Here is a 144179-nt window from a genome sequence, read left to right as displayed (position 1 = left end):
ATCCTATTGGGTATTTTTAAAAAGAAATCGCCTTTCATCCGAACAAATTCTTTTCGCTTTCGGCAATGTCGTATTTAAAATTCATCCTACTGAAACGTGAAATCGTTTTTAAATCTTCGAACACGGTTTACGTTCGAGCGAGGTTTAATCTGAGCAGAGATTACGACTCTTCCCAACGCGCTACGCGATTGCTTTGCAATCCAAACATTTGCATTTCGCAGATAGAAGGGTTGTAGACGAGTTTTAACGATGCATCGAAGAGAGAGTATAGAGAGAAACGCGTGCGAAACAAGGATCCGAATTACTGGCTCGTCAACGTTCGATGAATCGATGTGCTGATAGAATACCGATGATGGCAGAGTACAGAGGTCTAAAAGTACATAGTAACCTAGCCACACCCTAATTTAAAAGTACACCGGATAACAAAGTAATTGCACCGTAACACGCTACCTTTACGTTTTCATCGCTCTGTTTACTATCTGCTCTAACCGCGTCTTGTATCGGGTATAAACGGGTATATCTTTTAGATAAACGGAATTTTTATGGTATATTTGGATGGATCGATAATATAGGGAACTCAAATTATCTAGAAGCTCTGTAGGAGTGTGGGGATTAAAACCTGGACACGGTTCGTTATAATACAAGAGGGAGGAACAGGAGAAATACACACAGAAACGGTCCTGTCGTGATTTCCAATTCGCGCCAGCAATCCCTGGTTTTAAAAGCGACGTGACCGCGGGGCAGAGGGTGCGCCAGTGCCGTCTCCATATTGGTATTCAACGCTCAAAAGGCAAACCTTGCATTCTGCAGTTCGACAGCAAAGGGTTGTGTTCTGATCAACCCCCTATACTGACGTATATACTAGGGTTGATTCCACGGATCGCGGCTATCAAGCGTGGCTGAAAATATTTCGAATCGTTGGGAAAATTTGATTTTTTACAGTAGATTCGCTGCAAGTATGACACGGTGTTTGGAAATATTTCGCTGCTACTTGTTATCCCTGTCAGATTTCTTACAAGTGACTTTATACCATAGTTTCGAATCAACGATGAAGCATCTTCGGCTATTACAAAATTGTGGTTGCTTAGTTACAACATCTTTGACCGTTTACGTTGACGAACTATTAACCGTTTACAAGAATCGAAATTATTCTACGTGTTAGCTTCGAAATACACTTAGCTACGCAGTAATAGTATAGCGTTAATAACGGCCCTGGTTGTTACGGCTACGTGTGGACGTGCTCTGTTGTGTAACGAACCAATTCATCTCAAACATGCGGCGTTAAATATTTCGATCGAATTGCACGAAGACTATCCCTAAGCGTGCGTTGTTGGGTGATGCGTTGCCATGGAAGGACCTCAAACAGAGGGTGAGTCGTGCAGTTTGGAGGGTCGGTTCCTCTTCGATCCACCTAGAATTACTGCATATGCAAAGCCGTGTATCCGCTACAAAACATCGATCGTTCCTCGCCTATTCGAATCTGTCCAACGATCAACGAAGCGAACATCGAAAGAGAGAAAAGCGAGCGATAGCGCTCGAAAGCAACCGACAAAAGGGGCTTATTGCGCAATAGGTCGTGGAACGATGGGAGAGCTCTCGGCAAGATAACGCCGCACACGCTAGAAACTGGCTCGCTTTTATTTCCCGCGAACCTTAAAGCACGGAAACGCGCGACTTTTTCGCGCGGACGTTGGAGAATCCCTCGCGTGATTCGTTTCGCGCGGCTCGAACGAAAGGAATTCGCGCCGTAAACTCGCGTTACGCCATGTTGCATTCATTGTTGCTTCTAATAAAGCATGCGCCTTTTCTGCGTTTGCAAAAGGAATAAATAACGCCCGGAGCACCGTGGACGAAGGAAAGGCGAACAGGCAGGTCCCTTTTATGGCCTATCTTCCTGGAGAGCTGAAACGCAGCTTCGCGATGAAAGGTTATACGAGAGAGCCAGACGTGAAAAGAGCACACGCTGCCTTCCCCATTCTGTTATGCCCGTGCGTATTTCACAAAACGCGAGCGTAGTCCGCGAGCTAACGATATCGTAGAATTTGCGCTCAGGATGCTAACGACCGGCTATGTAAGTCGCAAATTAACCCTCGCCGATGTTTTTCGGCGGTAACCCTCGTGGACCAACCGTGCATTGGTCCTGGCAATGAAAATGCGAGAGGGTGGCTACTTCTGTACGCGTACAGTGGCTCGCAAAAGTATTCGAACGCTTACGACGAATTGCTAACTGAATGTAATATCTTCTAACCTCTTTGTCGAATCATCAGGATATAAATCTAAGTTACTCATTAAGAGTAGTAATAATATTTTAATATCTACTATAAATTTTCTATGGCGATTGTTTACAGTTCGCGTAGATAATTTTGTGAGCCACTGTATACTTCGTTATGGTTGCTCGTTTCGGAACGTTTCACCGCCATTTAGCGGAGTTCAGAGGGGAAGACACGCCGGCTATTTTACTAGTTATTCTCTTTTTTCAACTCGTGCCAGTCGGCGCTCGAAATGGTGGGTAATTTGAAAGTCGAAACGAAGGTGCAACAACACGCTTTCAAACTGGCTATTACATACGGGGCTATTACACGGACACGTATAATACAGGGTGGTCCGACGAGAGTAAAGTATCTTTGGATCGAGCTGTTTTTCTGCTACATAAATCACGTGCTCGACGATTACTAAATTGACTTTCCTCGTACATATTAATTTCATTCGCCCAGCCCTATCGATCCGTCGGTGTATAATCGCTTGTTACCGGGCGAATTTATACCACTGTGTAACCATGTCGTTTAATCAATTTGTAATCCATCGATTCATCGCCACCGCGTGCGTTGCAAATGCGCAAACGGAAATACGAACTACGAACCACCGGTGTGACGCCACTGAAATCGTTGTGGAAATGAAAGCATATTGTTCCCTTTCGTTGCACCTTTAAATTTCCCATGCACGTAAACACTCGCGCTTTAGTTACAAATCATCGGAATTTAAAAGTATCGTTTCCTCCTTTTTTCGAGAATCAACGAACCGTCGAATTAATCGCATTGCAATCGTTCTACGACCTTAAATTTCTAACGAAAGATTTCGAATCTGAGAGCAGATATACGCGTATTTCACGCACTAAACGAATAAAACGAATCCCATGCTTTAGATAATTTACACAGCCCCGAATATCACGCATATTCGATACATTTTTCCTTTAAATTTTCCAAAAATGCGCAAACACGAGCAGCATCGCTATAGATTGTCAGAATTTAGAATACGATCTTTAAAAATGCAACGCATAATTTTGGATATCCCGTGCATTCTCATCAAATTTTTCACAAACCCATAAATATCCACCATCTACTCCGAAAATCGTCAAAAAATTCTCTGCACGATCGCGTGAAACGTACGGTGCCGTATCAAACAGGCCCGTATCTTCTTCATCGATCGACCTACCGCAACGCGTACGCGTCTCGTCGCCAGAGGGACGATTAAACGCCAGACCAAGAGCTTCGACAGGCTCTCCCTCTGAAATATATATGTATAATATTCGCGTGTGTGCATACACGGCTGAATGCGATGGAATCGAGATTCCGGTGTAATAACGAGTCACGTGAACGTGCATCACACACGAACAGGGGGTGTAAGTGCACGAACCACCGCGTGGGAAATGGTATTGATTTTGCCTCGTATTTGGGGTAGGACGACAGTGTTACGGCGTAGTCCGGCAAGCCAAAGGATTCGTTACAGGGTGAACGCAGACGAAAAGCGAAGCGGACTTCGCGTGAGAGATTATTTCGACGAGATCTCAGGGTGGAGAATTCATACACGACGCGCATGGCGTTCTCGAGAGCTACGTTTAAGGATTGTGAGTTCCAGCGCGATACGTTTCTTGAATAATTTGTTAACAAATTCTGAGCCATGGATGGACAAAACTGAACGTAGAATAGCTCTTTTTCTTTACAATAACGAAACGAACGTACGACGCAGAATTGAGGAAGTTGAAATTTCAGCGATCAATTACCAAATTATCGGAATTATCAGGGTTGAGATAACTGCCTGAATAATATACACATACTACGTGTTAAATGGAAACGAAAGGATACGATAGCATCAAGTTCTCGTAATTTATGTACTATGCATGTATGTACTAAAAGATACGACAAATTTCGCGTACTTGCAGTTAATTGATATACAAACGCGTACAATAAATACAATGGCGTACGAATGCTTCTTGTATCTACTGTATAAGAGTAAAAGGGAGAAGAATGGAAGCGAAGAATTTCTTAGACGGACTTAAAGCAAGAGGATCTGCCGGCAGTCACCGTGACCTTGCTCTATCGCGTACCTTCCGCTTTAAGGAATCCCGTATAGCTCCTCTTCGCTTTTCCCGCAGCTCTAGCGAGGTTACTATTTCAAACTTTCCCCAGTCGTGGTTAACGTGTACAGCGTGAGATCGAGTCTCGAACACGATCCGACAAAGTGTACGATACACGAGATATTAATTTAAATAACGCAATGCGAGATTAGTTGTTCTTTTACCTTAATGTGATAGGAGTTGAGTTTAGTGCGTGGCAGGCTGTTGAAAGCGCTGAAATCCAGTCGACGGGAGAAGATTCCATTCGCACCGCAACTTTGCCTGCAACGGAACATAGAAATATATATTGTACTTTATACTTTCTCTTTAACGATTATATATTATTTCTAACAATTACAACGACTATAAATTGCATAAATATTACGATGGTACCTAATACACTTTTCCTATACGCTATATTGTTCGACGAAATTTTTGGGGTTAAAAAAATACAGCAGAAAAAATCGGGGATCCTGCGTTTCATGATACGTAATAATTCCGTTCCTCCCTTCGCTTGATAACCCTCGACGTGTCGCATAACGGGAGGGTCGCTTTTTGAACTCGTACGTTTATCCTCGCAAGCCGATGAAAACGAGCTCGCTGAAGATACGTAGCCTGCGTTCTACCACTCGTCATTGAGTTTCGCGTGCGTGCCAGCCAGGGAATACGCGTGGATACGCGTGTGCCTACCTTCCCCGGCTCATATGCCAGAAAGAAAAAGAGTCGCGGAATATAAACCCAGCCGAATGGAAGAATTTGCCGCCGGACGAACGCGAAGCGTACCTCCGCCCTCGATCGACGCGTAAAACTTTGAAATCTCGCAGAAGGGAAACTGAATTCTCGAAATTGCTCTCGGCTAGATAATGTCTACAACGTCGGAAGGGACGTGGAACTCGACGGTGGTAGACGAGGATTCGGTTCGAGGCGACGCGAGGAACGCGCATCGTTGGAACACGGGAGAGCACGTATCTGCGTTTCACACTCGGCTGACCCTGATGTCTGATTCTGCAAGCGCCTGCGACTGACGTCTATCCCAACGACAAGTAACTTCTGTCGACTAGATTCCACGACGAAACGAGTACGCTCCCTGGTAGAGCATGTTTTGTTACTTCGAAGAGGAAATCGATGCTGAGGAAACTCTGCAAAGTTCCTGGACGAGAATATCGTTGTAGCGATATGCGTGTACCGTTCTATCTACCTCCGGTTCGTTTACTTTCTACGTTGTTGGATCTCCATGCATATCGCGGTCAGAGATACGTTAATATGAATATTTTTATTGTGATTCGCGACGTCTAAACTTGACACACGCGATTCTCGGAAGTCGAAGATTAACTTCGCCTTTTGCAAATTTTGTCGATTTTGTTGTCTCGATACAATATTTAGAACTGCGAATGATAAACCGGGAGAATTTTCGTCCAACTTGATGTTCGTAAAATCGAGGTGCTACTCTGACTTACGCTTTTGTAACATTTATTTATTAAGACATCAAGAAAACGAGAAATCTTACGAGAAATTCATAAAGAATAATTGTGAAATCATTACAAAATCGACTGGCTCGACTTCTCAACGATTCGCACGTGACACACGCGCCGATGGAAAAATACAGATCGTATTTTTTCAGGCTCGTAGAGCGGATGCGAAAAAATCGTGGCGATGACCGTGGAGATCGCGCCTGTGGACGGAAGTTACGTCAGAACAACAGCAGGAAGACACGAGCAAACGAAACAGGCGCGCAACAGAAAGGTAGGCAGAGAGTCAGCAGGCAAGAGAGCCGGATGAACGACTGGCATTGTGTACGGTGGGGGCCGACCTTAACCTTGGCCTCCACTCCAACGAGTCCATCCTCTATCGTCGCCCGTATTCGTAACTTTCGGCAATGTCAACTCGGGGTCACGAAAATATTGCGCGCTATCGTCGCATGCATCATGCATACCGCAGATGCGTAGAAAAAAAAACATCGCTCACAGCTGTATTATGCAACGCGACAGTCGGTGCATTCTTTTTAGCTTCTTCGAGCGTTGTTGTTCGTGCATTGACCGAATTCGCGAACCGTGGAAGAACGCAGAGGAAGAAATATATTCTCCTTGGAATAGCGAAGATACTCGATCGACGGATAGTTGAGATCGTCCGATCGTTCCCGCGATTAATTCAGAAAAGGGGGAGCGGAATTATAAGAGGAATTTTCGTTACGCTCGGATATATTGTTGCAATTAAATAAAGTTGTGACCTTGGAAACACATGATTTATTACATCGTTGCACACGAAGGTCACGGCAGAAACCACAACGTAAGTACGTTTTTGCTGATTTTCCTCGATAGACGTTTATTTCGCATACTAAATATCATAACGTATACTTTCAATATTTCATATATTTTATCGCGAACTTTAGCAGCTTTAAATTTAGGGTGTCGTTAATCGAACGAAGTAACCGGAACGTTTGAAACGTCGAGAGAACGAGGCTCGTCGAATTCGTCGCTCCAAAAAAGGATCGTACTCGGTGCTGGTTGCATTTGCATGCAAGCAGAGCGTAACGAAGCCGCGTAATCATTGCTCGAAAATCGATATTTACGTTCGATCGCGAAAGACCGAGCTTGCACCGGCGTCGTACAAATATAGGGGGCCGTGGTATCTCTGTGTGTCGTTAATTTATATGATGCTAGAACCGACCAAAGCGACCGGTTATTTTCAATCACTGCCACTTACACGTTACTCGTCTCGCCGCCGATCGTGTGTGTTCGCCATTCGATGACTAACGCACAGCATGGGTTACGCAACCTCCACGAGAAAGGAGAATCGATAAAGTCGTTATTTCGTCGGGACACGAATACCGTCGTCGCGTGACGATTTCTCATGAAATCGCATTAACGCGATTACTGACGGTACATGGGTTCGAAACTGGGCAACGAGAGTCGAGCATTAAGCCGGTGAGAGATGGAAAAACGCGGAGTTTCTGTCTTCGAAAGCGTCAGCATTCTGTATTTATGGCGCGCGAAAGTATTTGAACGCGTGTAGCAAGAGAAAACTTGGGAAACTTTTTCAAATATATTACGCGCGTTACACAAAAGTTTTTACGATGTCATTAAAATTTCGAAGCAATTTGAAAATTTATGAAGAAGAATAGCGAAATAGACACGTGTACGTATGGTATTAGTCGTATGTATTAGTACGTATGGTTTAAAAGTCCAGTTCGATTTATTTTAAATTACTCTTCGCAGATTCGCTGGAATTAGTGGAAGATGGAATCACCTCCTTATATTTTTATCTTCCTAAATCATGAGCGCGGTGTATCTAGAATCCCAAAGATCCATTAGCATAGACCGCCATTTCAGCGATTGCAACAAAATCGCGATGTCCGTACTCGTCGACAGTCTCTCCGTTACTTTCTCTTTAATTGCCATCGGTGAAACATAATCCACGTAAAAAGAGAATCAGCCTCCTCTCTATTCTAACCGGGAGAATTCTTAAAAAAAAGACTATACTTGCTAGCCATTAAAAGACCACGATGCAGCGGTGTGCGTACGTGACGATCGCTAAAAAAAAAAAGGGTTGTCCCGCGGTTCAATTTATTCCACTAAAGAAACCGGTTTTCAAAGCTAGGTCGTGCGTATTATCGTGAAAACGGCTGGGACAGAAGCGACACCGTGTTTCTCTTGATCAGAAAAAAATTATTATCTAACCTTGACGCCGTCAGTAGGCCGCGCACGTCACTTCCGAATTGATGGGCGACCTGGAAAGGAAACTGGCTTATCGCGAATTCCTTTGGATTGTGCACGCCTGTGTGTTTCGTCAAACGTTCACGCATTGTTCTTCGAACGTGAAAAACCGCTCCGTCGTTGTCGATATGCGTCGACGTATCTCGGCTTTTAAAACAACACTAGTTTCTTTAAATAGCCGCCTCTAGCGGATAGGAAAATCGAGCCGAAGAGATATCTATTTATAGACAAGTCGTCGGTACGATTAAACACGGCCATTTGAAATTGTAATCGACCAATTAGCAATCCTTGTCGCCACGAATATGCAGATTCTACGGTCGCGGTATGATTAGGAAAAGTTCCATGACGTTGCGCGTTACTTACGTCACATTCTTCAACAATGTGGAAATTTGGAACGTCCGTTGCACGATTGGAAACTTTTATCTTCTCCGGGATTTAACTAGAATCGAACAACCCTGTCTTGTATCCATATACATGTTTATCGTGTATACGTAATAAAACGAAGTAGAAAAAAGAAAATCTGTACGATCCGTTTAATTTGTAATCGTAGATCTCGAGCCAGATTCACGACCACCTGCAATCCATTAGAAATAGCGGAAAATTTTTAAACGACAAGCTCGAGATTCGTTAAAAAATGCAAATACGTGTAACTAAAATAACGTGGTTGGATACGTTTCATTGGGTCAACCGTAGTGCAAAACGATCTATGCGGGTTTCTTTCGTTGACCTGGTATGTGGGAAGTCTAGAGTGGACAACCCTTCTCCATTGACACCATCTCCTCGACGATCTCGTAACACGAGCCACGGTTACGGGAGTATTTGCGAGTGAATCAGTTTTTGCAATTCGACACCATACGATAATACGTCCGTCACGAACGCACGGATCAGTCCATCGTAATCGAGGTTTGTATTTCTAGGAAGTGTTTCGCAATCGATGATTCGTTCGAAAGCCGGCGTATGAATGACGCCCGGCGTCGAGACGACGTCTTACAAACTTACACGACGAGCATCGAACTCTGGCATTGCGTGCACGGACAGATCGTGGGGCTTATCCGTTTATCAAACCGAATATTTTCTCGTAATTTATCGCGTGGACGACGATTAGTCGGTTAATTACACGCCGGTTCTTCGAAACGTGCCAAGCATTCCTCGGAAAAAGTTCGATAAAATATCGTAAGTTTCCTAGGCGTTCATCCCCTTCTTCCCGATTCTACGCGCTATATACAATTTTTGAAATTTTAATTTATGCCATTAACTTATCGTATTTCAGCTACATCTATCTTTCATTTCTTTAAATAAATTACGCGGTGTATTAAAAATCGCAATTACATCGCTTTAGCTTTCGACGCCTGACAACGTATAAAAGTTCACATGCACCGTGTCACTGAATATTACGTTCCTCACGAGTCAAACGACAATCTTGAAATGAGCATCTCGAGGAACGCGTATCTAGGAACTCTCAGAGTAGCGAAGCAATCTTCGATAACAGGCGTGAAGTTGGACGAAGAAAATGTTTTCTCACGAAGATGGGGGGATCTGAAATTCAACGTGACCAGGTGGCACGGTACGAGTGGTGGGACGAACCAAGGACGCGTACGCGTCTTGCAAAATGATTTGCGAACTCGGTGCGGCCATTGCAAGGTCGTGAGCGTTACGCGCATCCGGGCCGCAGCTTGTTAAGCTTTTGAAGGCCAAGCGAGCACATCCTTGGAATTTTAATCAATCTATTTGCCTATCGCGTCGCTTTCGGCACCGGCAATTCTCGTCCAAAATTCGACCCACTGTTGCGTTTAGCACAGAAGGACGTCACAGTGTGCCACTGTATGCCAGCGTATGCAAATTGCCAGGACGAAAAGTGTCAAACCATCACAACCTCGACTTTTAATTAAGTTTCTCGAAATAGTGGTAGTTTAGCAGAATAAATGGAATCATCAAAAATGTGGTATATCAGGTAGAAACTACGTGGCACGGTTCTAAAGTCAATAAGGAGCTGGTTTTCGAAGAAATCGACACGAGAACGAAGGAATTCAAAAGCAGCAGGGAGCCAGGAAGCGTCGACTCGAAATTGTTTTTTCTGTTTCTTCTATAAGATATAGGGGACCGACAGTAGGAAAAAAAATTTGAAAGTGAAATATCTGTAAATATACGCAGATAACTTTCACATGCCAAAATTATACGCGCTCGTACAAAACACGTCTAAGCGCGGCAACATCAATGGGTATCGCTTCGTAATACCTTAAATTTACGACCAAGCTATATCATAGCGTTCCTATTTAGCGAACGAAGAATCAGCCACCGTCATTTTCGCGCTGAAGAAACACGCGACAGCCTGCTACTCCTGGTTGGGGCACGCGTGACCCACGAGACACCTGCGTACACATGTCCAACTCGTTCGTATTTATAGTCGATAAACGACTTGTTTACACAGGTATAGTTTCATACGCAGACTCGGTTTTACAAAAAGGGGTCGGATGAAGATGGTGGCGGAGAAAGAAGAAAAAAAAAAGTGTAGAAGTGTTCGTGTTGTTGCGAAGAAGAGAACGAGAGCTGACTATGCTGACCGAAGTATTAACGATGTTTTTCACTTGGAGCATTTTTGCGCAGTTAAACACAAGCGATAAGAAGTTTCCTGACTCAGATGTCGTTCCGTTCCTATTCTCCATGACAGTATCTCGTTCCTCCGTTCTTTTTCGTTCTTTCTTCTCGTCGTTCTTCATCGTGTCGCGTATTTAACTGTTAAGTGTTAACATCGGTACATTGCTCAAGCGACGACAGAACATCGTGAGGGCAATTTGAGATGCTTACGACGATTAGTTTGCTTATTGTAGATATAAATAAGATAACATATTCCAATACATTGACTCACGAAAATATTTCACCGCTTATCTTATCGTATGTTTATCCCATATCGTACATGTTATGTAAAACATATTGAAATTTTATAAACAGTTCGATCGTCTTCGAAGAAGGCTACGATTTTAGCGAGCACTCACAGGGTTGATATTACGTAGAATGATACGAAACTGACGTCGATGACGGCGGATAATGATGGTTGGTGTTCGCGCGTGACACGACCCTCGACACGCGTATCTCTGACGCAACACGCGCGATGGGTAAAAGAGGAATCACGCTGAAACGCGCATCACGACAATGTCACGAGTTCGCATTAGGTACCGAGCTGTGTACTGTCAGATAGCGGCACCGATTATCGGCTTCTACAGCCTGATAATACTTCTACGTCAATAAGGTCGAGGCAATGTATTTTCACAGACAGAATAGCGTCAGAACAAATTTCTATCGACGAATCTGTTAAACTTAAAACAAGTATATCTATAGTATATAAGTGAAAGTTCGAAAGATAAGTAGAATAAGAAACAACGTCATTTTTAATACCAAAGTATCAAAGTATTTCACGTATTATCTCGTCTGTCGTTCGCATAACGACTTTGTCGTTCTTCAAATAACCGTGAAAATTATTATTCCGAAAGTTTCTGTCTCTCTGCAGTGGTCGACCAAAGCGATCAACAGACTAAACGAAAATGCGTATGAGCTGCAACGTATTGTTTCGATCGACAAGTTGTCACAAAGTTGCAAAGCGAATAATCCTGAAGAGTTCTGCAGTCACAACGTCCTCGCTAGCTAGCTAGGAGGATGAGACTGGCGGGATTCGCTTCACGAATTACTTACGAAGGACGTGAGGATCTTACTAAGGAGGCTGTGGAGCAGCTGCCAGCTGCAATTTCCTCCGAGCACCGCACTCACTCTCTTTAGACAGTTAAGATGGGCAGAGGTGAGTAACCAACGGCTTCGAATTCTTCCAAAGCAACTCGCAGGTGTGCGCTAATGAGTCGAACGACGATAATGGAAAGTCCATTCTCAAGAAGGAACTCTGACACAATGAACCATCGTCCTGATTGTCCTGAGGTACTTTTACAAGCTTTTCATAACAGATCCGTATACAGAAAACTCTTTCGCTCCTGTACCGTGTGAACGGTGGAAAGTGTTGGTTGCCCCGCGTGGCCAGAAAACATCGATCGATAATTTCCACTAGACTGGAAACGAGACCCTGACCCTTTGGTCTGTATATCACACCAAACTATCGATGTTCGTAACGGTTTCCTACGCGTAATCGAATCTTTTTCAATTTCAACTTTTTTTACAGTGTACAACACTTTGATACAACGAGAAATAATTTTCAAATTACGAAGTGGCTGGAAAAGTACACGTTTGTCCCCAAGATCGATTAAAGGGACAATTCTGATATAACTGTTGCGCCGTAAAAAACGAAACACACGAGTTGTATTCTCGATTTAATAACGTAGTCAGGATTCACGAACCTCGTCTATGAGAAAGATCGTCGACGGAAGAACAAGCAAGATTCCCTATTTACGCAAGACCAGAAAGAGATGCGTTTAGCTACTTCTTTACAGGCCATTTTCGCTACATCAGCTTCATACGCTGAAAGGCAATTAGATGGCCCGCCGATTAGGTCAAGCTTTCGCGTTCAAACGGAAAACTATGCGTATTAATCTGTGTATACACGCACTGAATAGTCGGATAACACGTTCGAAGAGTGGACGAGAGCGGAGCATTCGGAGGAGTCGCTACAAGAATGGATAAAATATACGGAGGAATCGCGAAGACCGGTTCTTCCGGTCGGTTTGAGGCTTCCTATTAATAGGAAGACATACATATGTAAGTATGCGGAATGGAGAGGCGCGAGCAAAGAAAAAAACTAACTTTCACGACTGTCAATGCGAGAGAGAAGAATCGTGGGCCGACACCGGTCACTGATACGTGCACCGAATCGACAATCCTGATCTTCTCGAGTCCGCTTCACCACGTGAGTTGTACGACGGCTATAAAAAGTATTTGCACGCTATTGTATTTGAAGACTACAGGGGAAGAACGATCAGTTACATACCAAGATGGTCGCAATTATCGCGTCTCGTCGTAGTATTAATGAAATTTCAGAGTCCTTTGTATAATACACGTACAAATTTTCTATGCGTGCACGGAGATACTTTCGTGAATCACTGTAGCTATCGCCGATTCGGAGTGTACACAGTGTACATATTTACAGACACGCGTTTCTCCCTCGATATACAAACGGTCACTCTTCCCGAGAAATATCCTTCGGCTTTTCCACTGGACACGGATACTTGGTCCGATAGAGGGGGAAGGGTTCGCCATGGAACCTGAATACACGAATGATACTAAGCTGGGGACAATTCTTTCACAGAAGAAAACATGGGATAATAATTTGGACGTTAGGAAGAGCCAGAGTAGTTTTGTCGTAGGGTAAACTAAAAGTTCGACGCCTCCGGTGGAGTTTTCCTAGTTGTTTAGGATCATTCGCACTTGATCGCTTCCTTAAGTTGTAGCTGTGGTATAATCTGGTCGGTTCGTGGAAGGACAAACTCTTGTTTGGAAATAGAATTATCCTTCGATTTTTCGGAAGCTTCGGGAAAATCTGGTTGATCCAAGATGAATATTTTAACAAGATATCGCCGGCAGCGTCTATTTTGTAATTATTATTAGTTACCATCGTCGATCTTTTGCGTTTAAACGTTCGAGAAGAAGATTTCGTTGGAAATCGCGAAAGAAATTTTTATGAAAGGTCGTATGGAACATAAAGAATCGTGACAGCGTAACTTGCATACCGAGTGCAAAGGATTACCGTAGCAAAATTCCACTAACCACTTAACGCCATAATACTGCTGTATTCTGCTGTGATTTAATCGCGTAGCTTGTAGAAAGCCATCCATCGTTCCCTCGGATTTAAAATAGAACCGCGAGAGCGTGTCGCGTTTAAAAGCCAGCGTGTTTGATTCAGCCGATCGAAATTTGTTTGCTCGGCTAATATTATGCCAGATCCTTATCATTTATAGCGGTGAGTTGTTTTCGCGGCTTGTCGTCGTTTTATGAAATCGTTCGCACAATCGAACAACCTTTTCTTTCTCTCACTCTCTCCACCTTTGCAGTTCGTTTACCTTTATTTTCTTTTTCTGCCTTGGCCTTTAATTAGTAGTTCGACGCTTCGATCGAAATTACCATACAATTAGTCATGGGATCCGAAACGCTTCGAGTCCTTTCGAATCCGTATAGCTGACGAAAGATTCGAATCGCTTGAAACATGGCTCGAAGCGTAGAAAACTTTTGGCCTTTGTATTACGTTACGGACGTTTGGTTATCGTGAAAGTTTTGATAAATTTAGAAGTCGAAAGTTTCCATAGGTTTTAGAAGCTCGACAAACGTTCACAAATATCTTACAAGAATTTTCAATATCTGTATATTTTTGTATTCGTTTCGGGGTTTACCGACGTAATCGCGATTGTCGTTTGTCATTAAAGTACCGATAGAATTACAAAATCGTCCATATAGCGCACGTAATATACCCATCAAAATTTTCGACGGCGAGTGTCCGATTACTTTCGCGAGCCGACGTAGAAAGGGACAAAAAGGTCTTCCTCGGCAAGCATTTCGTCAAGTCCTGTCCACGCTGCGCACCCTTTGTCGCGAGCTGCCTTTGACACTATGTCGCTACCGACATGAAGCAACGGGGCCGTGTAGCTTGAAAGCGTGCGATTTTACGTGTCAGATTCAGGAGTCGCCCTCTCGGAAGCAGAGCAGAGAAGAGCAGAGCAGAGCGGAGCAAAAGGGGGACAACAACACAGGCATCGCGTCGTCCAAATCGTTACACGCTTTGTGCAACTCGAGTGACTTGTCACCGATGCCAGGAACCGGCCAAATCGAGAGGGTAAAGCAAAGTAAACCGAGCCACCATGCGCGTTCCTGGGAGAATCAGTCGATAATCGCAATAGAACGTTTATTTGCCTCCAGAGACTGCAATGACGACGAGGTTTTTGCGTCGATACACCCGTCAGGGCAAACACGCCTCGGGAGAGGAAAGCACTGTGGGGAAAACACAAGTATTTCGGGGAATATAATGGCGAGTTTACAAATAATTATCCCGAAGGAGACGTACCTCTGTTTGCTCGATTCCTCCCTTTAGTATATACCCTACGTCTTCTCGATACGCTTCCCAAAATGTTTATATCCGTCTGTACAAACCTCTCGTCCTTTGATATTAAAACCGAGCTAGCAAACAGATACAGAAATATATAGGAAAGATATTATTTCATTGTCTCTGTTGTACATTACGAATACTACGAGTCCTATTAATATAATTATACAGAAAGCATAAAATACACGAATAAAACGTATAAAGAGACGAAGCGCGTACAAGAAGTATGCAGTTTGTAGCAACAATGTCTAGCGCCAAAGAACAATCTAGTTTTCATATTCGTATTTCCCAATCCAAATTTTCACATCTGTCAACTTGTAAGAATCTCGATGATTGTAACTTTCAGGTAAGATCCTTTGTTGCGTAGCGAGAAGAAAATTCATACGTCAAAGTTCTCATCGTAGTTTGTCATCGGCAGAAAAGAGAAAAGGCAAGCGCCTTGATTACCAGAAATTAAGCGATTCGCAAGCGTTTCTTCCAACCTCTCGCGATAACGATCCGTGGTTTACGCACGCGAGTGGGTCCCAAGCGACCAAAGGAGACGTTACTGTGTTCGAGAAACGATAAAACTGGTTTCTAAAACTCGGTCCACGGTCACGTTCGACCGAAAGAGAAACTGGGAAGCGACGCAGGTACAACACGAGCACGCAGAGAACGCCACGGACGAGGTTGACACGGATCCCAACGTCCAATAAACCGAAATGGAGTCCGGTCGTGTGTCACGGAAGAACCGTAAGGACCAGGTATAAGGCGCTCCTTGTACAGGGACTTATCCCCGTTGTGATAACGGGTCGAACGAATCTAAGGGTCGAAGAGAGCGAGAGGATTACGCGAATACTCGTCCACTGGTTAATCCGCCCCGAGTTTGCTCGTACGCAGTTATACGCGCAACGAATCTCTGGATTACGCGTCTGACACGTTCAAACGACCGGAGAGAACGCGAATCCACGGACAGAGTTTCAGAAAATGGCTTCAAACTTATTCCCTGGCGCGGCTCCGCTTTAGAGTATTCGCTCGTTTAAAGGAAGTTTCCGCGAGCAACCAGTTGGTTATGAGCCAGATTTCATATCCTGCTAGGCGAGTCTCCATTCGGTTATCTACTTCTGGGCGAATCGGAGAATCTTTGCAGGTAACGATAGAAACGATTTCTAGATTTAGTTCGATGGTCTATGGGGCTGATTGCCTACCTGCGAGTGGTCTTTGCTGAGAATCTTTTTGGGTTCTGTAAATTCCTAAAATGCTTTCGATTTCTGGCATACGCGTAAAGCTCCTACGCGTCAATCCTATTATCGTTGACGATAATTTTGTAACGTAAAAATACAATAAAAATTTATCGCGGTATTTGAAGTTTCTTTACGATCTTCTTACCTTGCAATCTACCTACGTATCTTTCAATAACAAGTGTTTAAACGTTTAAATAACAAGAATTTTCGTTACGTTCTCGTAGTAACGAAAAGATCAGTCGAGATTATTTTCTGATAAACGTTTCTCATTTTACTGTACGACAATGATCCGATCTAGGTCTCTCTATTATCTACGCTCGAGTAAGAATCTTCGAGGATAATAACAGAAATGCTTGCAATTCCCGAATCCTACTTCAACCGTCTAGAAGTTAATTATCTACCGACAAATACTCTTAGTAGAGAATGTTTTGGGATTTTGTAGATTCCTACGATAGTTTCTGTCCCAAGTACGGTCGAAGAAGCGGGCTGAAAATTAGAAATGACTGGAAGAAAGCAGTGCGGAACGAAAAAAGAAAAGAAAAAAATGGCGTCGTGAGGATTCCAGCTTGCTCGGTGTAATTCGTCGAAAGGGCATGGGCTATTATGAGACTCTCGCACAACGGTGCAGGCAACCTTTGTCCGTCGTCTCTAATTAAAAAATTCCTTCTAGTGGTGCGATAGGGACCCACAGAAGTTGCGAACGGGTTAACCCATTCGAAATCCACTGCGGCGCCATCCAGTCGTCGAGACCAATCGGTTTCGTAATGGTCCGCGTGTATGTTTTGCGAATTCTCGCATAATCGTGTTACGTAAGTCGAAACGAATTTTGTATTTAAAGTCGAGATACACCGGCTGGCGTCATTGTTCCAGGTATATAATTCGAACGATCCCTACCGACCACGATTCGTTCCCAGTAAACACAGCGCTGCTCTATTAACCTTGCTGTTGTTCTCCTCGTTTCTCTTTCGCGTTTCAGTCTCCGTTAAATAGAGGGACTAGCTATATCGGTCGAATTTAATCGAGACTATTCTATTGGAATTTAAGCGAGTATCGCATCATACCCTTAAATAACGTGGAAATTTGCGATACTAGAGTCCATGCGCAATTTTTTACTTCTCGCAGACTCGAGTACGACATCGGTGCCGCTGGTTGAAAATTCTATTTTGTACGCTATGCATATGTATATGTATCGTATATTGTTCTTATGTTTCTATAGTAAGGCGAAGCAAATAAAGCGATTTGAAATTTGTCAAGAGAAAAATCCACGTTAATTGAGATCGCGTAGTCCAAAGTTCGATCGTATCTTTTATTTTCCTGTTCTCGAAGAAGGAATCAAAGTAGGTGGAAAATAATAATAACCGGTAAATTAGAATGGAGAAAAATAGCCGGCTGAACTGTTTTCCAGTAAATCGACCATCTTTTAGTCGTTTGATGTTTCGAGAAATGAGCACGAAAAAGAAGCTCGGGTAGCTATTCACTCGCAATAGAGGCCAATTCTCCTCTTAACTCGAAGGAAGGAACAGGACGAGGAAAGGAAGAAAAATCGGCGTCTCGAGAGAGGTAAACACGACGTTAACAAACCAATTAGCAGTAAACCACCCTCAGGCCCGTAATAATTTACACTTGACTACGCGCGATATACAGCACACGATGCTGTTAAAGAAATAAGCGAAGGAGAGCGAAAAAATTTCTCTCCATCTTCTCGATTCTTTTTGTTTTCTTTCGCTGAGCCAGCTTCTAACCTTAGCGAACGTACAAGAGAGAAAAAGACGCGAGGAAGCTCGGAAAAGCGTAGAAAGGCGAGCAACGTAGGAAACGAAAGATAGCGGGTTCCCGTAAATATGGATTCACAGTGCACCTCCAAGGTATACATAAAGCACGAGTGAACGGTCTTTGTTCCTGCGGAAGTAGCTGCAAATGCTATTCCTTTTTTTCCTTTTATCCGTTTCCTTCCCTATCTCTTGTGCCTTCCCTTTCTTCGGTCGTTTGGTCGAGGAAAAAGTTGGTAATTCGTAGAGAAAGAGAAATGTAGCAGCGAGTCGACGTCCAAAGAATAGAAGAAATCTACTCCTCCATTCGTAAGTATCGAAACGCTTAAGAAAATTGAAATAAACCCTTCAGAATTATTGTCCCGTTTGAAATATTCGCATATGTAATACGATGATCGTAACAACTATGTCATCAATTTCATATAATAGAATTCTCTTCTTGTCTATATCCGTCGTGTCTTCCCACTGCTACTTTCACTTTCTATATTCAACGTTGACATTTTATTATTCTATGCATGCTATAAACAATTTCAGGTTCCGAGCAAACTTCTTCCAGTCTCCCTCGCTTCCAAGTTCAAGATTGAATTTTAAAATAGCCAAGTTTAGGTGACTCGAATAATCCTACGTTACTATATTTATGGACGAGAGTACACATCGAGATTCTGTCAAGACTGTGCGTCACTGGAAAGTGGTCCCCTACGGGAGAACGGTCCTTTCTTTCTTACAATGGAAAAATCACGTTCACGTCCGAACGGATTTTTAATACGATCCTTAATATGCCGCAAAAAGTTAATGGAGGTTTAATTAACATAGCAGCGGATAAGGGGAATCGGGAGAGAATTATTCGCGAAATCTTTGACGGGCTTTTCAAATTAAATCTCGCTGCTCACTGTCACGGCTACCCAGCAGCTCTTGTTATCCATGGTAGACGGCCGCATTATACATTTATACGCTTGACATTGTTCGCTTCTGACGCTGTTAGAATATTCCTAGACTCGTCTCTTCGTCTCTATGAACACTAATGCAATAGTTGGATCTCCGTCTGCACGTATAAATACGTTCAGAAAGAGATGGACTCGCCGAGCGGTAGAATTTAAAGGAAAAACGCTTCGCGACCCCGACAAGCCCCCTCGGGATCACACGTCAATTTACCAAATCCTCCGACAGATTCTCCGACGACCTATTCTTGACGAATATATACGTCAATACATTCCCCCTCGTAAGTATAAGGCCACTTATCCAAAAATTATGTGAAACGGTTAACGATTAAAAAATCGTTCAAACGCTTGAAAATTATTATCTCATTTGCAATCTTACTTTGTAAAGAAATCAGATACTTGGCATTACAATAATCTCGTTAATTACGTATAATTAAATTCCTTTTCCACTGATTTTTTTTTATTACTTTTATTATTATTTGTAGAGTACGATCATTTACGCGACATCATACTTTGAAATTTATATTTTTATAAACGCGTCGTATTCTCGTTACTATTTCTTTTACTACTTATTATCTTCGTTTTTATGGATTTTGATAATTACGTTCACCTTCCTACCCTTTCGTGAATGCGTCGTTATTATTTATAATAAAGTCATTTATAGGGAAGAAACGCAACTCCAGAATGGAATAGTCGTAATTTAAGAAGCAGCGAATATATTAAAAGGAACGATAAGAACATACTACGTAACCGCGATAAGCCATTAAGTCGCTTGGTATTTCGCTTTATCGTGAGCATTAGAAATTCCGATGGATCAGATATTAAACGTCAAACGAGACTCGTTTCGGTGGTTTTATAATCATTCACGTGAATCGCAAATCCGACTAGGTAAACCGTTTCCCATGGGCTACACAGCCGGTTCTCGGACCGGGCGAAACTTATTATCGGCCAGATTTCTATATCGGTCGACATTTGTTTCCGATTCCCGAAAGTGGTCGGCAATGGAACCGGTCGAACCGGTTCCCTCGTAACATTTCGTGTCGGCCAGATAAACATTTTTGCAATAAAACACTCGGTTGCGTATCGTGAACGTCGAAACAGCCGTGGGTTCGACCCGTATTTATCGCGTTGCCGCGACAGAGTCGATCTGTCGTAATTTGTCGTCGTTGAAACTTCAGTTCGATCCCGACAGGAAGAAAAAATATGTAAAAGAAAAGAGCGGAAAAACACGATGAAACGATATTTCGTTCGTTCGATGGAAATGGGCAACGAGGAAAGGGGGAAAAAGGAAGAAAGACGCGAGAAGAAAGAGCGAGTTTCGGCGTTCATGAATGTTAATAACGTTCGGGGAGGCACGTTGTTTTATACCGGCTTTATGCGATTCGAATCTCATTTGCATAAATTTGACAAACACCTCGTTACGAATGCGTCTGCACTCGACCGCATTCGCGTTGCGTGAGTTCCTTCGAAAAGAGCGGAACGAAAGAGGCCACTGGTTACGAACCTCGTTTTTCTTGGTCCCTTTGGTAATGAAAGTTCTGAATTAAGTTTCTTTATTACCACGCTCGCGTTAATTGTCAAGAGAAACAATTCGCGTTCCCAGTACCGAACTTGGATTTCGCACGGTTAATTTTAACACGCTCGACATCGGCTGCAATCCATTTATTTTTAAACACCTAACCGTACCACGCGCTGATTACTCGATGAATCATGCGAGTGTTTCGCCGTTAAACTCGTAATCTTCGTGTACATACCCTGCTCCGTGAAAGTATGTGAACACTTGCCATGAAAATCTTTTACATCCTAATCTGTACGGTGTTATATAAAAAGATTTTGTAGTTTCATTAGCATCCTAATAACGCACGTCTACCGTCATTATGTTGACAAAATTTATTAAACCATTGCAAAATCATATATAAAAATTACAAGACATTTATTGCAACGTTTAATGAAAAACTACTAGTATACCGCGTGAATAGTTATCATACGTATATTATAATTGCTACTAAAGATGGTCTCACAGAATGCACTTTCAAATTTCTTTCAAAATTTACCGATACGATCATGACAAATCTGTCCCATTACAACGCTAACGATGCGTGAAAATGTTTCGTATAACACATAGAATGTATTCATAAAAGGTACCTACGTGTGTTTGAATACATTCGCGAACCTGTATACTTCCCTCCTTTTTCTGTTACGAGAAAAGGAGAGGGGAAAAAGAACTTGGCTAAATTGACTGGTTAAAAATGCGCCGATAATAAAGTCGCCCTGTTATTATTAACCGCGATATACCATGAACGAAGAGCAACACCAGGGAATCAGAGGTGAACTCGGGGGTGAAAATTTGAAGTTCACGGTAACCCTGCTGAGCAGCCTGATATAATAAAGTTTAATCCCTTTATAAACTTTCCCGCTCACCGCGACGATATAACCGCGCGTTTCGTTCGAGAAAAACCGTCAGCCTTAACTAGACGCGTTGAAATTACGCATCAGCGTAGAAGAATAGAGGCATAATGGAGCGTAGAGAACCCAGAGAATATAGGGAGAGTTTTCCTTAACCCTGCTGTTTTTATTAAGTTTATACAACTCGAAATAAAAATTATCTCGGTAGATATTAATATATTGGGAATAATATACATATAACAATATATAGATGTTTGGCTTTGGAATTCGATACGAAGCATCTCGTTTATTTTACTTGAAATATTTTACAACGACCAAAGAAGAGAAAGAGAAACAAGGCGAACGACGAAAATTAAATACACGCAGAAAGGGGCAATTTATTTCAATGAAGTTACACTAACGGTACGTTTGAAAAAATGTCCTGTTGTACAATTAGAAGGTATCGATCGTACGAACCTTGATGGCATTTCACTCCGATTTACCCAAAAGAAATCACTAAACGAGAACAAATATTTATGGAACAATTATTTCGAATTCTTATTCTGTTCCATAAGAAGGAACACGTAAATCGTGCTCTTATGGCCAGTAAATGTCACGATTACAATTAAGAAGCAACAAAACCAACGTTTACGAGATTTTCATTCTTTCGGTTAGCTTCGTTTTCGGCTCTTTTATCGTCCCCCGAAGTATAGGCTTGGTATTATTCTTTAATTGCACGAGACCGTTCGAGAGCAGAATGCAAACGCGTAACGAGGTAAATTGTAGCCGCTGGCTTTCAAATTATACTCGCATGATCGTATTTAATCGTACGATAATTGCCAACGAGAAGCGAAGCTACGTATTAATGTCGGCGCCCCTTTCGAAACGCATACGTTTCGCTTCGTAGCAAGGGTAGACTATACATTACCACCTTCCATAAGTATTTAGCCATCTAATGGAATTGTGCGAAAAGGCTGATATTTTTATTATATATTACATATAAATTTTACGTTTTTCTATCGTTAGTGCCGTGCCCTTTTGCCATAACTGAGATCAAATGTTCTGTTAAACCGAAATTGAGACTGCATATCTATCTGAGTACATCTGACTACATATTTATCTGTAACGAATAGCTGACACTTCATAAAATCTATATAAACTACATCGTGGAGTACACGTATTTCAATTGCTTTAAGATGCTAACTTTACACATTGTCTGCAGTCTCTTAACTCGAGTGTCTTTTCAGAATCAATTTTCATCTTCTTCAATTATTTGTCATGTTTCGACCACTTAATTTACGCCACTTAATACTAACCTCCCGACGTACGATTTAATTGAAATAAGCTCGTCGCTAACTCTATACGCTTGCCCGAGATAAAATCAGAGATCAAAATTAGATTAACTAGTTTTATTTTGAAAGTATATTTTATACAATTAGGTTAACTACTACGATTACAAGGAATAACAGGAAATCATTCTTGGCTCGCATGGCAACGGAATTACAAATAACAAATAGATATTTTATATATTTGCAATAATTTGGGAATGTCCAAATACTCGATACAAGTACTGTTCTTATTCCTGAAACGAGTGCACACGGTGGCTAGGCGGTGGAATAAAAAACCATATTAAATGGAAAAACAAACAGCGTCGGTTGTTTGGTGGACGAGCGGTGAAATTTCCGATAGCAGTCGATCCGTAAAAATTCTATTTTCAGTTATCGACGACTCGATTAACCTCAGTCCCCCCCCCCCTCTCTCTCTTTCTTTCGCTCCTCTGTACCACCGCTTTGTAAATCGAATCGAACAATTACGAAATGAATAACTCGTAACCGATACGACCCCATTCGATTGCGACTGCATAATAATCGAGTTGAAATGTCAGGGTTGTTGCCATCGTGTATGCATTTATGTATATATTATATACAGTGTGCCAGACCTGATTTTACAGCCAAACTTTGTAATTATACTTTGGACATGATTACAAAAAATAATACATAAGCATAGACGGCTTAAAGCTTCGTTAGTGCTGGAGTGATGCACTTTCGTTGCCCCGGCAAAACACTGATTTTGGTTGCTATATTAAAAGATAATTGCAAATAAAGCAATTATTTAACTTCCGTCAAACCTTTGAATTTTATCAGCTTAAGCTACATACTTGGAAGCATTGCTGTAAAAGCTGTAAGGCAAAAATAATCTTACCGATCGACAAAATCATTAGCTATTAATACCTACTACGTATTAAAATGTCCACTGATCTTATCCGTACCAAATCCTTAATTGTTTTAGACACGTTGTGTATCTTAAGCGCTGGGAACAAGATCTAAAACAGCTTTTCTATCCGCGAAATTCAATTCCTGGTTACGATAAGTGGTACACATTGTCGTGTTTAAGTGGTAGATAAATAACTATGAATATTTAAGGAATAATTAATGTCGATGCTCACGAGATGTGCCAAGTAATCATGTAGTCGAACATCAACGTAGTTGCTTATGTCTGTACTAGGAGTAGAAGCAATTATTCATCGTCGGAGGGGATCGTCGCGTGCTGCTCACCGAGCGGAAGCGTTTCTGTCGCGTGGTTCTGCGGTGGAAAACGGTCATTACGTGGAATCGCGAAGTAATAGTGGAAATAAGCCGAAAGAAAAGGGATCCGGGATAGGAAGGACGAGTTCGGGGATTGACCCTGAACCCCGACCCTTCGGGCCGACGAACCGCCCCAAGGATATCTTAAAGACGACGGGGCGAGATGTTTCACTCGTTCTCACTTTTCGCGCTGAGATTCACCTGAATCGTACGTGTTACGTATCACAAAACGTAAACATTGTATAGTCTCGATCGACCATTTGCAGTCTGACCAACATTTGTCACTTCGTTTTAACAGGTTTGTAATAAACTACTCTTCAAACTTACTCGTAATTTGAATGAATTTTCGTATCTTTGTAATGCATAATTTAGTGGATGCAAAGAGTACTTGGTCACGGCGTCCTTTTCCAGCGAAGTGCTTTTGTATAAAATTCTATATTTCGTATTATCAAATTTTTGTAGTCGTGTAAAAGTATTAGGAAACGAGACGAAATTTAATATACTCGGACCTAATAATTAATCGGTATGAAAATATTTATCATGTCATTAAAGCGTTAGTGAAATTTCAAAATATTTTATACCACGTATACGATAAAAACAGATGAGTGTTCTAGTACTTTCGTAAGCCGGTGTACGTAGTTCCAAACGCTTTAACCCTTTCGTCTTCGCGATTTCCATTTACCTGACGCAGCCGCAAACTCGAGCTTCCCGTCCAGGTAGTAGTAGTATACACGTTATCGCTATCTGGTAAGCTTACACGCACGCGTCGATCTCGAGGAATCGTGCAACTTTAGATCGCGAAACGAAACGAAGAATTCACAGGTGCCCCCCTCGAGTTTATGCGAAGCAGAATTCCTCTCTCCGACCTCGGCAGAAAGTCGCCGAATTATACGAACGAGCGTGTTTTCCCGTCGAGTAAACGAAATGCTCGAAAGAATTTGAGAAATTCCACTCGAAAACGGTTCCTCCCCCATGGACGATATTGCCCCTCAACTGCGAATTAAACTAGAAAGCGCGCATGGAATTTTACCGCATCGCCAAAAATTCAATGATTCTTCCCGCCGAGTGCCATTCTCTTTCCGGGTGCCCTAACCGTAAATCTACATCGAACAATCGGGATATCCGAATCTTGGCATCCTTCAAAAGCATGAAATTTATTGAAACAGCAGCCTGATTGGATCAATCGACGAGGAATTTGTAGAAAGACGAATGGATCTTGCGTTCGGTCTCTGCTAGTTTTTAATTACCATTAGGCTAACAGCCGCGATCTCGAATTTGAAGATTGATTCCCATTAGCTCCGTGCATCCCTTATTTACCGTTAGGCAGTTCCCCCAGCGATCCACTCTTGTTCGCCAGTCCCTTTGAAGCGAGGTACCGTGGTCGATCCCTCAAAGCGATAATTCGTAGGCGGCAGTAAAGCATCAAAGTTCTTCGTCGACGAATGCTTTGATACGTCTACATATATATTATATATATATATACATATATATGTATATCGTATTCCGCCTCTTACGAACAGCCTAATGAGATCGTAAAACGCGTGCAAAATAAGGATCCACGAGTTTCCACCCCTCGTACGAATTATTCGATACAAAGGATGGGACGAGGAGACGAAGAGGGGATGAAAATCGCGTAGGAAGAACGAATTCAAATGAAAGAGAGAAACGAGTGATCGTGGAGACGGCTGTGTAACACTACCAACCACCTCTCTCTACTGTCGTTATTTATTTTTGCTTAAAACGCGAGTAACGCGACGAGGGAGGAACAAACCCCTTGGCTCGTCGCACTTCAGCGAAAGCGGGATTTATAGGTCGCGTTGCGGCGCCAAAATGTCTCTATATGCGTGGCATAACGCGAGGGTGATCGCGAAGCAGTCTGGATGAAAAAAGAATCACGACCGGCATAAATTCGAATCGCCTCCCTGGAAAAATGTCGACGAAATATCAACGAGAGAGCTCCGAACACACCCCTTCTTCCGCTCGTGCGTTTTCTTTACAGTGGAGAACCATTCGCAATTTGCAATTCGATGGTGTGTTCGAGATAATGGATCGCTCGAAGTTGGTCCTTTTAATCGAAGCATAAAGGATTACAACACGATGGAGTTCCTTGCTTCGGTAGTGTTCTTTGAGATAGAGAACCATGCATAATTCGTAATTCGATAATACATTCGAGATTACGGATCATATAATATCGATGGTTTTAATCGATCTTTTTCCTATGCAACCATTGACAAATTGGCGATAGCGAATCATTTGGAATTGGTCGTTTTAGTATTACGACGATTGGCTAGTTGCGAGCGTAATTTCAACACCAAAAATTAACAAAATACAGTTTTCGTTATACTTGTGGGGATGCTCGACATCTTCGATCGTTTGACGTTTGAAATATACGCGGAAAAGTCGCAAAACGATAGGCGGAGACTTTTCGATACGAACGTGAATAATCATGTTTAGTCTTACGCACAAAGGAACGATGCAACGAAATAAAGTTGCGAGATTTTTAAATTCCTAGGAAAAGAAATTCACGAAAGTTGAAAAGGATGGAAAATAACAAGACGAAGGATAGAGTTCCAGAAGATTAAGCTCGCGGTGCCCATCTTCCGAGGATGGAAGAACCCGAAGAGCTACAAAGGGGGACTTTTTAACAACATTCCCGGCGTTCGGCCCGTTTAAATACATCGCGGTGGCGTGATTCCATGCAGTTGGCCTTGGAGGCTGTTAGAGCGTCAAGCTCCTCTCTTCGCTCGCTGGCCCTGAGGAGGTGGCCACGGTCAAGGCTACGAGCACTCTCTCTCCTCTCTTTCTTTCCCTCTCTCCTTCTTTCTTCAACCATCCTATGCCATTCCTCTCTTCCTCCATCGCTTTACCATCCTCGTCGCATTACCCCCAATGGTAACCAATACCAGCTCGTATCTCTTGTTCGACACGTGTACATATACAGGGTGTTTCAAAAAGTTCGTATCAAACTTGAGAAATACGTAGCGGTCTTTCTTTCTCTTCCGGCAGACACAATTTAGATATTCTACGCTTAACATAACAGTTTCTCTTTGAAATTCTGACACGAATAAAACTGCAACTCACCCCTCTATTACAACGCTCCCGAAGTTTGATCCAATTTTTTAAAACACTCTGCATATTTCCATCTTACATGTACATCTATAGGTGAGAAAGCAAAGAGAGGGAGAAAGGGGAGGAAGAGCCGCAAGTCGACCGGTGCATTTCACTGCGCGTGAACCACGAACTGCGAAATATCTGCCAGTGCGATTCGCATCGGCGCGTTCGAAACGAAAAAGGAGATAGTCGCCTCCCTGTTGCTTGGTTCGATCACGATAAAGGTGATGGGACGCCTGGATCCAACGATGCACGAATTTCAGGACTCGCTCCTTGTGTACACCCTGATGGAACCAAGTGAGATTTCGCGTCGATAACAAGGAAAATAAATAATTTGCACCTTGGAGAAACACCAAGATAAAGGGCTTATCAGATTGCCGAGTGTCCGTACCGTGAACCGTTGCAACAATTTACGTTAAGCACGGTTTCGTGCACGACGTAGAAATAACATTGTCGAAAACGGAGAAAGTACGAGGAATTATTAAACGTCATGCTCGCTGGTTAACGACGAAGATTAAAGAGAAAAGTTTCCAGATACGAATCCAACGCCGTCAACGGGATCCAGTCAAAATAAAGAATCGCGTAACCGATGAATACAGAGATAGATACATACATTGTACGATGTGTTTAGCGAAAAGAGATTTCAGCGAGGACTACCCATCGAACCCGATGGAAAATAAACAGAAATAGGACAAGTTCCAAGACTGGATCTAAATATAGGATATACCCAGTGTGCGTACTATGGGTGGGGCATCCTCGTAATCGTCTCTGTTTGCCACTTTTCCTCTCCTTGCTCTCTTCGCCAGGAGAACTCTAAAAGACGACCTATAACCGTACGCCCATAGAATCCATAGTCCAACGACTTACGCGTCCGAGAAAACAGGCCTCCGCGTTCATTCATATCCTACGATACGCGCGTCTAGAGACACTTTCCTCGCCACGATATGCGACTTGGACGATTGATTTCTTGCTCTCTTTCGTTCTCAACCCCCCTGTTTTCGCGCTGGTTTAGTAGTTTCCTAAGAATGCATCGATTTGCACGGGCTCAATTTGCTTTTGTCGATGTAGTAAAGCAATTCGTGAAAGTCGTTGTATCGTATAATCTATGAAAAACCTATTATCACTGAAATATATAGCGCTATATGCTTCGTGAGTTTCGCTCTGTGCTATTACCGTATATACTCTTACGTGCGAAGACGTAACAGCAACGAATATATTCGGTGGAATTATAAAATTCATAAGCTAACAATTGGAGAATTGCAGACCTCTCAGTAAGACAGTCAGATTTAATGTTCTGAAGGTCTCTAAAGGGACAGAATCTAAGAAAAGTTTCAAGAAATTCTAAGATTATAAAATTCATAAGCTAACGATATTCGGTGGAAATAAGAACGCGACAGTTTCGTCGGTAGAATAGTCAATAGCAAGTACATGTGCAGTAACATAAAAAGACTTTCCCGATCGTGCACACGGCTCGTTTGATTTTTAACGCTTCGCCCAACGTTCCAATTCGAATAAATATCTCTGAAAGTTTGAATAACGAAAGATCGCGGATAAAAAGACCGATTGAACATTGTGTTTACGATTTCTTAAAAGACCGGCAGCGACAAAGGCAGTGTAACGTCGCCTGAGAAGAAACGCCTGGAGGCATAGTAGGCTATCTACGATTTAGATCATCGGCCGGTCCTTTCAAAGATGCGAGCGAGGATCGAATTACCAGCTCAATTCATCCATGAACTTCTGCGTAGCCGAATATATCGCGTGTTTGCGAAGAGCCGCCGGTATTGTACGCTCGAACGAACCTACCGAAAACGTCGCCGATACGCGTTATATTTCTCGATCCGACACCCTTCCTTTCACTTCGCAAAGATTCCGTGCGTTTTCTTCTTTCTATCGGTTTCTGAAGCACAAGAGAGACCGCTTTTCCCGTCATTTGGCCACCATCTGGCTCCTTCGACCAAAGTATTTCGCGAAACACCGTTCTTTCTCTCTCTCTTTCTCTATCTCTCCTTTCTCCACAGCGATTATTTATAGCCGTATATATATACGCCGCAAACGCGAAACAACTCCAACGCCCAAGAGATGAAAATATTCCCGGCCGCGTTTTTTATACGAGCTTCGAAATCGCGCTATAAAAGGAGGAACGACGGAAGCGTGTGCTTTCCATACGGAATACGTTCGTACGTTTTAACCCCCTGAAATACGCGATTCCATCGTCCCCGCGCTGCTTCTCGCGAGGCTGAACTTTAACACGACACATTCAAGGGCGTGACAAAAGCTCTATATCGAAAATCCTTCGAAATCCTTCGCCCTTCTTACCCTCGCGTTTATCATTTTTGTCTTGCTTCCAAGGTATGAGAATCATAAGAGGAAACTAGAGATACATATACGACGTTCCGGTTTAATCTTTATGCCAGGATATTCAAATATATACGCATAGGCGAACATTATTGTATATTTTTCCACTGTGAGATTCGCCTACCGTTAAAATTTATTCTTCTTCGTAGTAGGAATAGACAGTCGCAAAATTCTAAAACGAATTTTTCAAAATCGCGCTTGCAACATTTTTCCGTATCGTTTCTTTCTACTTTTTAATTTATCAGGTTGTCCACTGTAAATGATTCGTACAGTTTGGTCAGAAAATTATCTGGTCATCTGAGTATTTTACGTTCAATTTATAAAGCATAGTTGCTTCTCATTGTACGAACCTAACTTATTTTCAAACTACTGACCTATTAGTGTACACTGATAAATATTTATCGGGATTAGATTATTTCTAAATATTCGTTCTTACTGTTTCATAATTGTCGATAAGATATGCTAAATTATGCGTGAGCAATCGGATATTCTTAAGACTGCGTATTAAAAACTGTGCAATTAATCGAAGAATAATGAATTTCTTTTAGCAAAGATTAAAAGAAACTTCTTTATAGCGGAATAAATCAAATACGGTATATAGGTTGAGATATCCTGATTAAGTGTGTCAAGGTCACTCAATTTTTTTTTTCTGTTCGCTCTAGTATCAACATATATTCCGCGTGATAGTTCTATCGAAGTTACCTTGCCAATTTAACCAAATGACTAATGGCGTGGGATGAAAATGACGCGAAGGAGAGAACGAGTAACTAGTAGTGACTACATATTAAGCCTGCGATTCGAAAGAAACGTTCCTCTTATCGACGTCACTGAAAGTAAACCAGCGAGGCCAGAAGAGCTTGCGTGGGAGAGAAACGTGACCACTTTGATAAGGGATCGCGATAATTGTATTCTTACACGTTGTGGACCTCACAGGAAGCCATCGGTATCGTGACCGCCGGGCCAATTATTGTTTGTAACAAGCCAACCACTTTTTCCCCCTTCCACTTTCAATTCAAAAAACCTCGGTTAATTTCTGCCGCGTAAATTCACGTAATTGCAAAGGGTCACCACCGACTTAAAAAACTTTTCGCCTATCTCCATCTCGCATCGCGTAAGCAGGATATTAATTTTCTACTTCAGTGACGTTCATCGTGACAAACAAATTGTACGTTACGATTTGCGTATACGTGGGTTATGCGTTTCAAATTTGGGCATTAAGCTTGGATATGCATACAAATATGGAAATTAAACTTTGAATCCTATCGTAGATGAAATTTCATCCCACGCGAATTGTTCTGACTTTCCTAAAAAAAACAACTTGTTTCGATCGTCGTTATCGAATTACACGTGCGATGTGTCTTTCGGAAACCACGTTGATCGACTTTACAAATTGAAGTCGTTTGAGTAATAATAACTTTTTGTAAGATGTACAAGTTTTACGAGTGACCATATATCATATGCATATCCAGCTTAATTGCACAAGATAATATTAATTACCCTGTTTTAAGAATCAGATTGTAAATAAACCGATAAACAGAGCTGTATCAATGTAGGTTCGATTTAGTACTTTATACAGCACAAAAAAATAAAAGATAAGAAGAAGATAAGTAATAAAAAAGAAAGCAGAAAAAGGTTAAAAACTCACCGAGCTCGATCACTGAAGAAATCAACCTTGCTCTTCTTCTTCATAATGACCTGGGGCTGATGAAGGGGGCTAACGCTGGGTTCGCTGGTGGCCGGTGGTGAACTGGAACCAGTGCTGGACGAGAGCGAGCCAGCCCTTCCACGGCCGGATTCGATCAACTGTGCCTCGGTTGGACCGCGACCATTCGTCGAAACGTGATTGCCGTGGCTCGGTGGTCCAGCCGAAACGGCTAAAGTAGGTCTGGTATTCTGACGATTGCGTCGTTTCTTCTTCTTCGCCTCGTTCTCGTCTTGCCTGTTACCAGTAACGTTCCCGGTTCCCGGTGGCATCCAATCGAGATCTTTCTTCAGATGTCCACGTCCGCAACGACAGCCGCACGCTTTAAAGGCCAGATCGTAACCCTTTTTCGTCCAAAGATTCTGATGGCGCTGTCGCTCGGACCAGCTACGGGCGCGTCCGCAACTCTTCAAATACGTAAGCACGGTTTGCTCCCAGGCGTCGAAACACTCGCGATGCATGAACTGGCCGATCGGGCAGTTATCGTTGTTGCACATCACCTTGACCGCGTCGTGTAGAGCGTTTAAGCGAATTAAAGCGTCACCCCGGAGGCACTCGCCGGTAGGCGTGCAGCAACGGGTCGTCTGATTCTGTGTTAGCAGGTTGTTCTCCATCGTGTCGTTCATACCACCGCCACCGGCTCCTCCACCGCCGTTCTCCATCAGTACACCAGCGTGGCCGTTCGCGTGACGCCGCGGTGCCATCACTTCCTCCTCACGGATCGATGTCAAACCCGCCCTTACGAACCGGCCCGTCTCTTCCAACTCGTTGTACACCGTTGTGAACCACAAACCGACGCTTCGTATCGTGTTTTCTCGATTCTAGGGAAACTAGGTAAGTGACACTCCGGTCGTAGACAAAATAGCTAATCAGAGGTAAACTTCTGCACGGCTAAGCGTTATACAACTTCGTTTCTTTCACGTTACCCCTCGGTTATTCTATTCTTTCATCTTCACGCATTTCCCGCGTCTCGGTTGCGTCGTCACACGCACATCCATTCAATGAGTGGCTTCTTGATGGTTTGCCAAGTGGCGCGCAGTAAATTGCAGAGACACGCAGCGGATGTATCTGGTACTGAAAGAAAAAACGGCGGGCACCACAACGAGAAAAATCGCGCCGGTTCGATCGGTGATCAGGGACAGAACGAACACACGCTGGAACTAAGTGTCATTCGCTGATGTTCTTTCCTCCCGACACGGAGAATTTGTGAAAAAAAGAAGTAATGGTCACTCCAAGCACGATTACAAGAAATATCACTGTAAGAAACGAGCGCGACTCGGTTTCGAAAAGAATCTGTCTTTCGGTCGTGGCGTCGCAATGTGTTTCGTGCAACAAAGTCAAGGTCAGCGTGGTTCCGCGACGCCACGTCGCGGTAGTTTCGACAAAGTCTAAGTCTCTCGATGACTGTTCGTACTCGAAACTGCGTATATTGTCGACGAAGGCCTCGGATACTCGGTGTCCAACGATATCGTACGAAAGATGATTCTCTAACCGGCACGGTCGGGCAAATGTGTCGGTTCGCTCTCGTCCGTCGAATGTCAGGGTCACCGGCGCAGAGCGCGCGCAGCGTGGAACGCAATTTTCGATCGAAGTTCCGTGACGCGTTCCCCGGTTCGCTCAAACGAAAGAGGAGACGACGACGACGACGACGACGGCGACACAACGGATCCAACAAAACCTACACGAGGCACACCGAGGCTCCGCTTCCTTCTCTTTTCTTTTTCTCTCGTGCCACACGGAGAGTCCACGACGAAAAACACTTGCTCGCACGTAGGGTGCACCAGTCACTGAGCGCCGGCGACGACAGCGTGCCGGCTGCCGTGGCTCGGCGCGCGGGCGAGCGCGAAAGTGAGGCCCCATTGGGTGAAAGCGAAAGCATGGTGGGGGTCACGGCTAGCGCGCCAATCGATGCGCGCCGTTGTCGTCCCTCCGACGGGCGCACGCTACCTCTCTATATTTCTGTCCTTCTCCTACTTATACGTCTGTCCTTCTCGCACTCGCAGCCGGCGCTGCAACACGAGCGCGCGTTTTACTTTTCGAAGCCGGCGAGGAGGCCTACGAATATGTAATCCTGGATACGGGTGTACGCGTACGTGCAAGGGGACGTGTTTGCGCCACGAATACTATCGCGAGTCGACGTATCTCTCGAACTTACGCAGAAATCGTAACGAGATAATGCTCTGTAAATTGAAAATTCACTTCTACCGGATCCCGAATCTCGTTTGCGAAGGGAAAGCGGGTTGAACGACTCGGAAGGAAACACCCAGAGACAGAGTTGAATTAACGCAGTCAGAAATGGCGTTCGTGGATCGGCACGAAGGAAACTGAACTCTTGTCTATTTTTTTATGCTTCGATGCTTCGTACTGGCTGATGTCCACGGAAACATCTCAATCTCGTACCCCGTATCACGTGGAAAACCTTTTCGATGTTCGATTATATGCACGATACGTTGTTGAAAATTTTCGTGAGTCTCTCTATCGCTTTGACGTAGTAGTTGGCAGCGTAATACGTAATACAGTGAGTGTACGTGCCCGATTCCACGTCTCTATTTCTAATTAGCAATGACTCAACTCGAGACGTATGGTCGCATGCCAATGATAAGCGGATGTACAATATTTTGCGCGTATTCTAGTTGTCGTAGAAGTACGTCCAAGTATTTACTTGTAGTCCTATATACAATTTCGAACAAGGACACGAAACATTCTAAAAACCGAGCACGAATTCCCTTCGAAGCGTTATATGTCGCGTATTCTTGCGGTCAGTAAATACGCTGCTCTGGTGACAGTGTATACATGCTCGCTACACTCTGTTTTTCCCGAATGTAACTTCTCTCGTGTGTACTCTCGCTTCCAGGGATCACCGGTATGAAACACAACCGTATGCGTTTCACGAGGTGTAAATATTTACGCCGCTGGCCCTTGGATATATTACATCGAAATTCTAGAGAGAACGGTCGCGGTTCTTTTTGCGTCGCGAACTTAACCTCTTCTGTACGCGCCGTATTTTCGCGACGCGAGTTTTTTTTACGCTGTTCGCGCCTTAATATCGTACTCGTTATAAATTTCGATGACACATCGAGCGTAATGTTCGTTCCTGCCGCGATCGCGAATCTCTTTCGAATATACGTGGACGTGAACTCGTGTGTACTGTTCGTGAGAATAAAAATTCGTGGACAACGATCCCGCAATAGGTATGTAAGCAAGCTTAGAGGTTAATTTGACAATCTTTAAATTTAACCAAGGTCGCGGTCGTCCCGTCTTTGTAACATATCTGACATTTAGTTTTATTTTCAGCGTTATTTTCAATGTCGCAGTCGTACCAACTGTTCGAGAAAGAATGCAGTCACACGATGAAATTTATTTGGAATCGAAACGCTATTCTGGACTTGTGACGCGATGACGTGAATACGTAGTCCGCAGCTGGTAAGTAAATACATATATACTTCCATACTTATTGGAAGCACTCTAAGATTCAAGATTATTACGTGTAACGAGAGAAATCGCTTGGATGTTCGTAACGAACGTCGAGAGCGCATCAAAGCCATCTTTCGACCAGCACGAAAACAGCATTATGTTTACTTCGTTCTGTCCGCGATCTGAAAATATCGTGAATGCGTTTATTGATAAATAAATCCCAGCCCCCGGTATCTATATCGTTGCCCGCGATTTATTCCGTTGCTTTCTGTCTCACTCTCACGGTGTTTATCGAAATTCTTGACAAGCGAATTGCACAAACAACGCACAGATACATAACAGGCAAATGTGTTGCGCTCGCTTCTTATCGTATGCGTCCCGCTTATCTACAACGAAGGTCATTAATGGCAGAGATTTCAGTCGTTGGTGGGCGAAATAAGAATTCATCGGTACAAAAATAAACCGTATGAAAAATCCGTGGCGTAAATCGTTGCCCCGCTTCTCTACGTGGTTACCGAACTTTCTGCCCGGTTCCCTTTTATCGACGACGTCGCGGTTCCTACAAAAAAGTATATTGGTCACAGGCGAGAAATAAAGAGAAAAGAAAGAAAGAGGAGAGGCACAGTTATCGAGAATGCCAACGGCTGCGAATTTTTATCACCCATGTGCACGTGTTTGCGTGTGCACGCATATTGCGAGCGATTATCGACACCTACGCACACGTGTCTCCTGGGAAAGATCGCCGCCGCGGTCGAAAGTTCCTGATATTGATATTAACTAGAGATGGATGGCAACGTGATTTCTAGATTCGCGAAATTCGAATCCAGAGCTTCCCGAGGTCTTAATTTGTTTTTTTTTCTTTAGATAATGTAAACAGTTGTAGTGGATTCGTAACGTGAAATCGTTCCAATTGCGGTAAATCGTAACAATTGAAGGGAGTATAAAATTTAAATACAAACTCGATTGGATCATTATTAGTTAAAAAGGATATGCCACGATATTCTCGTAAATTAGCGGTACAAATTATTATTTACTTCGATTTCTAGAGTTCCAAATTACAAAAGTAGCACAAAGTTTTGCGTAAATAAACGTAACGTTAATACGTAAACGTGATGTTATTACAAAATAATAAATTTGGTAATATGTACATCAATCGTTCACATAAATATTATCGAGTGTTGACAAATCATGACCTCGATGCCATCGATGGGATGTAGGAAATTTTGTCGTAATTTTTCGAGCATTCCCACGGGCGTCGACGTCACGTCAAGAGAGGAACACACTCTATCTGGAACACAATAACAAAGAGTCGATTTTGCCCGGCTGTCAGCTCGCGTGTGCTCGTGTGAGCGAAAAGCACGCGGCAGCGAGCTGGCTCCTGGGACACCAGCGAAACGAGATACGTATTAGATTACGTTGCATAATTTTATCGGCGATCGTAAAGCTGTTACGAAACGTGAGACTCCCAATTCTCTAATGACATGAGCCATAAATAACGCGTGTTGATCAAAATAACGTCAAGCAATCCTTAACTGCAGCTCCACGCTACCGTACTCGTATCAATCAATGTTCGGAAGATGCGTAATTTAATTTTTATTAGTCATAGGTTTATCAATAATTTAGCAAAGAATGCAGTACGATTGTTTTCACAAATTACTAATTATCTGCGTGGAGATATACGTGTTACGGATATAATAGCTCATAAAAACGATTACGAAGCCCGTTAGCACGACCTTCGAGGTAAACACAGCAGATACAAAAGATCGTTTCGTTTCTTTACTTCGTTTTTTTTTCTTTTTTGTCGAAACATTCCATGAGCGTGACGAGGAGGACAGGCCGATGTTTTACGACTATTCTCACATGACGAACACTCAGCCGTGGCATTAAATAAAGCGTAATTCTAAAGCAGGAAGAATTACGACGTCTTCTCTTCTGTGAATCTCGAGAGCATACATAAATATTCACACGATACCAGAGAGGTGAATTCAGTTCGTTTGTGACAATGCATTTCCGCTGGTTAGACGGAAACCGTGTAAATATTGTAGCGCGGTGGTAAGGGGCATAGAATAACGGGGAATCCAGGTCAGTCGGTGGTTGAATTTCGCCATGGCTTTACGCAAACTGCGTAGGGTAAACGGGGGACCATAACCGAGGGGGGTGCCACCCCGGTAACACGAGGTCGAGGCATCCGAAAAAGGATAATCCAGCATCCTCGAGAGGACCCCGCATGAAAAAGTTGTTTTGATCGTTTCGGGTTTCTACGACGGTGACCGTGAATGAGGCTTTAGCTGGTATACGACTCGTTTGAGGGGGTCTTTCGGATGCAGGGAGAACCAGATGTCACTGAAAGGAACACGGCCTATCCCGTTGGGTTCGCGCGCTCGAGGAGTGCCAGGGTGCGCGATTAAAAAATTCGAACGGCGCGCGTGAAGGGGATAGGAACGGAACTAAGGCAGAGACAATTGGACGGAAGAAAAATTTCTTTTGTTCGAAAACGAACCGGCCCCCCTGGCATTGTGTCCTCTTTCCTTTCTTCCGAGAAAGGAGTAACGAAGATTAATAATTTCCTCGTCGACTCCGGTGCCTTCCTTAACTAGCTTAACGTCGCCGTATAGACGTCTGTTACTCGTTGGCAAAGAAACAGCAATGAAATAGAAACGATATTGTAGGTTTCTGTTTTGCAATTCAGTGCGCTTCGTATCATTCGCTTGAACATTTATAAAATACCAACAACATTAATTATATATCTAGATTATCGTTAATTAATTTATAGCCATATCGTTTGTTTCTTACAAAACATTACTAGACTTAAAAATATCTATTAGCTTATTCGACTATGTCATGTTTCTTTAAGCGCAAAGTAGAATAATCAAGGCAGCGGGGCCTCTAAAATGTTTTATAATAGAGGATATGTACATAAAATATTTCTATGAGTAACTGTTCAAATTCTTGCACGAGTCAGCGTACTTATTCATTCCTTGTAAATACGTGTAACGGTACGAGTATAGAAGAGCGCGATGGTGACGGAAGGGTGACTCGCTGGCACAGGCAAAGATTCAAAGTCCCGGGTGCACACACACATACACACGCAGAGAGTTTCATGCGGCGCTAGGTGAACGGGTGGAGGTGGTGGCGGCTGTTCGCGTGGTGGCTGGGGTTTTGAAGGTTGGGGGCACCAGGTTGACCGTGGGGTGCTGGAAAGCGGGGGTGTAGGTCTAGGTTCAGGGGCGGCATTGCCCGGGTGGGCGTGCACTTTCGGTTTCAAGCTGCGCATGCTCGTTGCATACTCGTTCTCTCCCTCTGCAGTCGTAGTCCGTATTCGCTCATAAAGTTTCTAGCCACGTAAAATTCACTACCACCACGTCACGCGCCGCTGCTCGTTGTTCCTGTACGAGGAATGAACGTGTTCTCGATGGAGCCGGCACGGCGCCTCCGTCTGGATCCGTCCTTGTCTTGTCAGAATCGAAAATTATAGAGTGTGGACGAATAAGTTCGAACTACCAACGCATCCTTGCCGATATCTCCACTCTCGAATTTCCTCTGGTTCACCCCGTTTCTCGAACTTGTTACGCACCCTTCGTGCCTTTCCTGCGCCGCTAGCTCGAATAGTAAACGCGCCCCTTTAGGTTCCGCGAATTCAGACTCGCGATGCTGCTGCGAGAAACTTCTCTTTGGGAGAATGAAATTATTTTTCGCCAGTTTGTCTAAAAATGGACGGCGGTAGTCGATACGTGGCTTACATAATTTTTTCAATACTTAGAATAAGAATAATTTGATCGGAAACAATGGCTTTCCGTACGTTTCTCTTCCATTTGTGATCAACCACGCCCTGTCTGAATAAACGTGGCCAGAGGACGGTTCTCGACCTTGGGCTCCTAAATATCAAGGGTTACGCGATAATTAATTTCATTCCATAATTCAAGTTGGTCCATGCAGACAATTAGTTTGCCGTTAGAAGGCAGTTACAAATGTTCCACGAGATGCCTTGTTGTCTGAGTTTACCGGGAAAATTTCGTTACTCGCGCGAAGATGCAATTTTCAAAGCGAGTTTCCACTGTGCTTGATAGAACGCTGCAATTCGTAATCTCATTGACTACCAGAATACGTGTAAAGCTATTATTGCATTGGTCGTGTTTTCACCGAGTATACAGATTCTTATGAGTATATTGCAAAGTTTCGTGTAAACTTGAAAATTGCAAAAAATAATAACGTATACACGCGGAAATATACATAAATATTGGTATAAAATATCCAAAATACAGTACTCGTTATAATATTTCATAGGTGAAACAGATAACAGGCATACGTTCAATTTTTCCATTCATGAAAGAACAACAACTCGTCAGAACACGCATCCACTGTAACCGTAGCTTAATGGGCAGACTACGGATGTTCATGCAAATGCATGTTTTTACACAGCACTAGTAGGGAAATGAAACCTTGATAAAAATTTGTCACGCGACACAGAAGATTATAAAAACATGTTTTTTATTTTACATCTTTGCATATGCTTTGCATATTTATGTTAAAGAACCTATGCAGGAACATATTACGTTATTTACTTATATAACTAATTGATATAATTCATCGGAACTGTGTAAAATGCTAATGCCAATAACATAACGTACATTTCGACTAATTTGAAAAACTTTGAAAATCAGATAACAATTGCAAATTTATACAAAGCGTTTGCAATTTATTATAACCATTACTATAGCCCCAATTATGCCAGAATAATTGCAAAAGTACAGTTAAATATCTATTATTAAATATCGTAGATAGTATTAGATATATTAAATTAATATCAACCATATTGCTCACATATTCTCTATGTTTCTCGTGCCCATATGTTTGCATACTTTTTACGCACAAATATCATATCTTTTTGTATATTTAACACGCATAAACGCTCACGTTCTACTAATGGGTACTAGCGGGTATAACACGATGAATCGTTAGAGAAATACGATGTTCGTGATTTATGAATCCCGCGTGCAAAGAGAACAAGGACCGTACACCATTGTCGTGCGGTGCGCTTCAAGACGAAACCTTTCCACGACACATTCAATTTCTGTTAAACGCGATTCACAATAGCCTGGTAAGCTGCTATTACGCAATTTTGCTCGTCCCAACGGCGCGCTTCTCTCACCGCCTCTTGATTTTTGCGATTACAACTAGCCGCACAAGCGAAGAATGATAACGAAGTTAGCACAGGATTTATCCCGCTATTTTATTTCATCGCGAGAATTTGCTTTTACGTATGAAGACTACGCGGAAAGGTCACTGTGAGTCGTATTTCGTATCTTTTGGGGAAAAATAGGAAAGCCCTTTTAAAATTCAACACATTGTCAACCAATCTCGCGTTACCAAAATTGTCTTCTTATTCGGGTTTAGAGCAAGACATGGACAAAAGTATACTTTTCGTGTTTTCCTTCTGGGATCTTCGTACGCTTTTGTAGAATTAAAATGTCGCGGCAACGGTCGTACTTTTTATGAGCGCGTTCTCCGCGAACGAGATATAACAACAACGGATATATCCAGTTTCGTAATTTTTTCGCGGGATTCAATTCCGCGGCCAGTCGTGTAACTATAAACGAGTTTGGTGCAATGAACGGAAATTGATATATTATTCGAGCATATAGCGGAAACAGGTTTAATTAAGAGGCTTCGATAAACGAGCTGTTCTTGACGATAGCCAATGTTATAGGATCGGCAACAGCGATCAAAGATAAAGTATTTACTCGCTTTGAATAATCTTCGTTCGCGTTACGGCACACTAGCTTATATGAAAACTAAATTTTCCAAATGACGAGTAATTCGATTATCCCATTTGACGTAAGAATTATCAAGTTGTTCCAAAAGTAACTGTTAGAATTTAATCTTAAAGTTAAGATAAATAATCTGTGGAAGACACAATGTTTATGTTGAAATAATATTAGGTGATATTTATTAAACAAAATTACAGAACCGAATGTATTTAAAATACAAAAGTGAGTGATATGGTATAATTAACAAAGTGTGCAGGTGAAGCATTTATGGGTCGTTGACAGTTGGCCAGTTACTCTCAGACGTAGTGACCCATGGTCCCTTAAAAGATTTTGAACCCCACTCTCTATACAGTAGTGAGTATGACCTGTGTGAGTGTCCTGTTCGAATGGCTGTGTAGGTGTCTGTATAAGATTAATATCGTTGTATTCCAACCGTAACATAATATAATATCGAAATAGAGAAGTCTGTATAAAGTAAAATTTGCGACTTATCGATTTACTGACATTATTAGCCGATAAGTTATCGCGCAAAAGAGCCATGGAATGTATACAGTTTTTTGAGGTTAGAATTTGTTCATGATAGACTGGACTTATTTCCGTCGCTAGGCAAAGAGCTATTCATAGCGTACCGACATGCAATTGCATAAAGCTAGTGGATACGTTGACCCTAAGTGTTACGTAACTCGCGTCTAGTGGCAGCTATCAGCACAACGATAACACAACGACTCGATACGCCGTGGTCGTTGTGCCGTCGTATATCTATGAGTGCATTTCTGCCTAGATCGTTGTATTATTCGCAATCTACCCATGCTGTTATCTTTCGGTAACGTCCATCGACTTTCGAAACAAACGTTCCATTCGTATGCCGTTACCGAACGACCGCGACGAGGAGAGAGACTCGCACGTTCTTCCATCGGAAACCTGGTACGTTTCTGCGTGTACGTGAGAACGGTACGAGTAAATGACCTAGGAAGGATATCGATGCTTGCAGTAATATGGGATTGTCTTCGATAAACGAATAGGTACAGTAAGTCTGTAAGGAATAAAAAATTCTGAGGCGGGCGTGTGCAGTTGGATTAAAGCCTCGATATGGGTCACGCGATAAGAATAAGACTGTCAGATAATTTGGACGTATTTGTCGATTATGATATATCAGAAAGATATAACTTTTACGTGGAATGATCACCGTTAAACGTAGATGATGTTTCATTATGGGGATTCGTCTTCTTTAATCTCCAGGGAGAGATATTTGTAAATGTACAAAGTTGATGATTCCTATTAGGATTTATAGGTATATCGTCTCGACGTTCGTCTACTTCGACAATTCTAGGAAGGAAATTCTGCTACTTAAATTAAAAAGAAAAATCCTTGTTAACTTGGTCATGTCGTGTGTAACGTATCTCTTGGTGATCGCGATTCTCGTATTCTGGCGTCTGACAGCGCGTCGTAGGATTACAGAACGTTCAGTCGGATTGTAAAGTTTGCCTGCAGCGAATGGTAGAAACTGTCAGGCGTCGAGCAAAGTTTCCAACAAAGCCAACGACGGTTCGATGGCTTCGGTACGCTCGCCAAGATCGAAACTGGGTTACGTGCGATGCGCTCCCGGCTTCGAAATAAGCGGACAGAGATCCTCGCGACGATCACGCGACAAAGCCACGGTCAACCCGCTTCTGTCGATGCTGCTGTTGCATCTTCCGTACGTGTGCACGTGTTTTATTTGAAAACTGGTCGCACGAAAAGATACGTGTCCAATCTGGATCCTTTTGTGAGCATCTGCAGGCTCACGCGCTGCCGCTATTCAGTCAGCTGAACCGGGATATCTCTGACCGCGAACCTCTTTTCAGGGATCTCCTCGGATAAAATCCGATTCAAACGGGACGACTCACTCTGACTGGTTCGCGGACACGTTTCTAAGGGTGTGTGTGTGTGTGTGTGTTTTTGAGGTTCGTACTGTTCGAAGAGACACGTGCCTTCGTTAAAAATTTTCCACTGAATTTTTTTTCCTCCTGATCTCTGTTTTACTCAAAGTCAGCGTATATCTTATTCTAACATAATATACAAACGCGCAAATTTATGAAACAAATAAGAACAAATATGCGAAAGAAAGTACGTACTTGTTACGACATTTAGAAGGTGAGATATAAATTCCTACCTAAATTCCATTTGCTCGGACATATTCGTAACGTAAATTTGCATAAACATTCGCAGTCTGGTAATTCAGACAGCTCCGTATCTTACTCGCGATCAAATGGAAGGAATCGCGTGCTTTTCTGCACGGTTCTTGAACGAAATCGCATCCTTTAGCTGTCTGTCGAATAGATTCGCGTGCACGTACGCGCCGGCAGCTATAACCGCGGTGTGTACACGCTAATTGCGCAACGGTGATTCACGGCACACATTTGTTTCGCCAGTCCGAAGAAAACGGTCGCCTTAATTGCTAAGCGAACGGATTTATGCTAACGTTCGTGCACCTTGCCTCGCCGGGTAAATTTAATTACGTTCATATCCAGACACCGTGAGCGAGGGTAATTAAAATATTCGGCCGTAACGCGCGGTCGCTTCTTTGGTAACGAGCCTCTTACGCGGTTAGAGAAAAGTTCAAATCTTCTCTGTTTCTGCCTTTCTTAGTTAAAATATTCTCTCTGATATATTTTTTATCTTTGATAAAAATTGTTTAATTTTCTCCGATGTTTCGATATGCTAGATTCCAAATAATCACGGTAGATTTTTCTCTAACAGAAAGAAAAATCTTCTAGAATTTGCTAGACCTACTTTGCCCGAGGAATACGTATCTTATCGATCTCTAGGATCAATCTGCACACGTTAATTTCAGCGTCAAACACATAAGTTTAGTGTCAATTTACGACACTGGATAGTGTACGTGATCTCGATAAAACTTCGTCAAAGGGTTGCAATTACCGTACGATATAGCGTAGCTCGAAGCCATCGACTCAATTCGACTCGCAAGCCAAAGCCTTGACTCGATCTCCGCTAAATTCGAAAACGTGATCTTCCATCTTATCTAGCGGCACTGATGATTTACGATACGCTCGTATACACAATTCGACCGATAACTGGATGGTCCGAACACCGTGTTCTTCGTGCTACGAGAGACAGACAGACAGACAGAGAGAAAGAGAGAGCCAAGTGTCGGCCGATCACCGATAACATCGGCCATCAAACTGCTTTCTAAGATCTCTCCGTGGGGTCAGAAGTGGGGCCAGCGACGATTTACGACGCTTATTATTGATAGAGCTATTCGACCCTCGGTACGAAGTTTGCGATCTTCTCGCGAGGTGTTATTGTTAGTTATCTCGTCTTTTGTATCGCGTGACACGAACGTGTCGTCGCATAAAAAGTTCCATAGAAGTTTGAAATTTAGAGTTTCCTCTATTAGATTCGATGTAGACCAGCACATTCGGAATAATACGCTCTTTTATGAGGTGTACAGAGACTTTTACGAGCCAGTATATACATTTATCTGCACTTATAGGATTCTCACACATCTGACAATGAGCGTTATTCCGTTGTTACGTACATGTATTATTCGCTGCTTTCTAACAGTGCGATAGCACGCGAAACACAGAATCGCACGTCTATATCTGGTCTTCTAACGGAATTCTGGATAAAAGAGAGTATCATACGTTTCACAGAGCTTGTTGTCTCGGCGATTCGACCAGGTCGATGTTCTAGGAACATTCCTTACAGTGAACCGGCATTACTTTTCTCGAGTGGTTTCCAGACTTACGTAAGCCACGTGTTCGCCGCGACTGATAGACCTCGTTCGCGATAATCGTTCGCTGTGCGAACGAGAAGGTACCATTAAGCCCTAATTAACGCGTCAGACAGGATGGCGGAGAGTTTCTGCGAACAGAAACCGCGGCATTCGAGCTGCGACGAGGAATCGCTGCAATCACTTTCTCTCCCACGTATCGAGCCGCGAGCTTTCGCGATTAGATATCGGGAATCGGCCGACGACCATTTCTAGCTACTAACACCGATTAGATAGGGGCAATAATTGCGGAACAATGACCGACCGTCGGCCGTTACCACCGGCACGTTGCGTCGCCCGCGAGAGAACGTTCGCGAATTCTCGTTCAGAGAATCGATACCAAGTTCGGTCTACCCCGCGCCAAGCATAATTTCCACGCAGCACAAACAGCAATTACGGACGTATACCTGTCTGCTACGTGGCTGCGAACGTGAAATTTACAATCATGACTTTAATACTAGTTACATTTCCCATTTTTTCTCGTCTCCTTCGCGGTACTCTTGTTCCTTGCAACTGTTTGCTTTTCTTTATTATGCGAACTACGATTAACTTGTAACTGACATGGTAATCGTTTAATTACGCGAACGGAAATGTTAAAAAATTTATGAAAAGTGGTACTGTGCGTGGAACAGGATAATCAGCTATTCGTAATTGACTTATTAAATAAAATTCACTTGTATACTTGCCACGGTAAGTTATATATTTTCTTTGCAAACAAGATACATTGGTTTAAACCTTTTTTTATTTCTTCGTTTATTTTCTTCGTACGCGTATTAACGAGAGTAACGAGTGTTGCTTGTCCAGCGGTAATTTCAATTTCACGGAGACTGCCCTGGAAGCTAGAATGAAATACTCTTCTACCCCTTTACAGCACTTAACGCTGTATTCAGCGTAGAATTTACTTTTCGCCAAAGTCGTTTACCATTTAAGTTTCTCGATTAGGGTCGATTCGTAGCAAGCTGTACGCGTCGGTCTATTGAAATTTCTACGGGATACTTTCCCGATATCGACGCATGCTAGAGACGTTAGTTTCGATATGGTAAAGAAATTCCGCTCGTAAACGAAGCTCTACGGCCTATAGAAAGAGGCTGGTTTGTGTACGGAACAGACGGTATTCAGTATCGATCAGGCTTCACGGGGAACGGATTGAAAGGCGAAGCAGACAGGTACACACGGTGTGTCGGCAGAACGCGTACGTAACAGTCGTTACGTTAATGACCAGCCGCAGCAAAGTACGTAACCGTGCTTTCGGCCAATAATGAGTGCTACGTTAGCAAACGAGAGGCCCGGGTCGTCCCGAAGCTAATCAATGTTGCTGCCCGGTGAATCGATTCTTTTTTCCCCCGCCATTCGCGGGGATATGAACCCTCGTAGAAAAATTGATGCGCCTCTAACCCTTCCGACCAATTTCTCACTCGACACACTTAACCAACCGTCGTTCTGGCATCGTTCACCAGCGTTCGAATCGATACCTATGTACATCGTACCTATAGTAGAAAAAAGAATATCCTATATCCTCATCGAGTGTCCTTATTATATAAAAGAAGTTAGAACAATCTATAACTTGTAAGTTGTCATTTTGCTAATATTATTGATAAATTATTAGCGTTAAAGGGTGCAGGTGTATAAGAAAGTATAATTTCGTTTCGACATCGATTGATGGAAACCTTATATTTGGGCGCCGCGCCGGTGAAATTCGAGTGGCTTGTGAACGTTGTGCACGCCGCCGTCACGCTATGGCTTTCTTCCTTCTATGAATTAGTGAAAAGGAAACTCTTCGGAGACAGAAACGATTCCAGGTTGACCGATGGTTTCGTGCTGCTATTCCAGGAACGCGAATACGTCCCGTCATTACGTGGGAACGGCCAGTATGATTTCAACCGAACCAGTAATTTTTGGAAACGAGTATCGTACATGATTCTTTGGGGTTATCGTTCTCCAAGCTTCGCGACCCGATTCTCTTACAATTTTCTTAACGTCTTCACTGCCACGCCAATTTCATATATTATATATGTATATATAATTTTATCGAAACACGGCAACGTTTAATTTTTGCGAGATATTCTATCGTATTTGCGCGCTTCTTCTGTGAAATTCGTCTTATTCCAATCACGCTACAAAAATTTAGTAACGCGGCTTACCACTGACCACAGTGGTGATCAACGTTAAGAATCCGCGATGCGCGAATGGACACGTGCTCGTTCTTTGCGAGCCGGATGAAAACAGTGACGTCATAACTTACGAAGTTATAGCGCTATTTTTGGTTTATGGCTACCGGCTGCTTCGACGATATCCAAGTTATTACGGCTACCCAGGAATCACGCCCGGAATTGAAAAGAAAGGGAAAATTATTGATAACTCTGCCGCGTTTGACCAGACTTTGTAACTTGTTAAATGAGAAAGACAAATCACGTAATATTTTCGTTCGAATTTTCAATCTATCAGACATAATAATTAGTCAAGACGTAATAAAAATGTTAGTTTAGACGGTATGTTTGCTTTTTTTTCTTCTTTTTTTCCAATAAAATGAAAGAACAGTCGAGTGCCTTCTATCTCTGCTCAGTACGTTTCAATTTTTTTAACATAACATTTATTTATAGCGTATACACAATTGCTGCCTCTCATTGCGTCATGGGCGAATTATGTTTAATTAAATCGTAAATATTATTCAAGAGTTAGAAGCGCTTGTGTTCGTTGAGACAAGAGCGAGATTGAGACACGAAACTTCGAGAACTGCGAAGTTGAAGCGAACGATCGTGACGTGAACGGCGAATCGTCGAATGACGCGTGCACACGCGGCTTCCTTCGAAATTCTTGCCAAAAATTACACGAATACGTTACGGTTACTCGTGTATTTTTACGCGCGTCGTAAAGGCCCGTTATAAATTTTCTGAAACAGAAGGCAGCGACAGACGACGTAACCGTGTTTCTTCTCGTTTCCATGAAAAGGAAGAGGAAGGCGAGAAAAAAAATAAGGAGAACAAAGATCATCGGCGCAACGTGTGCTGTTCCAGCTACGCTCGTTAAATCGCGCGGCGATTTTTCAATCGCACGCGTATCGTTCGAACGACTTCTCGGTGCCGCGTAGATAAAGGAAACGCCAACATTTACGAGCTCGTAAAAAGCGCGCGCGTTTCGTATTGCCAATGTAGAGAAGGAAAAAGAGAGAAAGACAGAACTCGCGGTAGGGTTCCCTCGTTGAGGAACTTTGTCGTTTACTCGCCCGTGCGCACGCGCATTATGGTTCGCACGGAAACCGAGCTCACTAGACCATTGACGCCGGCCACCAGGTTTGTTTTGGATTTTAAAACTAGGCCGATGGGTCGTTGCCCTCCGACAAATCCTTTCTGCCTTCGTCCCCTTCTTTTCCTCGGCCCCTCTATTTCTTTTCTTAGGCTAGCTTACCGCGAACACATGCTACCTACTGTAGCGTCGATTAGTTATGCTACACAGCATCTATAGCTCTACCAATGGCACCAATTTGTGCACCAATACTGGCAAACGTGTTCACACGCAATCTCGCATTTGATTGATTTCGTTGCTGTGATTTATCTATTACACCTGTTTGCGTTAACGTTGTTGCAACAAATAATCGTATATATCGATAATAGCAAGGATTTCTTATTTCGATTTCGTATTGGCAATAAATTTAAGTATAAAAACGTTTGAATAATTATCAGGTGCACTTGTAAGAAAGCAGATGCTATTCCAGGTTAAGTAACGATCATCGAAATTGATAGAATATACTCGAACAGTCTGACTGTTTTTCGCGATCGTTCGAACCCTCGTGATGTTCGAGTCTCCGATTGTTCTATAATCGTCGAAACGTCAATACCATCGAAAACTATAGGATGATCAGTTGTAGATCGTAAACAAAATCTCCAATGATATAATCCGAATCATACGATTACAGCAGAATGGGCTAGACGCTATTATAATGCCAGATGGATCAATATTTATCCTCGAGAGAGTTTATCGATAGACTACACTTTCAACAAAGATTCGACTGTTAAATGTAAACAGTGATTCAGAAATCGGCGTAGAATTTATTTATGAATGGTAATAGGATTTCATTGTTTGTAGGAGAAGAGAACTAGAGCCGGAGGTAGTCTGATTATGTAAATTACCCGACATTCATTGGACCGTATTGTTAAATATCGTTGGAAATGTAGTTTCAAAAAGGTTCGATCGATGAATCGGAACGCGTGTCGCCGATTTAACGAAACAATTTTGGCCGATTCGAGGGTGCTGGTCTTGCGTTTTTGTTGTTCCAACAAAAGGCGACTATGGGCCCCCCAATGTGGGGCGATCAGGCCTGTGCTATCTCAGCTATAGGCTGATTTACCTCCACGCGTGACACGCATTGACATACATCGCTTAAGGCTGACATTTATAAACAGCGTGCCGTGAAGACGTACACAGAAGTCTCCATTCAACTTTCGTTTGATTACGCGGAACCCAACTTATCACAGAACCAGCTTGCGAAATAGAATGCGTTCGTTTCTCGCGAACGTGTCGTAAAAATAAAGAAAAAGCTACGTTTAACGCGAGTAAGCAGTTAGAAATCTCCTCGGAGGTTTTGCTCTTGGTCTTACTTGTTTAATATTTGGTGAAATAAATCTTTCATCCCCTACTGAAATGAAACTTTTCGTTCGAGGGCTGTTTTCACTTGTAAATGCGAATTAGAGTATCGAAAAAACGATACGGTCGTGCCAAAAAGCATAAAGTGTTGGGTTTCGTAACATTTTATTATTTTTCGTTGTAACAAAGCATAATATTCAATTTTGCTGCGTAGTTGTTACAGTACATCGTCGTCTCAATAAACAGCGAAATGGTTAAGATCTGCAACTACAAATTATCGATGTTCCTTATTAATTTTTCCCTTTCACGACGTTTGAATGAATTCGAAGCTCGAAACGGTTGATCAAGAATAATTATGTCATTACGTGGTAAAAATATAAAATTCTTTTTATTTATTTGGAAGAATTTTGCAATCAATTCTCATTGAGAATTATAAGTAAATTATTCTGGCATGGTACTATAACTTGGATAATAAGTGTTTATCGTATGTTTGATTCTAGTTGAATCTAATGTTTAAATCTAGAGGGTAATGTCTTTTTAGCCTGCGGATCTGATCCCTCGTGTCAAGTAATTGAGTAACTAGTGGGTTTTGATGGTTGTTAACTCTTATGTTATATCTATTACTGAATTTGGATATTTTTTCTTTAACTGTGGGTATCTTAAGGTCGCGATGTATTGTTTCGTTGGTAACAAACTAAGGTGTATCTGTTAAGGACCTTAGAATTTTTATGTTGGAATTACTTGCTGTTCCCCATAGTTGGATCCCATAGGTCAAAACAGGTTTTAGTATGGTCTTATGTAGCATTATTTTACTCTGCACGTTTAAGTTGGAACGCCTGCCAATGAACCAGTAGAATTTTTTTAATTTTGATTTGCGTTGTTTGGATTTATCAACGATGTGTCGTTTGCGTGTCATTCTTCTGTCCAGAATCATGCCCAGATATCTGACTGTATCGTTGTTTGGAATTGGAATGTTATTTATGGTCACCTGTGGGCAGGTAAAATATAAAATAGGATAGGAAATATCGATACACAAAATCTATTTGGACGACCATGCACGGTACACCGTTCTGTCATAAATTACACAGGATAGGCAACAATTATCGCAGTGGCCCCGATCAATTATCGCCTGACGTCGCGTCAGGTACGTCGCGTTCTCACGATGCGAACACAACTCTTAGAAAGAAAGTACCGTTTACCCTATAACCTCATTCTTGTACTTATAATCCGATTTTCGAATCGTCGCGTTGCGTCGGTATTTTTTATCCGCTCATAAACGATCCAGTTTTATCCGTAATAATACCACCACGGAAGTTGTTCCTAGAAATATTCGTTTACATCGACCGAAACTTCGCTATCACTGTCGTTCGCCTCTTTTATCGAGCTGGCTCCTCCAACCAACGAGTGCGTCCGGCTGTTGGGACCGTTTTCTGAGAAACTTTACGATCACGACAAGCTGCTAACGACTCTCGTTTCATGGTCTCGAATCGTTTTATATGGAAACATCTGCCGACTTGAACGACAGTGTTTGGTACAACCTCGAAAAATTGTTAACGAGGAAGACGGGTGATGGGTGACCAAAATGTATCTCCTTCGATTCACAGATATTATTTCGAACTCTTATCAAACTGTTTGATCTTATATATCTTTGTAAACATCTGATCGTATAGACAGCATGTTGATAGACAAGACACGATCAAAGTGCGAAACGCGACACAACCGAGTAACGCAAACATACTTCGAAGCTTCCTCTGGCGAACATTGAAAGATAGAATCATTATCACGTTCAGGCTGAAACTTTAAATAATTCAGAATCAGTCGATACTCTGCTGATCATCCTATATATTAAAGATTCTATCGGCACTACGACTTCGACAAATACATTCTCTTTATATAAACTATTCCTGCAAACGTTGCAGACATTTGATCGACAGTTTCGAAGCATAAAACCAGAAACCTCGTAACAGTCGGCTATTCTAGTTGTCGTAGATTTTGTCGACGCGTATTTTCTTTGTCCCCCGAAGACGAGTGTACCTTTTTACACCACTGGACAACGTTTCAAGCTCTCGTGTACTCTCAGACGGGACGGTAAAAGCACGCTAATCGCATTAGCGACTACAGTGTATGCAGCATCGTCATCGGCCTTGAAAAACGTTCTGGAGGGTGCTCCAGAGAAAAGACTCGCCGTCTCCTCGAGTTGCGGAGACAAACGTGAAACACTTAGTGGGACTTTGGCGGTTGGCGCGACTTCTTTCGTGCAGGCCCTTCTTCGTGGTCCCTTTTTTCAGTATTGACGTCATCGTATGTGGAATGTAAATAACGGTCGGCCCACCTACCAGGCCCTCTCGACGTCTCTTGTGTTTTAATGTGGCAAAGGGTGCGACAGATGCGACTGCGCGCGACAAACGCACGCTGGTCCCATCCGCGTCCTCCTTCGACCACGTGCTTTTTCTTCCAGACATTGTTCGATATCTTCGAGCGTACTGCCTTTGTCCACCAGCCAAGTTCCTGGAGATTCTCTCCTTAGTTTGCTTTTTATTTTGGTCCTTGTTGTTTCGGGGGGATAGCCGGTGAAAACCGTCATTTTTAACCCATGCGAGACCAGTGACTCAGACGTTGAGTCACTGAATATATCGTTTCAGCGAACAAAAATCCTGTGGTTGACCCGCGCAGAGAGGGTCTTGCGCTTTACTCGTAAAACTTCGTTTACTTTATCGCGAGAAACTTGTTACTATTATGCAAAGATGTTGATATAATCGATAAGTTGAGGTTTAGTACTTGTAGGATTTTGTCAATGATATCACTGGAATCGTGCGGGAGGCCCAGAACGGCCAATTTATTAAAATACAAATTACGATCGTACAAAGCACTCGGCCGTTAAGAAAATCTTCCGGATTTCGACATACACAAGTCTGGAATGTTTCAAGTAAAGTAACTAGCGCCGCGGCTTTTACGATCGAAATTTTAAGGGTCTGATTAGTAAGTCTCGAAGAGTTAAGAACCATCCTGGCGGACCAATTAACTCGAATTAAGGGTACTAATTAATCGAGAACTCGTACGGTTGAAAAGAAACTGGTAGTCGTCGGCATCAATGAATCATAAGAAAGAAAAATTTCAGCGGCGCGGTAATTAACAACGAGTCGGTTTTAATCGATCGGTAGGATTATTCTCGTTGGTACACGAGAGCTACCGGTTTCGGAGATCGCGATCTAGTGCCGTTTTAATCGCAGACGGGCTCCAGCCGGGCGCAGAATCCAGTTCAAGCACCATGAAAACCAGTCATTGACGTTGAATGGAAGCCAAGATCTAGTCTCATCGCTCAAACTCGATCCCAGCAGATGCGTTCCTCCGACGCGTTTTACTCTGGTGCAACCAAACGAAAAAAGAAATCCGGAACGTTAGACCCGCTTCTACCGTTAGGCAATGTTCAGTTCTCCACTTTGCGACCAAAACGAGTGTGACTCCTGTTTTCAGGCCTTCCTTACCTGCATCCTAATGAATAACCACTCCTTCTATCGCCTTTTTCGTATCCCGATGTAGATGAGAACTCTCCGCGCCTTATCTCCGAGTCTGACAATCGATCTAACGCGTGCGCGTCGAAATTGTTTTCTTCGATTTTCGTTACAGTGACTGGCGAAAGTGTTCCAACACTCGTAGACAGTTTTTATTTTATTTTTCTTTTATATTAGATATTAGATATTAAGTGCGTTATACATTTGAAACCATTTTGAAATTTTATTAGTTATGAGACTCGATTATTATGTTGTTCATTGTGTCGGTAACCGAGTCTCGTAACGTAGCTAATAGAATGTACTTTTATGTAAAGCAAATGTACTTATGTAATGAAACTGAGAGATCAACATAAAGTGGAGTTGATCGGTTTGGTTTGTGAGAATATTTTACCTTCTGTCGTCCAATGGTTAATCCCGATACAGATTAATCCCCTTATTCTACTTTTCCTCTGTCTTCAAATTAATGAAACGATGATCCAACGTTTTCTTTCGAGAGGTACATAGATTATTGGGTAAATCGATGAGGGTAACAAAGACGGCTTAATCGAGAGCGACTGGACGTGGGAGAAAGCGGGTGAAAAGAAGGCTGGTCGATCGAAATGTCGGCGTGACTAACGATCCACATGAAGTGTGGGTCATCGAATAGAGCAGTCCCGCGTAAGAAAGGACAGGATCCATTCATACATCCCAAATTCGGTGAATCTTGGCTGTGCGATCGCATCTCGGCATTTCCTTGTACGGAACGGAAGATTGCGTAACGTAACGAAAGCGGGATCGTGTGTTGCGCGAACGTGGATCGACGAACGTGTCGCTGAAGAGACAGAGAGGGAGCGAAGGGGATCACGAAAACGCCGTTTCGAGTATATCGAACGATCGCGCATTTTTTTTCTCTCCTCTCTTTTATGGTCTCCGCTCTGGCAGTTCGCCGGTGGAATAAAACGGCGGGGCCATTACCGTAGCTCCAGGTACATGGATTTCGGATCGTTTCGTGCACGGACGTAGGAAATGAATCGCTTCGAAGCTGCTCGTAAATCGAATTTCGAAAGCGTCCACCGACACTCTGCTCCGTATTCTGAGGGAAAATTAAATTTCCATAGACTTCGTTGTTCAAATACCTTTGTTTCGTTAATATCGCGTATCTCTTGTATGTCTCGTAATATCTTGTATGTCTTTTACGTAGGAATACATAGATGTACAATGTATGTATGTGACAGCAATTGGAGCGCGCGTTATGAAGTAAAAAATTAATTAAAAAAGATCATGGGCTGGAAACGTTGTAACAATTCGCATCAAATACGTATAGTCGATTAAAACAAGGCTATATACTCGAATCTGAATTTTGTACGTAGAATTTTACGATATAGGAAACTAGGAAACTATAATACAAATGTAAAAAAGGTAAAAGAAGCGGCATCGTTCCCCGTCGCTAAGAATTTCATCAGCCACATGCGACGAAGCTCGTCGCAACAGTAAGAAAAGCTCCGCGCCTGGCCGTCGCACAGGCGATACTCGAAAAAAGCGATCCGCTTTCGTGAGAAGAGTATCTTCGCGCCACATGCTGTAACGAAACGAATTCCAGCCTGTCATGCACAGGTCCGCGTTCGTCCGTCGAAATCATTTTCATTGAATCCCACTAGACGCTGTACGATCGTTATGGCGAATTAAGAGACATTAAACAGATGCGTTATTACTGGAATCCCGCGATATTATCTTAATTACATAATGATTAACGACCCAACACGAAACGATGATTTTCGTTTCGCCTGCCACGAGAAACGAGCAACGTATTATATGCTTTCGCATCATTTATTACGTCCGATGGTAGTCGGTATTACGATTTACGATTATTATCGCGAACGAGCTTTTCGACCCGATGCAAAAATACAAAGGAGGTACTGTATGCGCGAGTTATTTATAGCGCCAGCCTCGACGAGAAAGCGGATTTTTAAATATCTAATTCAGTCGGTTATGTTAAACAAGATATACGATTACCCACCTACACTGGCTCGCGAAAGTACTCCGACATCGCATAAAAATTATATAAAATATTTGAAACTAACCCGAAAATGTATACAGGAAGTTTAAAAGTGCAAGATTGCACAGAATGCGCGTAATATTTTTTTTTATTTAATTCGTACTTTACAATTTGTCCAGCTGGACATTCGGTAAATTTTTCTAGCTTAATTGCTAAATAACACGTGGATGGCTACTCCCAGCGGGACCCACATCTTCGAGTGCACGTAATATAAAAAAATATATAAATATCCAAGCTATGGTGCTCCCAATAATATTATACTCGTTGGATAAACTAATTTTTCGGCCGGCTTCCGTTTTCCCAAGTATATCCTCGAAGATACGAATCTGCGTTAAAATCCGCGATTAACGGTGCTAATGAAATTTCAAAATGTTTCCCATAGCACGCATAGTATGTATATTCGTAAAAGATGTCTACAAGCGTTGGATTTTCGCGAGCCTGTGTAGACGTTCCCCTCGATTATCTCGAGAGCGTTACGTTGCGAAGGGCGGTTCGGGGCGGAACCGATATAAAATATTTTCTTTGCCGCGGCGATTGTTCGTCGAAGCGTAATCCAAAGTCGCGATAAACCACGTTTCTCTGTGTTCCTCCCGCAGCATTCGCGTTATCGATCGCGTAGAAAGAGGACACAATCGTCAGCTATGATCTACTACGGTCCCGAACGATTTTCCTTTTTCCCCAACAAAATACATGCGTATACGTATACGTATACGTTTTCCCCGATACGCACGACAAACACTGTAATTTCTTCCGAGCACGTTCTTATCGTAGCACCGTGTCGCGCAATGCCGGACGTGACGTCATACCGACTCGAACATTCTGTCAGTCACGATTAGGAAGCCCTTGTTGAAGCTATCGACCTTCGTCGACGACGTTCGAGATCCCGTTCCATCGAAACCCCGACATCTCGTAACCTTTTATTGGAGTGGTGGGGAAGTAACGTCGGCTTTCCATCGTACTAAGAAAAACAATTTCAAATGGCTCGTACGTTACAGTTCGCGATAAAATCATTTTATTAGAAAGACGTTCTGCGTTTGTAAAACACTTGTCCCTCGTATAAGCTTCAAGATCGGTGTAAAACGATGTAATTTCAACAATTGGACGTGGAACGCGAGAAAGTCTGTATTTGGCCAATTGCGTTAGGAATTCGTACTACGAGTTCCAGTGAATTTAAAGTAATTTCAATTATATAAATGTTATGGGTTTATAACAGGAGTAAACGCAGTTTACTTAAAGCTTTTCTTCGTTCTGCTTTCTAACGTTCAGCACCATCGGACTATCGCTATTTCAGGTCATAGGAAATGTGACCTATCGTGTTCCTCTCTTATAGTCCTCGTATATAGACTCGATCGTTGAGCTCCAAGAAGGACAGCCATTTTCATTTCCGGAGGGGCACGAGCTGGCTTGGAAGTTACGCCACTGGGGCGCAACTCGCTTGAACGCATGCTCTTTTTTACATCCTCCACCTCTTTTATTTGAATCCCTTCCACGTGCTAGCACAGCCTGTCCCCTTCCATTGTGCGCTGTAGCTTGTTTCGACTATGCCAGCCTCTCTCCACGTCATTCTCTTTCCTTCTTTCCTCCCTACCTTTTCTTTTTTCGTCCTACCATGCTTCGCTCCTCTTTTCTCCCTTTTAGTATATACATACCTCTGGCTTGCACTGCAGCGGACTGCATCATCCAGAGACGCAGTATATACGAGTTTGACCTTCGCTTTGTCCTCCCTGCCGTGACCGCACCCACACAGTAGAAGGCCGATTATAAAGGCCGCTCGATACTCGATACACGACGCCCTTCGTTCCACGCTGCTCTCGATACGTCGAAACTACGTCGATTCGATTCAAAAACCCTTTAACACTCAGGTTCCCAAATGAGAATTGCTTCGTCAACTCCAAAGCATTTCTTTCTTTTAGTCTTTTTCGGTAGAATACGTTTCTCTATTATTAACCGACTTCGGGTCGAAGAAAAGACGGAGTAATTTTTACCAACGTAGCAGGCCTCTAAAATCCATACGTCGTTGAAAGTTTCTTAGTTAAAGAGTCTCGGTCCGTTGAAAAGGTTGGGACGTAAAATTCGACAACTGCGGTCGAATTAAATAATTGCATCGGTGCATCGCATGCGCTAACGAGGGTGAACACCTCGACCAGCTCCCAACATTTCTTTGATGTCGCGTTATCTCGCTTCGGGAAGCAGCGTCTCGCGTTCGAAAGCGTTAACAACGTCGGATCTGAGCTTCGTTCGATCGTCGATTATCATCGTCACCGTTCCCTCGACGAACGTGTCAGGAACGGAACGTAGTTCGAAGAAATTCAATTCGATCGTGCAGCGTGACGTTTGGTTGAAAGGGCGACTCAATCGCGAAGAACGCTCGTCAAGAGGGAAGCTTTGAATCTATCGAGCACTCGAAGCTACGAACGTCGTCCGCGTGAGTGCAGTTAAATGTGACTCGAAGCATTGCTCAAGGTCGCTCCGAGGAGGTATGCAACGTTAATGGCGTCTAGAGCAAACTCGTTCCGTGGAGAGTAATGGCTTTGACCAGGCAGCCTTAATATGCAGACTTCGATTGAAAGATGGTTACGAGAGCCTATAATTCCTGGTGTACCAAACGCAGCAGTCTTTTTACCACCGTGGCTCGTGCATTTAATTAAATCGTTCGACCATCGTGGATGTCCGTGTCTGTGTTTTACATCGTTTTCAGCTTCAACGTTTTAATTCCTACGTTGTCCGATTAATTTCTTCGATTATTTTCCGGTAGTTTCGATCTTGACTCTTAAACGCACGATCTTTTCGACTCTTGCGTAATTTCTCAATTTTCAATTCTTTTTTTTTTTGCTCTTCTTACGTTACTAACGTGTGATACGGTTTCTCTAGTAACATTCTTTTCGCGTATAAATAGAAAGTCCTCCAGTTACTAATTTGCTTATCTTCGAGTAGAAAACAAATTCGTTCTGATAAAACGACGAGTCGAAGGCGCCGCGGCGAAGAAAATAAACGAGCTTCTGGAACATTCGTCATTTTGATCGGTGATCGTCAAAGGGGTGACAACGTTTGTTTTCTTTGCGCCGATATCAACGTATTCATGTACATTTTTTTCGTGTACTCGTTTATAAATGCTTTAAGTATTCGACGTATCGACGATAAACTCGAGTAGGCAATACAAGGAGAAATTAGATTAGTGCTGGCAGATGAGTTACGAGGATCGTCGATTGTTTCGCATAGTACTAACAATGACGTGTCGTATTTGCTATTTTCCTTTCATGGAACGATAGTAAGTTTCCTATTGTATTTATATTTATTACTATGACTCGAATCTTAGTATCTTTTAGTAAGCCACTAGGAAGAATAACGAGGCAGAATAATTATACAGATACGAATATTATGTCCGAGAGTAAGAAATTCTCGAAGCTACTGTCAAATAAATATACAATTCGAGAATATTCCCCACGGTAACTATCGTGTAAGATTCTCAAATTGAAACCTACATTTACATACAGCTATGTAACATCGCGGAGACACGCGAAACACCATGACAAATGTTGCAACGATACTCGGAAAACGAATTTAGAAGAAGAAAAGAAACTGGCGCCTGTGAATCACTCTCGCATTCTGAATGACTAAAATGACTCTAAATCCGGAATGGGTGTGTCCGTGTGAAACAGCAACGAAAGAGAGATAGTTAAGTCTTCCGTTCCTTTTTTCTCCCCAGAGAGTACACTGTCTCGTGAAAATATGTATATATTTGAATACTTAAAATATTCCAAAATTTCATTGAAATTATAATCGGAACGAGCGACACGATTATATCGAAGAAATCTCAAACCAGCACACGCGCAACGTGTTTATTTATATTTTTCAGTTCTTACGGATGAGTTTAAATACTTTCGTGAGCCACTGCGTGATCGTGATTCACGAGCTGACTAAAAGTGGCGCAGAAGAACGAATTCGCGTAACGCGTGTGGTATCCCTCCGTGTGTTCCCCTTTCGAAATGTACGTAAGCAAGCGCTTACGCGGAATCGAAGAAATTCCAGACTGGAACATGGCGCGTTACGCGTTCCACGACCACGTCATTAATAACCGATGTCGAGGGAACAAAGGTCAATCGAGTCAGCGATCATAGAAATAGACGGGATGATTTACACGTCGCGTGAATCTAACGGCGATCCGCGAGCGGAAAAGTTGCTCGACGCGTGAGCAACGTGAACGGTAACTTGCTGTTAAGTTGTAACTAATTGTAACTGTAATTATAGACTAGAAGTGGTATACTTATAATGCGAATGAAAAGTAGTACAATCCAGAAACAAAGAGAAAATTCAAAAGTGTCTGGATTAACTGATCAAAAATATTGACATTGTCGATTTGAAATTTTGTTGTCAAACTTTCGAGTATATTATTTTTCTATCGTTCTATGCCGATCGGAAAGTAATCGCACAGGTGATCAAATTTTAGTTACACAAGTAACCCCATAAAGTATGGCGGGCGGGAAATCGTTTAAAGCGGCGTAAATAAAATTAACGACCATCTACCAATCAAATTTTCGTTCTCAGATAATAGATATCGCGCCCACTGGGTTTCCTTCTCCAGAAAGATACGAAAAGGGTCTCGATTCGACGTCACACACGGGAAACAAAAAGAGGAGAGGCTCCAGGATCCGGTCTCTCTGATTAACATTCACTCGGTAGCATGGCGGTGTTAATTATCTTGGTTATACGTTATAACCGATTTTAGCGACTACCGCCGAAAAGTGCAGGGCCGCGTGCAGCCGAGCGTGTTTCAGAGAGTATACATCGGCTTGTGTAAATTAACTGCCGTTACAATGGCCAACAGACGTGCCCCTGTCCGTTCTTTCCGCTTTTCTCCCTTCGTTTAATCGAACAGAGCACAGAGAACGTCGGCTCGCGTGATCGGCAGACGCGAAACATGCAAATTCAGGGGATTCGCGTTCGATTGGAAACGAAGAGGTTAAAAGTGCATCGATGTTTGCAAGATCCGGCGGAAAACATCAGGATTTCATGGTCCGATCGTTCGGGAAACGCCGAAACAACGAACGAACGAACTCTGATGGTTTATCGATGTTAGGTTAGCACGGTGCAGTGATACGATGATGCGATCGGAGAGAAAAATGGTTGGGGAATGATGATTCTCGAAGCTTCGTGAAACTTATCTTGCGTCACGTTGAGAACGGATGTCTCGTTTCTCCACGATGAGCTCCATAATTCCGATAATCCAAGGATCACTGGTTCCATGGAACTTACTCACTTTGATCGTTCCATTAGTCGCAAATCGCTAGATCTCGCAGATATCGCGACGTAATTGGTAGATTACGGCTACGAAGCAAATAAAAAAGATTTTACCTAAAGAATGGAAAAAAGAATTGCGATTGGATAGCTTAACAGGCGGCAAAAAATGTATCACGAAAGTAAAGGTGGGATGTATGCATAGCTGCAAAATTAAGAGGAAATGGGACAACTTTATCAAAGTTCGGGTATGAACGGGAATCTCTTAGCAATGCGTTAAAGGAAGGACAGAAATTGGGCGTGCATAGTGAAACGACGATTGGAAGGGATTTAGGAAAAACGCAAAAGCATGACGACGAAGCTGTAGAAACGCTCAATAAGGGAGGGGTTAATGCGCAGTTGTTTGATGTTGCTGACAGAAGTTCAAATCACAGTTTACATAACAAACATTAATCATATCTATTTTTTTCAACTGAATTTTTATCCCGAACGTGTGGGTATTGGTAACGGCGTCGCGTCGATAGTTGTACCAACTGGACACCCGTGTATTTTTCTCTTTTTATTGCAGCACCGTATTTTTTCCTTCAGCCAAACCGACGATAGCCGATTATCACGAAATCTCCGATAAACGCGATGGATTCTGTTCACAACGGCTCGTTTCACAGGTTACTGCGTGAAACACGATTTTCGCGAGAATGCAGAAAATTGCAAGGCGTCGCGGATACCGAGGTAGCTGAGCGAATCGCAGATGGCTGCCGGAGACCCACTGGCCCAGTTCCGCCCAGTTCGCTTCATCCCCTTGCATCGCTGCACCCTGCTGCATCTTGCGTGACGTCATTGCCCACCCTCGACCCTCCGTCACTGCAGAGGCTACCCCTTCTGCAGTGCTACCACCTCCACCCTCAATCCCTCTCGCCTCTCGAGCTCGTTGCTCGAGTCTGCTCGGCTCTATTCGGATCCGCGCCCCTCTCTATTCTTCCTCTTCGTTCCTTTCGCTGGAAAAACGCACTCTTTTGAATCAATGTTTTCGCCGATCGATTTTATTTCATTTGAATTACGTTATCTGCGCCGTCGTGTTACGATTTCTCAATCTTCCGTCGCATTTATGGCGATGCCGAAGCCAGGATGCTTGCGTTTTTAACTCATCGCCGATAGGAGACGTTGTAAGGCTCAATTCTACCAAGTATAATGGAAAATATATTGATTGTCAGAAACGCTGCGACTTTTTCTGGCGCGTGTACAGAGTATAAAACAGTATGCGATAGAATAGCTGGTTTTAATTTCTCGATTTTCAATATTTTTTGCCGCACTCTCTAAAATTGCAAAACTTCCAAAACTCACGCAAATGGTCTTCGCAAAGGGTTTCCTTCGTACGATTATTTAATTCTAATCGTTTCCACAGTATGGTAATTTAGGAGTTAGGGTAAAAAAGGTGATGATAAAACGTGTTTGCCTCTGTAGCTCGGGATCGTCCTAATGTACATACATATATAGCAATAAGGACGTAACTGCGCAACTACGATACGTGCAGCTGGCGCGGAAGCGAGTATTTGAGTTGTGATAATGCGCGCGCGCCGTGATAAGAGCAACGACGAAGGTTCGACGAAGTATCGCACGGAGGCGCCACCGAACAGGAATCCATCACGGTCCTGTGGTAGTAGTTCGTAGCCGTTTCGCGATCAGCACAAAACAGAAATCGCGTTCTAGCAGTCAGCTCGATTTCACGCTACCTTTGATCGAACCTTTTCCAGGGGTCGAGTCAGCTTGTTTTAATAAAATGTAGATCATTGGGCCGCTCATTGTGATTTAAGTCGCTTCCCTGAGGGAAATTATACCGTCAACGATATTTCAAGCGCACGACCTTTCCGCCATCGTTATTTATACGTTCCCTAGTCAGCCACTTGGGACTTGCCCGGTTCCTCCCACGGTAACTCAAACAGCGTCCCGCGATCGACGTCCCTCGAAAACCGTTTCCCCATTAACTGCACGCCCGTGATTCCCACACGGTTCACGACTCGTGAATAAGTTCCTCTAATGTACTCTAAAATTTCCATGCTAGAGCTAATCAAACACCGTTAGGAATTAGCCGGAATACGCGTTTACGGCGCGAGGTTTCAGGAACGTCTGACTGTATTCTTCTATTTGATCGATATGCTAGCTAACAGGCAAAAAAGAAAAAATAACAGAGATTCGCTGTCTTTTTAGCTTTCTGCTGCGATCGTTAACTTGCCACGTTCCAAATCGCGCGAAACAGCTTTAACGTCGCAGCCTGACTAATTTTCTAGCTGTCGAATACTCCCAATAGTATTCTCTGCGCTTAACCGGTTGAAAAATCGCAAACGTCGCGAGAAGCTGGTTCCTCCGACTATCCTCGTTCTCGCTATTATTTTTCGAGATCCACGCGCTCGGCTTACCTACGTGTTTCAACCGGACCCGATATATACGCGTGCATTCGTGCACACGGAGCAAAATACACGAAGGGAGAAAGATAGCAGAGGGACGCGTTACACCAACGTTGCTCCTAATGAAACTGACAGGCTACGAGCCCGATATAGAGAGGCGAGTACTGCGTGCAAGGGAGGTGATTTACGATGGGACGCGTGTGTTTTAAGCTGGTTGCATACGGGAGAGCGGAATGTGCGCTTTTTATGGCCAGAAAAGAATAGGCCAAGTATAAAGGCATCGCGCAAGACCCATTGAAATTCAGCGGGCCTTTATGCGTTGCACGCCACTGGTCGAGTTCGTGGACTAGCTGGTTGCCTGCTACCGGTTCCTCGTACCACGCGGCCCTTTCGTGGGACTATCGGGGCCCATTGCGCATCACCGTAACCATAGTCCAACCAGGGGAAACCGGTACGCAACCTGGTACGAGGTAGATATACACGCGTGTGCATCGGTGCAAGCATGTGGACAGGTCGAAGTGCAGCCCCCGGCTGCACCGGAGCAAGCACTGTGAATACGAACAGGAACCCATTCCCAGGATGCCTCTTTGGATCGTTTGATTTAAAGTTTCGCGTGCCTCCAGGTGGAATTCCGTCACTTTTCGCTAACGGGGTTGAAATGTTTTTAGATGGAATTATTCTAAGATGAATTTGCCTTCGAGATGCGGTAGATTAGGTTCTGGACTAGTCGGCTCGGTGTCTAGAAAGTTTCTGACGTTTTGACAAGTTTATAAGGAAAAGGAAAATACCTCGCGATATACTCCTGCGTTCTCTGGTATTAGGAAACTAAGATAAATCGAGAATATTATTAGGAATTTATTAAGAATTAAAAAAATTTTATTTTTAATTTTGTCTTCTCGTACGTATATCTTTTTCTCTCCGTTACTGTTCATCGTATTTGTTAGTTTCTCCGTTCCATGTATTTTATAAACTGTTCCACGAGCCAAATTCAAACTTTTCGTCGAGTCGACGCTGAAATTTGCCAGGTGTCTGAATATTTATGAATAGAACGGAATATGCGGTAAATTTTGAATTAAAAACCCGCGAGATATCTTTGTTATAGCGCTGTCGAGTGGTATTACCTTCGACTGATAATCCACAGGAAAGAAACGATGTCGTAAAAAGATCCTGCACTGATGGAAACGATCGAAGTTAATACGACCGGGGAATGGCATCTGCGTGCACCATACGCATTAATACGCACACGAACCTGGCAGAGTTATGGCTGGGCGCCGGTGCAGCATGTGGTACAGAGTTACTACCTATATTTTATAGCCATGAATGGTTAAGCTCCTTTCAGCGGAAGGAGATGCACCGGGTCTATCTTTATTTCTCGGGCTCGAGCTATAAAGGGGCGACGCGATTTCGCAAAGCTCAGGGACAAAATTTAGGCCAACAAGGTCGATGGTACATCTGTGGCCCCGACTACTCGTCCTATAGATTACAGAGGGTAATACTTGTCTCTACAACTGTGTACTCTTAGCTTCGTGTACTCAGGTTCCTTCCATTCGATCGATGAGAGTGGGGTGTAGAGATCTACAACCGCGTAGGTAATGCACGATATTCTGGGTAAGAAACGGGGAAAGTGTCTGATTTCATCTTATTTCAAGCTATTTAACCCATTTTGGGCACAGCACAGGTAAATTTTTCACTATAGAAAATATCCAAATATTTGAAGAAATTGTAGCGGCACATGAGTCGCAGGACGATTCGAATCGAGAGTGACTCTGTTGTTGTTCTGTCTCGGGACATTGACACCCTCACGATCTACGAAATTTAAAAGTAAACAAACTCCGGACAAAACAATATCGCCGCTATGTGCAACTATCAACCGGAGTCGAATTCAAACTTCCCCATACCCCGACCAGTATAAATAAACGGACATGCTCTCTAGGAATTCGGTATTCAGTAATCGGTAATCAGTATTCAGCATTCAGTAATCATTGTCTAGTATCCTTATATCGAGTATCATCGAGCAAGCGGCGAATACGACGTACTGTACTAACTCTGTATTCTGTACTCAGAACGATTTTAAACACATCCGACTATATCAAGTATTAACTCGTTTCGCCATTTGGAACACATTCAATATCCACAAAATTAACTCTAAAAGTGGAATATTCTTTAACGGAATTCTATTAATCCGTAAAACGTCGATCATACAAAAACACAGTGGATCAGTGGACGCGCTAGCCGCATGATTGAGAAATCAACGAGTACAAGTTGACCCACATCCTATCAACAGATGCGCGCCCCCCCTATTCCAAGCTCGTTTCGTCTAATTTAAATTTTAAAAGCCTCCACTTTGTTAAATTATTCGAACAGCCTGTTACGTTGGCGTTTTCTTCGCGATTCACGAAACGTTACGCTCCAGTAAATACGTTGCCGCTCATAATTTCGACTTTAATAGAATAACAAAACGAATCAGAAGCGTCGTCGGTCGAAGAGCTTGAGAAAGCGGGAGAGCAAGGGAGAGAAGAAACTCCTTCGCGATGGAATGCGACGAAAAAAGCCGTCCCAAGAGGCCAGCCTTCTTACTTATAGTCCCGTCGATCGGGAATTTCATCCGTCGTTACTTACGATCGCGCGCCATCGTTTCGACGTCGGCGCCTTCCTCTTCTCCTTTTTTCTTCCCTCACTCGAAATTCCCTTCTTTCCAGAGTTGCTGGAAGGTACGCGAGCCAAGAGAAACGCGCCGCGCCCGAACAAAGAACGGACATAAATAATCCGGAGTTTCCAGCGAACGTACTAATAATTAGATTCCAAGGACCGCCTATTTTGGCCGGCAGTTACGCTAGAAAAAGAATCTTCGACTGCGTTCAGAGTCGGTCGCCCTTCTGCCTCTCTCTGCGTTCTCTTCGCCCTCGCTCTTCACCCTCGCTCTTCGCCCTCACTGTCACTACGTCACGACCCACTTTCATCCGACCGTCCTTTTTTCCATCTCCGGTGTCGTCCTCCATTTTCGCCGCTCGTTTCCTCTTTTCGTGTTCCCTTCTCTGGCCGCGAACTTTGCCAGCGGAAGCAAACAAAGAACAGACTCCCACCCCTTGCAGTGCGCGTAGCATATTTATGGTTGAAAAGCATGGTACACGCTTATAGCGACGAACAGGGAGAATTGGAGCCCCGACGACCGCAAATGGGGCACGAGAAGTGCCATGAAAAAGTATACGATAAACGTCCGTTCTATCGTCCGCACAATTGGCCACTGGTCACCGACAGGCGAACCCAAGGAACGCTATATAGCCGGTGGATTTCTGGTCGAGAATTGGCACGATTTTATGACACTCACCTGTCCCTCGTTTTTACGAGCCCGAAAAATTTGTGAACACGAGACGAATCGTGTTTCTCTTCGCGCCGGAAAGAGACACGTCCCTTCGTCGTTTGAGAAACTTTTCCATGCACGAACTCCACCGTGAATTCTGTGATGAATTTTGCGATCGAATTTCCACCCAGAGTGGAAATAAGGACGAGAAAGGAGATGACGGTGAGGCAGGGTTTAACGATATAATTCCGCGCCACTATCGCTATTTTTAACTGCGTATTTCTCAATAGACAGCGGGATCAGAGGGCCATACAAAACGTTATAGAACGACCTTTGCGGTACTCCATTGAACGAGGAAGAAATAAAGTGGAGGAACTCGAGGACTGCTCCACTTCTGCACAATGGGGCGCAGGTAGCCCGAATCCTATTCCTATACTGTTGTCTCCCTCCGTTTCTAGAAACGTCTCTTTCTTTCTTCCGCGCGACAGTTGTAAAAAGATGCGTCCGTAAAAATTGTTGTGGCATAATGGCGCAGTAGCTTGGCTTGGCAGGGACCGCTACCGGTGTTCCGGTTGTGGCGCGGAACGCAATCGTCATAAATCCAACGTGCGAACAGTGGCACAATGCGCGTTAAATCATCCCCGATCGCTTTTAAAACGGGCCCTGAATTATTGCTCCAGCGAAACGCGGCCGTTTTTCAACCGATTGTGAGAACGCTCGTCTTTCGGTCATCTTCTTCCGGAAACTTCTGTTTGATCCATCACACGACTAAACGAAATCGCGTAGAAGGAAATTAAAAATAAAACGCGTGGTAGTGGAAGTTGTCTGATTTCTTCTCGGAGCGATTCGCTGTTCGCAAAGGAAGCTTCCGGATCTTCGAGTGGAAGCTTCGGAATCTGTAACAGACGCGTGGAGAATAAAATGCCCGTAGATAAACCGAATGGCGGATTAAACGGCACGTCTCTCGTAGCCGGGTATTGATTTTCCTTTCTCTGGCACGAGCCAGCCGGGTGTAATAAAGGGCCATTAAAATCGGTGATTCTTCACTCCGGGTCCCTTCGAGTCTCGTTTCTGTTCCGCGGATGCTATCTCCCGCGCGCATCTACGCGAGTCGAGTATTGTTATCGTAATAGAAAAACTTTCTCCGCGAGTATATCGGTCGTGAAAGACAGGCCCCTTAGCAGAGCGAGACGACGATGGCGCGCATACACGTACACTTGTTCACGACGCTATTCGAATACTTTTTTATGTATATATTACGTATCTTATACAAAACATTCTGAGATATCATTAGCTTTATCGCGAGATACGGCTATGATAATTGTATCGATAAAATTTGAAGATGTAATATCGTATATAGAAATGCTTCACGATAACAACGTATGGATAGGAAGATATCCATAACAATTTGTTTTAAGTATTCGAATATTTTGATGAACCGTTACACGCAATTACGTACGTAATTAACGTGTAAACGCATTAACACCTTTAACCTACAACCACGGGCATAGCCCGTAGTACGATGATCGGGTCAAACGTAAATATTACGGGCATTCTCGAACGTAAATCGTAGGTTAAGGGATTAAGCAACTGCTATGTGCATTTTAGCAACGTCAGTCGTGCCTCGTTACAATAATAATGAAATTTCAAATTGTTTTATATATAAAGCACACGATACATACGTAAGAGTTTTCGATGGTAAGTGTTGGAACATTTTGACAAGCCACTGTAGCTAAAACGAATATCGGCAAACTGATCAGGAACGTTTCACTCGTGCCGGAAATTTCCTTCGTCTGCCATCCGAGGCGCGAGTATTGGAGAATACACGGTGGAGACGGAAGAGCGAAAATATGAAAGGTGCCTGGAAAGTCAGAAAGAACGACATCCGACGAGAACGAAAGTGATTTAGCCATAAACATACGTGACACTCGGAGCTAGGGGTGGCTACAGGGGTGAGGAGGGGTTTGAGTTACACGACACGTCGCGCTTCTCGGGGGTTGCGCGCGATATTTCGCCGTTGGAACTCACCCGGGCCACATTTCTCTTGATTTAGCGAAACAATCCGAGCATCTGAATTTCAAATATGGCGTCTACGACCTTACGCCGTCTATGCAGAGACCTCATCCTCTGGATGACCCGCGACAGACTGCACGAGACGCTCGCGAATTAGTTCGCGGAAGAATTTACCCCTGCCGAACCTCCATTTATCCCGACCTCCCCTGTAAGCCTGGAATCGGGCAATTTCCACGGGGAAACATCTTTCTTGCCAGATCTCCTTTTGACGCCCTCTTTCTTTACCTTTTTCCACGCGATCCTCCAGGATTTTTAGGTTCATCTTGCGGCTGATGATCTTAGATGTTGGGATCTTCTGAAGGGGAGAAAGTGTAGGCGGCTTTACGGAATCATCAAGGGAAAAAGTGGGTATATAGTAAAGGGAGCTGAAGCATAGTTCTTCTTTTTTACGTGGTGTTTACAGGAAAGGTACCAACTTGTCTGGAATTTCGTTTAAATGCGCTGTTTCTTGTTGTACGAGGTATAACGCGTGATTTTGAATGCACTCTTTATGCCGAATACAAGTACGTAACGAGATTCTATCTACCTTACAAGATTCTTTAGCGATACGCTGTTTAACATTTAGCGCGTATAATCGCACATAACATAAATCGCAAATTGTGAAACGTTATCTGCTGTAAGAAGAGATAATTGATAATTTTCTGAAATGTTTGACTTGGCTAACATCCTGTTTAAGGTTCTAACAGTACGAAACCAGCACATTAGCATACCACTCGTCCTCGTGTTGCTATTTCATGCTCGAAATATTCCGATGAAATCGCTCACCGTGTTCGTCCTTCACAATTACCTTTTCCAACAAAACGTTCGCGTGTAAAATTAGAATTCAGTATGGAAAAACAACGTTCGGTACGAATATTCACCGCGACAAAATCTTCGTTAACCGATATCATCCCAACGCAAACGTAATTGTTGTATATCTCTCGGATCGAACAGAATCACGATATCTTACATTTTCCCGGCAGGTATCTCGTTCGAACGTCTACTATCGAACGAACCATACAGCTGCTAATAGACATCGATGCGTGCGGCATACGCACGTGCTCGTTCCTGGTTATCCGCGATATTTGATCGGTCGCCATCGTGGTTTTGACTCTGTCATATATTCGTAGCTCGCAGGGGGTTTACGAGCCAGCCGCGGTTCTCGCTTACTCATGCTTTTTTTCCCGGTGTCCAGCGATTTGTCGAGCGAACCGTTGTATCCCGAAGAGCTGTCCCGATTAAGGGCAGATTCGTAATATCGTCGATCGCCGCGTGAGGGATTGCGGCCCATTGAGCAGCCGCCTCCCGTGAAAATAATGATCCAACGCCCCCGGGGTCCTTTCGAGGACCGTTCGTCGTCCCATAATTCCCGTATACCCTCGATCTCTCGGACTATCTTCGTCCATCGCCTAGCCCGAGGGGCCTCTAAGACGCATCGAAAACACTTTAGCAAGCGGGGACGTCGCCAACCCTTCGTACTTTCCTTTTAATTAATTCCCTAGTAGCACGAGGTAAGCGTGCTCTCGCAAAAATTAAAGCGATCCTTTCAGATATTTCTTTTGTCACCTTTCAACGATTTCTTATTCAGAAGAGATCTGAAACACGTTGCAAAAGAATCGCGATGCGTAGGAGCGCCGTGGTTATCCAGCATGTCCATCGACAAAAAAAAACCACGCGATTCTTTTTTTATCCTTTGCCGTTTCAGATTCTACGCTTTTATTTGCTGTTTCCGGGAGGTCGCGCCTTGTTACCAGCGAACGACGATATAGCTGAGAAACGAAACGTTACGGCGTAAATAAAAATTTGCGGGAACGAAACGTTATGGCGTAGTATATTTGAATCTATCGCGGCTATCTGGGGGAAATATATAAAATTCGCGTGACAGTGTGTGTGTTAAATAAGCTACAAAGTTCATCCAGCTAATGTGCAACACGTTTACAAGCTTTTACTCGCAGTCGATCTTCGGATTAAACCCTGAAAGCGGGGATTTAAAATTCCACGCAGTTGGAACACGTTCTGGCATACAGAAAAGACCGCACGTGCAGTTCCTGGTCGGCCGTGGAGGATCCAAGGTCGCGATAATTTGCAAGGGAGAGGCAGAGTTGCGGTGCGTGTTATGCGCGAACGGCAGCTGGAAGGCAGAGCCAGTTAGGTTGGTTATGCGGGGCCCAAGGTCTCTCTCGCTCGCTAAGGGCCCCTATTACGTATCGAGTCTCTCTCACACGCACACTTACACGCGCTTGCACCAACAATTTACATTCGTGCCTGCTTGGATAAAAAGGGAAGACGCGCGTTCCGCCTCGACCTTCCCGCGCGGATTCGCACACGTGCGCGTATGTGGGTCAAACCGCGCGGCGGAAACTAGTCTGCTCTTGGGCAGCCGGAATCGAAGGCGTAGAACAGGTCGTTCTTCTCGTTTTTTCGCTATCCTCGTTCTCTTCCTCCTTCTCTTTCTCCAGCGTCCTTGGTCGTTCCTCGTTTTTGGTTCCACCAAAGAGAGGTGGTGGAAGAGAGGTGGAACCGAGCAGAGACAACAGGCGCCGCTCTGCTGAATTTCACCACGTGTTCGATCTCTCTCTTTTTAGTCCACGAAGATCGTAAAAGAGCTGGGAACCACGCGACGATTTCGCTGAAATATTTTACTCTCGGTCCCAAAGCGGAACACGTTCTTCGAAACAGATGCCTATTTACGATTCCCTTGACACGAGGCTTCCTTCGCTTATTATCTTCCAGTTCCAGGAATTATTATTTAACATGGATCTTGTTACGTAGTGGTCGTATACGAGCCGTTCTACGTATCTTTGCGCATTTAAATGACCCACGAGTGCGCAAACATCCGCACAACTATCCGTCATGATATTCCATTTACGAATACCAAGATCCAAGAAGTAAACTCTTCGTTTGAAAATGTTCGTAGTTTCCAAAATTTTCTCCTTTTTCTTCTTTAAGATTCTACGTTCGACGCGATAATCGATTTACGAATATAAATATCCGAGAAACAAATCGCCTGATCGAAGATTCTCGTAATTTTACAAAATTTCTCGTCCGTAATTCTATTCGATCGACGAACACCAAAATGAAATAAATTATTCCTCCGTAGACTTTCATAGGCTTCCAAAATTTCTGTCATTTTCCGCCGCGTATTCCTCGGCTCCCTGATACGCTCTTGATAAATTCACGAGCCAGAAATCCCGGATCGGTTGCTCTACTTGATAAATGTCGGGATCCGCATAACGCGGGCAGATGCCTAATTTACCAGTCGTGATTTTTGCTCGCACCCTACGAGAAAGCGAGTCCCGTGGAGAACGATGGCGGAATATAGAGAGGCTCGCCGATGAATCTGTATATCCAAATCCCCTCGTTCCATCCGTGTACGTGCACACGTGTGTATAAGCTTTTTCCATATGACGTATCGTCGTGATTACCTTGATGTAGATCCGTCGCTGCGTTTCGAAGCCGATAACGCATCGAGAATATACGGGTCCCTTTTCTCTGTTCTCTCCTCGGTCCTGTATCGGCGAACGCATCGATCATCGTTGTGCCCGTGATTTTTCATCGGCATTCCCGAGCACAAAAAAAATCAGTCCGACGAGATTGAAAAGCCATTCCGTCGTCTGGGAACACAAAACGGAACTTCTTTCTATCCTACCGCTGCCCGTCATCGTCCACTTCCCCTTTGAAACTTGTTTTCTATGTCTGGACTCACAGTAGAATACCATGTACTAACTATTCTACTATTGGGAGAGGAAGAAAGTCTATTGTCGAAATGGAGATCGTTTCTTCGTACGAGTAATATCGCGTCAGTTTGAAAATTTCTACGGTTTTCCGTTTTCACTTGGCTTTAATACTGTTTCAAGTACTGTACAAATATGGTTAGGTATATTTGTACTTGTTTCGTTTAAAGTAACAATTAGCTGATTTTCGTCGTTCAAGCGGACATTAAATTTAAAGCTAGAAACATCAGTACTCCTGTGATATCGTACATATCGAAGATTTTATATTTGAGAATAGGATGTTCAATTGTAAAATAGTCGTGTACGTGTCTTCGAAATAAACGTTTTAAAATTACGAATTCTCTCGGGATGACCTAGTTTCGGCGCAAGTATTTCACTATTGCAATATCCCTTATTTCGCCAATGATTTACTCCACATGCTCGATTTTATAGAAGACGGTTCCTGTTTCTGGTTGAGGGATTCCACGTTCCGGAAGCACGCGTCGATTCTCCTCAAATCGTCCGTGTCCAGAAATTATTGCCGAAAATTATACGTTTCGCGTGACGTTCCGTGCTACCTAGAAAAACGTACGTCACCCCCAATCACGATTCCACTCCCAGCGATCCCTTTCTCGATCATTGTACGCCCTCTGCCGATTCGATGATCGAGCACGCGATTTTGCTCGTGAAGAAAGAACCCGCAGGAAACTCGAGAGCGCTCCTTCGCCTCCTTTCCCATCGTGGAAACCAACGAATCGCTGTTCATCGATGGAAGAGCGACAAACATCTGTCGTTTCTAAGTACTTTGAAAATCAACGCGACTAAACTTTGTTTCAGAGCTCCTTCGGTAAGCTCCTATTGTACGAACTTCGATTGTGTAAGCTGTTTGTCCACAACAAATTCAAGGAAACGCAGTCCTACCGTATAATCGGCAACATAGCGATTGACAAAAAAGTCTATGGTGCTAGAACGAAGTTCAATCGTCAGACACGATTAGATCTTATCAAGCTGGCTTGACTCGTAATTTCGTGATCTCATTTGCGAGTACGCCAGCTGCTGGTACTTCGGTACGCCTCTGTTGCGATATCAATCTTAGAAATTGAAAGCGTACGCTGCTCAAGTATTCGGTGTAAGTACATCTCGTTGAAAATCGTGTCCGCTCTAATGATTTCGCAGCGGCACTAGAAGGAAAGGAGAGAGACGAGTGACTGATGCGAAAATTCAAAGGGAATTTGTTTCCCAACGCGTTCGAATCGCGATCGCAGCACGTCGTTTCGGGTTATGACGTCGCTTTACGGTTCTCCATATTTCACTTTTTCGAACGGTCGATTTGAACCGAAGAATGCCAAGGTAACCGGGTTCATTTGGCGCGCGGTAAAAAACGACTTCGCTTACGGGACCAGCTTTGATATATTCACTTCTTCCGAAGAGAAATACTCCAAGTTCACGCGAGCCGAAAGCTGCGTCCTCGTCGAAGCGACAATAAGGAACTTCTTATCGATGTCTCGTGTTTCTTGAGAAGGTTGCTGCTTGCTGACTCTTTCTCGCCTCACGACACACGTAAATTAGCTACTAAACAACAATCACCAAGGACAGAGCGTTTACGCTGCGAAAGTATACGTAACTAAACGCATAGTCAAGTATTGCATGTTTTAGCAGCATTGCGCGTTTCGCAGCACACCGATCGAAAATAGCAACGAAATTTCTTGCCTTCTGCGTGCTTTCGCTTGGGGCGTTACAGAGATCAAAAAGAAATAAGAAACACGTGACTTAAATAGCTACACTTTACGCTGCTTCCAATATGCAGCAACAACAGGCAGCTAAAAGTTGCTCGAGCGAGAACGCCGCTGAAGCTTTCGCGATCCCCGTGTCACATTACTGCGATCGGAGCATTTTCACGCGTTATCCGAATGTTACATATAACAAGAAGGAAAAGGGATGCGCAGCGCGCGAGTTACTGGATGGAACGCGTCATAAACGTGGTTTCTCCCCTTGCAAAGAGATTCAAGATGGAGTCATCTGTGTCGTCGCTCGTCAAAGAGGCAGGAGAGAAGCCGTCAACGTCTGGAGAGATTGATGCCCCGGGCTTTGAATCCGACGGAAGATCAAGGGAATCGCGCGACCAGAGGGATCTCGAGCGAAGAATAGAAAATTTAAACAAACTAAAGAACGAAGCTAGCGAATAAGACCGGATGAGCTATTCGATCGGCGCGAAGCTAGTCAACGGTTAGACCATGATGCAGACAAATCGTTACGATCCTCTGAATCGTCGAGCCTCGATTTATCTCCGGCGGGCAATTCCATAAAGTGCTGCTGGCACGGCAGCCGGAAGAAAGACAACCACAAATTACAATGGTACCCGGTAATGGAGGGTTACACGTCGCAGTTGCCTCCATTAAATTCATTTCGCCATTAGCTTCGATCGAGCGTTGCGTATGGCACGTTAGACGCCGAGGATGCTATACGGGTTATCGAAAATCGCTTCCGCGCGAGTTATAAGAAGAAAGGGAAAAGGTACGCACGAGTTCGTGTATTAGGATATTTATGAAAACTTGCAAAAGTTATCTACCATCTTTCTTCAACGTTGCTACGCTGTTTCGAGAGTTTAATGCGTAAAGGAATGAAATCTTTCTTCTATTCGTATCTAGTCTCTCGGTAACTATTTCCAGTAGTACCTTTTTATTTATCGTTGTTGGGTTCTGCGTATATTTGTATTATTTATATATACGTTCTTCCGAACGTGGGTGTACTTACATGTACGAATGAAATCGATTTCCGGGACAGATGGTTTCCTACTACCCGGTTCCACCGGTGACTCATTGTTCTTGTCCCCGGTTTCTTAGGCGGGCCGTTTTCCAAGGAAGCGCGCCATTAATTTCTGTATTACGTAGCGATCGGTGAACGCGGGCGTTATTATCGAGAAGCCGGTCCTCGTAATTACAGGGCTTTCGCGTGCCGACAAATTTTTATTACAACGCGTATGGATCGCCACGTGGCACGACTTTATTTATATTGGCGATGGCGTTCACTCGTGGAACGATCGTCCGTGAATTTTCGTGACTCAATGCCGTACGTTTCGCGAAGCTGCCAAGTCGTTTGCTATCCTGTCCATCTACCCCTGTTGTTTAGGCCAATCTATTCCTCCAGCGACCTCGTTTAACCGCCGCAGTTCATCGCCGTGAAGAACGGCTCTGCATTCTTTACCACGTGTTCACCCTGCGTGTTAACTTTGCTGTCGGCGTTAAGTATCGCTTTTTACCCTTAAATGCACAGCGTTGCTGTTTGCAGTATATATTCTTGACCACTGCTACCAGGACATTTACTTCTTATACCTATATTTTATTAGAAAATTCTAACACATTTTACTTTGTTTTACTATCTTACGTTATAAAAAACACGTGTTACTCTCTTTCGACAATTTACGCTGTAAAAAGTATATAGCGCGAGCGAAAGAGTCAACAGGCAATCTTCTCCGATACGTAGATGCGTACGGGAGAACACAACATCGCGATTTCGATTAGGAGAATTACTGGACAGGAATCGAAGTAGGTCGTAATTTCTTTGGATTCTTCCCTTCGTTTCCACATGCACGCTCGAATCGCCACCTGCGTAAACGGTTCTTCTTTTCGGGTGATCACGTGGTCGCCCAAGGGCGAAAGTTTCCAGCAACAGGAAATGGAGAGGCGAAACGAGGCAGAGGCCGGCCCTTTCGCTCCCTTCGGGCGCCGACTTAATGGCGACCGATCGGCCATACCGTTGTTTACGATTAGGATCGTAACTGCTAGTCGAGACAGATAGGATCCAGAGGCCCTAACTTGACACTGGGGAGGCAGGCAGACAGGTGGAACGCTTCCTGGAATCTAGAATAGCCGCGTAACCCGTTTTATGGATTTCGTTATCGTCGATTCGGCCGGTTATTATACGCCGTTAGGACGAAACCGCGATAGCTCCAACCGATTGCGTTCCAACGATTTACGAGTCTAATAGAGGAGGCGACACGTGAAAATGGCGGCCCGGCGCCCCTCCATTTTTGTTTCCATATCAGCCTTTCAGGCAATTTTCCCTGAAAAGGATTCCCCTCCAATTTTCTTCCATTAATTTCTCTCCGCTTTATTCGCCTTTTATTCCAAACGAAGAAAAATACTGAAACGTATCGGCGTAGCAAATTACGGCTTCGAACAAAGCGCGCCATTAAAATTAAACGACACTCTGTACAGGCTGTTCGTTGCAACGGTGAATTTTTTTACATCGGCATGTTTCAGGCTCTTTCGTCGATCTGACGAGAAAGTCTTCCGGACAAAATCAGCATTCGGTTGGAAACAAATCGAAGAACTCGCGAGAAGAACCGCGACAAGCAGGTTTTCATTAATTTACCGATGTCCAGCAATTTGTTGGATTCAGAAATATAAATGTTCAACTTTCAATCGAGACGATCATCGAAGAGTCGACAGGGAGAAAAATCAATGCAAGACTGTGCATCCAGCTCGCGCAGGCCGAAGCGGAGCGTCTCTTGGAAATTTCCATGCAAATGGAGCCGAGTTTCGAGGCGGTGATTTTATTTCTCGAAAGCCAATGCCGTTCCTCTGGCCTCTGGCCATGATTGACACGGGCCTCCTGGTACACGCGTGTGTCGTCCAGCCCCACGTAGAGCTCTATTGGGGTGGCAAGTAGAGGAGAAGGGGTGTGCTAGCAACGGTGGCAATGGCGACTCGTCGAGGGTTCTTCAACGTTGCCACCCTAGTCATTACTTCGGCATTAACGGGGGATGATTCTCCCTCTCTTCTTGGCGGATTCACTGGTTCATCGGGACAATCGGACAGAGAACGGGCGAGTTGAGGGATAAAGAGTAAAAGAGTAAGGGTGACAAGGGGAAGGAAGGAGTTCTCCAGGGAACGAGCGTCGGCCGAAGTTAAATCGTTGGATTTACGAGCATGGTCGTCGTTTTCCAGTTTCTCGCGTTTCTCTGTGTTTTGCGCTTGTATCGCCGATCTTCGGCCGTCGAGCAGGAACTTTGAAGCATCGAGCAACGCTTAATTACACAGTGTCGAATCGTGGTGATTTTCGCTTATTACCGTGCTAATAAGTAGATCGCTTTTTACGTTTTTATATACTTCTGCGTAATGCGAGTGGTCTACAGTCGCTCGTCGATTCAACATGTTTGAAAGTAAACAAATCGAAAGTGTAAACAAACGTATCGGAAAATGCGAGTATACAGATGGGCAATGTAAATAACCAAACGGAAAGTAACAAAGATAGCGGGAAATTAGGTCAGCGAGACGCGTCATAACCGAATAAACAATATGAAAGACGATTATTTGGCAAGCAACCTACTTTTTCTGCTTCTAGATAGAAATTGCAGAACAAAGAAAGCCGCGGTTGTGTTGGAGTTTGTCCTTCGATTAATTTTCTCCGAAGGCGGCATTAAAGCGGCGCCTGGGAGACGCGTGACGCATCGTTCATCCAGGAACCTTTAATCCGACACGCCGTGCTCGTTCTCTAATTCCGTTCGTGTCCATTGTTTCGCAAGAGTCTGCGAGCTGTCGCCACCAAATCGAAGGATTCGTGGACGCATATTGCGTACCGGATCGCCGCAGCTGCTGCGGTTTCCGGACCCGATTGCCAGTTGGCCGAATCGTTGCCAAAATTATGTTCTTCTTTTCTTCCCTACGCTATACTTTCTTGCAACACTCCCACAGCACATCTTTGATATATTCGCGTTCTAAATATTCGCGCAGCTTCGTTACTATCGTGCAAAGTTTGGAAATCTTGTTAATCTCCATATCGTGTGCATAGTTCTCGAAGACACAGATCGAATAAGAAACGTTCCTCCAAATTTATTAACGCGCTACCGTGATTCATTCGAGCAGTTGTCCCAGCAAGATATTTCAAACCAGTAAGTTATCGATCGAAGGAAATGCGTAATGAATTTTAATATACCGTTGGTCAATGTTTATACGAGTAATTAAAATTTATTAGCCGCTGATTCTACAAAAAGCTCATGAATATTGCTTTTAGCCGTTGGTTTATTCATAGATTTTTATTCACAGTTTATTCATAGACTGGTTAATTCATAGATATATTTCACTACTCGTAGAGTCTTGCTATAAATTGTAGAGAATCCATTGGTCTCGCCACTTTTTCGCGCTTTCATGATCGCGATTCTGTAAAATTCGTTCTTGAATCGCGTTTTGCATCCTTGTGATCTGTCCGTCTGCCAGCTACAAACAAGGATACATCAGCGTCCGTGGGTATTCGAACGTGTTCCCGTGGCTTGTTCCCTCGAAAAAAACGATTCAAGGGATCGTTCTCCTTTCACGAGCCTCTTCTCTTCGCTTCACGCTCGCTCCTTCGCCGACTTGGAGAAGAGGCGATGGATTATTGACCGGTACGGTAATACGACGCTAGACACGCGCACTATTGCGAAATACAACGAACCGAGCGGTCCTTGGACTCCATTCTGGATAGAAATGTTTGCGCTCCTTGGACGGTAGCTACTGCTGCTACTGGCTACTACAGCGACCCGGTGAAAGGCTGCGAAAATGTCAGATCGCGAGTCGGTGGACACGATCGACGCCGACTTCCTTGTTTAGAGATAAATCGATCGCGATTTGTGTAACTTTGGCCCAATCCTGCGCATCTCGCGTCCCAATTGTCTTAGCGTTTTCGGTGCCTTTACTTTTAATGTGCCGTATATAGCGCCTTTAGTCTTCTGTATTTCACGAATTATTACGCGTTAAGTGTAAATATTCCTCGCAATTTGCTTAGAAGGTCGTAGAAATCATATTTTTAAGAATCGCGTGATTCTTAGCTTACCACGGTCAGAGTAGGATCGCAGTAAACATGATACAAAAGTATCCAAAGCAACGGACGAACGGAGATAATGCTGCGTCAGAATATTAATGCGAGTAACAGTACACGATATTACAATGTAGTAGTCTTGTTACGAAGAATTTAATAAATCCTCGAAGCAGTTTAAAGCCTTGCGTTTACTAGATATCGATCAAACGATTACGCGGGCATTTGACACGCGTGTAAGTACCGTGCTAAAGATCCGTATCGTATTTACCATTAGCCTTGTTACAAACACGGAACACCGATAAGCGAATATAGAAACAGAGATCTGATTTTTCGGTGAGAAACTAAATCTGCAATTGTCAACATATTTTTTTCGTCGACCTACGTACGTAAATTATTTATACGACGTTGTATCTATCTTCTCGCGATTGCCTTATCTTTCCCCATTTTTTTCCATTCGAAAACAAATATTCTCTAGCTTTTTCCAATATAAGCGTCAAGATCGTAAATAACGAACCTTCTTTGGAGGATATATCGTTCCCGGTCATCGAATTAGCACCACATCAGTTTCAGTTTCCCAATTACGATACGAAGACTACAGAAAAAAGACACGACGAGTCAGATTTTTCGGATTCTTTTGGGAGGCGGGGCCACAATTTTAAAATTCGCTACGCGGATTAAACGATTTTACATTTCTGATTGCATGAGTACGTATTTTCATATACCTTGATCACTCTTCTGAACATTTCGAAACGTATCGAAGGTTCTGAGCAGCCGCTAATTCGTCGACTGTATTACACCGTATTTTCCTTCGATGCATAAAAGGCTCGCGACTGATCTGACGTCGATCCGCGTGTCCATCGGCTCGCGAGAGGCAGGTTCACGAACCTCGAAGCGGCTCAAGGATGCACGTGGTTCTCGTCGCCTGGAAATACGTGCTGGTACGCGCTCGCGCGATTGCATCGCGAGAGGATCGAGCTGCGCGAGTGCAAGCGACGGTGAACGCTTCTATTCCGATACTTTATGCCAAGTGGGACGGTTCGCCTGGCGAATTCGCACGCGAACGTACGATCGTAACTAGGTGTATCGTCCAAGGGAAGCCGAACCGACTCCTGAGAGAGAAAGGCCAACGTATCGCGAGGAAGTGTAAATGAATTGCGAGTTTTTCCGCCAATCCGTGTTTTAGTCTTTTTTATAAATCAGACATTAAGAGCAAACGCAGACCAAGCCACGTTTTTCTGAATGCGACTTTGTAGCGTTAACTTATTCCAATAAGCTGTATGTTCATTGTATAAAAGGACAAACTCGTATTTTTTAAGTTAAATCCAGATAATATAACGAAATCGTTGTACCGGATATTTTGTGCTTACGTTTGCTTCGGGTAGCGAATTAGGTACGTTTCGATTTTGCTTTATAGATCTAAATACGTTATTTGCTTTGCGGAAGACACTTTTATCGGTGATTATCTCCTAGTCTGGAAATCGACCTCCGCTTCCATAAATCACAGAACTGTTTGCAGAAACAAATTGGCTAGAAACCGTTCGAGCAGATGTAGTACGTATCTTGACGAGTTGAACCTGTTACCCGAGGCGAATTCGTCAAGCTTATGATCTCTCATTGAACGAGCAGATTGGCAATAATAAAGCAAACGAGATGGGTGGTCTCAATTTTAATTTTAGCAAAAGTCACGCTTCGGGGCTTCGTCCCGTAGAACTTGAATATAGAAGCGGTTAAGTTGAACAGTTGTTAGCGAATAATTAACGTTCCACGAGGTACGCGAATAGTCCCTCTCCCTTCTTCGTGTTCCATCGGCCGTGTACAGGTAGAATCGCGTGTCGCGAGTCGGAGAATGGCGCGTGCAACATTTTACAAACGTCTGGAAACGCGTTCAGAATTAACGAAGGAGAAACTGCACCCGTTAAGAGCGTAACTGTTTGGTGTTATTAGCCGGATCTAACGGTGCGAAGCGACGTTGAAAATATACGTCGACTGCCTCCAAGCGGAAAGAACGATCGGACTTCCGAGCCAGTAATTTTCGCACTTGGCGAACGTCTGCAGTTTTCCTCCCTGTACCTTCAAAGTATTCGGATAGTTGCTTATCTTTAACGAGATGAATCGTAATTATATAATAATCTTTTTCCTCTTTTAGAACGTTCACCGTACACCGAAAAAGATTTCGATGAACATTCGCCGAATCGATCTTAGTCCGCATCGTGAATTTCGGTACACGCGTATTACCAACAACGATTCTCTCGTCCCTCGACTCGTGTGCCGTCAGGAAAATACGACGACAGTTATCGTGGTTGCCGGACTCGCGAAAGGGGTTTTCACGTTCCCCTCGTAAAATTGTGCACATGTTTCCTTGGCAACCATAAATAGGTGCCTTGAAATTTGGCCCAGCATCGTCGCAGGTGGAGCGTTTATTCTGAACCAGCAACGAGTATAACAGCGGCTGCGTATTCTGACGAACCGTCGTTCCGATGAATACGACGGAGCAATCAAACGTGGCAGGCTGTTGGTTTTTCAGTCCCGCTGAGATCACATTTTTGTTCAGATGAAAACAATAATTGCGCAGCAGAAAAATCGTTGACACGTTCTATCATCGTTTCTTTTTCTGCAAATAAATCGTGCAAGTTATCTAATTGTTCTATGTAACTAAGAAAGAAGTCTGTTACTTACTACCCGTGTAACCAGTTTATTAATGCTGTTACTCGATAAATTACACCGCAAGAAAGTCTGGATATCTAATTGCTTGGAACGATAGTTCTAAGTAATCCACTGTAATCGTAGCCTAATGGTAAAGTTCGCGATCTCGCGGATTTTTGTCACAGCTTCGTCCTTTTCGCTCTTCGCGCAGAGAAAGAGAGCCTGTTCGTGATCTTCCTAGGATCTCTGCGAAAGAAACTAGAAAGCTTTTCCGTACGGTTGAAAGCATCCCCTTCGCAGTCCATCGTGAGAAGCGTCGAAAGGACATTCGCTGAAAGCAGAGAGACGCGAAAGGCAATCGGCAAATCTACACCCTGCATTCCCGCGCCGCCCCAGCGAGGAATCCAATTTGCCAAATGCTTTAATTCGTTCAAAGGAAACGCATGGGCCAGTATACGCGAAGCCGCCGCGTCCAAGGCTCGGCTGAAAGCGCGTCACGGATGGACACGCGAGAGAATCCCCTTGTCGATGCGGGCGCGTGCACCGGTGTTTCCCTGGCAACCGTAAACAGGCGTGCGTGATATTCTAACGGATACGGTGGCCAGGTGAGGCAACCCTTTCGCGTACACGAAATACAACCACCTCGTCTCTCATTTTTCACGGTCGCGTCGATTCGGATTAATTCGCAATGTAGCCGGTCGTATTCTCCATGCGAAAGCTTTTGAGGATACTCCGTATCGTCGGGAACGTAATCTTCTTGATCGACCGTGCTCGTCGAGGTTTTACTACATTTGCTATGTTACTTTCGCGCAGAACAAGCGCAATCTTCGTAATGGAAAGGAATCTGTCCCGCGACGACATGGACACCGTCTTCTTCTCCGGAATGGGGATTGGGGATCGATCACGAATAGGGGACGATTAAACGACGATCAGAGCAGAGTGAACGAAAAGTCGTGGAAAATGGCCATTTAGAGTATTGGGTAGAGGGTTGTCTTTTTGGCGTTCAACTAAATGTGGTTCGAGAATTTCTTCTCTACGTACCGTGCGATACAAGAGCAACGAGTAAACCGTACGTGTTTATGCAAATTTATACTTTTATTAATACGAGTAACAGATATTTGTCTCATCCTCTAAGCATCGTGGCGAGTATACTTTATTCTCAATACTTTTCGTATTTTTACATATTGCGTGTGTGTTTTTAGACGTTTTAATTTTCTGTAAATGCATAAGCATTCGCGGACTAGTAAGGAGACTATGTTTATAAACGTCGATGGAACGATCTCTTTCAAAGTAATTCTCTTGAGAAGTAATACCATGGAGATTTTTGAACTGGATTAGAGACAGATAGAATCTACAAAGTACAAACCAATCGTGGCCTTTTTTTTTGTACAATTAGTCCGGTGTCTCATCGACGATAATCGTCGCGTTTGCTCGAAGAACACTGGCAGGTAATCAAAGCGCACCGACCAGACGATAAAACGGACCCCTAACAGTTAGGTCGATTCACAGAATTCACGATAATCCTATTAGAGCGTTAACGCGAATAGACATTCGCAAACTGGAATACATTTCACAGTGTTTGAAGCGAAAGTTCGAGAAAGCTAGGAGCTTCAATGGATGATCCAAAGACAACGCGATTTTACGGCCGCGTTTTAATTGAGATATAAATCGCCGGTTCTGCGACCCGAACCACGGTCCAGTTTTATTACGGAATTTAATGGTAGCCATCTACCTAACGACCTCCGCCTCTTTCTCCGCTAAATTTTACGTTTAATTCTCCTTTGATCCGTCTAGTCTCAAGAATAGCTAATTAGTCACAGGTGGTAATCAATGATCGTTAAAAATTTTATTGGTATCAATTTTTCCTTAAGCTTCTTTCTATTTTCCTTTATCGGCTTTTGCTTCTTGTACGGAATTAACTTGTCGATATTGCACGGATTTATGTATTAATACTGTTAATGCGCGAGGTTATCTTATCGTTTATTCAAGCCTATTAAAAAAATTTATTGCTTCGTGACACAAGTCATGTAATCTGGACCACGATGTTTACATTTAGGTGTTATTTGCTCGTATCGATTATTTCGGTAGATAACGAGTTGGGTATCACGTATTTGTACATCTTTCCCTTTTGCTAATATTGGGTATTCTGAAACATTCTTTCAAATGATTCCTCTTAAAGTTCCTTTCGCTTTTAAAATCTATTTTAACGACGAATGCAACGATGTAATAGTACAGTTTGTAATATATTAGAAAATTACAAAATATTTTCCTAAAAATTACTTATGGTATTCGTAAAAGTTAAACAAGAAATAAAGCGTCGGAAAAGTTCCTGGCGACTGGCAACCAGCCTAACACAGTCGTATACCGAGTCGTATTCGATAAGGCATATACCTTTTACCGACAGTGGTAGTTAAGCGCTACATAGGACAATTAGACAACATTTTCTGATAACCAATCGTTTATTTTCTAATTCGTTATATTGTTTGTGCTCGAGCACCTGTATTCGATCATTGCATAAATTTCTACCGATTATTTATTAACTATAATATTCGTCAATCGTTTATTCGTTAATTAACGTTATGGACGAAATTCACGCGTAAAACGAAATAAAACGAAATTCGATACTTGCCATTCAGTGCTTAAGAAACGTTATACTTTTGGCGAGAAAGATGTCTGGACGCGAAATAGACGATGATCCAGTGAAAGATTTGTAACAACTTCGCTATAGAGATCTTCAATTTCCATAAATCTCATCGCGCCAGAGCCTCGTTCGTTGAGATTTTATGTGCTGCCGGTGCACTAAATTTTCGACCGTAAATGGACCGTTTGAGACAAGGATCCTTTATATCGCGAGACTAAATCTCGCAATAGAAGGAGCGCTATGAATATTTTCCAAATTTTCAACGATATATCCTTTTTCTCCTAATCTTAATCTCTTCTCCTTTATTTATCATTGGCTAATCGATCGTTGATTCAACGTGCTTAGTAGTATTAACGACTGCCCGATAAACATGCTCAATATCATTAATAATTGAGCATGCAAAGATGTTTAAATAGAGAACAGTCGTGCTTCGCTGCTAACTTGAGTCACAGTCGGTAAAATTCCAGTTTTGAGAAAATGATTTGCAATATAAATAAAAGACTAGAAGTTTGGTAAATAGAATTTGTAGGTTCAAACGATCGATAATACTAGGAAAAATCGCTAATATTCTTCCCAATAGAAATTATTATATCCCTCGTTTTCAATACGTTTTAACATCTTCTGCATGAACACACGAAGAAATAGAAAACACACGATCATCTTTCTTTATCTTCTTAATCTCGAAATCTCGTTCATCGAACACGGAACAGAATTTGGCTATATCTTGGCCGCTCCATTCCGCGGGATCGTCGATCGAGATATTCCATTCGCGTTCATGGAACCACGGGATTCATTCGGAAAAGTGTATTGTCCATAGCCTGGCTGGAGTTCCGTTTTACCCGGATGGAACATATTGAATCAACCAGCCGGAAGGAAACTCGGTTTCAGCGAAATATGGCAGGAATTTCGGTTGCCTTCGATTCACCCTCGACCGCTTCTCCTGCTGCTTCGTCTGACGATTTCGCTTCGTCCCGAGGGTCCTCGAAACACGTTTCGAGAAATTCGTGCTGATGAAACCGTTTGGATCCAGATGCAAAAAGTAAAATCCAAGTATACTGCTTAAAACTGTATCATACATGTGACGTGTTTGTGCTTCTTCGGATTCCAATCGCGTTTTATCAGTAGTTGCGCTTTGTTCCGACGTTTTGTAAACCCGGCTCGTTTCTCAAAGAACGTTCAGTCTGCTCTGAAGCCAGTCCGAAGAAAATACCATCTAAGAAGAATTGAGATATCTGGAGTATAACTATTTTTACAATATTTAGGAAACAAGCCTTTGCGTACGTTCTATTTGTTAGTCGTATTCGTAAAAATATAAATTTGGATCAACATGCCGAGTCTACTGATCGGTGTACGCGAATCCAGCGATTCGACAGTGTTTCCTCGTTGATGGAAATTGCTCATCCATTAAAACCAGTGTCTCGCGCTTTGAGAATATTCAAGATATTCGAAACGTTCAAGAAGATTTTCCTTAATCACTAATCAAAGTTATTTATCGCGAGATTGCGATTTTACGCCAAGGGAGCGGCTGAGTTGTTAAAAAGTTGTAACGAGCTGAACGAAGCAAGACTTTTCGATTGTTCCAAAGGGTAAGCAAGTTTTAATTGGACCGGCATGTTTTCACGGGCGGCCGGTTATACCTGGGGAATCGGTAATCGAGGCGATTCGAGAGCTTATTTGCCGAAGGCGTTAGTTACGCGAGAAAAGTCACGTTTGCGGGAATTCAATGCGATTGCGATTAAACGCGGCCTGTTTGCCCGTGTACACGGCGAATAGACAAGCTGCCTGCTGCACAGCCACCGACCACTGTACGCAACATTAGCCCGCCCCTGTACCCCGATAATTTACCATCCGGCCCCCTTGATAAACGCGACTGCATCAGAATGAACTTGCTTGTTATACAGTCGTTCCCGTAGTTTCCCGTTCCAGACGATATATTAACAGCCAATTAACCGTTCGACCTCTCACGCAGACGACTTATTGTCGATAACTTAATGTTCTTCCGATTTGCTCGAATGGTTCTCAACATCTTCTGACTACTCTTTGGTCCATTAATGTGATAAATTGCTTTTGAATATGGGTTGCTCGTTGGAAGGTGCAAGATCGACGATTTAATATGCTTCAAGATGGAGATGGTGGATAAGAGATTAGCAGATCGAGATGCGAATATACCGTTCCAAATAATTAGGGAACCTTTTAACGTGTTGCTTTTTATCTCATTCTCGTTGCTTGCGTCTATACATCTTTTTACATGATCCTTATGAATTTTTACTACGTTATCGTGCGAACGATAGACACGTCAATTTATCAAGCTCGTTTTACGATCTTGACAAATATTTTTTAAATTATTTTAAGTCAGATTAAGATTATTTTTCTAGATCAGTATACGTATAATCTTAAGTGATTATTTATGGAAGGCGAATCGAAAGTAAAAGCGATAAGGTAATAGTAAGCGGTTTTATCAGTTTTGAAGGATGAAGGTGTTGCTATAAATAAGCTTCTTTGAAAGATTACCTTTCATTTGGAACTACCGTCGAGGAAAGACATAAAACATGTCTCGTGTTATTGTTCTTCTCTTATTCATTGTCGTTGTTTATGTCAGCTGTAAGTATTTGACGATCAAATAGATTTCTTCCCGATTCTTTTTAGTTCTAGCAGTAGATCCCTTACAAAGAAATGTCTTAATTTCATATCATAATCGCTTAGCGATCAACGCTGGCATAATCTGTCCACCTAACCAAGTGTTCAAACTTTGTGGCACTGCGTGCGAGCCTCGATGTGGAATACCCCAACAACCAAACTGTATCAGCGTTAGTGTCTTCAAAGAAATTTCCTTATAGAGAAATTTTCTGTAACCGTGAATTAAAATTCGTTTGTTTCTTTTAGAAATGCGTGACGGATTGTCAATGCATAGATGGATACTTAAAGAATTCGCTGAACGAATGCGTCTTGCCGGACGAATGTTGAGGTCGTATAATTTATTGATTTATTAAATTATTGCCGGCCAACGAAAAAGAAGTTGTGTAACTTTCCACGAGAGAAAATAAACGATCGCCTTTCTCGATAACCTACTGTTTGACTTTACTCACCCATTCTGCTAAAATCGACTAACCTCGCGGCTGCTTTGTTTGAGAATGAACTAACATTTGCTCGATTAAGCGCAAGGTGTGTGACGCGTTATCAATGAACCTACATTATCGATGAGTCATTCGGTACGTATCAGAGACTAAAAGCAAATTAGACGTATAGACTCAATCGCGATGATTCAACCCTGTATCTTTAATTTTGGAGTGGAAATATATCGAAGGTATGAAAAGGTAGAAAATATAAAACATCTTCAGCTTGGCATTGATCAATCGATTCAAAAATTGACGTTTAATTCTTTAATTTTGTAATTGCGAAACATTTTTCTGTTTGGTCGCAGTAACGTCTGTGATTATGAATGATCGATACGATACGGTTGCTTTTTAGATATCACGTTATTGTACAAAGTATTGGTAAAGATACCTTTCGTAAAAGACTTTTATCCAGAGAAATAAAATAATAAGTGGAAATCTCTATCTACGAGCGTTAAAGAAATTAATTGACGATAAGACTGATATCCGATATATGTATAGGTGTGTAATCAAATATTTGTATGTAGCAGTTTTTGTTCTCAGTTAACATCTCGATGCTTCTGTTGACACTGAATTGCGTCAGGCAATCTTTATTTTTGACCCTTTCGTTCCTAACGTCGACTATAGTCTGTGATTATAAGTGTTTACTATAGTCGGAGCGCAGTGTTCCGATCGGCGCTAATTATAAGATTGTAGGTATCGTTTTGATTCTGGCTTCGATTACATGCTACAAATACGGCTTTTTGGGAAAAATTAAAGGAGAGGTTAAATTAATTGTAATTAAAATTAAAAATTAAAGAAGCTATTTGCAGTACAGTGACTTCCAACACTGTTGCAACACTCTTTGAAATTGATTAACTTTTTTAAAATTGGGCCAAACGGCTTGGGTTTTTTTGAGAAGTCAAGAGCATTAGTTCACTAGATGATTTATGAAAAAATTAAAAAAAAATTGCATTTGGAACAGCGAAAAAAGAAGCAAAGGTGACACTTTTCGATTTTCATTTGGGCTTGTAAAGAAAATTTAAACAATACATCGTGAACATGTCTATCATAACGTTGATGCAGAAACAGACGATAGATTTCGTTGACTAGGTAAGAGATGTAGTTTTTAGGCCGAAAGTTATGTGATTTTTCGCTATTCTTAACCTTTTACAGCTTATAGTAACGTTAACCGAGGTTTGAGGGCTAAACATTGATCGACCATGAATCAGTCAATAATTAGACTTTCGTTTAACATATTCTCAGTGAGTTCTCCGTATAACGTGTAGAGGAAGCATAAGAAAGCGTTAATAACAACATTGATAAGTATCTCAGAAATATTCCAGATTTTTTTAAGAGACGTAGAATAGTCAAAGAATTAGGTTCGTACATAAACAATTCAGCTAATCTACGTAATATAAAAAAATACATTTGTTCATGGTGTGTTAATTGTCCTCGGTAATATGAAAAGTTTAGGCTCAAATTTTAATTAATTAAATACTATTAATGAATTTGCTTGTTTCAAGACAAATATAACTCAAACGTTTGTAGTTACGATTTTACCTAATATAATAAACACAATATTCCTTCTTGAAAATTCTTTTCATTCGTCGTTTGTACTGTTTGGTTGACTTATATTTTCGAGTATAAAAATTTACCGTTGGAACTCCATTCGTGTTAAAAAGAAAAATACGGGATTAATAAAGAAGAAGAAGAAGAAGTAAATATGTTTATGTGTATTTCACTAAAAATGTAACAAAGCTTAACAAAAGTAAGCAGTACAATAATTGTAGTCGTTCAGTGGCTACCACTAACAATAAGTAATGATACAACAAATTACGCAGGAAGCATTCTACCGTGCATAATTATTGCGAGCGTTATGTTGATCTTTCGATCAGAAAAATATTTCACAGAAAAGTATTTCGTTAAAATTTAACAATTGCGAGTGAGCACACACTTGTTCTCCTTGTTCCTTACGAAACCTTGTTTACACTGGCAACCGATCACGCACATCTGTAACAGAAAATTCGTGGAATCGTCAAGACATTGATCGTTTTTTGAAGCAATCGATGATATAAATCGAAGAATTAAAATTTTATTCAAATTTATACATCACGAGACACTAACCATAGGGCAGATAGGTGATGCTGGTTTCTCACAGGTGTCCACACACGCGGATCCACAAGAATTGAATTCCTCGTTTGGACCACATTCTTGATTAACCTCTGACGCTTGAGGATATGCACCTGTAATTAATCGTTGAATGGATAGATTCGTTATTCGATAATGTTTGATAAATAATCGCGGTGTAATCGTAAAGCGAAATAATAATTAAAAACTAAAGAAAATTCTTTTAATACTTTTTTTATATATTTGAGTTACTTTATTTCTCAATTTCTATTCTTTACATTTTATATTAATTATATTATTACATTATATTAATGACACTAGTTTATTCATAATATTCATGTAAAATATAATATTATTTTTAATAAAAAAAATTAAGAAACAAAGGTAAAAGGAAAGGTAATAAGCCTCGCGTTGAACAAAAACATAACATAATTTCTGTTTACTTACTGCTGTACACAATAGCTACGACGAGTAAGAGAAGAACTGCTACACGAGTCATGGCGATTAAAGTCGTCGAAATAACGTTGAGATTTGAGACTACTGTCAATCTATGTTGCGTCTGTTACGATTGAGTTGTACTTTCTGCCGCTCGCGCTTTTATACAATCCGACGCATGACTTTCACACTCCACTCCCCCTTTTCGCTTACCGTGCTTCCAAAATTTTTTGTCGCAATCGACTCATCCTACTCTCTCGATTCATCGTTTAACTACTTCGTCATATCCAGATTAGCGATAGCTCGTGGCAATCTTTTTGTTGTTTATCGCTGCCGATATCTCGTCTATCGATGGAATATACGCGTAGCAAACAACAAACGAGGTGATGCAAATCTCCCAGTGATATTTTTTTGCGCTTAATTGCCGAATCCATACAATTGGAATCTGTGTAATCAGCTGTTTGACAAGAAAATCAAATCCTCTCGCAATTAAATTCTTGTTCCATGCAACAAGTTTTTTTTATTCTTTAAAATTTGAAACCATTTCGAAAATGTATATAGAAGACACAAGGAACTTATTGCAAACATATAATTGGTAAAAGATTAGTATACGGTAGCAAGCCGAAAAATATAATTAGCGTTAAAGATGGTCTCATTAATTATTCCAGTTTATTAATGTAACGAATAATTGACTGTCCACAATTTGCCAATTTCCACAAGTGTGATATTCTTTCGTGATCCGCTGCAATTATTCAGATACTTTTGTCCGTTACTGTACCTATCGTTCTCGTGTATCTTATTAGCACGTTATTTCACGTTTCATTAGATCACCCGAGCGAGGTCCAGGAAAAATTTCAATACTTTAAGGAAATAACCGATGTCGTTTCCTACGTAATGTTATCGTTTATTTATCGAAGAGTCGAGTGCCTATTCGTTTCTAATCTTTGCCTGTACCATTAGTCGTTGCTCATTGATACGAACACGCCTCTCTTTCACCATATCGTCTCCGTCATGATCTCGAAGGGAAGTTGACGTCGTTTCGGTGAACGAAACCATTGGGAAAACCGAATACATATTCGAAATCTGTAAAACGAGGTTACGGATAACGACCTTTGCCATCCAATTCTGGCTACTTCGACTCGTGTTTACCGTACAATCTCGTTTCTTCCAAGAAGTCGCCTGTGGCTGTCGCGTCTTTCCACGGTTCCCGTCGTTTCGCAAGTTTCGTCGCGAATTGGTTTCGCCTAAGCGTAACAAAAGCGATTGACAATCGCGCGCACCGAAATTTAGCAGGCAATATTTCGTCGAGTTTCGGTGTTAATATTCTTTCTAGTTCTTTTTTTTCTCTCCTCTTTTAGTAGAATTCTTTTTGGTCAAACAAGCAAGGGACGTTTCGCGATCGTCGTAGCTCATTTCATAGCACAAATATCACCATTCACCGTGGCTACACATTCTTATTTTTTATGCAACGTTTCTTTGTCAAACTCCTAATTTCATTTCCGCAGTATTAAATTTTTGTAGCCATACGAAAGTGGCGTACAAATACTTATCGTGGTCGCTAATTTGACCATTTTTGTGCATCTTCACGCATCTTTATGCATCAGGGCAAAAAGCTGTGAATTTAGTAGGTTGTTTGGTCCTCGAACGATCGCGATAGTATCGAGAGAGACAGATCGCGCCTTTGATAGCAGTGGAAGTGCTTATCTTCGGCAAATGTCCTCGTATCCGTAGGCCGTAGTTGGTTGACTTTACGCTATTTGATCTTTGCCGAGATCTTCTTAGAAACGAACAGAGTATATTCGAGAAAGATGGCTGTTTTCTCTAAGCCATTTGAATTTTTCAAGCTTCTGGAATATTTAGAGAAGTCGCAGCAATTTGGTCAAGACTTAGCTGCGCCGCAGAAAAATAATATTTAATATTTAAAAAAGTTTTTGTCGTCATTTCTAAGTCACGATCTTTTTTAATTCTCCTCGAATTTAAGAAATATCCTAACGATAGAAATGTAGGAAAGATAAAATCTGTCTTTGAAACAGCTCCAACCGGTCGGAGGATGCTTCTAGAAGCGTACGTTAGATGTTGATTGATAAATCGACAGTACTTGACCTGGAGTACCATTCGAAGTAAATACACTGTTGGTTAGGAATATTGTCACATGATTAGATAATTGTACAATAATCTTTAATCGGTAGCAGATGCACCTTGTTTTGGCAATTTCCTCGATAAATTTAAGTACTACGATTCCATAGTAAATATTTTCCTCGAATTATTCTTTAATGCAACATATGTTTTGAAAAAGTAAGTATCGTGAGATAATATCGGTATCGTTCAAGACGAGCAATTAACAAAATTATAATCTGGAGAGGTCGTGGTCTTTGACATCCGTCAAGATTTGCAGAAATTCATACGACTGACCGCACTTCGTTTGAAGTATGTAAATATGGGAACATTTATTTCATAATTCTTGATATTTATACACAAATATCAAGAAATATACTGCGACAGACGTTATTAAAATTGAGTAAGTAACAGCAGATTAATATATCTATTTTTCTTCCCGAATATCGTACACAATACGCGTAATTCTCGTTCTACTTGTACTCTTTAAACTTCCTTCTTCCAAACATGGATAAACACCTGTTCAATTTTAGCACCTTGGCTATGACGTATTTGCCGAAGAAGAATCGCTTCGCTCTGTTACCTGTGGAACTACGAGAAGAATAATTATTTCAGGAGATTTCTCATTTCTTGTTTTTTCTAACGATTAGAAACGTTCTTAGTAAACTGTGGAACCTTGTCTTTATCCATATCTTTCCATATTTTTATAAATAGGAATACAAAAGTGGAATCTTGTTTTTCATTTACCAAATATAACGAGAATCGTATCTTGGACATTTGACACATTTCTGTATATTCTGCGTATATCGATGATTACTCACTTCGATTTCTGATATTATCGACGATGCAAGCTATGATAGACACGCACACGCCCTCACTGTCCTTGTAGTATCCCGATTTACATTTACAAGCCTTTATGCAAGGCTGAAACAAAGACGACAAATCTTCATTTTAATTAATTCTTGCATAATAAAACGTTGATTTTCCAATAACTTTGTCCTTTTTCTCTAATCGGCGTTCTGATAATCAAGATCCTGCCATATTTTATTCTTCTTGCTTACCCCTGGCGAGCAAATTTCCTGAAAGGGATTTTCGCAATTTTTTGGACAAAGATTGCACGTCGTGTACTCTTCATTTTCGCCACATTTCGTCGGTTCTTCTAAACAAAAACTAACGTTAACGTTGTAAATCGAGAAGCAAAAGATACATATGAAGGTTTAATAATTATTTAACACATTTACCAGACTCGGTGGTTTCGTCAGCAGCAGTGAAAATTCTGTTGGTGGCGACTGAAAGAGTAATAACTCTAATTCCGGTTTCGTTGCAATTTTTGAAAATACCAGTGTTTCACGTCGAATAGTTAATCATCTTTCCATACTAATATTTTAATCATCCTTTTATGATAATGAGAGAGTGATAGCGCGCGGAAGTCAAAGAGAATAAATAATTATGTTTTATCATTTGACAGCGAAGATAGACGAATAAAGATTTAGAACGAAGGTTTGGAATGAAATTTCACGACGAAAGAACTGGAAATTCCGACTTGCTGAAGATTTTTCAGTGAAAGAGCAAATTTGTAGATATGTAGATGCTCGATGAATTTTCCAGTCAAATAGGTGAATTACTTTTTATTTAGTTTATAAATATGAAAAAGATAATGTTTCTTAAGAGCCGTTATAATTATCAGGTGAAACTTAGCTAATATTAAATACCTAGAACCAAAACTTAATTCGCTTAAATCACCATTTTGTCTTATGGGCACTTTTTTCAGAAAGCTGCTCGATTTCACAAAACAGATGTACTTACGTATAAGATAAAGTGTTAATGTGGCAAAAGTTGTTGTTATTAGGTCCATTTTGTCGATTAAATTTCTAGAAACTGCACTGTATGTGCACTGTGCAACGATCGTCTCTCAGTCCTTTTATATATCAACACCTTGGCTTAGTCAAAGAGAGCGTAATTCATCTGCGACGTTTATAATCGTTGTTTAAGCGAGTTTGTGCTTATCTGTAAGTTTATTCTTCACATGTATATTTGTATCTTAAGTAGATTTCAACGACTTTAAATTATAATGCAATTATATTTTATAAATATTTGATATTTATAATAACGAAATAACGTAACATGGTGACTTTTGGTATAGTTGTTAATGATATGACAGGCAAGACAAATTATACGAGCTTCGAATAATTTGTAAAATATTCATAACGTGTAAATTTCCTCGTAACTTACAATTAGTAACGCGATCGAATTAGCGTACGGTGAATATACTGACAAACACATAACAGATGAAGATAGCGATTTTTAGAAGGACGAATTATCGAGTATAAAAACAGACTGCTGTCACGAATTTTAATCAGAAGCGCACGAAAATTTTTACAATTGTAGTCAAACTGTGATCGAAGATTTCGTTCCAATATGTCTCGTACCGCTGTTATTTTTCTCTTCGTTGTCGTTGCTTATATTTGTAGTAAGTACAATATATTCATTGTCTGTATAATTTCACTGTCTTCGATATGTACAACTATAGCGACACGTGTATAAACAGAAAATTATATTTTATACCAAACTGAACCTACACTTGATTTGGAATAATTACTCGAAAATAAAAATTTGAATAAACGAATCGAACAACAGTAGAAAACCAAAATTCACCGTTTCTAAATAGTTTTAAAATTGAAATAGATTTGAAAATAGAAACAAAACTTTGTGAAATTTAGAAATGAAATTTGTAGAAGTAATACGATTACATAGTTGAGTAAGCATTTTCTATTTATTTATATCGTCGTCATTACACGTATCGTTGATTGTTCATTATTCGATCGCTGTTTTATTTCAAGATGTATCATTATTCTATGTGCATATAGTAAGTAGCGTCAGCTCTTCTTGTGGTCCGAACGAAGAATTCAAGGCGTGTGGACCTTCTCCTTCTTGCGAACCTACGTGTGCTAAGCCTCGCGTAAATTGTCCTGAGGTCAGTATTACATATATACACTTCTCTCGATCATGAAAATTATCTTGTCTCCGTTACTCTCCGTTTAATTGTAACGCGTTACTCGTTTATTCCCATCAGGAATGCGTTCGTGGCTGCCACTGTGTTAAAGGACATGTGAGAAACGCAGCTAAACACTGTGTCCCAGTTAGCCAATGTAAAAGACAATAATTGGATTGGATGAATGGGTAGGCTATTCTTAGAAAATGGTAGTTTTTAAATGAAATAATAAAGTATCACAGATGTATGCATATATTCTTCTTTATTCATTTCCTCTTACATAATTATTATTATTAGGTTAAGTAAAAAGTTCTGAGCGTTTTTCGCTAGATGTCTTTAGTGAGCCATATCTCACGATGTGCACATCGCATCGAGTCATAGTATACACCGATTTCAAGGTGATATTACGCATCAAAAAGGTTCTTTGTCAGTTTTGTGTTCGGTGAAGCCAGTTGTGTGTTACAGCGTTCGAAAATGGAGATAAAAAAAGAGAAAATTCGATACATTCTTCAGTACCACTACGACCAAGGTGAAAAGGCGGAGCAGGCGGCCAAAAAAATTTGTGCTGTTTATGGACCCAGTACAGTATCGAATGCAACAGCAAAGCGGTGGTTCCAACGATTCCGTTCTGGTAATATGGACGTCGAAGATGAGGCACGCTCTGGTAGGCCAATCGTCGAAAATGTGGATAAAATCATGGAAATCGTCGAGTCGGACCGGCATGTGAGCACTTATTCCATTGCCCAGGAACTGAAGATTAGCCAGAAAACCGTTTGGAACCATTTGCATAAGGCTGGTCTCAAGAAGAAGCTCGACGTATGGGTGCCACATGAATTGACGCAAAAGAACCTTTTGGACCGAATTGATGCCTGCGATTCTTTGTTGAGACGTAACGAAATCGACCCATTTTTGAAGCGGATGGTGACTGGCGATGAAAAATGGGTCACATACGAGAACAACAGCCGAAAAAGATCGTGGTCCAATCGCGGTGGGCCGGCCCAAACGATCGCCAAGCGTGGATTAACGGCCAAGAAGGTTTTATTGTGTGTTTGGTGGGATTGGAAGGGAATCATCCATTATGAGCTGCTCCCATCGGGGCAAACACTTAATTCGGACCTCTATTGTCAACAACTGACCAGACTGAAGCAGGCGATCGACCAGAAGCGGCCAGAATTGGCCAATAGGAAAGGTGTTGTGTTCCATCAAGACAACGCCAGGCCGCACACATCTTTAACGACGCGTCAGAAGCTCCGAGAGCTTGGCTGGGAGGTTCTATCGCATCCGCCGTACAGTCCAGACCTGGCACCAAGCGATTATCACCTTTTTAAGTTTTTGCAAAATTTTCTTGATGGTACAAAACTGGCCTCAAGAGAGGCTTGTGAAAATGAGCTGGTCAAGTTTTTTACCAATAGGGACGAGGACTTCTTCAACCGCGGAATTATGAAATTGCCTTCAAAATGGACAAAAGTAATCGAACAAAACGGCGCATATTTAATCTAAATCGAATAATCTTGACTATGTTAATTTCATCGTCGAAATAAAGCGAAAAAGCGCTCAGAACTTTTTACTTCACCTAATATTATGTGTGATTTGTGGTATTAAAACGACTGTTCGAATGTAAACAACGAATGTCAATAGAAACTTAGCGAAATGACTCGTTATGAGACTATACTGATATTAGTATTAATAGTAGTGATAATAGTATCAACATAATAATACTAAGCATAGGACAAATTCACATTGTTGACCGAAAAAAGTTTTAACGATACAAATTCATCACCGTGTTTTTCACTGTATTCCCGCTCGTTTCAGTATCTAATAATCGCGTGCTTTTATGAATAATTAATTACCTTTTTTTTTAATCGATTCGACCATGAGTTTGAATAGTTTACAAAATCGTAGGCTGATGATAATTTTAAATAGGTCTATTGAATTTAAATAAGTGAAAGATTAGACCGATAAATACGTAACAAGCAAAGATAGCGGCCTTTAGAAGGACGAATTATCGAGCATAAAAGCAGACAATTACAATTATAATTGCAGTCATGCATAATTGCACTATGATCGCAGGTTTCTTCGTTCAAACATGTCTCGTACCGCTGTTATTTTTCTCTTCGTCGTCGTTGCTTATCTTTGTGGTAAGTACTTTTACTTTTTCTAGAATTTCGCTATCTTTAATATGGAGAATTATAGCGACGAGTGCATAAATAGAGAACCGAACTTTTTACTAAAAATTGAACTTAATTTAATTTGAAATTATTACTGGAAATAAAAATTTGAATCTATGCAAATTTAAAGCGATTCATTGTGTGACTCTATATGTGTGCTTATTTCCAAAAGATATTAACCTGTGTTTGTAACTTTAACCTTGCGTCACGAGTACTCACTTACATCTAACACGACATTGGTAACGACACTGAAATCTTAATTTCTTTTTTCTAAACATTGAATTTGCTTACTGAGAACGATCGATGCAGTTTAAGTAGGTATTTAAGACACCAGTTTGATAGTATTGTTATAGTCTTTATTTAGGTAAACTTATGACTAATACTAATCCATGAACAGATAGTGTAATACATTTCCATTTTGAGTTTTCGTTAAAAACTGGTAAAGTAAAAAAGAAAGAAAAGAAAAAAGTAGCAGCGAAGAGATTGCAAACGCCAGCGAGAAAGTGAAGAATGGATTTCAAATAAGTTAAACGAAGAAGTTAACACCTTTCTGGAAGAACGCAAGTTCCTTCGCCATTTCTCAAGTATCCGTCCTTACATTGACAACCGATCTTACATTCCTAAAAAAATGAGAGAACAAAAATTAGTATACACGTCGAACAGAGAAAACCATAAAAATGAAAGCAAATAAATGTAACGTAATTAAATTTATATAAATACAAATGAAAACCACAAGCAAGAAACATGGTAAACATTGAGTTTTAGAACTCAACAATCAATTCTATCTTACAGAAACTTTATTGGCTTTGGAATTTATTAAGTATGTATTTTTGTAATCCTATTGAATATTCCGAGAATGATTCTCTACTCGATCGTTTACAAAATTCCATAGATTTATTACTTGCTTTTAAGGAGCTTGCATTTATAAATCTAACGAATTAAGAAAAATCGATTCATCGTGTCCTTCTAACGTGCTTTTCACGTGTTAATACTAACCATGGTACAAATGGTGACACGTGGCTTGGCACAAGTGGGCTCGCACGATCCACAGGATTTAAACTCTTCGTTCAGTCCACATTGCTGACCAAACGAAGCTGTAGCAATACGATATCACTGTATTATTTTTCGCTGTATCTCTAATCGATCTGCTAACGATTAGATTTTTATATAAATTCGTATTTTTATGAAAACAATTAAAAGAGTAAAATCTAAGCGGGCGCCTGTCAATGATTCAGCGCCTCGTGCTTTTGTTAATGGTACAGTTCGTACAAGTAAAGCAAGTATGCTGTTACAGAAATAAATAATTGAGTGAAGAAGTGAACGGATTCGTATTGTGAATTAGCTATTCATACGTTTTGTGAATTGAAAATACAGAAATATGTGACTGTACCCGGTGGAAGGCGAAACAAAAAGAGTTTTTCTTTACAGTTTGAATAGATTCTATGTTTTGTTTTTAATGACATAAAATTATATGAAATATCGCGTTAATCTTTAAGAGAAGTTACTTACTGGAGAAGATAGCCATAACGGCGAGGAAGACAAAGAGGATGCGAGACATTATCGATTCCTTTACGAGACAGCTTACAACTGACACTACTGACAAACTTATCGAAATACTTGGCTTTATATACTACTGTTACGAAACCTAGATACGGCTTCTCGTTTCTTTCATCTGATCATGTCGATGATCTTTGTTCATCCTCTCGCATCTCCGTTTCTCTTTACGTCATTTTCCTCTTCTTCGCCAACTAATACACCAGCAAAAATACTTCGTCCGCTCATTTGCTCCACGACGTTCGTAGATGACCCACAGATGCAGAGGCGTCGTCTCTTTGCGAACTACTTTAACAGTATCTCGATTCGATTTAACCTGATAAGTATTTATTTATTTATTTTATTATTCGCGACCCAATGTTACGTAAAAATTATTGAAACGAGGACTGTCGCGGCGGGTCAGATATTAAGCTCTTAACTAGTATTAAGTTACGCAACTATAAGAATAATTGCCATCGTAATATTAACCGGATCCAATTACCAAGTATGCATTAGAACGAGGAAAATATCTCTAAGACGAAGTATACGTGTGGAAAATCTCCGATCCCGCTGCGTAAAATACCAAGTTTCGCGAAATACGATAACCCTAAACTGCACTAATCGCTCGTTTCCGGATGTTCATGCAAATTCGTATCTTTATATTTACAGTTGGTCACGAGAATATTCGGACACTAACATAAACTTTGACTTTATCAGGGGCACCCTTTTATTCAACAACGTGTTTTAAACAGTTTACTACGCAGTTTACGGTTGAAGATTATATTTGTTAACACTAGGTTTACGGGCGTTTCTTATGTACCTATCTCTACAAGGACTCGTCAAATCGATGGGTAAACGAAAATACTCATTTTCTTTAAAAAGTCGATTTATTCAAATTAAGTCTGAATTGAATAATATTAGGCTTCACGTTTAAATAAATTATTAATAAGTAAAAAGTCTTTTTTTTTTAATTATCACGGAAATGATAATAATATTAACGCTATAGGATAATCATATTTATTGAGCACATTTTTTTACAAATATACTGAATTTTGTTTGTGCATTTTCCGCATACAATCTTTTTGCAATATATACAACAATTATTGCTTCTATTTTTTTTTTGTAGTAACTCACTTGGTAACTGTTTCGCATTTTTGACAATTGAAAGTGACAGAAATGAAGCGTCTGATCTTTGGCAAAATATGAACTCCTTTCCACGCGTATATTTTGCAAAATCTGAAATATTGAGAAAAAGCTTGAAGGGACCATCGAAAACTCCCTGCTTTCACACTATATTTGCGTGCCATCTGGTCAACGACGTCCACACCAAACTTTGTTTTATTATAAAAAGCAATGGTTTCTGGAACACCTTTATAATTGTCTTCTAATTGTATACCTGTATGTTTAGTGCTTAGAAGGAGGACTTTTACGTTAGGTTTACTTTTATACACAGCAAGCGTGCAGTTTTCTGATTTATATAAATTTGAGGAAAACAAAGTCATCTTGTTCTTTTTCCCTTGAGCATCGAGTTTCATCTTTCTCCATATAAGGGAAACCATTCAAAATATATTTTGTTTGCACGTCAACTGCAAACCAAAACTTAATGCCAAATTTATGAGGCCTATTCGACATATATTGCATAAACCTGCATCGGGCTTTCGTTGGAAATAATTGTTCATCTATTGAGATATTTTCATATGGCTGGTAACAAGCCTGGCTATTACTTATAAATCTGTTCCATATTTCGGATATCAGCGCAAATTTATCTCTATTTGTAATCTTTCGGAGGCTTTCGATGATCTCGCTTCATATGCGCCCCGGGCATATAGAATTCCTAGAAAACTACGTAACTCAGCAACTGTGATTATCCGTCTTTTTTCAAAACTCGATGCGCCTCGATTTCAGTGCAATCTTTTATGTGTTCCATTATGTGTCTGTCAATTATCAATTCGAAAGCACTGGTTACACAATCCAACATAGTATTTCTTTTAGCATAGCCAATAGGTCCTGTAATATCCTTGAATATCATACGAACGGGCGTCCTACCCCTAGATCCATCTGCTTTCAGTTTTATCCACTGTATCCCGTCAATTACAATTTTAATTTTACCCATTACATTTTGGGATGTGCTTGGAATGCTCGTCCTTTTATCCGCGGAGTCAGAACTAGAAAAAATACGCATCCTTTTCTTGTTACGACACACATTCAAGAAGTTTTCCTCTTCACTGTTCGAAGATTCTTCTGTCTTTCCACTTTCAGTGTATTCAGAACTTTTATTATTAGCTTCGTTTTGGCCTAATTCATATTGATCTTCTTCGGCGGTATCCTCAGAACAATCTTCATTGATGTTGACAATTTTATTCAATATCTTATTATATTTTCTGGATTTACTCATGATTGCTAAAAAAAAGGGGGATTGGTCAAAGAAAGAAAATACTATGCCCAAATTCAATTATCCTATTGTAAATACATACAATAAGCGGAGACAATAATGGGAATTGTCTACAATAACTGAAACTTTTGCACACTGTCTTTGGAAAACGATTTGTTTATGAAATCAGCTAGCCGGTCAATTTGATTTCATAGAGGTAGGTATTTCAAGATGATTTCAAAAATTAGAAAGCCTAGGAAAAAATAATTGTGAGTATAAATTCTTTAGATGAAATGATTAATTTACGATGCGAAATGGTTAAAATTGATGCTATGGTTTTTGAGATATTTCATTTCGAAGTTTGAATTCGTACAGCTAGTGTTAATAATCGATCGCGTACTTTATTTCTCTGTTAGACGAATCTATCAGTCTCCTTTAGTGTTTACTATTGTTTTATAGTGATTCTATTGTCTAATTCATTGCATACGGATGGTCATACTTGTGTAAAAAGCTGACAGTTTGTTTTAGGCCAAAGGTTTTTTACTTTCTGACATCTATATACTATGGTTCAATACATGGGAAAACATTTTTGTTAATTTTCCTGTATTTATTTCAAATTATAACTGCCAATTTTAATGAATTTACTTTAACTTTATGGCCGTAAATTATCTGCCATATAAAATCGGAAAGTTAAATAAATACGCACAAAAGAGGAGCTATCGGAAAAGCTGCTAGGACAAACGTTTTCTTTCGCGTAATCTCGATCTCGATGGGAATCGCTGCGTCGACTCGACGATTGTTGCCGTATCGATCCGTCAATCGCGAGGTATTGCGAGAACTCTGCAATTAGCGACGATTCGAACGGGTGAAAAGGGTCGAGCTTCGTTCGATTCGACTGGCAAATTTTAGAGTCGCGAGTTCACTTTGTCAAGCGCAGCGATCAATCCAGCCGAGCTTCTCCTATCGACGTTTGCTTTTACCTTAAATGCCATTACGTTGTCGGCCGAGACAACGAGCCAGGAATTCGAAGTTTCCTCTCTGTCGCGCTCGAGGGTCGAGTTCCTCTTTTCCCGCGTTTTATTCAGCGAAACCCAGCGCTTACAATCGAATATCCGACAGTCAAAATGCTATTTATTATTGAGCACTCAGCACCGACTTTCTCCATTTCGCTTCCTTTCTACGCTCACCCCTCCTGTCCAATAATTCGTTTCTCTAGAATCGAACTCCCTTTTATGAAATTTATTACCTCGTTTCTTTCTATTTCTTACCGATAATTCCTTTCTTTTTTTTCGTATTTCATTCAGCAAGAAAGCGATGGTACACCAAATGTACGTATTAATCGCAGTTCCTTGCAACGTTTAACTTTAATCGCTCGAAGAGAACCATCGATAAACCCTGCCATTTTTCGATATCGATCCGTTCCATGTACTTAGCGTTTTCATTGGACGCTTCCAAGCTGAAAGAAAGCCTGGTTTCTCGTCAGCAAGGACCAGTAGTCACTGACAGCGGAAAACTTGATTGAAATTGCTCGAGTTACCCTCCTCGGCTAGTGTTTCCCCTCTTCCTTGCACGCCGACCTCCCTTCGTTCTTTACTCCACTTCGCACCCCTCTGTAATGTCACGTCACAGGAGGCAGGCATAGTTCCTTTGTACCAAATCAAGGGCCACCATTTTGCCCCCCATGAAACGCCCGCTCTGACACACTGACCTGGTATTAACGCGTCCAATCAGCGTCTCTCTGCTTTCAACAATACTAAACGTTTTCTATTCATTCAAACAAGTTTTTCTAAACAACTTCATACGCGAGGCGTTTCTATTCCCACTGGATAGATCAACATCTGCAACATATACATGTATACGATTTTCGCTGAGAAAATAGCCTTGGCAGAGATGATCTCTGAACTTAGTGCGATAACGTTAGAAAAATTTTAATGACTCGCTCAGATTGAATTTATACGCATAATATATGAATTTTCTACGTCATCTCGGTTTTTTTTTTTTTTATTAAATTCTCCGTTTCATTGTTATTGGTTCCTCTGCACGACAATTTACCGGTTACATTTTATAAATATGATAATAACAAATTTCAAAGTAAATATTAAAACATAATTGGTACGCTCATAGGTGCGTGCGAATTGCTGTTTATCTGCAAACTTGCATGTTGGATCTACCGTGATTGCTCATAATCATTTAACAAGATTCCCATTTTTTACGGCTTGAACTGTCATTGAGTCGTGATGTCCTCCATGATATGACGCGTAAATCCTGATAATTTATATATAATATAATAGATATTTATACGTAAAATAGAGATTGTTCTGGTAGTGGTATTATTATGTCGTAACATTAGCGATTCTTTACAAATATAAATCATCAACTTTAACGCGTTTACATCTACAGAAAGCCGTATCATAGAGGACATCGCGATTCAAGCCACGAAAAAGCGAGTCTCCCTAAATAGTCATGCACGATAAATATGACAGGGAATTTTTTAGATAAAGAATAATTCGCGTGCATGCACGAACGTAGGAATACCCGACGTTGAGTTAAGCGGAACAATGTTCGTGAAAACGGTAAACAAAATTCCCTTACGTCTTCGCACAGTGGAAGGTAATGCCATTTTCATGACCACTTTGGACGTGTTATCTCGTTCATTTGGAACAGAAAATGAGTCACTTTTAATTCTTACACGACGGATTGCGAATAGACAGCAACGTAAAATACCACTTCAAAATACCAAAAAAGGAAAGAGTTACGATAGTAGAAAGATAGAAGCGACGAAATGATAACAGGAAAGGAATACCAACAATAAAAAGAAACGCGAGGTTTCCTAATATATTCAGGGGATTTAAGGGAAATTTATTCGCGCAGTCAATTCGATGATTAATTGATTATCGCCTACTTATCTGTGTACGTGCATCAACTATTGCGACTGTATTTAATAGGAGGAAAGAAGAAAATCACGCACACAAAAACGTGAAGTCTTACTATATTGCCGTAGTTATTTTCTGTTTATGTAGATTGAATACAATATGTGGGGAAAAACATATATGCAACGTGTATTATATTACGTATATAAGCTGCCATTGTCGCCTGTGTTCGCCAGTTCTGACAAGACCACTAACAAACTAACGGTACATATTTCGCTAACATGTTTCGATTCGTTTGTGTATTGTTCATCGCTTTGATGGTGCTTTGTACCGGTAAGTCTTGCGATGTCTATTTATTTGCTCAGGTGTAGCTGTGTTTAGTATTTTAAATTTTCAATCTACAGTGCTTGCAATAAAAAATAAACGAACGAATCTATCAGCTGAGAATTTTAAGAATTATTTTTAAGAATTTTATTTTAAGAATAATATTAGATCGTTAAATAGTTGATATTTAATAACGATAATTAATTTAATAATTAATAAATAAATTTTGTTAGCTACATCGGCTGCAAGACTAGTCTGTAACAGGCCAAACGAGGAATATCGTTGTGGGTCGGCCTGTCAAACAACTTGCGCTACTTTAGGTCAACGTTGTCGCATTATCAATATCGTGAGTTGAAATTAATCGAGAAATCAGTTTTGTTCAATGAGTTTAGAAAAATGAACGTCATTGATGTTATGTTTCTAGAGATGTAACGATGCCTGTTATTGCAAAGAAGGATACGCCAGATATGGCGGTGATAGTGGCATGTGTGTTCCCATAAGCCAGTGTAATAGCAAACGTTCGACGATCGCTCGGATTTTACGATCGAAACAACTCTAAAAATCCTGGCTTTTAATGGCACTTACAGGGACACATACAGGAACCATCATCGTTGATTTTCTATCTAGTAAAAATGTAGATAACACGATGCTGAACTTTCCTCTACATATTTTCTTGTTGCTCGAGTGTGAAGTTCGATTTGTTATAAAAATGAGAAAGCGTCATCGTGCGATAGACGTAAAGTATTGAATAAGAGTACAAATGTTGCCTCCTTTCGCGAAACTCTTTTCGTCACGAAAAATTCTTAATTTCTTGCTTACATATATTATTTTAATAGTTCTATCTTCCAATTAACGGATATTCGAATTATTGTTATTTTATTTGTATTAAAATAAAAAATGGATTGAAAAATCAAACGCTAGAAGTTTCATTTCAAACGATTCAGCTTTTGCGAAAACAATGTTGCGTTGCAGAAACCCTAATCAGGAGCGTAGGTACCGAAAACGATACAAATTATCGTGCATTACTGCCTGCCGTGGAACTCTCAACTTCCTCTAAAGATTGTAAAACGTCGCAACTCGTTCCATCGTCCGGAACCTGACAAAAACATTTGCTTTGAGCCGTTTTCGGGATTAGCGGGAGCAACCATTGTCCGACTGCTGACAAGCCAGACGTTACGGTACGAAAGCGAGTTCCGTGCGCAAGAACAAGTTGCAAAGTCAAACAGTTTGACCCGTCTCGAGAAGCGAAGAGGCGCTCCAATATTTGGACGCGTAATGTAATTTACGCACAAGTCGAAAACGCTCGGGCCTTGCAACATTTCCCTCCGCTGTCTCCCACTCTTTCCTTCCTTTTCCTCGTTCCGTGTCCAATAAAACGAGACGCGAGATCGCGATAAACTAAGAAAGGTCCACCGATAATGTCAATTGAAAGAAAAGTTTATCGCATCGTAGCGTTCGAACCTCTGTCGTCTTCGAATGTTTCTAATTACAAGTAGAAGGGTTATCTGCGTCAGAGACCGCTGTTTGCGTTTCGCTTTCTCGAACTCGACGAGAGATTTATTTACCATACCGCCATGGCGTTTTGTTTGCGGAGAAATCTTCGTTTAGAAGCGTCTGCCATTAACCATCTTTGTTCTATGAGAAGGTATCACGCGACTTACACACGATGAGATAGATGAAATACGTTACGATATGTGAATCGAATCCTACGTTTTACACAAAAACATATATTTTAAAATGTCCGATTATCTCGTAACGTTAGTGTCGTTATCGATAGAGTTCAGAGCTTCACATTTTCTTATACGAAGCACGTACCAAAAAAAGCTAGAGGGAATACCTCCTACCAAGCTTCTGTTATCGGAACTGCTTGGCTATCGGAACTAATTTGACCCTCGTTCTCTTCTGATAATAAACCAAGTTCTACTTGCTGCATTCGATTCTTTCGAAATATTTGGAAAATGCATTTGCCGTAGCTGTATCCAAACGATTACAAAACATCGATAAACGAAACGATATCGTATCAATAGCAAGCTTCTTTCCAGTAAGACGGCAGTCTGTAAACGATGGCTAATTAGAAATTCCATGCACGTGCAGGCGATTGCACGCGTGTGGCAACACTCGCGAGGGACCCGCAGCGATTCGCGCGCGTGTAACGCACTCGAGAGATGAAAGGTAGAGCGTATGTAAACGCATACACCGGCGAGCAACCAACCTCGATTCGAATTTCGCATGCTGCTCGACACGTGCGCTCCGCCGATTCCCCTTCTGCGGTTGAACGAAGAACGACAGACCGTCTGCCAGAGAGACAGAGAGAGAGAGAGAGAGAGGGAGAGAGAGAGACGAAGCAAGCCTGGCTTGCTCGAGGGGTTGCTCGAGTTTCCAGCGGGCATTTGTTTAATTGGGAACCGACATGGCCGCTGGAGCTCACCCCTACGTTCGACCGCCCCATCTGTACGATCACATCGTTGTGAAAATGCGTCGCGTGCCACGTGCGCTCCGTTTTTCGCCCTGTGACCTTGATTCCCTCGTTGCATACCCAACGACGACGCGTTGCACCGCATTCCGTCGATTACGTACGTGTTTGCGTAAGATTGATGCGATCTACGAGGCTTGGTAAACGAGCGAGGGGAGTTTTGCGATTTTACAAATTTCATGCGTCGTGCGTAGATTTTTCTGGAGAAATTATTAATAATTATTAAGGAAATTTAGAGATGCAAAAGTACAAAGGATGCATGAATAAAATTTCGCTAACGATCACGCTGAGAGAATTTGTGCGATTTCATGTTTTTGCGAAGATCTGTCGGTTCTTCGGCGAAAGAACTGTATAGCGGTTTAGCACCGCTCTTGTCCCACAAAGCTGCAAAAAAGTTTCAACAGAGAGCTTACGTAGATTCCCGAAAGACCGTGGGCAGAAATTCCGCAGGCGAATTTCCAGGACGCAGATTACTCCCCTTTGTTAGTTCACTTGTCGTGCAAGCTGTTATCGGGAGAGGACCGACAAGGGGGTGACTGCGAAATTTCCGCAGCGAGCAACATGGCCGCGGCCGGATCAACTACGCCGTGCCAAGTTTCTCGTATCTTTGTTAGGGAGACGAAACAGAAAGAGGACGAGATATAGAGTCATATTCCGGTCGCGTTTTACGCACTGCGTATATTATTATCGCGGGCTTATTCCTGCCTCTTAGCCAACGCACCATTTGCTCGAACGAACACTGGATCAAAGCGACATTCCGCTATGAAATTCCACCACCTATAATTCGGTCTTTGCGGGATTTCCTACCAGATCTACAAGGGGAACTGTCTCTTTGTTCCTTCTATTGTAAAGTATATACGGTTTTTGGGTGCGACATGCGTACAATTACGAACCTATGATTTGAAACACGGACTTTTCGTTCCAGGCTACTATTTCGTTACGCGTAGATTGACGGTTCAAATAACAGACAGCAGGTAACGGGGGAACTTGCAGCTGGACCGCGGATTTCGGCAAGCACGAGTAAAGAAACGTAATCTAGTTCGATTCATCCGCTGAAAGTTGTACTCGCCTGCTTTTTTTTAGAAAACATTGGCATTTTTACCGGTGGACCTTGGTCACGTAATACGGTACGATGAACATTTTGTCGAAGAGATGGAAATGCGGAAATTAAAGACGTTAGTTAAAATATTCTTTGCCGAGAGAAGACAAACATAGACAAGGACCGTTTTTGTCGCGAGCTCTTCAATTGGAACGCGATTTTTTATCGAACTGTAAAGAAATCCGAAGCGTGTATTTTACGTGCTTAACACGGAACACGAGGGAATGTAGTTGGAATATAGTAGAGCCGGCCTAAAAAAGCTTCACCCCTAATGTTAGGGGTATTATGAAGCGTACGAGGATACTTTCTAGGCAAATGCTTGACGGTGGTTCCGGTGGATTAGGAAATACTGCCTGAAGGGCTTTGCCGTGGCTTCTTGGCTGAACGAGAAGGGGCTAGCGCGTGTAGAAAGAAGCAGGCTGTTCAATCGGCTCGTATTTATCCTGGGCTAATTAATGAAAAGGAGGGTAGATGGGAAAAAAGCCGGGTAAACAGAGGTAAGCAAACTCTCGCGAGGCCATTCGATCCAATACCATTTTGACCCGTGAAAACCAAGACTCTTCCTCTCCTTTCGATCTTACTTTCGCGTGTTCGCGCAAGGTAATACTTACGAATTTCCTCGAACGACCTGAGTTAGAATTTCGTGATGGAATTCGGAATAACACGCGTGTTTTAGGAAAATCCGCCGAAACGATAATCCTGAAAAAAAAACTTTTTTCAAACGGCGAACTTTGTACGAATATTCGATGCGAGTGAAACGAGTATGCTTGTTTATTCGCGTTAACCGACCGTGTTAAATTATATAAAAATGTAATTATAGAACCTCTAAAAAGGTAAATTTATGGTTACATGGCGCGTTAAATATATTTGTATTCCAATTCGTGTAACTTTCAGTACACACGTGTTAATGAATATACTTCATATTCGCAAAAACGCGTTAACGAATATGTTTCGTGTGTGTAGCACGTATTTTCAAGAAATATATTAAAATATATTAAAAATTCCCGTCTATCTCCAAATGTAGATTTTTCCAACACGCGTGTCCATTACGAGACTTTTCACTCGCTCTGCATGCTGCAGTAGATACAATGACACGATTATTCACGCGGAAGGATCAGCAGTGGCTGCGTTTACAGGTAACCAACACAGGATCAGCAAGGATATATTCCGCTGGATGTCCATTATCGTTCGTGACTCGATCGTGGCGAACACGCGAAAGTACCAGCGGAATCGATCGTTGCTCGATTTCTTAGCTGGCCTGTTACGCTGATCGAAGAATGAAAACCGAGAAGTTTGTCGAGCATAGAGATCCTTGTCGAGGCTAATAGAAATCTCTGTCGTTTCTTTATCATTCCCCCTCTGCCGAGGAACGTATTTATCTTGCTCACGGCCGTTATTTCGTTCGTCCCGCTCGACGGATCCGACGATTCTGTCCGACATGCCACCCAATCATTTTTCCAATCGATTTCCCGATCATTCGTACGAACGAACGCCCATTTCGGGAAATAGTCGATGGGGGTTCGTTCGGAGGAAAAAAGGGGAGGAAAAAAGAAGGCCCGAGTAACGAGCCACTTGTGGGCTCAATGAAAATTTCTGTCCCAACTCGAGGAACTCGACGAACGATCTTTCCTCGTGTTCTCCACCATCTCTCGAATTCTAAGGACACTCTGGAAATTCTAGGAATAGAGTCGAAAGTAAGTTTGTTCCATGGATTCGCACGTATGCAAATTTTAGGCGTAAAAAAGATGAACGCTTCTGTCCAGCAAGTTTGATAACTTTAGCGATCGTTCGAAGGGTTAACTTTAGAACACGTACGTATATGGTTTTATTTTATACGCTCTTTTATACGCTCGACAGCAAAGATTATTATCGAAAATTTCTATCTCATAAAATTAAATTACCAACACCGCGTTTGTTTGTAATTTTCTATAACTGTGGGATCGATCGCAAATAAACTTCGTATACGTACAAAGAATAAAAAGTAAGATTAGATATCTCAAAATTAAATTTCTTAACCCAACGATATCGGTCGAAGGTTACACTTGACCTAAATCCTCTTCTAACCTGAATCGAAAGCCGTCAAAGAGAACTCGGTTAAGAAGAACGATTCCTTGGACGTGAGCGAGAAGAAACGGATTCCGTTTCGATGGAAATCGATCGACTGGAAAGTACTTTTGCTCGACCCCGAAGCGCTAAGAGGATTCAAAGGGGATGGAAGCAGAGAACGTTAAGAGAATTCACCCTCTGTAAAGTGGACCTCGTCCGCGAGGATCGGCTGACGCGGGCGTTTGTTTGCGCTGGTATAGCGGAAGTCTGCGAATGATATCGATAGCTCGGGGCATCGACTAACCCGTGAGAAAAATGACATTCGCCGTGTCGGTCAAAGAAACCATCTCCGCTGGCGGAGATTTAACGGGTTCACGGCCCCTTTCGCCATCGAGATTCAACGCTGAAGAATTCCGGAAACAGCGCTAGCACCGAAAAAGCCTCTGAGTGGATATATATCACGGATGCTAACAAATTCGAACGAAAAGGAAGCGGCGTGAAATAACTTCGTGTTTCTCATGGATATTTGCCGTGAAAAAATACGCCGCGATATTTTACGACAGGTACTTTCCGCGATTTATCGCCACTGTTTGCGCTTTGTTTAATGGCCGCACTTGCGTAAATTATTACCGCGCGTGTACGTAACTTATTATCGTTCGATTTTCCCGCTTCGTTTTTTATGCAATCTTCCCTTCTATTTGTTTTTCCGATATAACGCAGCTTGGTAAATCGTAATCCTAGAATCGATGAGTCTGCCGTTTCGAATCGCCGATTCCCCTACAGTATTCGAACTTTTACTCGATATCGAACTTTCAACGATTTGACAACGACTTTAGTATATTTTTTATCTTTATTTGGCCGATCGTTAAAACTGTAAATATCAATCGTACAAATAACAAAATCGAAACACTTGGCCGTAAATGACAATTTCTGGCTTTCCATTGTCTCCATACTTTACCAGTTACGAGGTAGATTTGTTTTTCATTAACATCGTATCGAGTCTCGAGCGATGTATCCTATGTTCAAGCGTCGAGATCCTGTTGGCCCTTCCTTATCCATCAATTTCAGGAAAATCCGTAGAATCGATCGGCCTTGGACCTTTGCCCGTCCTCCATAGAGGATTGTTCGCTCGTGCACGCTCGAAATCCCCGCGAGATCCATTCGCGGAGTCACGCATGCCGCTAACTACGAAGGGAGTCGGGATCGAGAGGAACAGAGGCGCATCGAGCGGGCCGAAAATCCCGGCATTGTCTCGACACCGCGTGCTTCGCTCCCCAATACGGATAATCTCGGGAGGCCGGTCGCGTTCCCTGCGGGAGACGCGATAACGTCCTGAAACAGAGAGAATGGCCTGCCGAAGGGTTGCCACCGCTTTTCGCCGCTCCATCCATGGAATTTACAGTCCTCCATCCTCTCGTTTGGTATTAAACACTGGCTATAAATCGACGAATTTCGGGTCGCGTCGCGTGCACAGGTATATTCATGATCGATCATCGCTACGCTCTTCATTTCCATACATAGACCATAGTATGGTATATTTATCGTAAAAACATTGCTGTATACTTGTACGAACTATCGACGACTCGTACCAAAGACGTTTTATGTTATTTCATATACGTATAATGTGGTACATGAATTTTAATATCAGCAGGTAGGGGAAATGTACGTTCTTGTTGTTGTCAAAAAGTCAAGGAGCGAGAAACACTTTCGACGCTGCTAGGAATCCCAAGTGCACCTTACGGATGCGCTACACCGATCGGAAGATGATCATCTTTTTCAAAAATTATTTCCGCTATTTACAGCAATAGCGTTAAATAAAATAAAAGCAGCGTCGAAGAATAAAAATTAACACGTGAGAATCTTTATTATATTTCCGTTCGGTGGAATGTTATTCGTGCAAATATTTAAAAAACGATAATTCCCGAGTTATCTCGAGATCAAGAACAGAGGGTAAAGAAGACGAACGATTTGCCTGTGTATTTCGAAAATTCGATAATTCTCGGCTCACGTTCGCCAACGTTATTGTCAACGTTATTAACGTCTACTTTGAAGTGAATCACGCGTCTGCTTAATCGCATTAACGATAAACGATTCGCGGTAAGAATGCTCCTTCGCAATCGTAGTGCTGTCGGTGGGTAAATATTAGCCAACGATATTTTTTCTTCGTACGTTAGACTCGGCTGAGCAAGAACTCGCGTTTACGCCGGTATTCCCAGCTTCTCTGCGAACGATCCTCGAGGAACAGGCCTTTGTCTCTTTCCTCGAGCGACGACAAGAGAGAAGGAGACAGAGGTATGTAGCACATTAGCGAACGATTTGCCTGGCGAAAGTTGCGTCACCGGCTATTTCCAAGCCACTCCGAAATCAGCGAATTTTACGATCAAACAGTACGTTGTTTTTCAAGGAAAATCGTCATCTTATTTTACGATGTTTGACTTAGGTTTCGGTGTAAATAATTTCCAAGGAGACGCTGACATTAAATCTTCTGTTGAATTATTATTATCGTAGAAGTATTGGGTTATAGGAAAGTTCCACGTAGAGTACACAAAAAGTAGACAAAATTCTAGCGAAGCTACATTGACCGCTAGAATAGACTCGGGGGAAGCAGCGGACGAATTTTTAAATATTTACAAATTACATCTTTTTACTCGTACGGTTTGTCTCACCAACGTACTTTTTCAGTTTCACAAAATTCATCCGACAAAATAAGAAATAATTACGCGTGGTCAAAGCATCGTTTTCCTTGTCGTTACGGTTGGTTGGAAACCGATAGTATTTCGATGGCAATTCGAACGATAACGCGACCTGGCCGCGACAGATCGGACAACGCCGTGTCGATAATCGCAACGAACCATCTAATTGCGACAATAGATAGGCCTTGGAAATCCCGCAATCCTCTGGCTTAGAGAGAACAGGGAAAACGCAGAATCGGAGATGTTTGGTCACGCTCGAACCTATCGAATAACTCGAACTCCATCCCGAGATTATTTCCGTGGTAGAAGAGAGCAACGCGTATGGATTATCGTAGCAAAAATTTAGTCGCCGTTCTTACGTATACTGTCTTCACCGTGTTCCCCTTCCAATCTCCCGAGGACCACACCGATCCACGTGTACGCGCTTTATTTCTAACCTAACGCGAACGACTCCTACGGTGACTATATTACGTGCGTTGTTTTTCTTAAAAAATCGAAATTTAAGCAGTCAAAGTGGTAAAAAAAATCCTCCTGAAAAGGAAAGTAAATAAAGAACAACGTTTAGGGGAGGTTGGAACGAGAAAAATCAATGTCGAAGAAACGTGTCCTAAATGTCAGCGCCGAATCCATCGTCAATGGACCGATCTACGTGATCGGAATGTAGGGGTTGGTACCACCTTGACACAGACGAGCGGCCACGGGGCGCTAACTAACGCCATAATCAAGTAAGCAGTTTAGTCGAGCGATCCGGTTACGCCGACTTAGCCTTACGTATCGACGAGGCGTCACTGATTGGTTTACAGATCTGCTGAGCCGAACTCAGACGCTCAAAGGCCTCTCTAGTTAGCCAGAGACTCCCAGAACGAACCACCTTTACCCCATCCCTTTTATTCTCTTTCTCTCTCTCTCTCTCTCTCTCTTCCGCTCTCTGTCGCGCGCGCGCGACCCTTTCCTCGATGTTTCATTAATTTTCCTCCGATTCCGCTTCGTCTGCGAAGGCTTTGCACCTTTGATTTCGCAAAGCGGACCTCGACAGCTTGGTCTATAAATAAGTTACGCTTAATTGCAAAGATTCTCCCCCTATCTTTTTCAATTTTTCTCCCTCTTGTAACTCGATTCCCATGGAGAATCGGAAGGGAAGTGGCTCGCTCGATGAATCGCGGCCTGCAATGCGGCAAATTCGAGACAAAAAGCTATCGCGTGGAACCGTTGCATCCGCGACGATTAATATGCGCCACCGGAGAGGGTGGCGCTCGAAAACGTAGGATAGGCGGTGACGAAGGGCGACGAATTTATCGGTGGCGGGTGCTCGCGACGAAAGAGAGAGAGGAAAAAAATTCTCGCTGTTGGCACAACATTAGCGAGGAAATTCACGGGGGTAAGGGTAAGAGTTATGGCGGACATGCCTGGATACCTGACTATTATTCTTCAGGTATCCACCGGCGTTTAGACATCAGGCAGAATGTAACGCATATAAAGAGAATTAACGATCGTCGTCCATGTAATAACGAGGCTAGATACGTACTGGTATCTTTTTACATATTTTAGTTTGCAACGTTAACCTACGTAATCTCACGAAAGTATTTGGACGCTTAGCGTAAAACTGTCCACATTGTATGCGTTGTATAACAAATTTTGGAATTTCACTGGCGCTTTAGCGAGACATTGCTGTTGCGTTTCAACGAATAGAACAAAATGTTTATCGAACGTACGATGGGTCGAAGTCGAGTCAAGAAACCTACCGTACTTTTATGTTTTTCACGTGGAAGGGAAAGGTAAGAGAGATTTTGAACGAAAGGTACCGAGTTATTGGTCTCGCGATTTACGTATACCTTTGCGCTTGCGCGTAAGTGTCGAACTTTCTGAACCTCGAGAAGCGTAACCAGGACACCGGGAAGATTTCGTTGATTTGTCAAGTGGAGCCTAACCCCCGATATCTTCCTCCCTTGAATAAAGTAAAGGAAAAAATGCAGGAGCGCGTACTGTTGGCGTTTTTCACAGTGGAAGCGGGTTTGGAGGGCGGTAATCGGTGGCATGGATCGCGAGAGACGCTTCTCTAATTTCGGATAGGGGAGCACCGGGTCGCGTCAGATTCTTGACAGACGTGAAAAATGTCACTCGTATGCAAAGCAAGTTGTGCCAGCCCGTTCGTTTCATTATTTCGCTGCTGCTTGTCTCTACGCAGGGGATTTCCCTCTCTCGCGGAAAATTTAATTCTCAGTCGGAAACCACCTCGCTCGTATGCCTACGAAATTCGAACCCTTCGTCGTTCCTTTCTTTTCTTTTCTCCGTCCCTCTCTTTGTTTAATATAAGATCACGAGAAGGGACACCTGCGGTCGGCTCTTTAAAAATGATTAACCTGACTGAAGAAACGAGTCGCAGGCCCATAGTGACGTCCTCGATGAAAAATGAACGTAGCTCGGCTTTTACGATGGCTAAAGGCGTCGTTAACTCTTCCTAACCGCTCATTTTTAATGATTTCAACCGTGGCTAGAATTACCCTTCTTAGACAGGCTGCTGGGGTACATACGTAAGCAGCGTCGTTGCGCTCTAAATATGGTAAATTAGGATTCCTGTGCCACAGCAAGATGGTTTTATTACGATCTACATTTTCCGCTATTTAAGCCTATGACTCCTGCGTTTAAAATGTACTTTCCACATAAATTATAGTCACTGAGAAGTCCCTTAATATATTTTACTTTTAATTTATTCAGAGGCACATCACTACAGTAGTTTAGAAAGGATGAAATCTTTCTTTAATTTTCATGAAGCACTAGGCGCGAGAAACGTTATGGTTTATCCTCGTTTTCTAACATACGTTGAGATATCTTCAAATACGTTGAAGGTTCCACGTGTTTCCTATCTTTCGAGTAAAGTCACATTATACGCGAAATAGTATTTTTCGGAACGATAGATAGAGGACGTGTTCGCCAAGAACGACGGCGTATCCCGTAATCTTTTAGAGGCTGATGTTCTATTTATTAAACTCATCAATACGTGTCAACATATCAAATTGTGATTTCACTTGGGTGTAGTAAAATGTATGTATCTAAAACCCGATCGTCGAAGGTCGATCAATAGAATCACGGAGACGAGGACAAAGGTTAATCCAAAGCATAGGAGGCAGAGAGGCGCGACATGTCGTCTTGACAAGCGATTTGTCACGTTAACGAGCAACCACCGTTAACGATCGCGTTCTAAGCGGATGCGAAATACACGAAACAGCCACGTGCGTGTACACTACGAAATCCGTTCGAAGGCAGGAATTTCCTGCGAATTAAATTCGAAAGTCGCGAGGGCGAGAGCCTCGACGATCCAACCACGCCAGCCAAATTAGCATTCCGAGGGGAAGATTACCGGTTGGCAAGAATTCTTTGACAAAGAGGAACTCCCGGTTCTTGCAGGCTTCTCGACTTCTGCGTCCTTATTATATTCTCCGAATATCGATCGCTCATTATACGCGAGATACCCTCCGAAATGCGTTCCGATGCTCGTGTGTAGCGTAATCGTTCGACTCGATGTTAAATTGCCTCGTTAAGCTGTCGTCGGGATACGTTTTAGCCGGAAATTAATCGCGGTTTTACGGCCAGACCGATATCCCACGCCTAATCAATTTCCCAACGATATTCCGTTTTAAAATCCAGCAGCAACAATCGGTGAAAATTTTCCTCTCGTTCCTCGAAAATTGTCGACTTCGTTTTATTCCTCCGTTTCTTTATTACATGCGGAAATTAACCGAAGAATTAACTCGAAAAAAGATCGCGTACGCGTATCTTCGCCTTCCTTCGAGAATTTCTACAACATTCTCCGAAATGTATACGTTAATGAAAAACGAATGAACTCATCGTTCGACTCGATATGCGGAAATTAATTGAGCGCTGTTCCCTCCTCCTTCTCCTTCTCGCCATTTTAAGATTTTAAAAGTGCTTATCTTTGAACGAGAAAATTGTACAGGTGATAGGACGAATGCTAGATAGGAGAAGATCGATCGCAACGAGTGGTTGATCTTTAATCGGTCGAAGTTTCTCCCGTGATCGATGTCGAAAGTGGAAACGCCACGAAAGCAGCTTCCTCCGGTTGACGCACGGAACGCCGGACATTCGATCTCGGTTTCTCTCTTTCTCTTTTAGCCGCCGTTGTCCGGCGAGGCTTAATGAAAAGCGTGATTGAAGCCGATGCAGTGGGGCCAATCGATCGACAGGAATCACGAAGAGGGTGTTTGGCAGCCAATCACCGACCTCTCTGCAAGGGACCGACACTTTTTTCCTCTCTCCCTTTGGTTCGATGGGATTCGTGAGTTGACTCTGCGCGGGACACGCACCATCGGACTTCAACTTTACTTTTGTATCGGGTTAAACAAACGTTTATAACGTTGATACGTCCTACAAGTAGAATTTATTCTCGGTGCACTCGTATAAAATTTATTGTAGCATAGATCGAAACACGAGTACAACTACTTGAATTTATATCTTTCGAGAAATAGTACGACGTATATCGTGCAACCGGTGTAAACTAATTTTGCTTTTCTTAATTAGAGCGTACTGTCTCTTATTTCGAAAGAATTTCCTGTTCGAAGAAACTACGTATTTCTTTTCATTCGATCAAAGATATTCAACCGTTTCTTAAGAACCTATATACGGGACCGTGTCTCAAGTTACGTCGTCGTTAGAAAGTGCTGGAAATAAATAATCGACGATTCGAGTTGTACTCGTTAAACGCTTTGAGACACAAATAATTTCTACGAACAAGAAAGCTAAATTAACATACGAGGGACTATTACCGAGGGAACCTTAGTTTCTGATCAGCCCTTATAAAAAGTTTATGAGGCGGGACTGTGAAGCGGATGAAAATTTGGTACTTTAAACAGGAACTTTAAAACGTAGCTCGTTATCTTCGAAAGAGCAGACTTTCAAAGGAAACTTGCCGCATTAAAGAATCCACAGTTCCCGGAGAAAGAAACGGTTGGAGACAAGCGACGCGCCTGCATTAGTTAACAAGTTGATCAACAAGAGTTTATCGTCCCTGTGTTTTAAAGGGAGGCTTGACGAAAGGCTGGATAAAATCCAGCCAGAAACGGTGGAACCTGGGGAAAGTTGGAGGGTAAACATTTTTCCGTTCTCCTTCGAGAGCTAATAACCTCTGCATATTTGATAGGATTCCATTCTCCGCTCGCGGAAGAAAGAGATCGTTTCTGCTTGCGCGCGGTTCGACGTTCCCGCGGAAAGGAAATCTAATTTCTCTCGCTAACATGATACAATTTTGATCCCGTGCCGCAATCTGAAAGCTTTTATGTCCCCGAGGTGGGCAAACCTTGTATCCTCTATGCGTTTTCACCTTTACAAGGCTCGCTCCATGCCGTTTTCCCTTCCTTTTTCTTTCTCCGACCCTTCGCTCCCTCTTTTCTGCCTCGTATATTAAATTGACCAACGTTTCGTACACGGTCCTGTTTTGTCTCTGGAGCCGCGAGTATCGATCCTTTCGAAGGGCAAACCTTCGAGGGACCTTTTGTTTCGCCGAATAACGGATAATTTCTTCCTCTTCCACGGATCACGGAATACTTTGTCCCTCGAACGAAACGGAAACCGAACGATCCACCGCGTCGATTTTCTATCGTCTTACGGTTTATTAACTCTCGGCCGATTAGCCCATCCCGTGATATCCTGCTTCGTTCGATAGGTCCTTCGAGATTCACGCTCGAATTATTCTCTCCTTTCTTCGCCGCAATTGCCCGGCCTGGTATTTATGGGAATGAATCGCTGTTTGGGGTTTCCTTCTTACGCGCCTCTATTAAAATCTTCTACTAAAATCTACATCGTAAATTTTATTCACTCTCTACTGTTCGAATTATTTATTCGTAGAAACTCTCGTCATCGGTATCTTACAAGTATTCAGGTTTGAAGCAACAACGCTACACCTGCCAACGTCCACTTTGCAGCCTTATCTTTGGTCTTCAAATTGAAAGTCCACACGTAGGTAGGTCCTCGAGTTCTCGTTTTATAAACAGGACACTCGTACATATTCCTCAAGTCCTGTTTATCTTGTGTAATCGCTCTTACGTTGATCACCGGCATCACAGGAAACAGTTCTTTCGGTTTCGAATCGACTAAAATGCCAGACTGCACGTCCCATCGTGCTCCCTCCATAAATATCCCATGAATATATGCACCGTCTCTGGGAGCTGCCCTGATATATAAAAAAGACAACAGTCAACGTTGACCCTTCGAAAGGGTGGTAAAATGACGAAGAACTTGAAATAAGCAATTTTAAACATAATTGTCCGTGCAACGATCTCGTTCAGTTTCCGTTCCTTTTTTCTTCAATCATTTTTTACGAAGAACGGTTAAATAATTTAATGTATTAAAAATTTGTGCCTTGAAACGATCAGATCAACCAACTTAATTCATTGGTAATTCTAAATTCCAAATAAATAAGATGAAATTCACGCACGTGAACTCCTCCTTGTTTTTCTTCGTCACGTCGCATTGCAAGCACATTTTATCAAGCGGAAGTTCCTGTCTCCTAGCTGTCGATTGCATGATGGCCGTGAGCAACGACTGAGGATTGAAGAACCCGGCCAACCAGACCGATGGTGGCAACTGAAACGATAATTCACTCGTAATAACGATAACTTTAACGTATCGGTTATCCTTTTATTTCCCTATCTTACGACAAAGTCAGTGGACCATGTTTCCAATTCTCTGATCCGTAGTAACAGGTCGACGAACCAAGCTGCCAGTCCTAATAAAGACGGATAAGCCCTTTGAGCCCAAACAGGTGGCACTTGGTCAAGGAACAACGCGTTTTCCAAGTCCTCCATATCTGAAGTGATCGTTAGCTCTCCCTTCAGGCCTAAATCCAGTTCACGCAACGACCGTTTTATTTCCGTGGTCAGATGATTCATTCGTTCGCACTCTTGGAATGCTACGATCACGTACGGAGTCCTTTCTTCCACTTTGCCCATTATTTCGGCCATGTTGAACTCCTCTGGAAGTTTCTCCATTATTTCGTCCAGTATTTGCTTCACCTTTCAACACAGCGAAGTTATCGTCTGATGGTTAATATGGAACAGATTAAACGACTACCTTTTCTTCCCTGGTCACTGTTTGTCCTCCAGAGCTACCCGCGTCCCTCGGTTGCATCTCAAAGACGGTTTTAAAGAGATTCTCCGCAGTCATCGTTAAGAAACCTATTTCGGCATTTGGGTGTAGACCGTACAAATAGGGTGATTCCGCAGGCATCGCTTCGTCGATGTAGGCATGGTAACCGACTAAATCTGTATTCGGTGGCGCTGGGAATCCTTTGTAATATTTAAATCGTTAATTGCTCTCCAATTACGAGAAGAACCATCGATAAAAATGCTCGAACTCTAACGAGAAACTTGTTACCTGGCGCTAAGTGCAACTCTCCGTCGACCAATTCGGGTTGCATTAATTCCTCGAGATAGGAGACACACAGCCTTCTGTCCCAGTCGTCGGTTATATGTCCGCCGTACATAATTTCGCCGAAAAGATACCTTTACGAATGTGCACGAGTGCGTTGTGAAAAGAATGTGACAAACGACCGGTTAGAATTGTTCAATCTGCTGAAAAATAACGAAATAAATCGAGACGGACCTCAAATCCTCCCAAGGCACCTTCGACGTAGCTTCCAAATAATTGTACAACACGCTGACACTGATGTGAAGATCGCCTACGTTGAAGGGATAGATTTTATTCCAGCCCTGTGGGCCGAATTTCCGGCGCTCCGCGACCACCGCGTGGAAGTAACAGAGGGAAAATAGAATGGCCTTGAACTCTGCCTCCTTGCTGCACATCTCCAACGTCTCTTGGGTGAAATTGTCCAGAGCTTTGTGCAGATTCGCCTGCATCCCCGTGGGTGGTTCGTTCGTAATCTTAATGGACGACTCGAGGATCCCCTAATTAATCTTTCATTAACCTTTTAGTGTTTTACAGCATCAAATTCCATATCGTTGTGTCTCTAGCCGAAAACTCGGTGAACTTGCAGCTTTTTATACGCTCTCGAACTTTATCTCCTACGACCATATATTCGTGCTCGAGGACACAACGATATTAAGCATAAAATGTTACTTGAGGAATGATGTGTCCTGCTGGTGTACTAGCTGGTTCCGCGCTCATGAACACCCTGTAATTCTCGTGCGAGCCCTCTGCGGCCATTTCTAATTTCTTTTCCAACAATGGCAGCCATTTTTTCACCAAATGAATATTCTGCAAAATCACCCAATGGCCGTTCTTTGCGGCCACGTCCATAGCTTCTTCTGCAACGGATTCCTGTCCCTGACCCAGCGACACGTTGTGGAAATTTTGATTATCCAACGTGTAACCCAAGCGACGACCCAGGTCCTCTACATCCTGATTAAATGAAAATTCATAGGTTTGCCAGGTGAAAGTTGTGGGACAAGGTGAATGCTTTTGTTCATTCCGGAAATGTTCCGTTACCTTCAAAGGATTCACGCCAGGAGAAAGGATAAAGAAGATGGGCGTAGAAGGGCTGGTTTCTTCGTAAGATTTTGCGAACTCGACGGTTCTACCTTCGATATACCTTGGACCAAGCTTCTCTTCGATGAATGCTGCGATTGCGTAGGTCATTCTATCGGGTCGCAGTGCCCTGAGCATGCACAGACGCTGAATAGTCGTTTTGTTCTTCCATTCTTGCGGGAATTTCTCTCGTTCCGGACATTCGCATTCCACCAATTTTTTCCATCTCTTTGCCGAAGTCTCTATGTCTCTGTCTAAATTGCTGCGCAAAAGAAACATCACCGTACGCAACCAGTAACGATACTTCCAAATTCTCAATATTTTGACTTTCGTTTATTATTACGCTATCGTATTACTTTATTACAAAATAAAAATAAAAATAAAGCTATAACGCCACCAATCAAATGGAACTAAATCGCTAACACTGCTCGTTCAAAAGTTGGAATTTCCGATGAAGTCTAAATTCTCCTAATTTTTACTTGCATCATTACGATTTTTAACCTGTTACGGACGATTTAAGATAAAAGAGTACGTGAAATTTCGATTACCGAAATTCTTCTCTGCTAGCGAGACTCCTAATTCCACCCCAGCTGATATTGGAAAGGAAATCAACGGGGGATGTAACGTGCGGCGTGATGGGGAACCGTAAGAGGAAGTCCAACTCTGCTGCAGTCACCTCGTTCCTAGCGAGTAGTATCTGAAACGCCATCTGCGACGCGAAGATCAGTTTGTCGCACTCGAACAACCCTCTGCTAGTGTACATGAACACGGAATAGGTGATGCACTCGATCAGATTCTTCACTCTCGCGGACACGTCTGGGGCGGGATCGGCCTTCGAGATGGCTTTTTGAAACACCACGCTGAAAGCTTTCAAGGAAAATTGATAGATTGGATTGATGGTGTTCAGATCGTTCAGGATGAAGTAGAGGAGAGAAGCTCTGGCTGCCGCTGGTCGATACAATTCTCTCGCGGCGTCGATCTCACGGCTTGTGCCGCGGGCTTCCGTCACCTTCGACTCGATTTCTGCCGCGGTCCTCTTCGTCGTCTCCAGATTTTCCACCAACGACGTGTCCTCTAAAACGTTGCTGCCCGCTGAAGACAATCTGTCCACGAAATTGTTATTTTATCGTATCAAATCGAATTGTATTTCCATCGCTATAAATCCTTTGAAATTCGCTGAGAAACAAGACGAAAACAAGAGGATAGAGGGGCTAACTATAGAATTCGAGTTCCCAACCTGTGTACCACTTTCTATAAGAAGATCAGAAGGGGGGAATAGACGATAATGTTTCCTTTTTAATCGTAAAACGACAGTGAAACAAAGTAATCGATAAAAATATACTTATCGCGTTTTTATCGGTAATCTTGGTACATAATTACATAGAAGGGAGGGTCTCGGGTTATCTGGGTAATACGAAAGGGAGTGATGACTGAGAAAAGGTTGGGAAACACTGACGCTGAGAGCAAAGGAAATGGAAATTGTTGTGAAAGGTCGAACGAGCAACGTACCTCGATAAAAGGGAATCTTCCAAACTGTTGAGCGTAATCTTGAAATCGTTCTGCTGTCTGGTGAGCTCAGCCTTCAGCTCCTCGAGATCCGGTCGCTCGGCTTTCACTACCTCCGCTAGTAATTGATCCTCGAGACCGTCCCTCGTTACCGTGAAATTAATTAGAGTAGTTTGAGCCTGCATCTCGGGCTTGTAATGGGGATTAGCCAGCTTCGTGTGCAATAATAATCTGAACAGCGGATTGTATTCGACCTCCTTGTCGCCGATCTTAATCGCCCGACCCTTCTTAATCAAGTTTCTGCCTAACAGTGGATCCAACACCGGATCGACCGTTTCGCCGATGTTCTCGACGAGCACGGTCGACCCGGTTGCTAGACATTGCTCGATGACATCCAAGTAACCCTTCTGCCCGAGCCTAATGACACGAAGTTCCTCCCCGTATTTCTGCTTGATCCATTTAATTCCCTGCAGCTAAGGAAAAATAATGATGGAGATCCGAGTGACGTTAGGCGACCTCGTGACAGATAGACCTATACCTGAGGGTCGATCATTAAGGGCCATCGGTCGGAACTCGTCAGAATAGTTGCGTTTTCCGTCGACATTCTATCGTTTGGAAGTCCTTCGTTGTTCCACTTGGCTATCTGTGTGTCGTTCGTCAGTAACGACAGAGGGTCCAGCCCCTCCGTGATTGGAACCGTCGGTTCTACGTTACGTAAAAACGGTAGCCATTGCTTGTGTAGCAGATCCTGGCGAAATTGTTTCGTGAAACATCCCACGTAAGATATGAACGATGTCACCAGGAGAACGTCACCGGGTAGGGTGGACGTTTGTTGCATGAAACTTTAGAATTTTTTCTTTAAAGAATCTGTACAATAGTGTTCATAAGTGTTAAGACGTCTACAGAAAATTAGATATACGCCTTGGGTATTACTAAGCGCTTGAAATTTTTAGAATTTGTTAAATTAGCTATATATGGCTATAATTTTGCACGTACTTGGCTACGGAATCCGCCCATCGTATATTTTCCGAGGCCAACCCACCGACCAATCTGTTAGCCAGAGCAATCGTAGCGTTGGTCGCATCCGCCTCTTGTTGACACTTGAGCTTCTCGGACGTTGCCTGCTCGAAGTCCGCCGTCAGCTTCGCCAATTGCTCTTCCAACGACTGTTCCAGAAACAGCACTCTAACTAAACTTGTTCGGAATCACGTTTAACAGAGTTTACGTACAACAACTTTGCGTTTGATCACGCTTAACTTCTCCTGAGCAGCGGCCAAATCTGCGTTCGCCTGTGCCAACGCTTTCCTCTTTGGCTCCACGTCGCAGAACACCTCGTAAAACTTGATAATGTTGATCACCCAGGCACAGAGACCCGCAGCTGCCGCTGATTTCGATCTCACGAATTCTGGCTCGAATTCGGAGTCTTTTAGATACGGTTGGATCGCCTTGATTACTTCCGGATGTATATTTTCTTTATCGTAGTTGATTAGGGAGTCCAAGAACGTGTCGACCTTCGCCATCATGATCTGAAGAAACAACGCGGATGAAACAATCTCACGCAGAGTGATATAATTCGCTAAAACTCGCAGTGATTTTTTTCCTTCGTGATTTTCTCGCGTATTTCTGAACTTCTCTCGAGGCAAATTAGCTCGGAAAGTAAGTTTTCAAAGGAATATGCAAAAATAATAAAGAAAAAGACAGCGGTGATGGTGGACTAAAGATTTCCGGCCAAAAGATTTTGAGAAATCTTGATACTATAGTCCGTTCTATGCGTTTATAACTATCCAGCTTAGGTGTACGGTCGAGCACGGACTAGCGATGACCTTGTTCCAAGTACCTTGGCAGCTTTCCAGCTCCTGTCCTTGGGTATTTTCCCAGCTGGAGCCAAGAGAACCATCACAGCGGCAGTTACGTTCGTTACAGCACCTGGTGGCGAACCAAACGACTTCAATTCCGTCAGATTCGCCTTGTTCAGTGTATTCAGAGCCTCTTGGGCAGCCAAGAGAGCCGGTTCTGCCTTCATCAAGTCCACTTCGCAGTCCCTCTGTTTCTTCGATACCTCTTCAGCTATTATAGCAACCTTCGACTCTTCCTCGTCCGCTATACGAAACACAAAACGTGAAATACGAGCAAAAGGTACTGGTTTACCTAAAGGATTTACCTATAGCCTTCTCCTTTTGTACTTTGTCCGTCTCGATACCAACAATGGCGATCAGAGCATCGGCTGCGTCGTTCTTCTGTTGCAATTCTACCTCTTGCATCGCCAGTTTCTCTTTCAATTTATCCACCTGTACCGCAGTCGAACGAAGCTTTTCCAAACCGTTCTCCAGCCTAGCTACTCGACCACGAAGCTCGCAAGCCTTCGTTTTCAACAATCTAGTGTACAAACTGATCTGCTCGAGAAAGGACTTTGGTGTGGTATAGTTGTATCGGCGCTCGCTGGCCAAATAATGTCTGCTGGCTGCGTTGACGGTCGTGTGAGCGTGGGCCATAAATTTCGCCGCAGCCTCCCTGTATCGAAAGCATCCGTATATTTATTGCTCAGCATCCTCTCCGCTATTGAAGGCGCGTACCACGCGTTTCAGGGGCGTCCCGATCGATATTCTCCGCTCTACCTGTAATTTTCCGGAAGTTCGTCTAACTCCTGCAGAAACCTCTTCGACACAGACATCAAAGCTTCTTGCGGCCATTCGTGGAACCAGTTTATCGCCGTGCAATTTATTATGGCCGGGAATTTCCTCGAGCGAATCCTTAAAGTGGATCCGACAGGGGAGAAGCAGAGAACTATCCGAAGCTGGCGGCGCACCCGGTCGATGAAGAACTTCCAACAATTCTCGCGGGTATCTAACATACCAGCGCCCTTCACCTCGTTACGAACTCCTGCGACCGAGTATATCGATCGTCGAAAAATACTTTAGCGAATTAAATCGTACGAATTTTATGTACGTGATAATCCTTATTGTAAAAAGATAAAAGTAAACGAATGACTTAGGCATCGTGTTTCGAATAGAAATTAGTTTGGAGTGGTTTAAAGAAAAAAAAAAAAGAGAAAAAAGGAACGAGTTGAATCACAGGGATTTTGAAGTTGATGATCCTTGTTCCGGAAGAAAAAACAAACAACCTGAAATATTCATCGACCTGCTATTATGTTCTCCACTTCGTCCTCGGCGAAGAGATCTGGAACCTCGCCAGAAGCAAGCATGTCGTTGATCAGCACGAGGAATTGTTCGTTCGCCACTTGAGCGTCGGTCATCAAAAACACGATGCCCAGATTCTTCAAACCCGACTTGTTATACAGAACAGCGAGCTCCAATTTCAGATCGACGATTCCATAACCCTTCTTCAACTGAATTTGGAATACCTCCAGCGAGCTTATGAAAGCAGCCAATCGTGACAAGCTTTGTTTGCCAGAACCTCCCACACCGACGAGGAGAGCGCTGCCTCGAGGCGACTCCAAGATCCTGTTTATCCGGCACACGTGCATCATGGCGTCCTCGAACAGCACCAGATTCATAGCAGCTACCAGATCGTTGTAGCTGACCATTGCTTCCGATAGCAATCGATGCAGAGTTGCCCAGTCCTTCACCGGCATGTACTTTGGCTCTCCGACTCCACCTTGCAATATAACAAATTTATTCAACTTTTTCTTTCTCGTGGCGTGTTTGAGATCCAAGTGGTACGCGATTTTTAGCGAAATATTTCCAAGCATTTGCGCACCTGCAAAATGACAGTAGATATTAGGCTTCTCCAAAATGGCACCCTCGTCAATTTCCTCCACGTTCTTCTTCAAAATATCCAACTGTAGTTTAGAAAAGCTCTCTATGTCCTTTTCATCTGTAAGCTTATCTCCGTAAACGCGATGCGTCTCGTGGAGCCATAATCTGATTAAGTCTATAGAAGACTGTAGACACTCGTTCCCACTGAATAATAATCCTTGAAAGCAGTTTGACAAGTCACGAAGATTGAAGATATAATGGAATTTCACTGCTGTTGGGAGGAACATTTGAGCGCAACGATGATGGAGCTGAATCGACGCTTGAACAATGCTGTTACACATTTCGACGACAGAAATGGGAAACCTATGAAATGCATTAATTATCATACAATGATCGAACAACGAAGATACTTAGGTGTTTCATTTTGTTGTACTGCTTCGCTTCATACAATAATTTATTTTCGAAGCTTACCTGTGTTCGATGTTGGACAAATGCTGCCTCAAGATAGACGAATAAATAGTCGTCAACGAATCGCTGTTAGGAAAACTGACCGCAAACACGGAAAAGTGTCTCTGCAATCTAGGATTAACGGTGAAAGATCCAGCCGTAGGATTCATACAGCTAACGTATTGACAGTTGTGAATATCTTTCAGAGTTAGCTTCGTTCTATCGTACCAGTGACCGTAATCCAAATGCTGACGGATCAAAGTATGCGGTTGGACGGTTCCATAAGCGTCAACTTCTGGCATATTCAAATCATCGATGAAATACACCAAGGCTTTATTCCCAGGTGGGCCGTAATTTCTACCAGCTTTCTTCTCCAGAGACTTCTCCAGAATCTTCTGCAGCATCTCCGAAGAAGTGTAAAAATTAAAGGGTACATTGGATACTGTGTAATTTTCAGGTAACTGTAGAAGTTTCTCTGCTACGAGAACAGTCTTCCCGCAACCAGCTGTTCCAACTAACATCACTGGATGTTTCTCGGCCATTAATAAATCTAAGAAGTACCTAATTCGAATAGACTCCGCAGTGTAAACCAAAACAGCTTGCAGAGGCAGTTCAGGGTCCAATTCGAACTTTGGCAAACGCTGAGACCACGGAACGAAGTTCTTTGTCTCAGAGTCTATATAATAATCAAACACGGTGCCTTGCGAGGGAAACTTAATCTGTTTAAATTCATTTATCCACCACTTACTAAATTCCACGCGATAATCTATCGTTTGATCTTGGAACATCGAGGAACCAAAAGCCCAAACGGCAGCGAAAACAAAGTAGAGTTCATAATGTTCCTTCAAAAAATCAGCGGAGGTTAATTCTGGCTTGAGAAGACAGTGAAGAAGATGACATAGCATCTGTACGTGCGCCATATCTGCGATCGGTGTTATCTTTTTGAATCTTGTTCTTAACGTTTCCAAGCAAGCAGGGATGTACTTGTCAAATAACATAACCAAATTGGATTTTTCAATTGGCGACGTTCTTTTCTCCACCCAGCTCGTGACGTAAGGATTCCAGCCTAGATCCTGAGGATTGATATACAAAATCCCCGCTCTGGATACGGTAGCTGGAGTAGCAGTTCTCAAATTAGAGATCTCGAAGAGCAGCCTCATCACAGGAGTCAAAGCTATTCTCTCGTTACTAGCTAAAGTCAGAACCTTGTTATCGTCCATGACAGTATTCAATGACTCGATCCACATGGGATCGATATCGCCATCTAAAACTATCCACTTAGGATTCTCTCCGCCTAAGTTAGCCTGTTCTCTCATAATAACCGAGAACAAGCCATCCTTCCATTCTCTGGTCGCTGGATTAATTATTCCAAATAATTCGTCATTCGTCACAGCTTTCGGATTCAAATCGTTGTATACAGGCTTCCTCTTCATGTTCTGATATGTTCTAAACAACGACTTCCAAACTTGAGTCTTTCCGGATCCTGCAGTTCCCACGATGAAAACCGAGTGCCGTACTTCTAATAGTTCCTCCAACTGAACGACTTTGAGGATGAAGCCGTCTTCTGGTTGCAGCATCAAATCAGCTGCTGCCTGTTTAACCATCTTCTCGAATTCCACGTCGCGTTTTCTGGGAACGTCCAAGGCGGGGAACAGGTCGGCTATCAAACCCATAAACACAGGCAGATCGTCGGAAACCACTTTAGGAATGTTGAAGTCTCGAAGAGCTCTCATGAGCACTTCTTCCTCCGGTCTGCCGGGGTCTCCCCTCTTCAGACTTCCGGCGACCACGAGGACCGACTTTATCGCGCGCAGTCCCCAGTCATAATGGTCCTGCTTTGATAACAACTCCTTGCATAGAGTATATAGCGTAATGAACTTTCTCGCTAGAACTCTCGCATCCTGTAATTTCGAGAACCCTATTTCGTATGTTTTTAATATTATAGAAAGATTAGAGGATGACCGGTGAGGCGATAGAGGGACAGGGGAAGTATATGCAGAGTTGGAAAGATAAAAATTTAAAAATTCTCCTTCGTGTAAGAAATATCTTCTAAGAGACCTTTCAAAGATTTTTAAAACTTTTGAAGTAGACCAGGTTAATGTACGTGTACACGTGTATTCGAATAAATTTTGTTAATGGGAGCGGTACTAATATTTATTTTTGTATCTGTAACATGGAAATGTTGCATAATCGTATTTTCCTTGCGCAAATTCGTAGCTTAACCAAAGTTCGTAGTTGTAGGAATCACACGAATCAAAATACGCGTGAAATAATACAAAAGGTGCATAGATCAAAGTATAGACGTAGCTTTGATACACGCGTACACGAATTTATTTAATATAACATACAAAACCATGATTCCTACCTGAAATCCCTCTGCCACTAACATAATCTCGCAGATGAGTTCAAAATCGGGGACTACCATGGCACACGGTCGAAACAAGGCTTTTAAATTCTCCGGTAATTCTGTTCGTCCTGCGTAACCTGGATTCATCGTGATGAATATACCAACCGTTGGTTCGAGGCCGATTATTTCTCCCATGAAGTTGAATTTCTCTTTCTTATCTCGAATGGCGTCCTGAATCGATTTCACTTGGACAGCTACTACGGAGAGTACTTCGACCGTGATTCGGTTGAACTCGTCGAAACAACCCCAGGCGCCAGTTTGAGCTAATCCTTTATAGATGTTACCGCAGGATTTGTAGTCCATCTGCTCGGAACAGTTGAACACGTAGACCATTATGCCGAGAGCTCTGCCTAGATCTTTGGTGGTTTCGGTTTTTCCAGTGCCCGCTGGGCCTGCTGGTCCACCACCCATTATTAAATGAAGAGATTGGGTCAGGGTTATGTAACATCTATCCGTCAACGGTGTTATGACCAATCTGCATAGAAGAGAAATGATTTAGTGAGAATTCGGAAACTTTTAAGGAATCCTGTCTAATTATAACTATTAATTCTCATGTTATTACAGTCCGGTTACTATTTGGACTGTTGAGAAGCCACGTCGATCTTCTCCGTAAATTGAAAAGTATAGATACTAATCGTACACTTATGTATCTAATTAAAAGATTAAAAAAGAAATGTGGAGACGATCAAGTCGAGCTTCTCAGGCACCGTTGTTTTTTTTTTTTTTTTTAATCATTTATGATACTTTTCGTAGCGTTTATGGGAAAATATTAGCCTATTAACTGAATCGATCTTTGACGAGACACTTCTATGATTACTCAGTTAAAGATGAATAAAGAAAAATCGATTTTATCCAAGGAATTGAAAATTCAAACAACGAGTAAAATATGAAGCGTATAAAGAACAGTAACGAGCAATATTTTAACGCAAGTATCAATGAACCAGTCGCTAGATTCCATAATCCCTACTGCGAAAATGAACAGAGATGCAAAGGAGAGGAGACGAAGAACCATCGGACCTGGGAGTATTTCCCAAGTATTCGTGAGAGTATTTAAACTGCGCGTCGCAAATATTAGCAAAGCAATCCTTCTCCTTTTCGTCCCAACGATGGCGAAGTTGACTCTGCCATTGGAACGCCTGCGACGTCTCCACCTTGGACTGCACTAGCTTCGCCACCACGTCTCGAGAATGTACATCGATAGTGCAGATCGTCATCACCTTTTGTCTCTCCTGTTTCGTTAGCTCTCCGATCAATAGCGTGATCAGTGTACTTAATTGAGAGATCTGTTTCTTTAGATAGTCTTTCAGAGAATTATCGTAACCCTCTTCCAGTCTGGCGAACGCGATGTTCACCTCAGTCGTCCACCAAATTTGCGTTCCACAGAGAGAAACTTGAGCTGGATAGTCGAACAGCCATTGTTCTCGGGACTTCTCCTCGTAAGTTATCACAGCCTCGCTGAAATAGTATCTTATTGTGACTCTCATCGCTTGTTGCAGACGATTTAACCATGCCTCCACTGCGCCCTCGCAGCTCATCTCGCAGTTTGCGAATTCCACGTACTCTCCATCTTTCGCGAACATACCTTGAAACAGGAGTATTTCATTGCATAAAATGTATGAAAAATTAAACGTTTTGGCGTAGTATATTTTAATTTGTCACGGCTCCCAGGGCGAAATATATAATAGTTGCGTGGCAGTCCATGTGTTCGAAAGATACGAGACTTTTACACAGCACAAACTAGTAAAGGTTTGTTATTATAAAAATATTTAGTCGTACGTGATACGTGCAGAGAAGATCAGTGGTACGCTTAGAGTTACAGACGAAATTTTTTGAGGCAAAAAGCTTCACGGCTATCGTTCTATGGTAATAGTATCTCCCAACATATGAAGGAACGTAGAGTTGAATGAATATGTACTTAAAGTCTCTTTACAATTTATAATATAATTTATATTACAGTACGTTTCTCAGACGAAGAATTTCCGAAAAATCAACTTTTATTCCTTGCAGAGGTCGACTTACCCAATACGCGTTTTGGCGAGCCAGCAGCCGCGTCATCGAATTTCAATCGAGCCATGGAGTCGAATAGTTTTGTCAGATGCTTGGCCACGATCTCCGGCTGATTTCCATTCGACAAAATATCCAACAGATCGCTGGACGAAACGAAGTAGAATCTCGGGAACGCGAGACGCTTCGTTTCCAAATATTCTGCCAAGGCTTTCTCGCAGAGAACCAATTCCTTTTGGAGGATATCGAGAGAAGACACCAGGCCTTCTCTGTTCGTTGCTTGCACAACGTTTGGCGTCTTCGCTAGTTCCTCTGTCATTTGCTTGAATTCCTTGTCGATTCGATCGAACCTCTCGGCATCCACTGGCAATTGTCTTCTTATATCTTCCGAGGAGGTGAAGATGCTCTCGAGGTGCATCCAGGTTCGTTGCACCTCGAACCAGTTTGTAGTAACTTGATCGGCGATGCTCAGCTTTCGTTGCCAGCTGGAGACTTCTTCTAGGAAGTGGGCGATGAACTTCGAAGTGATAAGGTTTTGTAGCTGGACCTATGAAAAGCAAACAAGGTGGCCCTAATCGAGTCGATTTTCTCCAAAATCGATCGCACTGTGTCTTGACTCGCTATAATATCTTTCCAAACTCTCATCGTCGAATCGCTTGAGTCTCTTTAAATTTTCACCAAGTACGATTTCTGCTGGTTTAGTCTACGTAAAACGAATCACATTGTGCAAATCTAACTGACGAGTGCGATAAAAATCGGTTCTGTAATTTGTTCAAAAGTCACTAAATTTCTGCGATTCTTGCAACATTCGTGCTCGAGTGCGTAACAAGCGATCCGTGTAGAAAGTACCTGGTTCTCTTCCAACGTTTCGATCAATTCCTCGCTGGCTCTTATTAGGGTAGCGCCAGTTCTAGCGTGAATTTCTTTCTCGAATTCCATTTTCGACCAGGTGGCGTTCAATTCTCTCATGTACTTTTCCATAGACATTTCTTTCACGGCTTTGTCCACGATGTTCTTCACTTCTTCCTCGCACTCGTGAAGATTTAGCTCCAGAAGATCGGCCAACGTGGTAGACTCGTCCATAACGAATCGTACCTAAACGCATTCGTCTTTACCGGCTATGTCTCTAAATACGTAGCATTATAATTATGAATATCGTGTATCATTATGAATCATGTATGGTTTAACATTATATATTATAGCGAATGTATTTGAAATTTATGCAATGTGAGCATTGACGAACAATTTGAAGAAATAAACGTAAAGCCAGGTGTACGAAGAATTAAACGTTTCGAATGCAAAATCAATTTATTCGATGAAATATATACAGTGACTGGTACATAGAACGAACGAAAAACGATGATAAAAATATGGTACAAATTATTTGATCACATACATACGTGATACATGCACTGATGAGTAACTAATAATGCATTTATTGATGAATCGTGACGGTGGTTTAAATATTCGTGCTTAAAAATTTTGGAAATAATTATTTAGAGAACAAAGTGCCAGTATTTACAGTGGACTTACGGTCATTTCTGGAGTCATGTCGCCCAGTTTCTGCAACACCGATAGCGTATATACAGCGGTGCAACTAACTCTAAACATCTTGGTGAACTTTTGTAAAAATATGCTAAACTGAATCCTTATGTATAACTATTTTTCGTATAAAATTCATCAAAAACTTTTTCATGTACAATGATATAAAAAATTCTTACAAAAAATATATATATGTAAAGTCTTTCATAAAAATTGGATATCATGTAAAACGTAATATAAAACGTATCTAAATCATTTTCTATCCTTTTCGTAAACCTATTCTTCGTTTCTTAACCTCCGCCGATACCTTGGTGCTATTCATTAATTGCCTCCAATGTCTTTCCCTTATAGCTGGATTCTGGAGTTCTGCTACGGCCCTCAAGGACGTCAACATATTCTTCACGGTTGCCTCCAATGATACGAAAGTGTCCCACGATCTCATTTCCTTGTCCAGGGCTAATTGCAATTAGTATATTAAAAACACGTTTGAAGACAGCTTACTCGTTTTAGTAACAAACGACACGGGTTTCTAATATTTCGAGAGAACGTTCAACGCAAAATAGAAATAAAAAATCAGGCGTGCCGACAACAATTTTTCCATATTTTGCACAAACACGAGATATCTTTTAACGTGGTAAAAATGCAACTGAAAGAACACGGTAGAGTTAATATCGTGTCACCAACCTCGTATCTCCTTGGAAAATTTCTTGCACTCGATGTCCATTTTCTCTACGTCGATTTTTCTCCAAGGCGTAGTCTTCCATCCTTCTATACAGCTTCTAACGATATTCACGTAGTCCCATAGTTGCTTCAACATCTTCAACTCTCTTCTGCATTGCTTCAACACTTTGAATTCTGGCACCATAACTTCGAACAACGATGCAGACTCTTGGATGTCTTTCATTTGACGTTCCAGCATCAGAATCTCCTTGTGTCCTTCGTCTAATAGTTCGTAAGGATTCGAACAATCGTGTTTGAAGAAGCTGTAGCGCCGAAAAGCTTCGCGGTAGTGAGTTATGGTCGTGTCGAACGCGGAGATTCGTCCTCGTATTCTGGACACTTCACCTGTTTTATTTCGTACAAAATTAGCAGCTGTCCTAATATCTACGAATGTAGATGTATGTACCTGCTTGCAGGGGTGCCACTTGCTGTTTAACCATAAGCGCCAGTTTCTTCGTATTGGACCATTGCTCGGGCAGTTCTTGAAGCAGAACGTTTACTTCCTCTGGGATATCCTGATCGTAAAATTTCAACAATTCGATCGTCTCTTCCAACGGCTGGAACATTTCATCCGTAGTCGGTTGCCTTTCTTTCACTTGCAAGAGATAACCCATCACGCTAACGAGTCCGACGTAGTCACCTGGTTGTATTGGTTGGAGCAAACCCTCGTCTGCTCGTCTATGAATAAAATATACATTGAAGAATCCATCGAAAAGCAGCTCCTTCCTTTTTCCTTATATTGGCTCTCTGGGTAGCCATTTTTACTCTTTCGGGAAATTTCTCAATATCAGAAAAATATGAAAGCCAGACGTTCCTTCTACGTCTGATCGAAGGAAAGAGGACGATCTATAGAGACAAATCAAAGTAGCCAAGTGCGCAAGTAGCCCGAGATTATCGAACGTGCAACGAATATCGTGATTGCCAACATAGCTATCGATCTACAAAACAGTTGAAATCGTTCTTCGTTTGCTCGTATAAAGAATGGTAACTCGTAAGAGAAAACACCTTATAAACGATCCCAAATCCGAGAGGCTGCTGGTAACGCGATCGACCAGATGTCTCTTGAACATGCTGGACCATTTGCAGACCATGTTCAGCACCGACTGTCTGAAGGGTCTGAGGTTTACCCTGAACCAGCCACAAAACACTTTCGATGGTTCCATTTCCTCGATCTCGAGATAGAGGCCCTCGTAAAGGTCGATTTGCTCGCGGAATTGCTCCATTTTCGGCGGTGACCGTGTCGGCCCCTTGGGATCCTGCACGGCCACCATCTCCATTTCCTCCATCGTCAATTGTCGGCTATACTCGAGAAACTGTTGCATCACCATGTCTCTATCGTCCAACCAGAGATAGGCGTATCCTGATAAAATAAGACGACAAAGAACGAGGGTGGATCATAGAGTAGACCAAGCGTAGAAACATCCTCTGATGTTCGTTGATTCTATTATAATTCGTAGGCAGTAGATTTTTATACGTTTGTGGAAGGTTTGAAGATGTACAACGCGTATTGCTATTAGTAAATTATCGTTATTAGCTATTAGCCTGCATTTTACTATATCTTATGTATTTTTTCCACATTACGCGAATTCTATGCATTTAGATTAGTATTTCGTGGTATTTATACCTTCGAAGTTGCTGCAGAATTCGGTAGCTTCCTCCACCGCGGTCGAAACGTTATTCATAATTTCATTTTTCATCCCCTTTATATCTGGATCTTCCTCTAGTTCCTCGCTGTATCCTATGGCATCTCTTTTTAATCGTGGCACCAGTGCAGCCATCCCTATGATATCGTTCAATAGTGCCAAGATTAATTGGTCCAATCCATCCGGATCGTCGGGTTCCAATGAAGGCACGTAATAGAGATCTGGTTCCCTGAGTTCTAACTTCGCTTCTAACAGCGGCTCAGTTTCTTCATTGGAATCCATATTGTCTACCAAATACCCTGGTACGAATAAAAGGGAAAAAGAAATCTCTTTTATGGTTAACAGAATCAGAAGCAACGTACTTAAATAGAATCATCACAATACAGAAGAAACGATTATAAAAAAATCTGTACGTAAAAGTTTATTTAGCTCTAAGAATTGCAGACCATTGATTCGCCGATTGCCATTAATCGACTAAAACAGGAAATTTGAAGAGATTTCATAATTTGAGAATTTAAAGAAACCACAACGAAAGCCTGAAACAATAATTGTACGAAAAATATGGAGAGGCCCATTCACCTAACGAACACCCTACAGCCCTTCGAAGGGACTCCATCACGATCCTATCGATGTAATCTACGTATTTTTGCCACGGTTCCTCCATTTCGTCGGAAACTTGAAAAAGCAGCCTGTTCTCTTCCAACAACGAATGAATCTGTTCGGCAGCCCTCTCGACCTCGCCGTAACGTCTTGATACTTTTTCTGGCCGCTCGTCGAACGACAATAAAGCGTCCTTACGACGATCCTTCCTCTCGATGAGAGGCGTCCTCGTCCAGGCGTCCAACACCGCTTTGATCTTCTCGGCGTTCGTCTGGGTCGATTTGATTCGCTTCCAGAGCCCCTCCACGAGTTCACCCAATTCCACGATGTACTCCAGAACGCCGTCCGACTTCCAGCATAATTCTGTTTCTCCTCGAGACACCAACGAATCGATCCTAGTTATCTCCTTCTCGATCAGCTGCAACTCCACTCGCCTGGTCGTCTTGCACACGTTGTTGTACGAACACACCGTGGCTGCTAGCAGCGTGCGGAACTTTCGGAACGTTTCGACGTTTTCCGACACCTACATATCGAAGACTATTAAACCACCTTAACTTGTCACACTTATTGGCGAATTTTATTTGTAGTATTATCAATTAATTGCACGGTTCGTCCAAGTGTTTATCGATTTCAATTATTATCGCAAGAATGAATTACTAATTAACAGTCTCTCTCTTATCTATACATTGACAGCGAAAAGAGCTGAATGACAAAACTGCTCCCAAATGTTTCTCTTTTACACGTGCCAATTCTTTAATTTTTCCAAATAGCAATTTTATTATGCCACGTTACACTGCGTTACACGCAACGGTTGTAACAATGTCATTGTGCAGTTAAATCAGGTTTTGCCTAAATTTTGCTGTGGTGGTATACGTGTAGGGATACATAGGAAAAACGTCAAGTGGATAGATACCTTTATTGCCTCTTCGGGAATGTCTGATCGAGACATTTGCTTCAGATAGTTCACTTCCTTTAAAACACACAAAAGCTGGGGATCAAAGTTGAGCAGTAACGTGGAATCCTTCTCGCGATAGAGAATATTGCGATTCAGTCCAATATCGACTGCGTCAGGTACGGTTCGTGCCCATTCCGTGAACAATTCAGTCTCCTTATCCTTAAAGATCTGGATAAGCCTTTCATAACGTTTTTCTATATTCTGGCCCTCTTCGCTGTTCACTATTCTATGATCGGTATAATTATTTTGTAATTAAATTGTTCTATCAAATATAAATCTCTATTTAAACAACTTACGGATGTTGAATAGCTTTGAAAGATTGAACGGGAAGATCGATGCGTTGTCTGAGCATGGTGATAAATGTCAGAGCCGCGGCTAAAGGTGGAAGATTAATTAGAGCGCCTCTAGTGCCACGATTAAACAGAACTTCGACTACAGTCAGCTCGACGTTCAATAGATCCAAAATTCTGGTGTAGCGATTTGCGAACTGTTTGCTTATCATTGGCCTGTCTAGCACCGTTCCAACGATATTTATCAACTGAAACGAAGAACTTGTAAGAATTTTAGTTGTTAAAATTATCGTACAAAAATTAATTTTTATTTGTTATAAAATATATTTGTTTTTATGTTTATGTTGAAGTTATGCGTCTGTCGCATCTAGAAACTGAGGAAATTTCGAAGATCGTTATTTTTGGAATTTGTTTATTTCGAATTCTTCGTTTTATTACACTGTGAAAGCAGATCGATAGAAGAATTGTAGTTTTTTGAAAAATGGCCCGTTTTTCCGCCACTTATCCTACCACAGTTGTCCAAGTCTACCAGATACGGTACCTTGAAAACGCTCTCGAGGTTGCCGCAATCGTCGAAAGCCTGGCAAAGAATGGCCGCCAATTTACAATCGAGATCGGTGATGGACTCGTTGAACTTGGCACAGTCTACGGTGAAAGATTCGTCGTCTGGCTCGAGCGCGTCGTTTGCCCGCACCGTGAAAGAAACGAACAGCTGCTGGAACTCTTTGTACACGTTGACGATCCTGGTGCTGAGGGATCGGCCGAGAATCCCGCCGATTTCTATCTTTTCCAGCTTGGAAAATTCCATCACGGTGTTAAATAGCCACTCGATGTCGCTCAGTCGTTTCAAGAAAGCATCCAGGCGAGCGAAAACGGCGCTGGAATTGAAGGTCCACGGTGGTGCATCGGGTTTCATCGCTGGCATGTCTTTCCTAAGTTCGAATTGTCGTTTGAACTCTTCCAAGACGCCTGCAAGAAAGAGCGTGTAATGCTTTTGATCTACAAAGTCTCCGAAAGAGACGAAAAATTAATTAGGAACAACGTTAGAAGTAAAATTAAAAGAGGCTTAGAAGTTGAAGAAATGGTATCGCCATAGAAAGATAGTGCTCGAATGATGAGAACGATCTTCTGATCGATTCTAACCTCGAGATATTTGCACACGCTGTAAAGCCTCGTCAACGTCGCTCTGGAAAATGGAGGTTGGGTCGAGGAATCGACGAGCCTCCTGTATCAACAGGTTGGAAATCTGTCGAAACATGATGATCACCTTGGTGGAGCTCTGATAGTAGCTAGATTTCGACCAGGCTAATCCGACCGAGTGTATCAGCGTGGCCATTAGCGGCTTAGCCTCGGAGAAGTCGACCTCTTCGACCGCTTTGAAACACTTGGCCAATGGAGATAGATACAGAGATATCTCTTTCGCCTCTGCCATCGAGGATACCACGTTATCGAAAAGGGTGCGAAAGCAGGGGAAATAGGCGCTGTCTGTCGTTTCCAAAATGCTCGCCATTTTCTTCACGCGATCCTCTCGCAATTGATCGTAGATATATCTGGAAAACGATCCTTCTTCTATAATAATTAACCTTTGGATACTGTAATTTGTTAGACTTGGAGAATATTGTTACCCTACCGCTCAGCTTTCTTACATTTTTCGTGTCTGATAGGAAAAATACTTATTTTCGACGTTTTTATCAGAAATAAATAAATGCCGGGACGACGAAAACGTTGCCATAGATGGATACTCGGTATCCTCTACCTTAAATTAGCTAGTCTCGTGGACCAATAGTCAAGCTCGACATAGGGGGTGGGATTTTGACCATTCTCAAAAGCTGCGCCAGATTCCTGAGTGACAACGTCGTTCACCAAGTAGGCCCACTTTATCACGACACCCTCGATGGCGCTCTTCAAATACAGATCGACAGCTTGGGGGCCTTCTGTTCGCACCAGCTTCTCCACTTCCGTTGCCCTCTCCATTCCGGCTGGCATTGGGAGCACCGTTCTGCCGTTTACCTGGCCTTTCACCTGTATTTCGACGGAAAACATTCGTACAATTTCGTACTGCCAACACCATTGTTGAATCTACCATTTCGAATCTAAATATACAGCATGTCCCTTGTTCTTTCTTCCTGATTTTCTCCAAAATGAAACAGAGATAAATTAATCGTATCGATATTCTGCACGCTCCCGAATCTCTGATCTTTAAATCGGGGACACCCTGTATAAACTGAGAACACGCGTATGAAAACTATAATAAATCTTTACAAAAGAGAAGGAAAGTTTACTTGGTACAGAGTACCGCGAAGAGAATGAACGTGTCTACAGATGTCCTGAATCGCGACGTCAGGCAAATCCTTGTGATTCTCTGCTTTGCTCAACAGGGGCGCGAATAAATTGTCCACCAAAGTAGCTAATTGATCGACAACTCGAGACGACAGATCCCCTAATATCAGCATCGATGAACAAACTTCTTTCTCCTTGGGTAATGGCGCCTGTTCTATCTTCACGACGTAAATACCTGAATATGAATGTAAATATAACATGATGAATATGAATATAACGTGAATACAATTTTCAAAATTTTGCTTTAGGCGGATATTTTGGAAAGTTTTCGTTATCGTACTCACCTTTGGTTCTCTGACATGGTATAGGGAACGAGGTTGAAGCCACCAATTGCGCGTTCGGTGTCAAAGCTACAAAAAGGGCAGCTGGCAGAGGATTATCAACAAAATCCAGCACAGCGTTTCTGTATTCCTCCGTGAGGAGTAATCTGGCCCACTTCTCCGGCTTCAGTTTCAGCGACTTCTGCACGAAACCACCGATGTAATCCAAACGAAAATCCGCCGGTCCATCGGGAGTAGCCATTTCTGCTTATACAAATTTCGCATAAGTTATTTAGATTCTCAGTTTATACGTTTAGATTCGGGATTTTAGATCTCAACGTAAGATGTTATTTTTATATTTATTGTATTTACTATTTTCTCAATTGATATACTTAGGTCGAAAATTTTTAATCCGATTGGAATTCAGCTGTAGATTTGAAATCTTGACGTAAGATATTACTCTTTCATTCGCTAGTTCGCGTCTTCATCATCGAGAAATTGATTTACCAAAGACATTAAATCGTACGAAACGTGAGAATTTGAAAGAAACGTTGGCTTAACTTCCAACAACAGGCAACCAGGATTTCCTCTTCAAAGAACTACGCTAGGACTCTCGTGACGCGACCAAGCAAGCGTAACACAATGCTGGCGTATCTCAAAGGATGGAAAATATGTAAAAGGCTGACGTGACCACGAAAGGGGGAGTGGTGGACGCGGGGTAAAAATGCCAATCGTTTGGTGGCCGTCGTGCAAGCAGGTCAAGAGACCAGGCACCGACTGAACCGAACGGAACTACATTCTGGCATTGGAGGCTCGTGTCTTTTAGACGACCCTATACCTTCGTTGCCTACCTATTGTCACGGGACGCACGGAATATTCTCGAGAACGACTGACATCGCACGCGATACCGCCTTTCGCGTACTGGCAGGTACCATTTTACTCTTTCGTACTCGCTGGGGACGTTAGTCAGAGTTTCGCGTCCACGGATTACGTTCGTCGTAAACTTTCGATCGAGCACTTTGACGCGAGATCGTTTCACTTTCGACGTGGCTTACTGTGGAGAATATGCAGGTGATAAAATACGACAAATAGCTTTTTAAGTATGTCGACGATCAGTGATACTGATTTGGGATGTTGAAGCTCCTCGTCCACGGATGAATCGACCGAACGTTTCCTTGTGTGACATAATACAGTTTAGAAGAATTTTTCGAGCGATTGTGGTATTTAATTATCGTTTGAAGATTTAGTATTTTTCTTGCGAATTTTGTTTCTTCGAAGTTTTCGACATTACCTCTAGTTTTTTGTACGTTAACTCGATTCTTTTATCGAACGTTTTATTTTTGTTTCCGACGTTGGTAGGTTGACGAGCGTGTGTAAAATTATGGACAAAAGTGATGAATGCGATTGATTGGAAGACGAATCTACGTGCAACCTGTTCTTCGATCGAACAAGCGGATTGTGAGTGAAATCGTAGATTGTAATTGCCAGAGAGGCTTACGATTAGAAAATGGCAGCGTAGGATGTCGCTTTCTACATCACGGTGGTGAGTTTCGATGAAGTAAAAGATGTCGTCGATTGATCGCGTCGCTTACAATGCAAGAGACAAATTGGCCCGATCAGTTCGATCGATCGGTCGTAAAAACGAGGAAATTGCGCCGACGTAAAAATAGGAAGGCGCAGAAAGGCACTGCAGCTGTTTGTCCTTGGATTTCAGCCAGTAAAAGCGGTGCCATTTGCTGACAGGGGGATTTAGAACGCAACGTTGATAACGCGAGTTCTTGGAAAAGGGACGTTCGTTTCGTCCTCTAATCGGCTTATCGATCAAGTACACGTAATATACGTATACGTATTGCTGCCATTGTTCAGTTGCACCCTGCACAATACGATCGAAAACTGCCAAAAAGCTATAGAAAAATGGAAAAAATGGAGCAGCTTGCGAGAACATCTGGCCATCGAACGTACAAGAGGCTCGACAAGAGTCTCGAGTATCCCCGATCAAACGTCAGAACTAATTTCTCTCGACGGATTAGCCGTCTGCCGTTTCCCGAAAGCCAGCAGATTTTCCGCTACTCGAGCATCTCCGGAACGGCTTCCACACGCACCAACGAACCGCGCGTATAACTTGAAAAATTTGACCCATGCACGCTGCTCGCAAAGAGGAGGGTGTGCCTTTCATTTCGTGAACGCTCACCCTTCGTTCGAATGAGCGGAGAGAAAAGATGAAAATTTTCGTAGCTGTACGAATTTCATCTTCGTTGAATACTCTATTATAGGGTGTAAATTAGATGTGACGCGAGAGGGGCGGAGTTTCTTCGATCTCTCAGTTTCTTCAATAAGAGCTGATTAGTCGACGTTCGGAACATCGAAGTTACATGCAAGTTAACGAAGTTAAATAAATTCTCTCGTATACACACGCTCGTCACAGTATTCGTACGCTTGTAGACACCTTTTACGAATATATCGCCTGCGTTGTACGAAAGATTTCGAGATTTCATCGTCCTTGCGAGACTCGACTATCGCGATTACGTTAATCAACAAGTCTGAAACCAATCCGAAAGTACGTGTTTAAAAAAATTTCTCGAAAAAGTATTCGAGCACTTAGTTACCTGGATTACGATTTAACGATATATCGTTCTATCGTATGGATAGCGATACGGATACGAAAGTTCAGTGGCACCAGAAATGTCGACTCGTTAAAACTCATTCGAAACGTTTATCATGCCTAATTCGTCCACCAGACTCGTAATCCCTCAACAGGTGATCCAAGAATCGCTTGCTCCTTAATACATAATCAAACCGTGTCACCCTTCGTTCGAACGATCAATCCACAGCCGCGTTTCGGAGAATCAACAGCATTCTCTTAATCAATTCATACTCTCTAGAAGACTACCCCTTGCATAGCGTGGTATTCGGTCGATCATCAATCACTTTTCCTTCGAACATCCGTCCCCAAATTGAAACGGTAGGGCGTAGGCGGAAAAAAAAGAGACTGCCTTCGAGCTGCGTCGGCCAAACAATTTGCACGGGGTGTCGGTAATGATTTCGGACGTTATCTACCCCAGGGCGAAATTTGTCCTGGTTGCTCGCCATTCGTCATCCACTGCACGGCTTCTTTTATCGCGGTGCAAAACGCGGAGAATCGCGAGCGAGCAACTGCGAGCCGGAAGTCGAGGATTCCGGACTCTCGAGACGCCCTTTTTGCTGCGCGCTGACACGCTGAAAATTGATGATCGGCCGCGAGTCCCGCGGCTATTTTCGCTCTCACTTCGAAGGGTTCCAGCGGACGCGGCCACGATTTCTTATTTAGGGAGCTTTTCAAGCCCGTGTCATTTTTCACGCATGCCTCGTTTCACGATATACGCGTCTGACGTCCAAAGTCACACCGACGTTCTTTCTTCTTCGAATGGCGCAACGTTTCATAATATTTTTATATAGAATGCTTCAAGAAGTTGGGGGTAAGCTTTAAGGGTGCGCAATAATCGTCAAGTTTTTGCAGCCGGCGTATTTTTCTGCTGACACTGCCAGCTAGTCGAAACAATAAATATTTAACGTCGCCATAGTGGCACCATTCGACTTTCAAGTATCTTGCCGCTTTATCGTTACAGCATTCGTGTACGTATAGAGTTATTCCACTGAGTTTTACTTTTAACATTGTTTAAATAACGATTTTACGAAGAAATGTGGCAAAGTGCTTTCTGCTCTTTCCACGAGTGTACAGAGTATGCCCCTGAAGTTTAATTCCAACTTTTCATAACACCCTGTATAGAAAAAGGTGAGCAGAAGTCGAAGGTAACGGAAACGATTTCGAAGGTGGAGAGAGCCCGAGTTTCTTAGGGGATCCGATGAACTTTTGACTCGGAAAAATTGATAATCCTGTCGGTTCCACGACGCTCCGATCGTTCGTCATTCTTATCCGAGGCTCGCTGTACATCGAGATAAACGATCCACATACTGAAAACGATTTGATATCCATCTCCGCTGAAGTTTACGTTCTTCGGTAACCTCCCTCGTTTCCGAGAAATTTCAATTTGTTAGATTATTTTCAATACGAGAAGCTTTCGAACGTACGGTCCATTTTCATTTCTCAGAATACGTGTGATTCGAATCCCAAATTTAAACGTATCTTGTATTATTCGTAAAGATGCTTTTATTGCATTTTCCGATCCAAGACAGTTAGGACGGAGCCAGGAAAACTGGTTTCGATCAGAAGGCCATTCGGCGACTCTCTTCTGGAAATCCAAGCGTCGCGGGAACGCTTTTCGTAAATCTAATAGCGCAATTCCGAAAACGAGGCAGACCGTGAGATCGAATTGGCTGGTAGCCAGAGACGACGCAGAGCATAGGCTCCGTTAAAATCTCTCATCCTCCGTACTCGCACAAGAATTTCCTTACATCGAAGCGAATGGCAACGCCCTCGTTGCCATTTATAATTCAAAGTATCGTCGTTTGCGGGCCGAGAAACGGCCAGTGTCGCGGCCTTCCGGCCGATGTGCCGCTAATTTCCAGCGAAAACGCGAGCTGGCAATTTATTATTTTAATCATGCGCGCGAGTCTGACACCATCGCGCCGGAAATTGCACGGAATGCACGTTCGAAGGCGCGCCGGAACGTTTCCGCGGGGGACGTTTAATTAAAGTTTGTATTAATCGATGCTGTGGCTACGGGGTTCTAACTAAACGGGGGCGCTGTCTAAACCAGATTCCAAGCTTTAAGAAGTTCTCAACTATCCCTGATCGAAAGCCAAAATACAAAAGTGTTGCGACGCTTGTCGTACAAAACTTTTGTGTTCATATCGCTTTTACTATATTATATATAAAACATTTTGAAATTTCATTAAAACTATAATAATACGCGATTATACTACGATCAGAATGGAATTATATTGTAGTTTCGTGTAACATAATTGCACAAACATAATTGTTTGAAATAAAATTATAGATTTCGTATAATTGCATAGCAATAGCAAAGGTATGGTTACTTTAGTTTCTTTTATCGTTTTGTCACGTTGTTCTACGACCTTGATGTTACTTTCGGTTAATATCGAGCGATATTTAAACCAAACAAATTAACCAGGCAAATTAAACGAAACTTGAGAACAAGTTTTTCAAGTAGGAAAGAATCGCTCGTAAGTAACTAAACCATGATTAAATACAGTGTCTGCGTGTTCCAAGGTAGCCACGGAATCATGTTTCCAAGATTTACGTTGATATCGCGTCGTATAATTCCGGGACCGGGTTCCGAACGTTCGTGTCGGACCCGGACGTTTTATGAGTTTAATTTGGAACACCACGCGGGACAACGGCGTTTCGGTTTCCACGGAAATTCAGCAGGAAATTTAGGACTGGGCCATCGAGAGGCCAAGAACTCGCCGCGACGACTCGAATTTGGCAACAGCTGCGGTTCCCTCGGAAAACATTCGCATCGCACCGTTACCTTCCTCCTGTTAAATCTACTCGGTGTATCGTAATTAAACAGGTTATCGTTAGCCTTGCACATCGTCGTGACGTTGTTCGAAGAAAGCTTTCGCATTACCATTACGACTTCATTACCAAGTATACGAATGTTATGACAAGTACAATAGTGTGCGAATACATTTTCTAGCCACTATGCATGTGTACGTGTTACAGAGACGAACCATTCTGCATAAGCGACAATGATCTTGCCCATACGCTTTTTCGTTTAACGTACGAATCCTAACAAGCTTCTTGGTATAACAAGAACATGCTGGTATCGCTAGTGTGTTAAAAAGCGGGAGCCACAAAAATTCCCACTTGTGTAGAATCACTCAGATACAGATACAAAGACAAAAATATAAAGATTCTTATATATTTATTATATTAAATATTATATAGAGTCGTTTGTTATCAGCTTCGTTTTGTAAAGAATAAAGAGACTCTGCTGTTAG

At 42.4% G+C, this 144179-nt stretch overlaps 9 protein-coding genes across 9 annotated transcripts; 3 read left to right on the top strand and 6 right to left on the bottom strand.

The window, feature by feature from the left end:
* Positions 1 to 4467: 4467 nt before the first annotated feature.
* On the bottom strand, positions 4468 to 32927 carry LOC117209951 (headcase protein-like). Its single transcript, XM_033452440.1, has 2 exons — positions 31085 to 32927; positions 4468 to 4615 (listed from the first exon to the last, which is right to left on the bottom strand). The coding sequence occupies exons 1-2, from the start codon at positions 31843 to 31845 to the stop codon at positions 4483 to 4485; spliced, it is 894 nt and encodes a 297-aa protein (XP_033308331.1). The 5' UTR covers positions 31846 to 32927; the 3' UTR covers positions 4468 to 4482.
* Positions 32928 to 85524: 52597 nt separating this feature from the next.
* LOC117209996 (chymotrypsin inhibitor-like) lies at positions 85525 to 85978 on the top strand. Its single transcript, XM_033452525.1, has 3 exons — positions 85525 to 85609; positions 85712 to 85815; positions 85892 to 85978. The coding sequence occupies exons 1-3, from the start codon at positions 85558 to 85560 to the stop codon at positions 85970 to 85972; spliced, it is 237 nt and encodes a 78-aa protein (XP_033308416.1). The 5' UTR covers positions 85525 to 85557; the 3' UTR covers positions 85973 to 85978.
* Positions 85979 to 87817: 1839 nt separating this feature from the next.
* Positions 87818 to 88858, bottom strand: LOC117209990 (chymotrypsin inhibitor-like). The gene is made up of 3 exons (XM_033452499.1): positions 88678 to 88858; positions 88228 to 88346; positions 87818 to 88113 (listed from the first exon to the last, which is right to left on the bottom strand). Exons 1-3 carry the CDS (start codon positions 88727 to 88729, stop codon positions 88033 to 88035), a joined length of 252 nt encoding a protein of 83 aa, XP_033308390.1. The 5' UTR covers positions 88730 to 88858; the 3' UTR covers positions 87818 to 88032.
* A 2301-nt stretch (positions 88859 to 91159) lies between these two features.
* Positions 91160 to 92127, bottom strand: LOC117210008 (the record flags this gene model as incomplete). Its single annotated transcript, XM_033452548.1, has 4 exons — positions 91160 to 91371; positions 91602 to 91704; positions 91842 to 91939; positions 92022 to 92127. Coding segments are annotated over 4 exons (357 nt in total), but the record flags the coding sequence as incomplete, so codon positions are not given.
* A 988-nt stretch (positions 92128 to 93115) lies between these two features.
* On the top strand, positions 93116 to 94025 carry LOC117209993 (chymotrypsin inhibitor-like). Its single transcript, XM_033452512.1, has 3 exons — positions 93116 to 93250; positions 93648 to 93754; positions 93854 to 94025. Exons 1-3 carry the CDS (start codon positions 93199 to 93201, stop codon positions 93941 to 93943), a joined length of 249 nt encoding a protein of 82 aa, XP_033308403.1. The 5' UTR covers positions 93116 to 93198; the 3' UTR covers positions 93944 to 94025.
* Positions 94026 to 96274: 2249 nt separating this feature from the next.
* LOC117210004 (chymotrypsin inhibitor-like) lies at positions 96275 to 97606 on the bottom strand. Its single transcript, XM_033452537.1, has 3 exons — positions 97450 to 97606; positions 96937 to 97034; positions 96275 to 96560 (listed from the first exon to the last, which is right to left on the bottom strand). The coding sequence occupies exons 1-3, from the start codon at positions 97496 to 97498 to the stop codon at positions 96480 to 96482; spliced, it is 228 nt and encodes a 75-aa protein (XP_033308428.1). The 5' UTR covers positions 97499 to 97606; the 3' UTR covers positions 96275 to 96479.
* Positions 97607 to 99143: 1537 nt separating this feature from the next.
* LOC117209967 lies at positions 99144 to 100391 on the bottom strand. Its single transcript, XM_033452462.1, has one exon. It carries the CDS (start codon positions 99866 to 99868, stop codon positions 99338 to 99340), a length of 531 nt encoding a protein of 176 aa, XP_033308353.1. The 5' UTR covers positions 99869 to 100391; the 3' UTR covers positions 99144 to 99337.
* Positions 100392 to 102918: 2527 nt separating this feature from the next.
* LOC117209983 (inducible metalloproteinase inhibitor protein-like) lies at positions 102919 to 103942 on the top strand. Its single transcript, XM_033452484.1, has 3 exons — positions 102919 to 103047; positions 103272 to 103384; positions 103463 to 103942. The coding sequence occupies exons 1-3, from the start codon at positions 102996 to 102998 to the stop codon at positions 103595 to 103597; spliced, it is 300 nt and encodes a 99-aa protein (XP_033308375.1). The 5' UTR covers positions 102919 to 102995; the 3' UTR covers positions 103598 to 103942.
* Positions 103943 to 117213: 13271 nt separating this feature from the next.
* On the bottom strand, positions 117214 to 138537 carry LOC117210014 (dynein beta chain, ciliary). Its single transcript, XM_033452563.1, has 36 exons — positions 138300 to 138537; positions 137958 to 138190; positions 137432 to 137697; positions 136819 to 137225; positions 136217 to 136644; positions 135682 to 135923; positions 135344 to 135611; positions 134410 to 134953; positions 133812 to 134129; positions 133193 to 133547; positions 132594 to 132865; positions 132152 to 132532; positions 131775 to 131923; positions 130775 to 131020; positions 129941 to 130472; positions 128939 to 129503; positions 127880 to 128396; positions 125539 to 127415; positions 125069 to 125430; positions 124490 to 124966; positions 123967 to 124231; positions 123513 to 123862; positions 123189 to 123451; positions 122581 to 122877; positions 122348 to 122517; positions 121890 to 122193; positions 121355 to 121824; positions 120394 to 120948; positions 119807 to 120107; positions 119438 to 119719; positions 118964 to 119265; positions 118736 to 118863; positions 118433 to 118647; positions 118018 to 118374; positions 117798 to 117946; positions 117214 to 117533 (listed from the first exon to the last, which is right to left on the bottom strand). The coding sequence occupies exons 1-36, from the start codon at positions 138535 to 138537 to the stop codon at positions 117239 to 117241; spliced, it is 13380 nt and encodes a 4459-aa protein (XP_033308454.1). The 3' UTR covers positions 117214 to 117238.
* Between the last annotated feature and the right edge of the window lie 5642 nt (positions 138538 to 144179).

The sequence above is a fragment of the Bombus bifarius genome, unplaced genomic scaffold, assembly GCF_011952205.1.
Source record: "Bombus bifarius isolate JDL3187 unplaced genomic scaffold, Bbif_JDL3187 scf7180000007968, whole genome shotgun sequence".
Lineage (NCBI taxonomy): Eukaryota > Metazoa > Arthropoda > Insecta > Hymenoptera > Apidae > Bombus > Bombus bifarius.
This window is presented reverse-complemented; position numbering and strand designations above follow the sequence as displayed.

What these genes read in the sequence shown, in the direction of transcription:
- LOC117209983 (XM_033452484.1), top strand. Translation starts at nt 102,996, where the DNA reads ATGTTTCGATTCGTTTGTGTATTGTTCATCGCTTTGATGGTGCTTTGT. An exon ending in TTTGATGGTGCTTTGTACCG is followed by an intron (nt 103,048 to 103,271) that starts GTAAGTCTTGCG and finishes AAATTTTGTTAG; the next exon opens with CTACATCGGCTGCAAGACTA. An exon ending in GTTGTCGCATTATCAATATC is followed by an intron (nt 103,385 to 103,462) that starts GTGAGTTGAAAT and finishes TTATGTTTCTAG; the next exon opens with AGATGTAACGATGCCTGTTA.
- LOC117209967 (XM_033452462.1), bottom strand. Translation starts at nt 99,868, where the DNA reads ATGAGTAAATCCAGAAAATATAATAAGATATTGAATAAAATTGTCAAC.
- LOC117210004 (XM_033452537.1), bottom strand. Translation starts at nt 97,498, where the DNA reads ATGTCTCGCATCCTCTTTGTCTTCCTCGCCGTTATGGCTATCTTCTCC. An exon ending in CGTTATGGCTATCTTCTCCA is followed by an intron (nt 97,035 to 97,449) that starts GTAAGTAACTTC and finishes GTATTGCTACAG; the next exon opens with CTTCGTTTGGTCAGCAATGT. An exon ending in GTGTCACCATTTGTACCATG is followed by an intron (nt 96,561 to 96,936) that starts GTTAGTATTAAC and finishes TCATTTTTTTAG; the next exon opens with GAATGTAAGATCGGTTGTCA.
- LOC117209993 (XM_033452512.1), top strand. Translation starts at nt 93,199, where the DNA reads ATGTCTCGTACCGCTGTTATTTTTCTCTTCGTTGTCGTTGCTTATATT. An exon ending in TGTCGTTGCTTATATTTGTA is followed by an intron (nt 93,251 to 93,647) that starts GTAAGTACAATA and finishes ATGTGCATATAG; the next exon opens with TAAGTAGCGTCAGCTCTTCT. An exon ending in CTCGCGTAAATTGTCCTGAG is followed by an intron (nt 93,755 to 93,853) that starts GTCAGTATTACA and finishes TATTCCCATCAG; the next exon opens with GAATGCGTTCGTGGCTGCCA.
- LOC117209996 (XM_033452525.1), top strand. Translation starts at nt 85,558, where the DNA reads ATGTCTCGTGTTATTGTTCTTCTCTTATTCATTGTCGTTGTTTATGTC. An exon ending in TGTCGTTGTTTATGTCAGCT is followed by an intron (nt 85,610 to 85,711) that starts GTAAGTATTTGA and finishes ATAATCGCTTAG; the next exon opens with CGATCAACGCTGGCATAATC. An exon ending in AACAACCAAACTGTATCAGC is followed by an intron (nt 85,816 to 85,891) that starts GTTAGTGTCTTC and finishes TGTTTCTTTTAG; the next exon opens with AAATGCGTGACGGATTGTCA.
- LOC117209951 (XM_033452440.1), bottom strand. Translation starts at nt 31,845, where the DNA reads ATGGCACCGCGGCGTCACGCGAACGGCCACGCTGGTGTACTGATGGAG. An exon ending in TTCTTCAGTGATCGAGCTCG is followed by an intron (nt 4,616 to 31,084) that starts GTGAGTTTTTAA and finishes GTTCCGTTGCAG; the next exon opens with GCAAAGTTGCGGTGCGAATG.
- LOC117209990 (XM_033452499.1), bottom strand. Translation starts at nt 88,729, where the DNA reads ATGACTCGTGTAGCAGTTCTTCTCTTACTCGTCGTAGCTATTGTGTAC. An exon ending in CGTAGCTATTGTGTACAGCA is followed by an intron (nt 88,347 to 88,677) that starts GTAAGTAAACAG and finishes GATTAATTACAG; the next exon opens with GTGCATATCCTCAAGCGTCA. An exon ending in CATCACCTATCTGCCCTATG is followed by an intron (nt 88,114 to 88,227) that starts GTTAGTGTCTCG and finishes TTTCTGTTACAG; the next exon opens with ATGTGCGTGATCGGTTGCCA.
- LOC117210014 (XM_033452563.1), bottom strand. Translation starts at nt 138,537, where the DNA reads ATGGCTACTCCCGATGGACCGGCGGATTTTCGTTTGGATTACATCGGT. An exon ending in AATTAATGAATAGCACCAAG is followed by an intron (nt 131,021 to 131,774) that starts GTATCGGCGGAG and finishes GAATGCGTTTAG; the next exon opens with GTACGATTCGTTATGGACGA. An exon ending in TACTTGGGAAATACTCCCAG is followed by an intron (nt 128,397 to 128,938) that starts GTCCGATGGTTC and finishes TCTTCTATGCAG; the next exon opens with ATTGGTCATAACACCGTTGA.